Genomic DNA, 134,565 nt, shown 5'->3' with positions numbered 1-134,565 from the left:
CGTTAGACATTAAAATACATAGAGCATATTGTGGTATTCGCCTACGAAATAATTTATAATTGAATTCCGTCTTGACGCTGTTTCGGTTTTGGTTTCATCAACAGAACGATGGCTGTGACGTGTGGCTGAACTTTGAACCAAGTGAGGCACGGAAGAACTGCAATATAAATGATGATATACGTAATTTGGTTCACTACAGTATACATAAACCTGCCTGTTTCAAGAGCTATAATTATAACAAACGACGTATCAGCAGTTATATTGTCGTTGAACCTAAATTGAAACTGCACGTCACAGCCACCGTTCGGTTGCTGAAACCGAAACAGCATGAGAGAAGAAAATCAATTCAAGAAAACGCGACTAGCCCCGCCGCGGTGGCTCAGTGGTTAGGGCGCTCGACTACTGATCCGGAGTTCGAACCCGACCGCGGCGGCTGCGTTTTTATGGAGGAAGAACGCTAAGGCGCCCGTGTGCTCTGCGATGTCAGTGCACGTTAAAGATCCCCAGGTGGTAGAAATTATTCCGGAGCCCTCCACTACGGCACCTCTTCCTTCCTTTCTTCTTTCACTCCCTCCTTTATCCCCTCCCTTGAGGCGCGGTTCAGGTGTCCAACGATATATGAGACAGATACTGCGCCATTTCCTTTCCCCCCAAAACCAATTATCATTATTATTATTATTATTAACGCGACTACCCTTAGCGCTATTGTTCGAGAAAATTTGGCTTTTTTGACTAGTTACGTGAACTGGACAGGTTGCTTTGCCTGCATGCTTTTCGAAAGCGCCTGTATTTTGGCACGATGTAGCAAAATGTTGTCGAGCCAGAGCAATGAAAACAACTGTGTTTTCGAAATTCTAAAAAGGTAGGGCTTTTACTAGCGACCGCTTACAAATCTCTAATTGATACTAGGTGCCTAACTCTACTAGTGAACATGTTAATTATTAAAAATTAGCTTACCATTTGACTACATGAAACGATTCACCGGTTTTCTGGTGTCCGCCAACACTTGTAATACTTTGCTGAAAAAGCCATATTTTTACCTGAAAAAACGTATCTGAGAATTACTGGAACTCTTCCCTGTAAGACCTGGTATATGCACAGCCTCTCGAAGAATTATCTGGGCAAAAATTATGCTTGCGGAAGCGAATGAGGAATTGGAATAGAATCAGAATTGTAACCGATTGCATGGTAAGTGCAGGAAAATTGAGTCAGAATTCTAATAGAAAGAGAATTGGAATAGATTGGCAAGTTAAGTATCAATGCTGTCACCTTTCCCCCGCATCAATCCAATTAATAGTTCCTAAATTTTTTTGCTTGTTTTTAAGGCGGTTGTTGGAGCGCTTTATTCTTCCGCGTCCAGTGTTGACAACTGCAGATGCTCGCGACCTTGAGGCTTGAATCTCAGTCTGACTTTGCCCTGAGAAACAAAAGCGTCCACTCGGGCAGCCTCTGTATTCGTCATTCTACCAAACAGTAGCAAAAATATCTACGGCATCGTATTGTCTATCAGTTTAACTCCAACTTCTATCGGTCAGCGTCTCTTGACTCCAGCCGTGAATGGGACTGAGCTAATTGTCCAGACAGAGCAGAATGTCGACGCAGAAATTTTCAAACCTGCGTGGTCCGTGTTGGTCATGCCTAAGACTTCTGTCTTTTAGCTACGAAATAAAAGTTTTATAGGAATGAAAAAGTTCAGAAAACGAAGAGAAGCGTAATGTTTCACGAGCGCCTCTAAACGAAAGGAAAAAATTAGCTATTGTTGCCACCATATGATTGGATTAACGTTTTAAAAAAAAAAACTACACAGAATGAACGATCCGCTAGCTAATTTTGCGCTGAATAACATTGGTTTGGCCATAGGTACCGCTGCAGAAGTGGAAAGCTGCTATCGTCATAGAAAACGTTTTAACGAAAGCTTCTTTTCACAAAGCGGCATCTGAATGTGCTGTACCGCTCTGTTTACCGCCACCATGTCAAATAGAAGCGTTTTCACCGCCCTCTTAGAGCCGGGGCCCCCAACCTTATTTAAATATCCCAGGATGGATGGATGGATGGATGGATGGATGGATGGATGGATGGATGGATGGATGGATGGATGGATGGATGGATGGATGGATGGATGGATGGATGGATGGATGGATGGATGGATGGATGGATGGATGGATGGATGGATGGATGGATGGATGGATGGATGGATGGATGGATGGATGGATGGATGGATGGATGGATGGATGGATGGATGGATGGATGGATGGATGGATGGATGGATGGATGGATGGATGGATGGATGGATGGATGGATGGATGGATGGATGGATGGGATGGATGGATGGATGGATGGATGGATGGATGGATGGATGGATGGATGGATGGATGGATGGATGGATGGATGGATGGATGGATGGATGGATGGATGGATGGATGGATGGATGGATGGATGGATGGATGGATGGATACGGCTGAACCCTTTAAATCGGGCGGTGGCTCAAGCCACCGAGCCATGACTTATGAAATGTTACTCTTATCTTGCTTTTAGCCACCAATCATATAACCTTCGCTTGGCTACTACTACTCGCTTAAAATCTACTTTCCCTTCACTGTCCTTAAACCCCAATGCCTTGGATAAATCAGCCCCGCTGCTTTCCACTGTAGGGTGAAGCCCTTTACAGAAAAGTATCAAGTGTTCAGCCGTTTCCTCCTCTTCTCCACACGCAATGCACAAGTTAACGTGTCCATCTCGTGGTACCTAACTCTGTATGTCTTTGTCCGCAAAACTCCAGTCTTGGCCTCAAACAACAAAGAGCTGCCCTTAAATTAGCATAGATATTTTCTTTGGCAATTTCCTGCTTAAAGATCCTGTATGTTGCCAGTGCCGATTTCGCCATCATCCCTGCTTTCCATAGAGCTCTCTCTGTTTCTTTAACCTTTTTCTTAACCGATAATTGCTGATTTTCCCCCTTACGGCTGTCCAGATATTTGCTTGTCAATTTTCTAGTTCGCTTTCTCCATTTCGTGTCAGCATTCTTTATATACAGGTATCTGAAAACTTTCCTAGCCCACTGCTTCTCCTCCATTTTTCTCAATCGCTCCTCAAATGCTATTTTACTGCTAGCCTCTCTGCTCTCGAAAGACGCCCATCCCATATCACCCTGTACCCTCTGATTTGGTGTATTGCCATGTGCTCCCAAAGCTAGCCTCCCTACACCGCGTTGTTTAATTTCTAGCCTTGCTTGAACATCTGGTCTCATGCACAGGACCGCATTACCGAAAGTCAGGCTAGGGACCATCACCCCTTTCCAGATCCCTCTTACCACTTCATAGCTATTGTAATTCCACAGTGCCCTATTTTTCATGACAGCTGCATTCCTACTAGCTTTATTCACTACATATTTTTATGATCTTTCAGATTCTCAGCACCCCTATTTATCCACACACCAAGATATTTGTACTCATCCACTATCTCTAACGTGAACTCCTGTATTCTATGCTCGCCGTCCTCATCATTAAATACCAGGACAGCAGATTTTTCCTTACTAAACTTGAAACCTAATCGATCTCCCTCTGTACCACGTATGTCTATCAACTTCTGCAAGTCTTCCTTGTTGTCAGCCATTAGCACTATATCATCCGCGTATATTAGTCCCGGTAATGACTGTTTAATCCATTCCCCTTTCCTGAAAAAAGAAAGGTTGAAGCCTAGTCCGCTCCCCTCTAGCTTGGTCTCCAACCCTTGCAGGTAGAACATGAACAACAAAGGGGACAGAGGAGATCCTTGCCTAAGCCCCCGCTGTATCTCTACAGGCCCTGATACATTTTTTTCACACTTTATGAGCACTCTGTTACCTCTATATATATCTTTTAAAAGATTGATTACTCCATTTTCCACATCCAATGTGCCCAGTATGTCCCACAAATTCTCCTGAGTAACGTTGTCATAGGCTCCCCTAATATCCAGAAATGCTAGCCATAAGGGCCTATGTTCCTTTTCCGCAATTTCTATACACTGTGTCAATGAAATAGATTGTCCTCCAACCTCCTTTGTTTCCGGAACCCATTCTGTAGTTCCCCTAGCACCCCCTTGTTTTCCACCCACGCCTGCAATCTATCCTTTATAATCGGCATCACCACCCTGTAATCCACAGATGTCACTGTTATGGGACGATAGTTACGTCAGCTTTGCCCCCTTTCCCTTATATATCATGTTCATTCTACTTAATCGCCATTCATCGGGGACTTTCCCATCCACTACCATTTTATTCACCAACTGTATCAATGTTTGCTTGGATTTTGGCCCTAGCTTCTTTATCAACATAATCGGGATACCATCTGGTCCTGTTGATATGCCACTAGGAACCTTCTTCTCTGCCCTTTCCCACTCTCCTTGCTCAAGTGAAGCTATTGCTGTAACCGGTCTATCCTCCTTCGATAAATTATGTACAATATTCCTTTCTTTAAATTTTTCTAACATCTTTGTTCCCATGTGTTTTATTGCTTCATCCCTTTCTAGTCGAATACCCTGATCTGTAACAATAAACCTTTCCTCTAGCCTAGTCTTATTACTCATTGCATTAAGAAGTTTCCAGAAATTTGGAGCTGCTTTTCTATCCTTTTTATTTACATTTGACATCTTAGGGCACCCATTCTTCTAATTTTCTCATTAATCAAATAGTATACTTCCCTTCTACACTTTATGAAGGTATCCCATTTTCTGTCTACTTCAACTTCTGGTTCCCTCCTCTTGGAATATCTGTGTCCCTTGAACACTTCCTGACGTTACAGTGCTCTGGAATATGGGTAGTGGGTTCAGGAGCCGGCGCGCTTCATGCGATGCGGTGAGGCGGCGAGTGTCGACAGGTCCCGGATGTAAGCGGTGGCGCTGTTGTAGCGTGGGCTGTAGGCTCGGCGCGCCCGCGCGCGCGGCTAGCAGTCCCGCCAAGCTGCCTGCAGCTGTTTGTTGCTTTTTGTGCGGTGCATTTTTCCTCTTTGTGAGTTCGCGGCGTTAAGACTACGGTCATGCCGAATCGTCGGCGTCAACGGAATTGTTTTGCTCCCAGGTGCAAAACGGGATACCAGTGGACGAAAGGCGATCAGCCGTCGCTCTTCGCTGTGCCAAAGGATGAGAACCGACGGAAGCAGTGGGAACGCAACCTTCATCGAAAAGATAAGGTTTTGGACGAAACCTGCTGTGTGTGTGAGCTACATTTCGAGCCATCATGCATTGTGAGGGACTTTATACACATCACTGACGGCAAAGAAGTCCGCATCCCGCGTGAAAAGCCGGAACTTTTACCCGATGCGGTGCCAACTTTGCTGCCGAACGCGCCGAGCTATCTGTCAAAGACAACACCGCTACAGAGACCACCTAGAAAGAGGAAAAGCACAAGTACATATCCTAATGAAGCGAAAAGACCACAAAGTAATGCTTCCGACGTTAACAAGAAATCGAGGTGTCCGGGCATTGACACTGAGAGTAGCGTGTTGGCGAACGACCAAGACCCTTGTGAAGTTGACGAAGCATCTGTGCCGAACGATGTTTCTAAGCTGGATGTTCCTTCAGAATACTGGAGCTGCCATCGCATACCTGATTACAGTGGTACTGTGTACTGCAAGCTAAGAATGGGCGAAAATCAATGCGTGGAGTCAGAGAGGGTGGTGATGCTTTCACGCGATGATGGGCCCGGCGCCGCATATAGTGCGCTCATTTGCGGCCACTTAGTAGAAACGGGGCGCATTGCCAGCCGTGAGGAAGGAAACAGACTGCTTCGAAGTGTCGACCTATACCGCCTATGTAAAGGAGCACTCTCCGTTAGCAGCATGCCGAAAAACAGCCTTACCAAAGGACTTCAAGCGCAGTTGACCCTACACGACGGCACATACTTCAGTAAACGATGCGCCGGAAAGGAGCCATGTGAAGGTGTGCAGATTTCTTTCAAATTAATTATTTCAATTTTGCTTCGAACTTCACAATGTAATGCATGTACGATTAGAGCCGACGTTGTGGTAAGTTATTTTTCCTCTGTTTTGTTCTACTTCGCAGGACAGGCATGCGTATCCTGCCGCTACCTCAGAAAGGCCTTACTGACGCGGTGTTCAAGGGTAACGCGGTCAATTAGAAATACTGTGTAAAGTACAACGCAGAAGCTGCGTTCAGTGCGACATAAGAACCGGAGGCTATCATCACGAATGAGTGACCTGAAAGATGAGCTCTGCAAGATGCAAGAGAAAAATGCTTCTAAGCCTATGGAAGTGATCGAGACAGAGATCTCAGCCCTGGATCCTAAACAGCAAGAATGCGTGAGACAATGTTTCTCGGCAGCGAAAAAAAAAGCAGCAAGGGAAATGTGTACAGTAAAGCTTGGATTCTAGAATGCATATTAATGAAGATGAAAAGTGCCAAGTTGTATGAACATCTCCGAAATCACAACATTATTTGCCTGCCAAGCAAGAGTACACTAAAGCGCTATTTACGGGCTTACAAAACCAATTTTGGGTTCAGCCACAGAGTACTTTGCCAACTGAAGAAAAAAACTCGACGCATGGATAGCTTCAAACTTCGTGGCGGCCTTTTGGTTGATGAAATCAAATTGTCTGAATACCTAAATGTGACATCATCTGGTCGTATTGAAGGATTCGTTGACTTGGGCCCGTTTACAACTGACGGACAGAATGTTCCATCTGACCATGGGATGGTCGTAATGTTTGTGCCCTTTACTGGACGATGGTCGCAAGTTATTGGCACTTTTGCTACTAGTGGCAATGTCAAGGCTGAAATGCTGGCAAAAATTCTAATAGAAGCCACAATTGTCGCCGAGGCCAGTGGACTTCTGGTTGATTTCATTACATGTGATGGTGCGTCATGGAATCGTCGTATGTGGAACCTATTGGGAATTGGCGTAAAAAATGGAAATATTACGTGCAGTCGAGAACACCCTGTGGGCCCTTCTCGGCAGCTGTTTTTCCTATCGAATTTTCCGCATCTCCTAAAATGCCTGAGGAACTCTCTACTCAAAGGTCCTCTGAACACTCCAACTGGTATGGTAAGTGCCCATCCTTGTATAATAGCAGTTGTCTTAGCAAGTCAATGAAAGCTGCGTTCTAGATACTGCATTTTTTGACAGCTCAACATGTGGTATGTTAACTGTTCCAGGTTTCCATCCAGCCTGTAAAACAAGCCTTCAAGCTCGACTCGAGCCAGATCACTCTAAAGGCAATGCCTGGCTTGACATCTACACACTTGGAACCTAATGGGTTTGAAAAGATGAGGGTGACACTTGCATTCCAGCTATTTGGAAATCGTGTTATCAGTGGCCTACACTTCTACAAGGAGAAGTTAGAATCGTCTTGGGGCAACATTGATGCAACAATATCATTCTTCAGGTAAGCAAGCGCTTTTTCAGAAACATCACTACCTATTCGTAATTGGATTGAAGGGCACTAAGATATTATCGCGAACCATTCAAAGCTCTGTTTTTTAGCTGCCATCGGCATGTGGCCTTATCAGTGTGATTGTAGCGCGCGGATCATTTATATATGTATTCTCTGTTCGACGGGTAAATGGGTATTCTCTGTTCGATGACCAGCGAGTACGTTTGTGGCTATCGCCAACGCCGAGTAGATTTGCGGGCGCGACTCAGCCCCCATAAAAGAGTTCATACGAGTGCTACACCTACCTGCCAGTTCATTTGTTGCCTGCGGCATTGTCACCACCACGTGACATTATAGCACTGACAGCAATAGCATTTGTTCATGATTGCCGGACAAGTTAAGCTCAATGTTCATTTCTCACTTTTCCGCATAACTGCGTTCTTGCTCCTATGCTTATTTAAGGTATCGTTTCGACAGCAACGTAATTTGGTTATTGTACCATGTGGTGTCCTATGTCTGCACTAAAGTTCGCTTTTCATTTCTTCAAAACTGTCAGCAGTCTCATAAGGATCATGACGTCTCGGTTTACAGCGCAAGCATTGCGTCCAGGCTCTCATAGTGTATAGCAAATCAAGGACTTCCTGCAGCTGTTATCACGCTGGGAAACGCATGCAAATGGTGCAGGATTCATAAGTTTGTCAACAGCAGTTGGCTTTAAGGTCACACTTACTGCCACCATCGAACTATTGGACTTCCTGAGTACACAGGGCTTTAAGTATTTAATGACATCGCGCTTGAGTCAGGATCCATTGGAGAACTTTTTCGGTATTGTTAGGCAGTCCTGTGGATCTAACGATCGCCCTACACCAACCCAATTTTTGATTGTAGTGAATTGTTTTTCGTTTTACAATCTAGCGAGAGTAGAGAGATCAGGCAACGCCGACAGCAATGAGCCACTTAGTTCCTTGCTGGACGCATATAATGCCAACACTGCAGAGGAAGACATTGACAAACTCATAGAGTCGGGCAATCTCTCATTGTCTGAAGGCAAACTACGTCAAATATCTCCAGATCACAGCGGTTATGTTATTGAAAACAGCGATGACCGGCTAATAAACTACATATGGCAGGTTATGTAGCGCGCAAGTTCATTGCACGCAATGACTGTGTCGAATGCAAAAACTTGCTTCTACAGGCGCCAAATGAGGAAAGCCAGGACAGTGAGTTTACTGCAATTTGTGACAAAGGAGTGTTGCTCTACCCATCTCGTGTGCTTTTTTTGATGGTGAGAAGGCTGGAAAACCTTTTCACAACTTTTTTTAGTCAGGAAAAGCTGTGCAGTAACAGCATAGTATATGTTATGGTGCTGGGAAAATCTCAGATTTCATGTGGTGTAGGGTGCAGCCAGCACTCAGAAGCGCTCACAGTCAGCATTCTCAAGTTTTATGTTTTGACAAGGCTGCATTTTTATGTTAAATCAATCAATGAGTCGCGCGAAGCTCGCAGGAAAAAGAAGCTTCATGCTAAGATGGGCAAGTGCTCATAGTCGCGCGGCTAAATGTACTGTGCAAACAAGAAAACACGGCATTCCTTTGAGAAATTCAAGAATATGTCTCACACTGTGCATACTTGGAGCGCTGCAATAAAGGAGTGCTTTGTTTTATAAAAGTTATTTTATCTTGTCTTGCATTCATCAGCGTTTATACATCGGCGGCAATTGACCCTTCGTTTTGATGAAAAAAATGCATGCATCCAAACAACAATTAAAACAGGGGCATGAAATCTAAAGTTCGACGAAAACTCGTCCGGTCATGTAGAAGATTCATGTAAAAAGGAAAGGAACGCCGACCAAAGGTTGTTAGAAAAAAAACGTTTCGGCTTCCCTACGGAAGCCTTGATCAGAGTTATCAAAGCTTCCATAGTGAAGCCAGAACGTCTTCTTTTTTAACAACAACCTTTGGTCGGCGTTCCTTTCCTTTTTACAAAACAGAGGCATGCATACCACACTTAAAATTATCGCATTCACATATAGTACGCTGTACACACAACGGTCTCTAAGTGAAGCGTTTTTTTTATTCCAATTTCTTGTTGCCCCGCCCCTCTACTAAAACACTTCCGATGGCTCAAGCTAGAGTACACTCGGCCACGTTTGCCGACAGCTTCGAGTTGGCCGCTGGATAACCACGATGATCGATAGAATGTTTGCTCCTCTCCCTGTACTCAGCCTTTCCTATGGGCGGCGATAATACTAGTATGCACTAACGTTGAAATATGGGCGCCGTACCTGCAAAAGAGCACGATCAGCGTTGCGAAGCATTAACGGGGCCGCTCGTCCGCACCACCGCGCTATCGGCTGTTGGCTACTACTACATCTAATTTTCTTGATTCGCCGACAATATCTGTGTACAGCTTCACCTATTTGTAGGACCTGTTTTAAAAGACAGAGCCTTGCTTATTTCTCCGACGATTCTATGCACAGCGCGCATCCACGGCGCGGCGCGCCGCATTTCATACAGCCCATGCTCTGGTGGCGCCATCTGGTATCGTCGACACAAGTCGCCTCACCGCTGGCCGCTCGCTGAACCCACTACCCATATTCTAGAGCACTGTACTGACGTTTCTCGATCGCCCTCTTGATCACCTCATTCCACCCGCTATTTTATGTGCAGCGTCCTCTAGTAATGGGCTCCATTAAAGCCCTTCTGCTGCCTCTGCTGTAGACCAATAGGTGTCTCTAAGCGAACATAGGCTTGTTCACTTAATCGTTGCCAGATGACGCTGCAGTACAAAGGTGCGTTTTGCCAAAACCAAAGTACGGAAGAACTGAAACCGAAGACAACTAATTGCAGGCATAAGCATGCGAAGCGGCGATAGATTTTAGTTGTTTGTACATTGTATTTTATTAGAGCACTATCACTGAGGATGGTTTCAGGGAGCAAAAACGAAGATAAAGCGTGCACTGACTGGTTAACTAACTGTCGACAATGTGCATTATTGCAGTTCATGCGCGTGCACTGACCAATGCACACAATGAAACCAATCTTATCGAGCTGAAACACACATGTGCGCTATCGCTGGCTTCTTAATAATTTTACCTCACCCGCAATTAGTGCCGGATGCGATTTGGGTGTTGTTCACAATCAAGCCTTGTCATGCGGCAAGTGTTCAATTGGCCAGTCTTCCGGTGTTCCAGTTTGAGCGAGCACTTTAATAACATAGGTCAGTTCATGAAGCTGAGGTTCGAACCCGGAACCGCCGTTTCACCGGAGCAGTCGCTCTACCAACTGAGCTAACCAGAACGAATTGATCATTAACTCGAAGTGGGAACAGTGTTGCGTAATTTCTGCGTAATGCCCTTTTGTGGAAGGACCTTACCATTACGAAAGCATAGGAAGTTGATGCTGTTGCTTCAAAGCGACTAAAATTCTGCAAATCTTCATATTTCGCATCATTGGCTTGTACGGTTTAGAAGCTATCACGCCGCCACATGGCTTTCTTTGTACACCGCTTTGGGGTGATTCCACGAGATCAAACTGCTCAAATATTTCACATTTTTAATTTACTTAGTTATTTTATATAGTATGCACACATTGTTCAGTAGGCCAACAGTCAATTTCGTTTTGTTAGACTGTTAATATTTCAGGAGAAAAAATTGTTAACGGCGTGGCAGAGGCAGCATTTTCAAGCACACAGCTCAATTTCGCAAATTTGCAATGACGTAAGAATTGAAATATGAAAGCCATGATCGATATATTTTATCGAAGGAGTTGTCGCTCACTATAGACAAAATTTCGAAAACCATCCAAGTCTCAAATGGGACTATATTCAAGAATTTTTTTCTCCGCAAATACAAAACACATCTTAAAATTTGGCTAACAGATAAGCATCGAGGTGCTAAGAAACTGTACTGACTTTCATTGCTGTATAATATAGGGAATTAAGTACATGAAGTATTGCCCTAAATCTGGAATTTTTGGATATAGCAGCGCTTTTCAAAAATAAAAGGAAAAATACCATCCCCAGTTTTTCTTAAAACTTCTCAAACATGTCTCTCGAAGGAGGCGAAAAAGAATAGGAAAGAACATGTTATAATACAGAATGGGTACAGGCGGTTACAAAGTCCTAAAATTCACGAAATTTAAGCTTTCAAACCAATCTGCATATTTCAATTACACAGGCACCCACTATAATATCTATTTCTAATCATCCCTGATATCCAGTGCGTGCAAGAAATACGCTCAACTTAGGCCATTTGGAAGCATACTTATTGTCCACTTGTTATTTATACCCTCCAGGCTGTGACAGGACCAAACCTCCATTTCGAGGATCTGGTTTCAAGCTGGCCAGGGTCCGTAAACGACAGCCGTATAATATATAAGCGCGGCAAGACTATTGTTTCCGTTGTATTTAAATTAGCGTTCCCGTATGCCTTCCACATACAGCACCCTCTAGTAACGCACTCCGTTGAAGCGTTCGCGTTGCCTACGTGGTTTCACCAATAGGTGGCTCTACGCATCGCAGCAACTTGCTCGTGTTCCTTTTTTTGTTCTTAGATGGCGCTGCAATCTGAATGCGCGTAGGTCCATCGAGCATTAAATGCAGCTACCAAAAACAGTGAGTAAAGGTTTCAGGACAAACGTGGCATATTAATTCATGCAAGACAAGGTGAATATAGGACGTGCTGAAAACTTTCCAGCTATGAGTAGATGAGACGGCGATCTATATACCTGGAATCTTTTCAGCCCAGGTAAAGTGCTCTAGAGCAGACATGTAGGTAATCTGGGCACAATTATTTAAGAGCAGACAAATAAGCCTGGTGGAAAATGACGAGAGGGTAGACCATAACGAAAGATAGAAATACACACTGCGATTGGAGAAAAAATTCTAGGATTCCTACTTATTCAAGCCGGGGTACTGAGGGGCAGCTGGCAATTCCACCGTGCCAAAAAAAAAAAAAAAGAAGTCCGCTCTTCATTAAAACTTTTCCTGTTGCCTAAATAAGATGCTAATCATAAGACGAAATTACCAGCTCAAGATTTTTATGCATCAGTCTTGTATGATATAGCCAAACATCAAAAAGCTGGTTTTGTTTACTGTTGTGATTGCTCAACGGTGTAATAGAGGAACTGGTGATGATGGCCCATTGTTACCAAATAGTGTGTTTTTTTTTTAAGTTGAAGTGAATTCAGCGCAAAAAAAAAGTGGGGCACAGGGAGGAAGAACAGATAACGAGACACTGCTGGTTTTTGTTGGTAATAATGGGCCGAATAAGGATTTCGCATTAAGCGCCATATCGCATCTTGTCGCTGGCTATGAACTCGGCACTGGCACTGACCACCATGAGTTAGCCAAAAAAGAAAATTGCAAAATCATAGTTAGCAAACTAGCTAATTATCATGCTTTGTTACATAACTATATCTACTGGATGACAGTTTGTTGTTGAAAAACATTTTCTGTTTCAAACACCCTATTCACAGGAATTTTTGAAAGTGCTCGCTGAAACACCCGGTATGCCATGTGTTTCGCGAGAAGCTGCCACTGATTTCAAAAATAGGGTTTTTGAGGTAAAGAGAACCTCTTTACAGGATAATGATGTTGGCGAACGTCGAAAAATAGGCGAATCATGTTAATTACTACAGTGATTAACTTAATTCTTATAGTTAACTTTTGGACTATTACCGACAGACATGAGATTGCAATTAGAGATTTGTAGCCGGCCATTAGTAACAGCCACACTAGCTTTTAGACCTTCGAAAACGCGATTACGCTCGCCACTGTAGCTCAACAAATTTGAACCATTTCTCGCGCCATTCGAAAACCGCGCGCCTGCGGGGAGCGCGAAGCGACGCCGATCAAATCGCGACACTCAGTGACGCATGTACCACTTGACAATCACATGCCATATTGGTAATAGTTGAAAAGTTAAATATTAAAATTTAAGTAATCACTGTACTATAGTTAACATGATTCGCCATTATTTCGACTTCTGCCAACACTAGTATTGCTATTCCGAAAAACAGCCTCTCTTTACCACGAAAACTCTATAGTTTTAAAAATTAGTAGAGGGCTACCCTCAAACACTTGGCGCACGCATGGTTATCTGGGGTCAACCAGAGCCTCTTCATTACGGTAATCAGTGCAACTTATTGAATTTTCGTAAGCTGTCTGTTTGTCAAAAATGACAATTTGGTTATTTCGACTAGTTACGTGCACTGGAGTGGTTGCTCTGCCTGCATGCTTTTCGAATGTGCATGTATTTATTGGCGCGATGCAGCCATATTTTGTCGAACCACAGCGGCGAGGGTAATTGAGTTTTTTGAAATTTTAATAACTGATATGGCTATTACTAACTTCCGGCTACAAATCTCTAACTACAATCAGGTGCCTATCGCTAATAGTTAAATGTTAACTATTAGAATTTAGTTAATCTCTTTAATATTTTAACATCATTCGACTGCTTATGACGTCCGCGAACGTACTATGTCGTAAAAAGTTTCCCTTTATTTCAAAAATCCCATAGTTTAAAAAATTAGTAATTACCTTCCATGAAACACCTGGTGTATCAGAGCTCATGATTTTCACTTCTATATGGCCCGAAGACTGACGCGTATAAGTGTTAATAGAATGATCAGCAGCTATTACTTTTGCATTCTTGTTGCCGTGGGAAAGCTATCTTTTTCGCGTTTGATTTCACGCTAACTGTATATGAAGGCACCACGCTGCACATCCATGTGCTCCTGCAGCGATGTTATATAGCTTAGTGGTTAAGTCACAATGGCCTAGAGAAGTGTGCCAGTCAGCACCGGCGCGCACCGTAGTAGTAGATAGGTTGGCGTAAGTTGTTCCAATGCCGCAGCGGATTCTTAAGTAGCGTTCAGGAACTAAATAAGAGGCTGGATAGCGCAGGCAGCCATTAGGATCATGGGGGAGCAAATCTGATATGGACGCCAGCGCATCAGTCCCTTGAAGGGAATACGCCGCAGCCTGAGCACTCGTATACCTATACCTCAGGCACCACAACACACGGACAAGCACAACTGCACAAACCTGCTGACAGCATAGTTGGAAATCCTACAACACTATATTATATAGGCTTAGCTGAAAAGAAAAGCTGGTGGGGAAACTTAAGCTCCGCTTTAAAGGTATGACGCGAAAGCGTAGTGGGTTAATTCCCACATATGCAGGAGGTCATTCTCTATACTTTATATTCATAGATACTTGTGAGTCCTCATACCCCTCCTGGCGCAGTGGTGCAGCGGTTAAGCGATGCGCCACTACGCTGCGATGGCAGCTGCTCCCAGCGGTGGGCCTTGTGTGACCCATGGGTTGCTCTTCCCGAACGACTAATCGTTAATTTAACTGCCACCTGCCACGTTGGGCAGTTTGCTCACAATGCAGTGGGCAGGTTGTGGCCGCAAGATCACGTGACTAAGATGGCCCCCCTGCCTCCTATGTTGCGCTCTGAACACCACCTGCCATAGTCATTCTCGTGATTTTTTCGCTAGAATGCCGACAAAGCCGACGCTGGATTTTCTGTGTAATGGGGCCTTTTACGTTATCCTTTTAATCCGTACTGCCAGGTGAATTAAGAACTACACAAGGAACAAGAACTAAGACTGAGAAGAATAAAAAAAATGGCAGAGGCTTAGCTCGGCTCTGCCAGGAACAGGAAAATGTGTTGAAAGCTTCTAAACACAAACAACGCGATACCATTCGGAGCACCAACTGGGCCCCACTGTAGCACCACGGGCGTTGGCGATTGACGACATCGTGGGTCCTGAGGTTAGTCATGACCATTCCGATTACGGAGTGCAATCGGTCCCCCCGCAGAAACCCCAATGACGTCGGAGCTTAATTGGAGAACCTAGGAGAAAGCACAAGGTGCCTGCGAGTGATGCCGCCACGGGGATACCAGATTTTTGCTAGTTTCTTTATTTATCTGTGTGGCCCTTCAACACACAGACCCACTTGCGCTCAGCATAGCCACAGGTGCAGAGCAGGGGTGCGTTGGTCTCTGCACAGGTGTGCACATGTGCAGACGGACGGACGGAGGGAAAGGAATGAGTGGACGCGGGAGACGAGATACTGGAAAGTCAAAATGTAACCGTGCAAATGAACTTCACACTAAGAGTTCAGCACGCAAGTCCTGCAGAACCATAGCCGCCAGCGATCTCGCTACATCTACAGCACGCATTGGCCCCTCCATCACCGCGCAGTTCGCGTTAGAAGAGCGCGTGCCAAGATATCATTCAAATATATACCTACGCTCCATTCACTGTGCACCCATTTTCCTTTTCCGGTTCGCGTCGACGGGCAGCATTGAACGGCCGGTCTATTTATATACACATACATTTCTTCACGGCGACAGAATGGAAGAACTGTCGCTCCGAGCAAGGTGCACGCACACGGCGGGAAAGAAGTCGACGTTCGCTAACAGCTCCACGTATATAACGATCTCGGCGCGCTGAGTGCGTGTGTACGTGATAGATTACCCCGTGCCTTCCAGGAGCCCTTCGTGGGCGCCTTCGGGGAAATGGTTTCTCGGAGAACGTTCTTCCATTAGGACGAGAGCTGTGCATTGCCAGGGAAGAAAAAAACTTCGACCTACCTTCAGCGACGCGAACAGCCCAAATTGCTCTATACCGCTCACTTTCCAATGGGCCTAATATCCCAGCCGGCACACAAGAGCGAAAGCGCGAAATGCTTGCCCGTTGATCGCGGTCCCGGAGAAAAGTGCGGAACTATACGCGAGCAGCCATGGCTCTCCGAGTGAGTGTGCTCAGTCAAGCGCGAAGCGTCTTTCAGTCGCCTTTCCTCTTCGGAAAGAAAACTGGGAAGGTAGAAAAAAAAGAGGGAAATGATAAAGAAATGCTCATTTTCAATGTATTTTTAACGCCAGCTCACACTGCTATCCGCGTTTTCCGCAAACGCGGAAGACTACGTGCGCCCTCTGAGCAGAGATGAGTGCAATGTGTATGGATGGAGGATATATACGGGTGGTCGAAGCCTTTCCTTTGTGCATGTATACAGTTATACTCCGGGGACGCTTTCCACAGAATGGAAGGTTTGAAGTCACTATAGACACATCGTTCCTTTTTTTTTCTTTAATAGGGTGTCTCGCGTGGACTCAAGGTGCTATAGTTTCTGAGAACCGTCCAAAAGGTGTGTAACGCGTCGAAAGTCACTGAAATTTGCAAAGACGCAGAGGAGAAGCAGTGCTGTCCCACTGGATGCGGCAACATCTTTTAGGTGTCAGTAATATATATTTTCCCAACATCCCTCAAGAGAAAAGTGTACGACAGCTGTATCTTACCGGTACTCACCTACGGGGCAGAAACATGGAGGCTAACGAAAAGGGTTGATCTAAGTTAAGGACAACGCAGCGAGCCATGGAAAGAAAAATTATAGGTGTAGCGTTAAGAGACCGGAAGCGGGCAGAGTGGGTGAGGGAACAAACGCGTGTAAGTGACATCCTAGTCGAAATCAAGAGGTAGAAATGGGCTTGGGCAGGGCATGTACTGCGAAGGCAAGACAACGGAGTGGATTCCAAGAGAAGGCAAGCGTAGCAGCTAGGGAGCGGCAGAAGGTTAGGTGGGCGGATGAGATTAAGAAGTTTGCAGGCATAGGGTGGGCGCAGCTGGCACAGGACGGGGTTAACTGGAGAGACATGGGAGAGGTCTTTGTCCTGCAGCGGGTGTAGTCAGGCTGCTGCTGTTGATGATGAATATATATTTTCTAAGATGAGCAAGACATCTCAGTGACCATGCCATGAGAGACGGTCGGCACAAGTCTTAGCTTCTCCTAATGCTTTTCATGTCAGTACATCTTCTAACGGCTGGTAATTGTCGTTCAGCCGAACAAATCTACCGCTAATTTAGTGATTTAGGACAGCCAGCTTACAAAATTTTATCCAGTTAAATAGGAGCTCAATCATGTCTAGATAAGATATATTTGCCAACATTTTTTTTTATTTTGCAGTCATATTGGTGCACTCCTCCTTTTGATCCAGAAATAGTGTCTACAAAAACATCTGCAGCAGCCTGCAAAACATCTATGGGGCGCCTAATTGATTAAATGATTAATCAGAGTAAAAGCGCCCATAATTAAATTTTGTGCACTTGCGTAGATTCAAAAACAAACTGCTCATACCTACAAGGGCACCTAAAGGCAGCAGCACATGTGCAGGAAGAGGAGTCTATGGATAAAGCCAACTGACTCACTCTTCTTGGCGAAGTCCTCAACGTCATATCTTGAGGCAAGGCGTGAATTAAAGCGAAAAGGCGGCATCATGTGCGCACGCACTTAGGATGACTTGTCATATGCCCGCAACTGCTAGTCGCACTTGAGATTCAAGCAGGTGCCCTGTGCTTATTACCGCCAAATGTGTGCTATTGTGACGCCCCTTTCATGACCTGAGTTATCCAAACAAATTTTGCGACTATGTATTCATTTTCTTGCGTGATAAAACTCATCAGGCTTGCCTAAGAAGATGTTGTCTTAAATTGAATACAATGATTATTTCTTAACTGGCGAAAAACATTGAATAACCGTAGTTCATTACTTCGACGAATGCAGTGTCACGTCACAGCAGCCACGTCGTGTTGATTTCTGCCCTGTAAGCAAGGAAATGAAGGGACACCTCGCATAGAGATTTCGTTTGTGCGTCGTGGAGATGGATTCCGCACAATAATGCAAGATAATTTATAGAGACGTCGTTAAGGTCAGAGCTAACAAGGCGACAACTGGGGCCAGTTGGTATTCCGTAGCTGTAGTACAAATGCGCGCGCCGTGTCCCTTTTGCATAAGATGTCTCTTTTTGCACAATAAAATTCATTTGATAGTTGCGCTACATCCAGTCGTGTCTAGTGTTGTGGTTGTAAAATTCAGCGCATTTGTACTGCAGCTATGTTAAAATCAGGGCCGCGGTATCTTCCCTCTACGACCTAGAGGCTGAAAGCCACCAACAAGCCTCTCTGCCTACAGCTAAAAATCCGCAGGACAGCTATGACAGAAAACCTTGCAGACATATCCTTAGAGACCAAGCAGCCTTTTTCACTTGTTCTAAGACTTCTAAAAAAAGTTTTGTGGTCCACGGACTCTACCATACAACGAAAAAAGCCCGAGAAAACTGACAAATAAAAAATTTGTCGCCAAGAATGGCTAAGGAAACTCGAAGCTTCGATAAAAGGCAGTTCGTGAATTCGTATCGGCAGAAAGCCACATGGTGAAGATGCGAGAGGCATCGGATGCACCCCTTTTAAGATACATCCTTCGTGTCTCGCAGGAGCTTCGAAACGCGAAAAAAAACACGGTTATGGCTGGTTAATAAATACGCAGCATAGGCGTGCACACAGGGAAGGGGAGTGGGAGGGGAGTGGCGCACTGAGAGACATGGAGGAGGGGACGCAAATTTCCCCCATATTCTTTCCTCTGTGCTCGCCTTTGAAGACTGGCGAACAAATTAAAAGCTAAGCAGGCGCAGGAAGCTGACTATACCACCTTCACCACCGTCTAATTGCCAGTTTATTGCGCTAACTTTTATTTTCCGAGCGCTCTAATTTAGATATGAAGAGAGCGGTGACTCGCAACTCTCAAGGCCCTCGTCCTCTTCGCTGTCCAACGAGTGGGACGAGTAAGTACATCCAGAGTCCTTCAGTAGAAAAATATACAACATACAAACGCCATTAAATTATTATTCACTTATGTATTATTACGAAGCCGCACAAAAAAGTAAACCGCACATTCTTAAAGAGGTTTTGTTTGCAGCACTAAGCATTTTCTCTTGACGTCGTAAAGCCGGCAATCAAAAACGAAACTGAAAACGGGTTGGTTGTATTAAAGGACGAAGATGTATCTTTATCTTATGTATATAATCATTTGTGGTTTACTTTTGTATATTTTGTGCTGCACGTTTTTAGTTTATGCTACACAGTACCGAATTTTTCGAAAGACGTTCAAATTGCGCGGAAACCCAATGTCGACGGCTTCCGGGGTCGCGACGCTGCCATCGCTAGCGATGCGTTTTTGTTTTGTCGATTTTTACATAGATAGATGGCACTTGCGCGCGCAACAGCGGCGGGCAGCGCACTTCCCTCTGCTCCGCGCGGCCGCCGCTTCTAGTTTCCTCCTTCCCAGCATTCCACGCGTAGCCTTCCTCCTCTCAGCGCCGACATTTTTTCGCCTTTGGGCAGCTTGCTTTTTGCTTCTCGCGCTGCTGCTGTTTTGTTGCGCGTTTCTGTCTCCGTGCGAGGTTCGCGTTTCATGCTCGAGGCGGCAGGGGAGGCAGCAGCAGCAGTGGGAGCCCCTCGCGCGCGTAGCGGTACTACCTCTCCACCACAGTGGGAAGTGGCCCGATTTTTCAGGCCGCCGCGTTTATTTCGGAGGGTCTGGGTAAAAAAGCAAGGAGAGGAGGCACACAGCCGCCGGCTCGAGAGAAGTCAACCTAGCAAGAGGAAGAAAAAGAACTGAGGAGAACGGCAACGCAGCCAGCAGCAACGGCAGACAACACGACGTCTTCGTCGGCGGTGCCGCGAGCGGACCCCGAAAGCAACCCAGCGGCACTCTGAGAACGCCCGTCTTGGCTGTGCCTTTTTTTTTCCCTCGCTGGTGATGGTTTTCGGCGCCGCGGCTCAAGTGTGATCGTCCCTCGTGGAAGTGTGTTGTGTTTGCACGGTGCGCGTGGCAGTTCTGTCCGATCGTCCACCCCTTCGACGTGAGAACAGCGTGGCGATCGACGACCCCTCGTGCGTGCCCGTAGTGGTGTGTCGGTCTGCTGGTGAAGCGAATTAGCCTCTGTCTCGAAGAAGTTTCGGTCGACGTGCGATGACTGCGACGACGGAGACCCGCCAGCAGTGCCGGCGCCCGACCTGATCACGACGGCGACCGATGTTGCCCGCGTGTGGTGAGATCGCGAATGCTTCTCCGGGTGTCGCCGCTCGCGTAGTTGTGGTCGATATGCGCGTAGCCGCAGGCACCTAGGCGCCTTCCCGCCGACCGGGCCGGGCGACGATGAATTCCTCGCTCAAGTCGTCCGCCACCGAGTGCCGAAAGTTCGCGCCCAACATATTCAACAAGTCCAAGTGTCAAAACTGCTTCCGCACCAAGGATGCCCACTCCGCCGAGGCGCTCGAAAGCAACCGGGTGAGTAGAGGAAAACAAACTGCACGGCGTTTCTGTGTGTTTGCTTGTTTCTTTTTTCATATGCGTACTTGGATGTGTGGGTAGTACGCGCGATGGGAAAAGAAACAAAAATGTATGTATCTAGTGAGGAGAGCGCTTCGGTTTGCGTTGTGGTGGACGCCGACCGACTGCCCTACACCAACTTGGGCAGCAGCCTTCGCCGTCGCCGCGTTCCTATGCTACCGCCTGCGGCTATGCAGCAGCAGGACTTATTTTTTCATCCCCGCTTCTTCATTTTTTATTTTTTTGCCTTTCGTGGCCGCTCTAGCCACTCGGCTGATTTTCCTCGTACCGACCCCGACACGGCTATGGCCTTTCGGGCTCGTCGCCGCGAACGTTCGCAGCTCTTGCGTCTCGCAAACTTTTACCGAGCCCCGGACCGGAGCGCGACGCCGGATCGGAACGCTTTGAAAGCGAAACAAGCTGTTTATTTTTTCGTTTTTATTCGAGGCCCTCCTTCCCCCGCCTCTCTCTCTCGATCGTCGAGGCAACCAACCAACAGGTGTACCCATTAGGCCTAGCCGGCCTTCCCTTCGCTACTTCTTCCAAGGCAGAAGGGCGCTGGGAAAAGCGATGAGCTCGGCACGCCGGATCGTTCGCATACCTCGACCGCATTTCTCGCGCGATCGACTGTGTGTGAGCGCTGTTGTGCGTCGGTGCGCGACGACTTGGCTGGTTGGTTGTTCGTCGGCGACCGACGTCTTTTCGCCGCTGCTGGCTCGCGCTTGGGAGGGTTTGACGGCCGCCGACGGTTGACATACATCGAGCCGAGGTCGGCGAAAATGGGCTGTCGCTGAAGCGAGCAGCGTTTCCTCAGCGACCTACGAGACGTTTTATTTTTCACCAAACACCGTCATGAAACTCGGGAGCGCACTATTTTCGGAGCAGCACTGAAGTTTCGTTCCTGTAGTACAAGACGTCGGCACAAAACTAGTTCGCAAGTTTCGCTTACAACGCAGCCGAAATGGGACGTTGTTTCTCGGGCCGTCTTTCCTGCATCGTTCCTCCGAAGGGCTAAATCTGAAGTCCAGTCCCCGTGAGAAGCTCATCGCGTGATTTGTTGCGAAGTACGCACACATCTCTGTATATATACCGTGTTGCAGCTTCCCTGGCCAACTGGCATCGTCTGCTTTTTTGTTTGCAAACATTGCGGAGCTAGCCGGCCCAGCCACCCGCGAACACACACACACACACATATTCGATGCGTAAGATATGCATCAAGGTCCTCGACTGGCGGTCGTTGTACAGTCGACCTACTCCGGGGCGGTGTCGCCAAAGCTGCCGCCGAGCGTGCTGTTCCCGATTCCTTTTAATGTCGCGGGCGCGCAGGATGTCGATTAATGTTTTTTTGCGAGCCAGCTGTAATTGCCTGGGCGTAATTGCGCGAGCGAAGGTACATCCAGTGAAACGCGGGGGACGATGGAAGATTGCTGCCGCAGTTGCATGCTCAGTCACTGCAATTCAGGTCGTGGAATAATGGAAATGCTTTAATTGCAAAGCTCAGGATCACGTAGAGCTTGATGGCTAATCGCGTTGTTCCGTGCCTGAATGTGTGAGAGAAATGCTTCAGGCCAAAGTTTTATGCATGCTCGTGCAACCTGTGCCTGATTAGGCAGCGTGTAGCCACTCTATTCCACTTTTCGATCGGCAGTGGTCCTTGCATAATATGTACAGGCCACTTTGAACTGTTTTGGTGTCATGAGTCAGGTTATTGCGAATGCCACAGATGCTAAAGATCCCCTGTGTCGTTACATGGGCAATGAGGGGCTCCTTAGTGGAGGAGTCCATACTGGTTTTAACCACCTGAGGCATTTCAGTGTGTGCGGACATCAATTGCACGGCACACAGCCGTTTTGTGGTGTCGGTGCACATCGCAGGACACCGTTTTGTATTCCTTTATTTTAAACATTGCTAATAATTAAAGTCCTTGTGTACTTTCCTTGCACTGCTGGCTTCCTTGTCCACTTAATTTGTAAAGTGTCTTCGGTGGATTGCAGGTTTGAGCTCCTATCAGCCATGGTTGCCTATGGTGGCTTTAACATTGTGTTGAAATTGTATTTGTCTTGTTGCAGCAGCATTTGACGCATGACCCCTTAACACTTACTTCCAGAGAAGTTATGCCCCGGATCATATATTTAGCTATCACTTTTGACGGCTTAGACTTGATTATTAATTTTGAGTGAGCAAGACGGCTCACCATGGTGGAGTGGAGAACATTCTGCTTGTCTGTTTCGAGACTACACTGTGTAAACAGTAATGCATGAACGCCCTTTACACTCATATCTAGATTGATTTACGGTCGTATTTTTGACGATCAATAACCTGCAGCCTTAAGCAGGTGCAGTATAATCAGTAAGGTAGCAGGATAGCTGCATTGCTTTCAAATTTTAGTGATGTCTTGCAGTTGTGCTCGAGGCTGAATGCAGTAGCTGACACTGGAAATGTGCTTCTATAGGTGGCAGTTTCTTGAGTCTGCATTCATGCTTGAAAGTACTATGCCGTAAGGACGTTGGCGGAAAACACACACACAAAAGAGATGGGTTGCGGCGTCTTCTAGCTAGTGAGTGACTTTGATCCCGATAGCAGTAGTCGCATTTCAGTGGAGGCAGAATGCGAAATTTTGGTGGTGCTTACTAATCCCAGGGGGGGCCGAAATTTGCTTTGATCCTTCAATGATGACATGCTTCATAGCTGATGTGTCAAATAAACATCCGCAAGTGAACAGAAGAGATGACTAAGAAACAATGAAATGAGCGCCGATCAGTCAGTTTTCCGGAGAAACATTCTTTAAATTTTTAATCAAATCTAGAAGGCTGTTTGTTGTACCATGCAACTGTTGCATGGTACAACAAAGCACTGTCATGGGAAACCATGACAGTGCATGCGATAATATATGCTAACCTTGCCAAAAACAGAGTGCTTATAATAAAGTGCTTATTACACTTTCTTCATTGGCCAGCCAGTGGCCATTGAGATGCTGTAGAAAATTAAGAGGCATAATGTGCAGTAGAGAACTACTATATAGTTTTGTCTTACTGTGTGCAAAAGATAGCTTATGAAGAACTCAAAGAATTGGAATGTGAAGCTTTGGGGTTCAGTTGCCAAGACATATCATGCCAATAAAGGCATAAAATTGCCTGCACATTGATGCTACTATGCTTTTGACGCTGTTTTCCAGCCCACAATAAGCAACACGTATTTGTATTGTACTGCTGACCTTTCCAATGTCCTTGACTGAATTGTTTCCTTTGTTGCCTACGTTCTCAGCATTCCAAAAAAATTTCGTTGTGCTATCTCTCTCAGCTCCCTGAAAGTTGGAAATATACGAGAGCTGATAGGTTTACAAGCTTTCGCATTCATTGGATCCCATGTTTTGGACAGAAGTGCCAGCTGGCATTGAATCTTGACTGACATTGTTGTTTGCCTCTCTCATCAGAGGCTAAAATTGGAAAGAGAAACATCAGCATTCATTTTCAGTGCTGGAACTGACTTCTTGTATGTCTATGGACAGCAACCAATGCACTCATGTCTTGCTTTGCAACCGTGAAATTAGTATGTATTTGATATATCAAACAAGAGGTGTCATAGGACCCCATTACGGTCGAAGTTAATGCAGTGTGCAATGAATTGTTTTTGATTTGGCTTCTCTGCTCGCATTGATTGTACTTGACAAACAGATGCATTCACTCTGGGTACAATTATGTGTTCACGTGGTACAGTTGCACGAGTCATTTTTCCAGTTAACAGTATCAGATCATATTATCACTTTATATATTTATAACTCAAATGCATCTGCACTGGGTGTCGGTATTATATTAGGGAGTGATTTGTTCACTGCACAACTTGAAGAGGGGGATGATGTTAGAGTGAAACATGGCATCAGTGATTATTCCAGTCTTTAGATGTTTGTAAGCAGGAAGTATAAAGGAATGCTGATGTACGGGCGTGTTAGTGTCAGACAGCTTTTGGTGGCTGATACTACAAGACAGGTAATTAGTAGGCCTTGTGAGGGAACTTTTAATGGAGATGTAAATAAATCCATTAAAAAGGATGTTTAGGTGGCTAACATTAGGACGGGATTCATGTAACAGGACTTCGATGGCGTTAAGAAGGGATGTTTTGCGGAGGGATTTCCAACAAATTTGTATGCCTTGATGAGGTTATGGTGAGGAGGGTCCCGAACAGCACATGCATTTTCTAGATTGGATCAATTATTGTGAAATGTGCAAGTTTTTTATTAGAGAGCAAAGCTGGATGCAGGTTACATTGGAAATAGTCAAGAATGTGGTTACCTTCACTAGTCGCACTTGTTACTGAGATTCCCATGTGAGACTGCATGATAAGGTGAGCCCCAAGTTTATTTTAAAGTGGACAGGAAGATGTGAATGGGCCTTAAAGGCAATCTAAGGCTGCACTTGGTATTTTACATGAATGGTGAGGTTGTTAGTATTAGGGCTCAGATGAATTTTGAATGTAAGATGCTGGTTTTGCATTGTCCTTGAAAGTTTATAGCCAGATGGTAGCTGTGATATGCTGAAAAAAGCTGTTCCAGACAGTTGTAGCTTAAAAGAAGACAACAAAGTAAGGTAGAAAAAGAAAAGCAAGCAGTCTATGCACGTGGACGCTAATAGGATGACTGATTTGTGTGAAATATGTGTGGTAATGTGTGGTGGAAGCATGTGCTGATGGAAAAGGAAGTGGTTGCTGTTGTGCTGTTCAGTGCAGAACATGCCTTGGGTTTAAGCATAACATTTTCTACATAAACTGTATACTCCTCTGTCAATGACTGAAATTATCTGTTCGGTCTTAGAATTCCTTGAGGCTGTGTTAAATTTGCTGATCATATGTAGTCAGTCTCGAAATTAAACGACCTGACTTCAGTCATGATTTAGAATTCAGTGGGAGAAAAATTTGCCAATTTTTTTAGGATTAATACAGCTGCATAACACAGATAAAAGAAACAAAAAGAAAAAAGAGTGCAAATGAGCTCTACAGATTTGTAAGGGACGTGCCAAAGTTGCGCAGGAAATGTTCTCGCTCTCTCGAATGATAAATTTTGCAATAGCTGGTATGTCCTGATGAATACACACTGTAACTCAGCACTGCTTTTGGGGCTCTCTGTGTACTTGCTTTGACTCATTTATGTCACAAGCAGTTGGTCGTAATTGAAAAAAAAGCAAAATGCCTGTCCTGCAATAATGCAGAGGTGTCCGCCTTTGAATCGAATTTCTGCTTTCTTTGTGCAAGTGTGCTTTCTGATGGTGTTGCTGCCGCATTTCGATTGAGGCGAAATGCTAGAGGCCCCTCTCGTACTGTGCGATGTCAGACGCCATTCATCCTCACCGGTCGGGAGGAGGGTGTTTAGGGTAAGGAAACATTGTGGGGCTGTGGGAGAAGAGAAAAGGATGTTATCCGTGCTATGTTATCCAGGGGGATCGTAGCGGTAATGGTTGAGGTATGAACAGGGTGGAATGAGGAAAATGTTCAGCTAGATGGCCCAGAGAGTGTGTACTTGTTCTGTGGTTAGAGGAAGGTGGAAAGACGTGGGGCCTGTTGTGGATGCCAAAGCTGTTGGCAGTGCTGTTTGAGGATCTTCTTGTAGTAATGTGCCTCACTTGCAATCGGTGGGAAAGGCCATCAGATCGCTGTCATAGTGAATCGCATGGAATGGAGTCTTATAGTGTTGGAAATGGCCTTGGATTATTTGATGGAACTAGAAATGGTTAATGATGCAATACGACTATCGCATTGTTGGGTATTATGATGTGCAGACTGGACATCTGCAGAGAGTGTCTGGATGATTTGTGACAACAGAGCCAAACTTTTTGCCAGTGCACAGTGTTGGAGTGCCGAGAGATTGGAATGTTTTTGCCACTTTTTAATATAAGAAGCGAACTTAGTGTAGAACGAATTAAGTGACCAAAAAAGTAACGCTTTAAGCTTGAGCAGTGGGTGAGGTCATTAAGTATAAATTTGAATGCTTGCAATGGCAGGGTTGACATCCAGGACAAATTAATATAATTTTAGCAGAATGGCATGAAATAAACATCTTGAGAGTCTGTTGGAAGGTGCAAGACTTCAACGCTGCGTGGGTTATTGTAGCAGTCGTAACACCGTAAATGTTGCTGTCCCCAGTGCTCAGGATTAGCCCTTTTCTGCACTGGTTCATTGGAAACTTTTCTGGGATAAAACCGCAGTAATGGGGGCTCCACTCATTTTAGTCGAAACGTCATGGTACTCATAGGTGCGCACAGGCGTGCAAATTTCATCAAGTGGGACTTCAGTGCCTTTTATGTGCCGTCTTTTGTTATGGCTAGACATCAAAAAGTTTAATCACACGTTCACCGCCGGGCAGTTTCCTTTAACTCCTGTTGTGCGGCGCTAGCTCCGTCTACCTCGACGCGCATGCGCATTATGCCGCTAGCGGTGACAGTAATGCTGCTGGATTAACGGTATGCTAAACGGTGTGAATTATATCTATGTGCTTCCGGCTTACACTAAGTCGACTGCACCGTAGTCGGCGTGAATGCATTACAGGCGTTACTTGTAGTGGCCAGCTGATTCAGGGCGTTGCATATATCTCATGCGCGCGGGCTGCATTATCAGCCGCTGCTGCATAGCGCGGCAGTGGTCCATCTGGCATAGGCTCAGTTCGGAGGAGGGTGACAGCCGCTTAAACGCTCCGCGCTGCGGGTTATTCCCGTGGGCGGTTTTGCCTGCGGTTCGTTGGCAGCGATTGGCGGTCGTCTAATTCGATCCGTCCGGGCTGCCTACGGGGCAGTGCGCGGGAAAGTTCACACGCACCCGTTTTTGGCGACCGTCGACGCGGGACCTTCGACGGTTTCTGTTCGTCCCCCCCCCCCCCCCCCCCTTCTTTTTCATGTGCGTGTTATGCATCATTTTTGCTTGTCGGTCGCCGTCTCTTAGACTGGCCGTGCTAAGGGGCGGACGGCGCGATAATGTTTCGTTTGCACTTTCTAATCACGCCTTGGCGGCTTTGTGTAGGGCCTGCTGACCTCGTTGCGTTTTTTTTTTTATCGCGGGTAAATAACCTGCACGTCCGGCTCCCCCCGAGTCGCCGTATCGTCCCGCGTTCCGGATCTCCCTGCTACCCCCGGAGTCATCTTCATTGTGTTACCAGCTCCGCTTCAAAGTCCGTGTAGCCACACCCGTTTGCCGGGTCTCGCAGTGAATAAGAGTGGGATATACTTAAGGCGCATTGTCGGTCACGGTGCTAGCGGTTAATTTGAACGGTTAGAACGAATGGCCGAAGGACTTGAATGCGCTTACTTATGTATTAATTAGAGCACAGAACTGTTTATAGTCATTCCGTGATAGATCATTTGACAGTGCAGATACTTAGAAAAGATACGCGCGCCGTCGGTGGGGGCTGAGTGCGCGTGTCGCACGCACTTCTGTACCAAACTGGGCGTGTTGTGCGCATTGCCGAGGCACTATGGCCCCTTTTGTCTCTGTAAAACGAATTTCGTTGTAACGGGTTCCTGCGCACGTTCACTTCCGAGGTGCGGTATCCAAATGCACGGACATTCAGAGGGCCGGCACGTTTGTTTCGAGCACTTCCTGATGGCTCATATCCTTAACAAAAAATTGGTGACCCTCTGCGCTCTGCCGAGGTAATTCGAACGACACATGAGGTGTGAGACAGTACTAGCTTTAACTTCCTACTGAAGGTTTACTCGACTGATGACGTCACGCCTTCTAGGCCCCATATTCTTACCAGAAACGCTATAGTCGGATACAACTTAAGCCTACAATGAAGCTCCGCCAACATTTATTAGCACCGGCGCACAGAATTCCTCCGCGACAAAAACGTAGTCCGTTGTTGAAAACTTTCTCGTCACCTAAACAGAAGCTATAATCACGAGAAAAAAAGTTATAAGCTCTAGAATTTGGATACCTGGCTCGATCAATAAAGTCAAACATTATACAGCTGATTTCGTTTACTTTTGTGAGTGGCTAGCGGAGTAACACAGTACGCCGCGGATCGTGGCCCAGTGTTAACAACTGCTGTTTTTTTTTAAGTTGTATCCTACTTTTTTTTTTATACGCGGTTTGCAAAATCACCTAGGGCCTGCTTTAAAGATACAAGAGGCCTCAACCAACTGAGCCACTAATCTTTGACTGTTTTGTTTAAAGATCAATTCGCCGTCGGTATGCTATAGCAACGGCTTGCAGAGAGCCTCGCGACAATGCACAAACGCAAGTTTTGAGTGTGCATTGCTTCCGTGTATCGGGAACCTGCGCTGCCAAGGTGGCACTGCAGTTTGTTCCAAGTTCGGTGACTCAAAACTGCTTTTGTCAGCCGCTTGGGACGCTGCAAACGCGAGAACACATTCTGCGCGATTAGATACCCGCGTTTGGCTGACAGCATTCATTGCCTAGCTTCTCTCGGCGTAGCCCAGGTGCGCGGAGGCTCACGCCAACAAGCGCCTGAAGGTGGCGCGGAAAAGTAGGAAGAGTACTACCCAAAACTGCTTGCTCTTCTCGCTAGGCAGTGTGTTATGGCGCTGCAATCGGCACCGCAAACTTCAGCGCAAGTTCTTCATACCGTCCGCGTTGTTTTTCGCGCCAAGGACTACAACCACCAGCAGGCATAGGCTTTCTGCTCGTCTAAGCTTTCGAAGACCTGATTGGATGACGTGTTTGCGGCGGACGACCCTTTGGGGCTGGCTATAGCATGGGGGGGTTTGTCTTTGGCTCTCACACTTGTCCGTCCCAGGATGCCTTGGCCACGCGTCCCCTTGTGTTCAAGGTGGGTGGGATTCGCTGCAGGGGTCGTCACCGCTTGGCGTCTTTTCTTGGGCCACGGCCGCGCTGTACAGGTTTCCCGATATGTCATTGCAGGGTTGATCGCTGCTGATTGCACACACACACAATGGCTTCGCCTCGTCACTGTTCCTGCAGATGGCCGGCGCTACTTCTGTATATGCTTATATGTATTCTTTCGCGATCACCGCTTATTAAGGGCGGAAGCCGCGGGAGAGGGATGTATAGCCTAGTATCGTCACAAAAAACGCCGTGCAAAAAAAAAAATGGAGGGGGAATAAGAGAGGGAAAACGATGGAACTGCGTAGCAGCTGAATGGAGAGGTATATCATTTCTCTGTGCCAGTTCGTCTGCCCGAAGGCAGCCGACCGGTTCCGATCGCCTAATTAAGCTTTTGCGAAACTGGTTTCCACTCCACTCGTGTGATTAGCGCGCCCGTCTGTCTGTGTGTGTGTGTCGTACGTGCGGGGTAAAAATATATACATTCGCTTAGGTATGCATGCCTGCACTTTTTCGCGCTGTTATAAGCGCGTTCCGATTGGGGCCCTTGTATATATATAGTGTGGAGAAAAAACGATTTCAGCCGAAATGTGTCGCCTCCGATATGCCTCGCTGCGTTCGCTTGCTGCACGGACTGCTTAATGCTCCGCGCGCAGTCTACCGCGTAGATCGTATCGGTGCACTGATCGTAGTAGCCTGCGGATCCCGTGTTTACAGGGTGTTTCGCCTAAGACTTATTTTTAAGAATAGGCTTTTTGAGTTACAGAAGAGCGCCTTTCTTCGGCATAGCTTTGTCAGCGGTGAAGAACGTCAGAATACAGCCAAGGCGTGCTAACCAGCCTGTTAGTTGGCACGCCTTAGCTGTATTATGGTGTACTTCACCGCTGACAATGCTATGCAGTAACAAGCGCTCTTCTAACTCAAAAAGCCTATCTTTAAATATTATGTAAAATCTCAGGGGAAACACCCTCTCTATGCTCAGTAGCCAGCAGTGGCTGCGACGCCCAGATGGGATCGCGCTGCGCTGAATGGGCAAGTGTCGTTTCGGCTGTCTTCAGGGACATATATAGCAAGGAATTCTTTCTGCGTAGCACCCGCCGCGGTGGCTCAGTGGTTATGGCGCTCGGCTGCCGGCCCGAAAGACGCCTGCTCGATCCCGGCCGCTGCGGTCGAATTTCGATGGAGGCGAAATTCTAGGGGTCCGTGTACTGTGTGCCATGTCAGTGCACTGTGTGCCATGTCAGTGCACTTTATAAACGAAGTCCAGGTGGTCGAAATTTCCGGAGCCCTCCACTACGGCGTCCCTCATAGCCTGAGTCGCTATGAGGGACAATATGCTGAGGGCAGACAAGGTATACTACTTTAAGTTGCTACAATGGATACATAAAAATCGCTTGTATGTCACATCCACAGACAGAATAAACTTGTACGCTATCAGAGACCCGAAAATGGAGATGCCGAGGATAAGGACAAATTATGGTCGTCAAGCACTTTCTTTTCAAGTTATCAGAATTCTCAATAGAAGAGATATAAATATTAATTACAGTAAACCCTTTTCCACTTTCAAAAACGAATGTAAGGGAGCTCTTCTCTGCAGCGATGTCACCTATAGCAATCGCTAAAATTTCTTATGCGAGCAAGTTGTGGTCTATTTTTTTTCTTTTTTTTACTGATTCTGTGTTCGCCTCTCTGTACTCTTTTTTTGTGTTTATATGTACATAATGTCTTGTTTTTCAGTAGGCTAGAACAAGCCTTAAGTGGAACTTTGTTATTTGATGTAGTGTTTCATGTATGTCTTGGTCCTTGTTTCTTATTTATATACTCATCGTACATCTATTATGCAAATTTTTTGTCACGCGCTTCTGTCTTTTTTTTTTCCGTATGTATTTTCCTCTGTGTAACGCTTACATCTGGCCTACTTTTTCTTACCGGCCCGCCGGACTGTTATAATTTGTAATTTGTATGTTTGTCATGTAGTAGGGGGCTGAGGCCCTGTCAGGCAACATTGTGCCTTTAGCCTCAGCCCCTTCTTAGGCAAATGTCTAAGGAACAAATAAAAAAGAAAGAAAAAGAAAAAGAAAACCCCATAAAACCATAGAACAAACTTTCTTGCATGGCGGCCGCTTATACTGGCCAATAAGAAGAACGGTGCGGGATATGAGGAGCCCTGCGGTCAGCCAAAACCCATTGGTTATAACGAAATACTCCTATATACGAGCTCTCGTTCTCGGCGAGGCTCGGGCAAACATGGTCCGAACCCGACGAATAACATGAAGCCGAACTTATCCGAAACAAAGGGAAGGCGATTACACTTTCGTTTTCAAACAGGACACGCCCACTGTCGATTTTCTGCAAGTGTGTATACACACGACGATTGTTTGAGAGGCGAGTTTTTGGTCGCGAGATCGTAGCACGTGTGTTTGACGAGTGATTGAGTGTGATCCGTCGTATAGCGCAATCGCCTATTCCTTTCACAACCGCATAGATAACGCCGGTCCTGGAGAGAGCGCACAATCGCCTATTCTTTTCGCAGCTGCGCAGATAGCACGGGAAAGCCAGAATAAAAGGACGCGATAAGGTTGGTCTTTATCAGTGGATGTCGCAGCAGGCTCCCTGCCAGGCCAACATAAAGGAAGCACTCTATCGCTGCGATATGAATGGCGCTGAATTCGTCCAGTACAAAAGTCGACGCTGTAGGCTATAGCACACGCTCGTAAAAAGGCAGTGAGTTTGAGAGCTATAACTTAGCGTCAAATGAAACGCAACCACAAAAACACAAAACATTGGCTCCGGGAAAGGAAATAGAGGCGGCACCTATTAACCCTTTCCAAAGAACGAATTTTCACCGTCGAAGTGAAAATTAAGTGCTGTATACGTAGTCGGATACAACTCAGGAACGAAGCAGCTGTACCACCGTTCCAGCCAGTGGCGTCTGGCGATTCTCATGATCCGGCTAGCGTGACGATGCAGGCGGTGGCAGATGAAAGGGGATAGTCGCCTCCCTGCATTGTCACGCTTGCAGGGTCATGAGAACGGGTCGACGCCATTGGCTGGAAGGGGGTCCTTTGACGGGGAAAAACCGCTTCCTTCTTGAGTTGTATCCGACTGTAGCATGCAGCCTCCATCAGCTGAGGTGTTCGCGTTTTGGTGTTCTCGTTTCAGACGTTTTCGCGTTTCATTTGGCACTGAGCGTCTAAAAGGCATAACAGTTCGCTAATAATAATGATAATAATAATAATAATAATAATAATAATAATAATAATAATAATAATAATAATAATAATAATAATAATAATAATAATAATAATAATAATAATTGGTTTGGGGGGAAAGGAAATGGCGCAGTATCTGTCTCATATGTCGTTGGACACCCGAACCGCGCCGTAAGTGAAGGGATAAAGAAGGTAGTGAAAGAAGAAAGGATGGAAGAGGTGCCGCAGTGGAGAGCTCCGGAATAATTTCGGTCACCTGGGGATCTGTAACGTGCACTGACATCGCACAGCACACGGGCGCCTTAGCGTTTTGCCTCCATCAAAACGCAGCCGCAGCGGTCGGGTTCGAACCCGGGAACTAACAGTTCGCTAGACTGGCGCAGTTTTGTGACACCTTGTGCATTGCAGAGCATCGGTTTTCTTTCATGTTGTATCTCTGACTGTGCTATCCGAGCTTAATGGCCACGATGAATACAGTAGGCGATGTAATCGACGCCAAAGCTTAGCCTTCGCTACCGTGTCCCTCCAGGACTGCGATTTTATTTTATTGAGATATAGTAGACGGCCAAATTTTGTCTTGGGGGGCCTTCAGCCGCTTTCTTTGTCGACCACATTTCTTCGATATTCGTGAGCGTGTCGAAGCGAGTATTGTGATCTTGACGAAAGTGGGCGCGGACGGTCAGGACTCTGCAATTGAGGACGGACACTTGGTGCACATTCTTTTTTTTTCTCCCTGGGCCTTTATAGTGCGCCGTTATATGAATGCACCGGTCCTCCGATGCGGACGACACAAGTGGTGGGTCATAATGCGGTGAATTCAGCGCAAAACCCAGACGAGGGACACAAGAATTAAGACACGTATTAGATCGTGAATGTTCTGTGTGTCTTCTTGTATTCCTCTTCTGGGCATTGCGCTGAATTCACCGCATTATGCAGGACCAACTAGCCCGGCAGCACGCTCCCTTGAACAAGTGGTGTCGACAGACCAGGACAAGCTACTCGGATTAAGAAGTTATCGATTGAGAGCGGCCCATCTTGTGGCGTACGGGCAGGCGCGGACGTGGCGAAATGCCGGATACGAAAACCATCCTCTCCCCTGTATATTGTTGTCGTAGGTATAGGAGACGTGACGTATATAGCGCGACGTTAGTTCCGATTGGCTACACTTCTCCTCAGCCCTTGGCCTGCAGACGTCCATGTACACGGGAGGCCGTAGTCTGGTGACAGCAGACGTCTGCGGACAGTAGGCAGGTAGCCCCTAGTCACTTGACAGCAGCTGTCCTTGTGCAGTAGACATGTAGCCCGTAGTCTATTCACAGCGGACGTTTCTAGACATTAGATGTCTGGTGATGACGACTGACACAAGGTTGGCGGTCGACTGAGGTTGATCAGCCTTACTCAAGGTGGTGGCAGTAGAAATCTGTCTATAGTAGATGGTTTGGTTTATGGGGGTTTAACGTCCCAAAGCAGTGCAGGCTATGAGGGACGCCGCAGTGAAGGGCTCCGGAAATTTCGACAACCCGGGGGGTTCTTTAACGTGCACTGACATCGCACGGTACACGGGCCTCTAGAATTTCGCCTCCGTCGAAATTCGACCGCCGCGGCCGGGATCGAACCCGCGTGTTTCGGGTCAGCAGCCGAGCGCCGTAACCACAGAGCCACCGCGTGATGACCTGCCTGTAAGTAGACGTCCGTAGACAGTACACGTGTTGTCTGTTGACAGCAGACGTCTGCATAGAGCAGTCCGTATAGCCTACGGACAGCAGAGGACAGTACCCCGTAACCGTTTACTTGTCAGGAGCACGGTTACGAGGTTGAGATCGCCCGCAGTGCACGTGTGTCGCCGTGCAATCATAAAGACTTGGGTCCGTCTCACGCCCTCGCTCTTGGGTGTGCGCGTCCTTCTGCGTCATCGAGCGTCCCCGTCGTCGTCTTCGCGCGAGTCCCGTGGACGAGGCCGCTGCGTGACGCTCGCCTCCTTATCGGCGCGTGTTGCCTCTCCCCCTCTTCGTGGGCCCGTTCCTCTTGTACGACCTTAATACAGTGCGTGTGGCGAGGAGGCGCGGCGAGGCCTGCATTCCTCCCCGCTGGCTCCGACCGCCAAGTTGTTTGAGGAGCGTGAGCGTCCTCCCACGGCCGCTGACGACGACGCCGGGAGAGTGGTCGCCGCTGCTTCCTCGGCCCAAGAAGGGGATGGAAGGCCTGCCCACCACAGCCTGCGTGCCCGTGAAACGCTCGGGGGAGCGCCGCCGCGCGCGTGTCGAGATTCGGTTGGCATTGGTTTTTGACGAGAGCTAAGCGTTGTTCCGCATCTGTCGGAACGCTGCCGGGTGTGACTATTTGTGAGCCTGCGGCCGGTTTCGGCTAAGTGCAGGTGCGGAGCGCCTCGCTCTCACGGTGGGGAGAAAGGTGGGGGAATCGCGTGAACTCGCTCAGGATTGATTAAACTCGCGCCCAGACTGTATATACAATCTGCATCAACAAAACGATCAATTTAGTTATTGGAGCCCCGGTACATTTCAGTCGGAGGCATACGGGGTGTTTCACCTAAGACTTTCTGCAAATTTTGAAATTAGGCTGTTTTAGTCAGATGAGCGGTTTTTTCGGCGTAGCATTGTCAGCGGTGTAGTACATCAGAATACAGCTAGGACGTGCTAACTTGCAGGCTTGTTCACTAATATTGAATAGCTAGCTTGTTGAATATTACTTTTAGGCTTAATTATTGAGAGCTGTGTAGCTCGCCGTAAGTAATAACCATATCAATTTCTAGAATTTAGAAAACGTGCTTACCCTCGGCGCTGTGACCCAACATATTTTGGCTACATCGCGCCAAAATACATGCGCTTTCGAGGAGCTAGCAGGCGAATCAACCTCTCCAGTGCACGTCTCTCGTCGAAATAGCCAAATTTTTTGGGGCTACAGCGCCGAAAGTGAACGCATTTTCGAAATTCTAAAAACTGACATGGATAATATTTACGGTGGGTTGCAGGCCTCAGTATTTAAGGAGCCTAACACTTGTGGTTACACAGTTTACTTTTTAATCCTAACTAAAGGGACAGTGAGGAGAACTCTATCAACTTTTTTTTGTTAGCAAAATCTGATAGTTCGGCATTTCATGGCTTTGTTGCCGCTTGTCCGGTAGCAAAAGATGCATTTATTTCAAAGAAATTTGGATTCGAAGTTGAAAAAGTTTTTCCCGCCCTCCGATTCAAACTCGGCGCACTCTTATGACGTCACAGGACGGAGTGACGTGAAACGTGACGTAAACGCAGACTCCCTGGTTTCTGCTGGCTAGCGGTGCGGTCTAGCAGCAGCCGAAATGAAAGCTACCGCCGCCGCACGTTGAAGGCATCTATTGGGGGTCGCTACCGTCGCACCATTTACGTTTGCACCGGCGTCTTGCCAGCGTTACGATGGATCCCGTTCCCGAACCCGACGACGTAGTTCTCGCAAAATCTCCGGCCTGCATTTCAGCGACCTCAGCCCCACAGAGCGTGCGATGCTTTTGAGGGAGCACGGTTAGGTTAGGCGCCGGCGGGTCGTTTCCCCCTTCCTCAGTGAGCAACCATCGCTAATTAAATGCAATCCTAGTGCGGGGAGTCGCGAGGGGCCAGGACAAGGTCGGAGCAATGCGCCCATCGGAGGCTGGCCGGGGCTTTGGGGCCAACGGATTGGGATTCCTTGAAAGGCGCGGTTGCACGGTGCAGCAGGCGGCGTCGAGGAGGTTTCCCAGGGTTTCAAGGGCCAGGTTATTTATTTATTTATTTTTTTGCCTCGAAAAACGGTCGGGTGCTCAAGGGCGATTGCGTTTAAAGTTGGTGGCTTGAATGTAAAGACGACGCACTACGCTTCAACAGGTTTCGCCCATTTTCGGAGGTACGGGGTCCACTGGATCGGGCTCTCTGGCCCACTTGCATGTACCTTCAGATGTGTGTCCTGTGAATGGATTAAATTAGCCGAGAGCTCGAAAAGAACAGCTCCGCCCAACTGCCGAAGCTATTGAATGGAGCCGCAAACAAACGAGTCGGAGGAGAGTGGAGTCACGGTTTCTGCAGGTTGGTCCTGGTAGTGGTTTTTAATTTAAATAATAGTGAAAAAGGAAGGAAAAGATTTTTGCTAGCCCCGGCATCTGCCATCGATACTGAAGCACCTGAGCTGGGGCAGCGGAAATAAAGGACAGCAGGCAGAATGGAGAAATGAAATGAAAGAGGTGAGGGGACAGGAATAGAGGACAGGGGGAGAAGTAATATGTACAAACTATTTACACAATAAGAAATGTGTCCAGGTTGTGCGCGTGATTAGTTTATTTTAGAGGAATTAAATCACACACGCGCACAGCACAGTGTTGGCTACAACTGGAATGGGGTTCCAGATCTATTTTTCTGAACTGCCTTGTATCTTGTCTCCCGTCCATAATAAACGATTTCCGTTAAGTAGTTTGATGTTGACTGGCACAGCCGGGAACGTTTCGCCGGGCGAGCACGGAAAGACACAAGTGCTCTTTACACTGCTAACTGCCTTGTACGATCACCGACCATCGTGCCATCATAGTTTTTCATCGACCGTGACGATCATCTGACCAGCCTTAACAGGCTCCTTCAAAGGTTAACTAGCACTTGACGGGGCACTTGGGGTTCCTCTGCTGTTCCGCGGTGGTAAATCGAGGCGCATCAAAAACAAAAATACGGGGCACGCAAAGCTCATAGACGCGAAGCACCATAACAAATGGAAACTCTCCTGGCCGCCTGTAGCGCCGCCAAGCATCGGTTTTCTTTGCTTTCAACATTCAGGTTGTCTTTTGTCTGTCTTCCTTGTGTGATAAAAGTGCACTATCGGTTTCAAAACAAAACTTACTTCAGTATTGAACCGCGCAGCCTTCCTTTGTCAGCCCCTGAGATTCGTGGCTTTCATGTAGAAAGAAAAATTCCTCCAAGGTGGCGTCTCTTTTCCTGTGACGTAATCACGCTTGTACTTGCGAGATTGGACTGTGGCGGCGATACCTGTATTTTAGTTCTTGCTATTTCCTACCTTACGAGAGCTTTGTTTTCAATAATAATAATAATAATAATAATAATAATAATAATAATAATAATAATAATAATAATAATAATAATTGGTTTTGGGGAAAAGGAAATGGCGCAGTATCTGTCTGATATATCGTTGGACACCGGAACCGCGCCGTGAAAGAAGGGATAAAGCAGGGAGTGAAAGAAGAAAGGAAGAAAGAGGTGCCGTAGTGGAGGGCTCCTGAATACTCGCACAGCACACGGGCGTCTTAGCGTTTTTCCTCCATAAGAACGCAGCCGCCGCGGTCAGGTTCGAACCCGGGAACTCCGGATCAGTAGCCGAGCGCCCTAACCACTGAGCCACCGTGGCGGGATTTCAGTAAGAGTGGGGTATTTTGTGATCAGGAGCTGGCATTCTATTGATACAAGCCAACCTCAATTTCTCCTCAGTGTCCCTTTAAAGAGCCTGCTAGTTAACACTTCTTAGCTGTATTCTAATGTACTACACCGCTGAAAATGCTATGCCTGACACATGCCCTTGATGCCAGGCCCGCCCAACACTCTTACACATTTCGTGGGGATGCGGGTTGAAACCGAGCCACTTACAGACGCAGTACACGTCATTTGAGCGGTAGGCTGCGGTGCTGACCAGCGAATCGTATTGAGGACCAACGAGCTCTCGTAAAACAGGTCCGTCGACAGCTTCAGCCAGGGGAGCCCTGGAATGAGGACTCCACCCACAAGCCTCAAGAAACATTCCGCTGATTTTAATGATTAAAGTTTACCTATCTACCTATCTGCGCCGGAAAAAGCGCTATCCTAACTCAAGAAGCCATCTTAAAAATTTGCGCAAAGTCATAGGTGAAACACCCTGTATAAATTGCAGTTGCCCTTCGTACTCTTCAAGGATCGACGAATGGACGGCTGTGTGAAAATGTTTATTACCGCGAAGTTTTCCTGCGTGTGCTTCGATTCCCTGGCGCCTTATCCCTTAGTCTGCCCCGCGAGACGCGGTGTTGCTCCTCCGGAAACACCGCGCCACTCCGCCGATGTTTGAGAGATTGTGGTCGCGGTGTTTTCGGGAGCCTTATCTCGAAAATTCGCTGTTAGCACTAAACGCGGCGTAGTGTGGCCTTGAAAAAGACGCGCCCTCCGATTGCGATGGTCGCCGAGTGTATGCTTGCTGTTATCGCCGCCTCCGAGTGGTTCTTGTTTGTTTGTTTGGTTTTGTTTGTCGTCGCGAAGCCACTTTGTTTTCCTGTCTCCTTGGCGTCACCATTGCGACGTTTATAAATCGTGTGCACATTCATAAATCGTGTGCACATGGGAGAGGGAAAAAGCTGCAGAGGACAATACGAACGGGCTGGAGTGCATGTTTTTGGCAGGTACTTTCGCGTCATGAAGAGCACCTGACCAGTGTTCTTCAAGAGCAAAGTATGCAAGGGTTGCACCTTGCCGGTATTCAGACACGTTTGGTTTCGTTTGGGGGGAGGGAGGCGTGTGTGTGTTTGGGGGGGGGGGGGGGGGGGGAGGGTTAACGTCTCTAAGCGACTCAGACTATGAGAGACGCAGTATTCAGACACATTGAAGCTTACTAAAAGGGGGTTTAACTTCATGTTTAGGACAGCGCAGCGAGCTATCTAGAGTTTTGAAAAGTGTAGGTGTCGCGGTAAAGGGACTGCGGGGAGAACTCGCGGTTTGTGCTGGTGAGTGTTGTTACGCCGATTACGCAGAGAATCCGGCCTTGTCGGCGTTGTGAGCGATAAATAGGGTAGGCCAGGCAGCCACCCCTCGAGAAACAGCCTAGGTGGGCAACCTAGGTGATGTGATCTTGTGGGGTCGTTGTTGTTGTTAGCCTATCAAAAGATGGCACATACCCACACTGGGGGATCGGCCAACAATCGGGTGGCTATTCACCTGAACGCAGTTAATAAAAAGGAAAAGCACGTGGGAGCGCAACGCCGGTGAATTCTTCCTCATGAACAGAAAAGGTATGAGAGTTTTGATTTCAAAATTATAAGAATAATAATAGAGGGATTAAATAATAATGATTAAGTCAAAATGTAATAATGGATAGAAAAGAAAAGGTTGGAACACTTAGCAAGGCAGTCGGTGAGATTCTATCAGGAAATTTAGAACAGCGGTGCAAACAGATCTGTTGCTGAACCCAAATGTGGTGGCGCCAAATGATAGCAAGAGCGGGCTGCTCAAACTAAGGCCAAGATGCTGCAAGGACTCCTCCAGCAACCTTTCTCTCAGAGACTTGAATCGGCGGCAATACAGCCAAAAATGTTTTATAGATTCTGTCTCACGGCAAAATGCACAAAGGGGAGAGAGCGCCAAACCCGACTTGTGTAAATAGAAATTTAGAGGGGGGATGCGGCAGCGCAGCCTGGTCACGGATAACAACCTACCCACCCGATTGTGAGAAAACCAACCACCTTGTGAGGTGGCAGTTAATGGTTGATCGCGAGAGGTTGTGTGTGGTCGGAATTAACCCGGAGGCCTTCGCGACGGTGGTGGACGTAGGTTTTGAACGTGAAAAACCGAGCGAACTTCAACGAATTATCAATCGCTTTTCGAATCCGCCTGAAAGCAGGGGTGGTCAAGTAAGACTCCGCCTCGCCGTACAATTTGCTACATGTGGCGCGGCTATAGTTTTGGTGGTGGAACGGACGCATCGGACGGTTCCCGGACAGGTGGTGGTGGTACCGGGTTCGAACCCCCAAACCGGGACGATATATATTTTTTTTTAACTGCGAAGATTACACGAGGAACCTGTGCAGCTTTTCCCTCCATAGCCTTAGGGCTGCACTGTGGTTATTAATGATTCCTTCGTTTGTCAAGCTTCGGGTTTTGTAAAGGCTACCATTCTCTTGTCTCCGCTCTCTCCCAGGCGTTTTTTTTTTCTTCTTGGACACGCAGTATTTTCGTAAGAGTTTTTTGGAGTACGAACTTCGCTCCTTACTTGCTTCTCGCGTCAAGGAATTGTACTGAACATCGCCTCTCGGCAAGCCCGCAGTGCTGCAGAAGGCGGAACAGAAATGCGAGGAGATTGGGCCAGTCTTGGAAAAAGATAAGACGTGTTCCGAAAGTGGCGACGTTTGTGTGTGTGTGTGTGTGTCTCGCCACACACGGCTTCACTATTCGCATTTCTTCCGTGTCCGCAGTGTTCGCGCGGCTCTCTTCGGAACGCTTCAAACCGCTGCGCCAGTTGATACCAGCCCCCCATACACACGGCATATGCGGGTATGTGGTATAGTACTGCAGTCGGTATCTACGGTTTGAAAACTCGTGAAACGTGACAGCGATGTAGGGTGCAACGTTTTTAACTGTAAGCCTGTTTTAGTACAGCATTGGGCGCCCGCCCCGCTCGAGCAAAAAAAAGAAAAAAGAAACTCATCCGATAAAGCGAAACGCCACCCATGTAGGGCGCCTCTTATGCGTGGTGCATGGAGTCTATTTTCGGTGAAAATCTCTCTGGCTACTCTGCTAGCTCGGCGTGCTACGAAAAAAAAAAGAGGGGGGGGGGGGGGGGCTACGGGCCAGACGAACAAGCAGCGCAGAAACATCGGCAGGCCTTGAATGGAACGGGCAAAAAAAAAGACAAAAAGGGAAGCCTAACGCAAAGCCATTGTGATCAGCGATCCGTGCAGGAGACGAGCCGCTGGGGCTGCCAGCCGAACTCCAATAGCATCCCTCTGTCGCACGCGTATACCCCCTACAGGGTGTTCCTTCTTTTCTGTTCCCTCTTTCTTTTTTTTTTATTTGCTCTTTACCTGCTCGCTTCTCGGTGCCTTTTTTTTTTTTGCTTTGCTGTTCTATCGGTACGACCGTCCTCCCCGTATGACGCAGTTGTCGGCCCGTAGCTGTCACACGGCGTCGCGCCGTCGGGCCCAGCCTGTCTCTACTAGTCTTTTATACAGGGTGTAGTAGTGTACGTGCAACCAATTGTCCCTTGCGTGTGTCCCCGCTGAGCTGTGCGTGTGCTCGTATGTATAGTTAGCCGTCGCTGCATTGCGTCGCAGTCTCCTTCCATTATTTTTTTGCGTCACGCTCGACCGTCGGATTATTGTACGCGCTGGTAATTACCGTTCTCTCATTGTTCTTTCCGCGCTCGCCGTTGTCGCTCGTTTGAGAACCGTGCGCATGCGCAGAAGCGCTGGTTGACCTTGAACGCGCGCGCGCGGAAGAGGGATTTAGTGTCTTCGCGTTCTGCCCGTGCCGAGCACCACGGCCCTTTTCGTTAAAAGGGAGTACTCTAGAGGACAGCTTGTCCACTTTTTACTCCCCTTTTTTTACGTTTTTCTGAAAGGGGATAAGTTGTCCTCTAATAAAGGTGCGCACTAGAGGAGTTTACTGTCTTTTTACTCCCTTATAGGCGTATTCGTGTTTTGGAGTGTGTGCCCGGCGATCCTCTTGTTGTTCGGTGCTATGCCGACCGGCCATTTTGGAATCTCTGCTATAGTGGGAGTCGAGCTTTTGTTCTCGGCAGGGCCCTTCGGTGTGCCGCTTCTCTGTGTGTACAGCGCTTACTGCTTGGAAGCATTAGATGCCTCATCGGCGCGAAAACCCGGCGTCGTCCAAAAAAGGGGGCGGTGTTACGGAAATTCGCGATTGGTCTAAACGGTGTGACGTCATCGAAGGCGGGAAAATACGAAATATCAAGAAGTTGGAGTCGGTTGCTAGTACTTGCAACTGCACCAACTGCGAAGGAACATTTCGGATAGAATTAAACTGGAATCGGAACAGAATTGTGCGCATATATATATATATATATATATATATATATATATATATATATATATATATATATATATATATATATATATATATATATATATATACACTCCGTTTACGGGAAACAGCAGAGTGTGACAGCCTGTACACAGCTACCGCATACCGCCGCCGCGAGTCGTCAACTCTGCGTGCACTGTTTTCTGTTGTGGAAAACTGCCGCAGAAAACGCGGCAGTTTTTCTTTTTTTTTTAGGGAGAATAGGACCACATCACGGTCCATTCTTCGGTATTGGATGCCTAGATGTCCATGGAGGCACCCTGAACCGCGGAAAAGTATCCCGGCTAGCGGTCGGTGCAATATCAGCGAAGAGAAGCAACTGATGAGGGCGGGTACACATGTCCACATTCCCGAACATTCACTATACGGGCCCGCTGTCGTCGCTGTTGCGGCTGCACTGACCGCTTTCCGCGTGTGGTAGCAACCACGGAGTATTGAATGGAGTATGGCAGCGCTACAGCAGCTTTCTCAGCAGTACACTTTGGCGACACCCCCCCCCCCCCTACCCCCCCTCCGGAGGGACAGCCATCGATGCCGACCTATTTCTTAAGCTATTTTGCCGATGCACATGGTCTAGCATTGCTTTGTCTCGCAGAGCGCCAAAGCCCGCGGTTTTGAAGTCAGGAGATGTCGAGAAAGATGGCGGACCAGGCCGTCGGAGTGCGGTTATGAAGCCCCATGAGAGCCTGCTTGGTGACGCACTTTTACGCGATATATAGCCGCCGCGGTGGCTGAGTGGTTATGGCGCTCGGCTGCCGGCCCAAAAGACGCGGGTTCGATCCCGGCCGCGGCGGTCGAATTTCGATGGAGGCGAAATCCTAGAGGCCCGTGTATTTTATGATGTCAGTGCACGTTAAAGAACCCCAGGTGGCCGAAATTATTCCAGAGCCTTTCACTACGGCGTCCCTCATAGCCTGAGTCGCTTTGGGACGTTAAACGCCCATGAACCATAAACCATTTTACGCGATATATCATATACAGCTCGCCCGGTCGAAAGGCGCCGTCGGCGAAGTTGTAGTCGGCACCGGGTGTCGGAAATAACCGGGGGCTGCGTGAAAAAAAAAAAAAATCGTACCATGGCAATTGGTGCTCTAGTGATTGATGGTTGATTGGTGTGTGCTAGGCGATGACGAGTTAACGAAGTAATTGTAATGAATTGATTACTTAAGGAAATAAAAAAATGGAAAAAGTAGGCTCGAGGGTGTCAAAATGCTCAGAATGAAAAGCCAGTGCTGGATGACGCCAATCAAGCAAATTTATAGTTTATAATTGATCAATTAATTTGGAACAGTTGGAAAAAAAAGGAAAATCCGTTCAAAGGTGTCAAACTGCTAAGAATAGAAAGCCTAACTTTGTACGCTTTCTCGTCATACCCCTAAGGCGGAGCCTATAAGTGTCCTCTCCTGTTTTTCGTTGGGAACGAGGCTGTGCGGAGTAGTATGGGAGGAATTTTGTAGACATTTAAATACCCGGTGCGCGACATTTCCCACCCACCGGTTGAATGTTCCTTGCTGCAAAACACGGTCGGCGCTGAAAAAAAAAATAAATAAAAGAAGGCTCTAGCAACCACCTATATATACACACACGGCTGTGGCGCAAGGACACCATGCACCACCGGTGCGACGCTCTCGAGTGCGCGTTCTCGGAGTCGCTCAGCAGAACTGGTCGCGTAGCCTCGGTAATTGATAACCCTGCAGATTACACCTGGGAGTGTGTCTATGGCTGCATGTAGCACAGAGAGCAATTCTCACGGGCACACCACTCCTGTGCGCGGCGGCTGCCGGTGCAATTGCGACGACGTCGCTTTGCACACCGGAGGAAAGGAAATGATCACGGCGTGGCCTCCGCTGGTGTATATACACGATGATTGTTATTTGCTCGTTTCGCTTTGCGTCTTTGTCCCAGCGCCGGTGCCCAGGAGGGGAGGAGACCTTTTTTTATAGTTGCTGCATCTCGGTGCCGCCACGGTAACGGGAGGGGCGATCGGCTTGTTTCAAGCAGGCACTGATGCGCACCCTTCGAGTGTGCACATTGGCAAAGGAAAGAGCGATGGAAGTGGCGAGCAGTAGAAATAATAATAATAATAATAATAATAATAATAATAATAATAATAATAATAATAATAATAATAATAATAATAATTGGTTTTGGGGGAAAGGAAATGGCGCAGTATCTGTCTCGCATATCGTTGGACACCTGAACCGCGCCGTAAGGGAAGGGACAAGGGAGGGAGGGAAAGAAGAAATTAAGAATTAGAGGTGCCGTAGTGGAGGGCTCCGGAATAATTTCGACCACCTGCGGATCTTTAACGTGCACTGACATCGCACAACGCCTTTTGCGTTTCACCTCGGCGGCGGCCGCGTTTTGAGCCCGGTGACTTCGGATCAGTCGACGAGCGCCCTAACCACTGAGCCACCGCGGCGGGCCTTTCGGAATTCAGGTCTGTTCCAGAGACGATGCTAGAAAGTGGAGAGGAGGAAGAGGTTACGAGGAAAGGAAAGGCGCGCTGGTCCGGGACACATTTTTCTTTATTTCGTTTTTTTTTCTTCCTTTTAGTGCCAATATAATCTACGTCTCACTTCTGGATGGACACCAGAACCGTGCCTTGTGTCGGGGTCTGTGGTGCCCTAACACACCTCATGCAAGTAAGTGCCTTCGTACATGAAGAAAAAGATAGAAGAGAGAAAGGGAGTGAGAGAGGACCTTTGTGCATGGCTGCGCGCGCCGACGCTCGAGGTGCTACCGGCGTTGCGTGTACACATAACGCCGTCCACTTAACAATCTGCCTTCCCCTGTCCGAGCTGCAGGACTGCATCACCGAGTCCGCGTGTATATACGGTATATAGGCTGGGCCGCTAATCGCGCAAAACTATGATACACGGCGCTGCGCTCGCGTTGTTTCGATTTTCGCCGCGACTGTACGGCTTCAATTACCGGGGTCATTCGTCACGGGCTCTGCCGCTTGCTGGGTCGAGCTACGGTCTCTTGTACACGGAGTTGGGGGGGGGGACAACAACACTCGGGCACGGCAGCGTGTGAGAGGCGAACATTGCTGCCTGCCTCGCGAGAATCGCGCGCGGTAATTTGCCTGTAACTGTCGCTGCTGCCTCTGTCGAGTTCCTTCTCTGTCGCCCCCCTTTTTATTATTTTTGCATTCTTTTTGTCCTTCTAATGCGCGAGGCGTCGTTGTTGGCGGACACGCCCAGTAGCGAAAAGCGGTAACGCGGGTCCGGATGTAACAAGCTCCGCTGCTTGCTTATCGGCTGAGGTGTAAGAGCGTGTAGTAATGAAACACGTACGCAGGTGTAGCCGAATTGGCGTAGGCTTGCAGGTGCTGTAGCTTGAACGCGGAGGAAATGAAGTGCGCAGGAGGTTGGCTTTGCTGTCTTGCGTAATGCGCTGCGCAGTTGAAGATTGTGAATACGGGAAGCGCAGAGAGGGAGAAGGGGCGGGGTGTGAGCGAGCAGAATTTATGGGGCATTGAACGCGTTTGCGTTATCTCGATTAACTATCCAGAGTAATTGAATGGCGTCTCTGGTGGAGGGTATTCTGGACGGAGTGGCAGGGCGCTGTGAGAAAGGGTGGAGATGAGCGGGTGTATAGAGCAGTTTTTTTGGTTGTTGAAAATTTTGTTCTGTACACATTTCGCCCATCGTTTGTGAGAACGGCGACGTACTGGATGAGCGGATAAGGAATAAATATAAACTGCGCCGCTGAGTAAGGGTTCACTGTGCGGCTCAGACATGGTGTGTTCTGTGGTGTGGATATCCTCATTTATATTTGGAACCCGTTGGTGTAGCTATCACGCCTTTGCTAGAGGCCTTGGGATTGCGCTAGAGGCCAGATTACTCCGTTTTTACACCCATCTAGCGGTGTATTCGTGTTTAGAGTAGAATGTTTTTTTTTTTTTAGGCATTATAGCCGCATGAAAGAGCGGAAGTGGATGAGCTTGCCGCCTGTGGACGCCCGCGGCGGTCGAATTTCGACGGAGGCGAGATTCTAGAGGCCCGTGTGCTGTGCGATGTCAGTGCACGTTAAAGAACCCCAGGTGGTCGAAATTCCCGGAGCCCTCCACTACGGCGTGTCTCATAGTCTGAGTCGCTTTGGGACATTAAACACGCGTAAACCCAAACCAAACCATGTCATATACGTTAGCGACATCTGGTGACACGAAATGCAGGCTACATTACCGTATGCTAAAATAAAAATAAATAAAAAGAAGTGGACATGGACGTAGGAAGAAACAAAGAGGTGCGATTCCGGTTCGGGGGAAAACAACTAGACTTGTTACCGGAAGTAAAACTAAAGTTGGTTTAAAAGAAAGGAAATGGCGCAGTAACTGTCTCACGTATCTCGGTGGACGCCCGAACCGCGCCGTAAAGGAAGCTGGAAGTGAAAGAAGGAAGGAAGAAAGAGGTGCCGTAGTGGAGGGCTCCGGCATAATTTCGACCACCTGGGGATCTTTAACGTGCACTGACATCGCACAGCGCACAGGCGCCTTAGCGTTTCGCCTCCATAAAAACGCAGCCGCCGCGGTCGGGTTCGAACCCGGGAACTCCGAATCTCGTAGCCGAGCGCCCTAACCACTGAGCCACTGCGACGGTGCTGCTGTTTCTGGTGATGATGATGATTATGGATTTTTATGGCGCCAAGGCATCTTTGGCCAAAGAGCGCCATGGCACAAGGTTTTTTCTTACACTCAGGGTAGGGTCGAAGATCCGGTTTCCCAAGCATATTTCACCCTAAAGAAGCCGAGCACCAGGCCATGGGAAAGCTTGTACCCATTGTATCACCGGTGGGTACTCGGCGGCACTGGGGTACTGTTTCTGGTTTAGGGTGAAACAGCTGGACGCGATTTCGGTCTGGTTGTTTCCGGTTCGCGGAAAGTCTGGACAGAATAATGCCGGTCCGGTTGCTTCCTGTTGAAGGGAAAAAGAACTGGAGGCGATGCCGCTTCCATTTCCTCATCGCTGTCCATCTGTTAGGAGTCGGTGCCACTTTCGGAGTACACCCCCTCTGTGTGCTCAAGACGCGAGCCTCTCCTCATTCGCTTCTCGTTGTTATCGCGGCGACTGCTAAGTGTGTGTGTGTGTGTGGGGGGGGGGGGGGGGGATATCGAGAACGGCCCTCTATTCTTAAAAGGCCTCTCCGCACGTGCTTGAGATTGTCGCCGATGGCGCGCGCTCGTTGCGATGAAAGTTGGCACCACGCGGAAGACGGGACTGGGCCGCGTTAAGAAACAGTGTTACCTTTACGGCTTTGCCGAGGCTCGGGAGGGTTTTCGGATTAGAATATATTAGATATGTTCAGCATATATCGCGATCCGCGTTGCGCTATTCTGTGATCTGTCGGCTTACACGGGGACACCCCTTATAAAAGTGGTCTATAGGCAGTCATATACTTCTTGTGAGACTGTATTGCCTTCCTATAGATATTTCTGTTTGTCTGTTCACACTCTATAGACAAAAAGTCTACTAAATGTGTATGTCCACAAATCTGTAGATTGTCTATTCACTGTCTAGAGGATTTGTATTGCCTATAGACTATTCTCTAGGGTTTGTCTATAGAGAGTATATAGACTTTATACACAAAAGTCTATGGACAGTCTATAGACTGTCTAAAGAAATTTTTGTAAGGGCCTCATGCGTCTGCGCAATAGCAGGTGTGCGCCTATCGCGGCAACCCGCGCACGCGCAGATATATCTCCCCGCTGAAGCGGATTGTGGTATGCTAAATCTCGCCGCGGTGGCTCAGTGGTTAGCGCGCTCGGCTACTGATCCGGAGTTCCCGGGTTCGAACTCGACCGCGGCGCTGCGTTTTTATGAAGGCGAAACGCTAAGGCGCCCGTGTGCTGTGCGATGTCATGCACGTTAAAAGATCCCCGGGTGGTCGAAATTATTCCGGAGCCCTCCACTACGGCACCTCTTTCTTCCTTTCTTCTTTCACTCCCTCCTTTATCCCTTCCCTTAGGGCGCGGTTCAGGTGTCTGTCCAACGATATATGAGACAGATACTGCGCCATTTCCTTTCCCCAAAAAAACCAATTAAAAAAAAAAAGACCTGTGCTAGGTTTCTCAGCGTTGATCGAGGTATATTTCTCAGGTATGGGTGCTTCCATGAATGCACGCGAAGAGATTTTGCTGCCGTATAGGTCCAACAGCTCTTTCTCTGGGGCCTTTCATCACACGCCCTACATGTGGTATCTGGCGCTTTCTACTCCTTGAGAAACGCAGCGGCGTCGTGTAGCGCGCATTTAGTCCAATACATGCGTGACAGAAAGCACATTTAAATCTGAATTACAAAAAAAAAAAACCCGCACGGTAAAGCCTGATAAAAACTTGGGAGTTGTTTATTCGGCCGTTAGAAGTGGGAAGCTGATTTAAACGAAGCAAGCTACTCGGAAGGCTGTGCAGTGCGTGTCCGTTGTTGCCACACATTTCTTGAAAAGGCGGCAGTGTGGGAGCGCCGTTCTCTCCTGTTTAAAATTTCTCGTATATATGGTCAGTGTAGAGCTGATGGGCTGAAAAAAACAAACAAGGAGACACTTTGTTGACCTGAAGTGTGGTGAGGCGGAAGCCTTTAGCGCGGTGTTGCTGCTTGTGGGACTGATGCGTGGTTGAGATGTTGATTAGGTACACAGTTGTTTGTGAATCTTAAATGCTGGAGACACTGGAGGGCGTTTGGGAGGCATCCGTCTTATTCGACGCCTTTCCGCGAACGCTGATCCAGCGTCCTAGACAAGGAGAACTATATATTCGTTGACAGGGAGTAGCGTAGTCGTTAGCACGCTCGGCTGCGGAAGAATCCGATCGTGCACAAAGGTTCTTTTTTTCTTATCGAGTTGCTGAAGAGTGTTACGGACGGACGGACGCGAGCATGAACCATTATAGGCTTTCGCCTTAAAAAAAAAAAAATGGATGAGGCACTAAAGCTCCGCCTTAAAGGTATGACGCGATAGCGTATGCTGGTTAATTCCCATGTATGCAGAAGGTACTTCTCTACATTACATTCACAGATCACTGGGAGTCCTCATAACCCTTCGGACGCAGCGGTGTATCGATTAAGCGATGCGCCACTACCCTGCGATGGCAGCTGCTGCCAGCGGTGGGCCTTGTTCGGCCCAGGTTGCTCTTCGATCCCGAGCGACCAATCATTAATTTAACGGCCACCTGCCACGGTGTGCAGTTTGCTCACAATCCGATGGTCAGGTTGGGATGACGCCGCAAGGTCACGTGATTTAAGTGGCCCACCTGCCTCCTAGATTTCTGTCTGGTCACCACCTGCCAGAGTCGCGATTTTTCGAGGCAGCGTGCATTTCAGTGGGTACGTTGGGTCCGACGGTGTTCTGAATATCACCCCTCGAGAAGAGAGCGGCCTTTTACGCCGCTGCATGGCTGGCTGCGCCAGCGTCGTTGCCGCCACGCGGAAAGCAAAAGGGAGCCCTGCACGTCGGCCTCAGGCTTGGTTACACGGGAGGGTAGCAAGCAAGGGAGCCGACTGCGCAAGCGCTCGGCCAGCGCCGCGTGCCCTGTTTTGTTTGTTTACCCGCGAATGACGACGTCTTCCTCTGCGCGGAGACGGTTGCGAGAGCCGCTGGCGAAAGAGGGGGGTTGCAGTGCTCCCTCGAAAGGGTGCTGGGTCTTCTTCCTCTTCTCGGCCTTTTGTCCATTGTTCCGGTGCCGCGAGTTTCGAAATTAGGAGCTGCGAGCGAGAAAGAAAGAAGAGTGGAAGAAAATGGGAGGTGGATGGAATGAATAGGCCCCCCCGTGTATGTGTATAAGACGGCCGGCCGCCTCAGCCGCCGGGCCTGTTTCCCTGGGCAAACAGATTGAATTACACCGCCCCTCCCCCCCCTTCTTTCACGGTTTTTATTTTTTTTTTCACACGGCGTCCCGGCTGGCGTGAAAGGAGATGTGCTGCGCGTCGCCGTCGTCAATTTGACGTCTTCATTCTGAGCCCTGCGAAGCAGCGCGGCGTTGCCTCGTGACAGCCGCGTTAGCGGTTCGCAGAAAAAACAGAAAACTATAGTGACAGACGGAGTCGGCGGATGTTTGTCTGATTTCGGCTGCTTAAATGGCGCCGGAAATGCGAATGGTGTATAGCTTCGCTGAGTGTCCAGCCCGTTGCGCAACCCGTCCCGACAGTTACTCAGCAGCATCCGTCCATGCAGCGGCTGCAACGTACGTGTACGTTCCTTTTGAGAAGTTTCAGTGCCACTTAGCGGCTGATCAGTGTGGGCTGGTATACACGTGATGGATGTCACCACGGCCGGCGAAGATGTCGAGGGAGCTAACCTTGGAAGCGTGCTAACTGACTGTTAAACAGCTCAGCGTATAAGAGTCGGGGCGGTTTGCAGTTGTGAAATGTTCTGCCGGGAAACTCGTCTGGCGTCTATGTGCACAGGGTGTTTAACCTAGGACTTTAGACAATTAAAAAAAAAAAACACTGACTTAGAGAGCGCGTTTTTCGGCATAGCGTTCTCGGCGATGAAGGACATCAGCAAACAGCTAAGACGTGCTAACTAGCAGGCTGGCTAACTAATATTGAATAGTAAGCTTTTTAACTATTATTTTTAGGCTGCTTAATTATTGAGAGCTGTGTAGCTCGCCGTCAGTAATGTCCGTATCAGTTTTTAGAATTTCGAAAACCGGATTACCCTAGGCGCTGTGTCGCAACAAATTGTGTCTACGTCGCGCCAAAATACATGCGCTTTCGAGAAGCTTGCAGGCAAAGCACGCTCTGCAGTGCGAGTAACTCTTCTAAATAGCCTAAATTTGTTGGGCCACAGCACCGAGGGTAGCTGCGTTTCGAAATTCTAAAAACTTATGTTTAAGGAGCCCAACAGTTTTAGTTAGAAATCTAACACTGCAGTATTAGTTAAGCAGCTGTCTAGTTTAGCACAGCTTAGCTGTTTTCTGATGTGTACTACACCGCTGACAATGCTATGCCGAAAAAAGCGCTCTTCTTCTAACCGAAAAAGCCGACTCGCCGCGGTGGCTCAGTGGTTAGGGCGCTCGACTACTGATCTGGAGTTCCCGGGTTCGAAACCCGACCGCGGTGGCTGCGTTTTTATGGAGGCAAAACGCTAAGGCGCCCGTGTGCTGTGCGATGTCAGTGCACGTTAAAGATCCCCAGGTGGTCGAAATTATTCCGGAGCCCTCCACTACGGCACTTCTTCCTTTCGTCTTTCACTCCCTCCCTTGTCCCTTCCCAGGTGTCCAACGATATACGAGACAGATACTGTGCCACTTCCTTTCCCAAAAACCAATTAAAAAAAATTAAACTGAAAAAGCCCACTTTTAAAAAAAATGTGTGCACTCTTAGGTGAAACACCCTGTCTATAAATGCATACATACATACGTACACAGGCGTTCACTTGGGTCTTACGCGAGATCCCCATCGGGGTGCGCCTGTATTCTGCTCTCCTTTCGCCGACCCGGGCGACTGGTGGTTCGCGTCGCCTCAAATAGAATTACGTTCTGTTCTCTGTCTGGCATCTGTATGTATCTCCTCACCCTCTTCCAGCGCAGTTTCACCACCCGAGGCAGTGGGAAGCGCCTTCTTTTCGCCAGCGATGCCTGGAAGTTGGTATCTCTCTGTCAGGGGCCTGCCTATCCGAGCACTCGCGGGTTTATAGTTAGGCCTCGTCGAAACGGCCCGCGCGCTCTTGTTTTTGGTCGATAAATACCTCCAGCCCTCCTTGCAGTCCCACTCTCTGGAGTGCGCGGCCGATCGAACGTTCGCTGGTCTATCCCCCCTCCCTTTCTCAGTGAACGTGCGAGCGATGCTTGCCCGAGATATGTATATGCCTTTCGGGGGTAAACATCCTTACTTTCGAGTTGGGGGCCGAGGGAGCGGCGTGAATACTGGTGGCCCGGTTGCAGACGCCGCTCTTGTGGTTTATCTTCTTCAGGTCCCGCGCGCGGTGCGGCGAGGTTTTAATTCCATTTGCGTATGTCTGGCTTCGCTCTATTTTTTAATTTTTCGTGTATAAATAGCCGCGCGTCGAATTCTTTTCCGTCTTCCAAAGTTTATTTTTCTTCTTTCCCGTGGGCTACGGGCTCGCGGCGAATATATGTAAGGGCTGACTGCGGCACCCCGGAAGCATAGCAGACGATCGCGGGAGGAGAACCAAGACGGACTCTCTTATCGGCTGCGTTTTTTTTTTTCCTTATCGGTGGGCACCTGCTCGTCTGCGCCGTATCGCGTCTTGTGCGTGTGCCTCTGTATCTGTGCTCCATATGTGGAAGCATCGTGCCATGGATGGATGGCTGTTCGCTTGTGTGAGCGTATACACAGCGGAGCTGGTCAAAAAAAAAAAAAATCATCTTCTGCTTGTGCTTCTTAAGCGTCGTCTGTTTTCCGGTTCGCACATTTCGAGATCGCTGTGTTTTGGGAGACGATTTGGTCAGCCGTACGCATACTGTATACTGGTTTCCTCCGGTTTCCACCATATTTGAGCACTGAGCTTAACATCGTAACTGTTGAGGCAATTTCTGCTAATTTGAACCGCGTATTTTCGAGGTTTTCGCGAAATCGAGCTCCGCCTGCGTTTGATCTTGCACACGATATTGCAGAGTTTTAGCATAGCGGAGGCGTATTGGAGTAGACACTGGATTAGCCGGCGTCGTGTAATCCGCTATACGTATATGCTAATACGCCCTGTGCTGTGCTAAATGTCTCTGTTGCCTACATTATACTATAGATGCTGTGTATTGCCGGGTGCCGCCATATTTGAACTCCCGGCAGCCGTTTGGAATAAGCTTTGCATTCAAATCGAAATGGAGGAGATGACTCCGACCTATATTTGCTCGAGAGCTATTGTATAGACTGACTTCTATAGTGTTTCGCAGTGTTTTTGATCGCTAGGTTGAGGAAATCGCGCACAAATAGTGGCGCTGTTCATGATGTCTGTATACCTTTATATAGCCATATCGGGCTTCTGCGCTGGCATGGCGATATAGTGTTTTGGGTTACGCGTCTGAAGTGCACTTTTATTTGCCGCCAGGGGTGCTTCGTGAGTTCGCGTTTCAATAACGAGGCACTTTAAATCCGATTATCGCGATAACGGTTACGTATAGTCTGTGCGCACATTACTTCGATTGCTTTATTCACTGCAGGGTCATCGCAGCTCATACCGCCGGATGCACCCAGGAGCCACGTGTCTTCTTTTTCTATTTACCTACCTCTACGGGATGTGTACGGTGGAATTTAAGTGGCAGCTAGCTTCTTTCTTTTCTCTCGGGCCCAGTCAGTTTGAACAGGTTTCACGTTGGATAAGGGCGGGCGATCGTCGGCTGAATTTAGCGGCCAACTTTCGGAGTCGATTGGGGGGCCGCATTTTTCTTTCTCGTTTCCTCTTACGTGCGGACGTTATAGATCGTAAACGGGGGGGCTAACGGGAACCGGTAATCGCGGCAGTTTGCATGCGCCGTTTTACCCGCGTGTGCATGTGATAGTTTAACCGCCTCACCGAACGGTAAGCGAACGAATCTAAGCGCGCAGGGCAGGAATCTAGTGCCTTGGCATATTTACAGCCCCGTGTATAGAGGCGCATTCATCATCATCATTCATCATTTATTATACCCTTAAAGGCCTCTGTTGAGGCATTACATAAGGGGGGGGGGGACAAAGCAAATGCAACTAAGAATAATACGTTAATACAACAAAACATAATGCAATACAATAAAATGAAAAACGATACATCACAATGCAACGTTGGTCAATAATGAAGGGCACAAGGCTGAATTAGGCGGTAACAACGACAACAACAACAAGAAAAATAATAAGTTAACTGGGTGAAGTTTGAGAAGTGTCTTTTATTCAGTACAGTGATTAATTAATGCCTGTCGAAATTTAGTAGCGTCGCGCTCGCTAACAATGTAGTCGGGTAGCAGGTTCCAATTTTCTATTGCAGTTGGAAGAAAAGATTTATTAAATGCCAAGGTCGATCCATGTATACGTTTGAATGCTGAGGAGGTTAAACAGGCGGCGCGATGTTCTGATGGGAGCTAGTAATAATGTGTCACGAAGATCAGGAAAAATTGTAATATAACTTATGAAAGAGGCAGAGTCGTGCGATTTTCCGTCGGAGCTCTAGTGGCGGGATGTTAAGTGAAGATTTAATACTGGTGATACTGCTGTGTCTATTGTAATTTGAGGATATAAAACGGGCTGCTCTGTTTTGAACGGCTTCTAAGGTGTTAATTAAGTATGCTTGGTGAGGATTCCATATAGCCGCTGCATAATCAAGTATGGTACGGGTGAATGTTTCGTATGCTAATTTTCGAACAGAAGGAGGGGCTAGGTACAGGGATCTTCGGATGAGGCCAAGTGATTTTGATGCTCTAGATGCTAGATATAAGATGTGTTCCGACCAGGTTAATTTGCTGGAGATGGTGATTCCAAGGTACCGATATGATTGGACTTGGGTTACCGTGTTTGACAGGAGTGAATATGCAGATCTGATGTTGGAACGTTTTCGCGATACTTGCATGAATTGGCACTTTGAGACATTCAGCTGCATAAGCAGTCGGAACACCACCGTTCTATTATGTGTAAGTCGTTCTGAAGCGATAGTTGATCCCTGTTAGTGACAATGCGACGATAAAGGATGCAATCATCCGCAAAAAGCCGAATAGTGGATGAAACACCGGAAGGAAGGTCATTAATGAAGATTAGAAAAAGAAGTGGGCCAAGAACGGAACCTTGGGGAACGCCAGAGATAACGTTAGTAGTGCCTGAAGGATGATTGTCGATTACTGTGTATTGGGAGCGACCTGTTAAAAAGCAATGTATCCATGATAAAACGAGAGGGATCAATGGACAGTCCGGGAGAGTTTAGACATGAGGCGAAGATGGGGCACGCGATCGAAGGCTTTAGAAAAATCTAAAAAGATAATGTCAGTTTGGAATGAAGAGTCCATATTTAAGTGGAGGTCAGTGGTAAATTCAAATAGCTGAGTTTCACACGAAAAACCGGAACGGAAACCATGCTGCTTAGTAAAAAAGAAATTGTTCTGATCGAGGTGTGATGCAACATGTGAATATATGACGTGCTCTAGAAGCTTACAGGCAATGCATGTAAGAGATATTGGGCGATAATTTGAGGGATCTGATCTGTTACCTGCTTTAAACACCGGCACAACTTTGCTTATTTTCCAGTCTTTCGGAAGCAAACCCGTAGTCAATGACTGCTCGAAAATAACTTGAAGGAATAGGCTAGAACTTTCCTTAGTGCTCTTAAGAAATTTTGCAGGAATTCCGTCAGGGCCTGCTGCTTTCGACGTTTTAAGCCCATCAATTATTTTCACAATGCCTTCCGCTGCAATGTGAATGGGGGGCATTTGAGGAAAATTTGAATTGGGAACTGGTGGTATATTTTGAGGGGGCTCATGGGTGAACACCGATGAAAAATATGAATTCATTGTATCTGAGCGGAGTTCTGTGGGAACAGATGCACCACGTTCGTCAAACAAGGTGATGTCTCGTGAACGGTGAGTGTGTGGTGCCAGTATGGACCAAAATTTCTTTGGATTATTACGAATAATGTTCTTCAAGTCCTGATGAAAGAATTTCTTTTTACTGTGTCGTAATAACCGTGTATATTGGTGAAGACATGCCAGGTATTTTTGCCATTTAGAAGCGAAAGTAGAATTTTTCGCTTCACGGTAGAGGCGTTTCTTTTTATTCGATAGTCTTCTTAGTGTGTTGGAATACCACGGTTTCCTAGCATCACCGCGAATACGTATGAGGGGAACGTAAGCATCAATAAGCGATAAAATTTTATTTTTATAGAGTAGCCAGTTTTGATCTATTGTTCGAGCAGGAGAAGAATTTAGGAAGTACGGAAAATACTTATTAAGCTCGGAATTAATCTTAGCGAAATCGGCTCTTTTGTAACTACGGATGTATTTTATTGACGGTTGTTTCATGGGGATTGGAATAGAAAGATCACACAACAGCAATTTATGATCACTGAGGAAATCAACACATGACAGTGACCGGATAAAATCTGGATTTGATACCAGGATAAGGTCAAGAATATTAGTGCCCCGGGTTGCTATTTTAACTGTTTGCATGAGGTTAAATGTGAGTACCATGTCAAGAAATTCGTTGGACTGACGAGAAGGTGCATACAGATTGTTCCAGTCAATGTCTGGGAAGTTGAAATCCCCACAGACCACATGTTCAACATTTGGAAAGCGAAAATGCAAGTTTGAAAGGACACTGCAAAGATCGTCAACAAAGGTACTATCGGAATCAGGCGCACGGTAGCAAGCTGTGAGGATAACAGTGCTAGAAGGTAGAGATATTCGGACGCATGTTATTTCGTGGCTACAAGTAATCTTGACTGGAAATGAAGGTATACTAGATTTTACAAAAACCAGCACTCCGCCTCCTCTGCGCCCAACCCTATCAAGCCTATGAATAGTGAATAAGTTTTCATCGTCAAGTAACTCGCTGTTATCAACGTCAGAATTCAGCCACGATTCTGTGAAAATGGCAATGTCGGTGTCGTTGTCATGAAGGAGGGTTTCAATGGCCTCTTTTTTGGATAAATAACTGCAGATGTTTGTGTACATTACTGACATGACCTTATGAGCAGGTATTCTATTCCGGCTAGACTGTTGGTGAGGGGGAGTGGAAAATGGAAGCGTAGCCGTCGGCAGTGAGCGCTATGATTTGACCTCTAAAACAGAATCGGATTCGGTATCGTAGATAAATTGCTTTTCATCGATGATAAGTTTGTCGAAACGCATCTTGAACTTGCTGTTACATTCCTTGCCAAAAGCGTACAATTTCTGGCGGGCTAATCGGACTCGGGCAGAGTAGTCTTCACGTATTGCATAGGTTGATGTTTTGAGCTGCGGTATAGCTGACAAAATTTTGGTCTTATCTTTAAAATGAGAAAACTTAGCAATAATTGGACGGTTCTTTCCAGGCTTGAAACGGCCCAGTCTGTGAGCGCGTTCAATCGCGGTGTCACTGATACTGATGTCTAGTTCCTGTGAACAGAGTGATATTATATGCTGTTCTGACTGTGTCCATGTTTCGTCACTGGCATCTGGAATCCCAAAGAATATTAGATTAGATCGGCGAAGTCGGTTTTCCGCGTCATCACATTTGTCGTTTAGCTGTTTAATGTGCGTGGTCAATTTCACGATTGAATCTGAGTCTGCCCTGCTTGACTTGGGATTTTCAACGCTTTTTTCCAGTGCGTCTACGCGCAAAGAAAGGTGTTCGCTTTGGCATGCCTATAATTCGTACCTGTGGTCAACCGAAGGAACATGTCTTGCTGGGGCTCAGTGGTTATGGCGTACGGCTACTGAGACCCAAGGTCGCTGGTTCGAATCCAAGCCGCATTTCGATGGAGGCGTAAGGCTAAGGGCCCGTGTACTGTGCGATGTCGTTGCACGCTGGAGAACCCCAGATGGCCCGAAATTAGCCGGAGTCCTTCACTATATACGGCGTCCCTAATAGCCTAAGTTGATTTGGGACGTTAAACTTCGTAAGTCAAACCTATATACGTGGTTAACGGAAGATACACGTCACTTCCTGCGCTCTCTGAGGGTAAGATTGCTGCGAACGAGTTTTATCGGAAAGCGGTATTTTCGTCTGTCGTCGCGGTCTGTGCATGAATTCGTAACCTCTTCAGAGACCATCGCTGTGCCTAAAGAGGGCTGGTGCGGGTTGGTTGGTATACGCACTGACGGGGGGGATGTATTTGGCCCGTCTTAATTAAGCGCTGTTATGGTCGTTGTTGTTGGCACATACCCACACTGGGGGATCGGCCAAGAATCGGGTGGCTATTCACCTGAACGCAGTTAACAAAAAGGAAAAGCACGTGGGAGCGCAACACCGGTGAATTCTTCGTCATGAACAGAAAAGGGATGAGAGATTTGATTTCGAAATTATAAGAATAATAATAAAGAGAGGAATTAAATAATAAGGATTTGGTCAAAATGTAATAATTGATAGAAAAGAAAAGTTTGGAACACTTAGCAAGGCAGTCGGTGAGATTCTATCAGGAAATTTAGAACAGCGGTACAAACAGACCTGTGGCTGAACCCAAATGTGGTGGCGCCAAATGATAGCAAGAGCGGGCTGCTCAAACCAAGGCCAAGATGCTGCAAGGGCTCCTCCAGCAACCTTTCTCTCAGAGAGTTGAATCGGCGACAATGCAGCCAAAAATGTTCTATAGATTCAGGCTCACGGCAAAATGCACAGAGGGGAGAGAGCGCCAAACCCGACTTGTGTAAATAGAAATTTAGATGGGGGATGTCGAAGCGCAGATCTTCGCTGTAGTTTAATGACTTCTTCCTCTTTGTAGCGAATTCAGACGCGTATACACCTGAAGCTTTATCCTTTATTCAATTTTTACCCCGCTTAGCCCGAAGGCGCTACAGCAGGGGGGTTACAGTGATGAAAAAAACAAAAACATCTTCACTCATACAGCACACTTGCTGACCTGAAAGGCGATTCCATTCACTGATAGAGCGTACAAAAAATGAATTTGCATCCATATTAGTTCTGGTTACGGTATTCCAAAATCTTAAAGTAGTGATCAATACCAGAAGAGACACGATGGGGCCTGTGTAAATATTTTCCCTTTAGAATGCCGGTTTTATCACGAAGTATTTGATACAGCAGTTTAAGGCGCAATTTTCTTCTTCGAGAAGAAAGGCTTTCCCGCCCTAATTCGTTTTTCATGTCGGCACAGCTCTCACCTGTGGGGTATCGACGTAGGACGAACCTTGCAGCTCTGTTTTGGATTGTTTCAAGCTTATCGCTCAGTGTTATTTGCCATGGGTCCCTCACCGCACATGCGTATTCGAGCATGGGTCGAACGTATGTTACAAAATCAGTTGATTTTAGGTGAGGCGGCGCGTGACCCAGATTTCGTTCTAAAAAGGTTTAGGGTCTTTGCAGCCTTCGCGACCACCGTGTCAATATGAGTATTCCAAGAACAGTCGGCCGAGAATGTCGCACCCAAATATTTATACTGCGATTTTTGCGCCGGTGTGTTGTTGTTGATGGTGTACTGAGATGTTAACTTCGTTTTTTTTTTACGTGTGAAGGTACCATAAACACACTTTTTTGGGGTTTATTCTCCATCTTAAGCACCGTTCAAGAACACACGATAAATCACATTGTAACTGGGCAACATCACATTCATTTGTAATTCTTATGTATAAGACACAATCATATCTGACGTTCGTCCAGCCGCCGCGGTGGCTGAGTGGTTACGGCGTTCGGCTGCTGTCCCGACAGACGCGGGTTCTATCCCGGCCACGGCGGTAGAATTTCGATGGAGGCGAAATTCTAGAGGCCCGTGGGCTGTGCGATGTCAGCGCACGTTGAAGAACCCCAGGTGGTCGAAATTTCCGGAGCCCTCGACTACGGCGTCCCTCATACCCTGAGTCGCTTTGGGACGTTAAACCCCCATAAACCATAAACCATCTGACGTTCGTCCAGTTGATCTCAGTGCGCCAGAGTTTCTCGCATTTTGCCCGCGTGCGAAGTATATCTACACGGTATATATGTGCGCGAGGCTGCAGTGGGTCACGAACCCTCAATGAACTCGTGGTAATTTCAGTTACCCTCTCGCCCCAGAGGGCATTACAGAGGGGAGTGATGCGGTACAAAACAACAAAAAAAGAAGAAAGGAACAGGCAAATTGCAATACATGAGTGAACTGGGGATTAATCAAGTCTGAAAAGCACACTGTAACGCGGGGTAACAAGAAGTACTAACATCGCATGGAAAACATAGCTAATAAGTGGCAAGTAGAGCACAACATGAAACCACATAGAACACACAACAATATAACTGAAAACTCTGAAACTAAACGAGTTACAATAAAGAAACTTCTACGCGTTATAATGCAAGGATAGGTTTTTCCTGAACACTTCGATATGGTTATTAAGCAGCACTTCGGCGGGCAGGCGATCCCACTCCATTGCTGCTTTAGGAATGAATGAATATTCATAGGATGTAGTAAGAAAAGCCACAAACGGGAAATTTTTCTGCGCATCGACAAGGGTGCTATTGATAAAGTTCGTGTGTTCGGCACTACGTGTGTTCGACGTATAGTGCCGACAGCTTCCGAACGTTCGGACGTTGTGCAGCTTTGCGGTCACACGGTGGTGACATGCACACAGTGAGGCTGCGCGGAGTTATTTTTAGCCAGCCTCTGTTTGCATCCACTGCGCGGGCGGTTTCCCGATCGAGGTTATCCAGGGCGTTCTCCCACCGGATGTGCCCCGTTGTGTGCATAGTGTACTGTACGGTTCCGCGCTCACTTCCGGTCTAGGTCTCCCCGGTTGACGCGGAAAGAGCAATCTAAACAAAAGCGCTTTGCCGAAAGGAACCAATGCGCCATATGTCCCTCGTCTGGGCAATGGAAGCGTCGATCGGCGTGCCTATGTAGGGTGCATGCAAACAGCGCGCCTGTCTCTCGACCTTTCTCATCGTGTGCGAGCTGCGTCAGGTCGGGAGTTCGGGTGCCCGGTGCTGCAGAGGCCGGTACCGCATACCGGTGCGGGTCGGTATAGCGGCACCGGATTGTTGTAGGCTCGCTGGAACTCACATCGTTTCTACGCTAGGCGCCCGTGTGCTGTGCGATGTCAATGCACGTTAAAGATCCCCAGGTGGTCGAAATTATTCCGCAGCCCTCCACTACGGCACCTCTTTCTTCCTTTCTTCTTTCACTCCCTCCTTTATGCCTTCCCTTACGGGCTGTCCAGGTGTCCGCCGATATGTGAGACAGATACTGCGCCATTTCCTTTCCCCAAAAACCAATTTCCAATACTTTTCTCTGCACGCCTCCTTGTTTCCGTTTGAAGAGCCGCAGGAAATGCGCTTTCCCCGTCTGCTTCTGCCCCGCGTGCGTTGTTCGCGAAAGTTCGTTAAAACGAGAAACAGAAGGGGGCCACCTACGAAGTCCGGAAATGACTCGATGTGGCCAGGAGGCGTTGTCGTAACCGAGTTATGTGCGGCGAAAGGCGTTTCCGTACTACTTTTTATCGTAGAAAAAAACAAAGCGAAACCGTATTACGTATTTATTATTGCAGGGCGTTTGCCAGGTGCACCTGTTTACTGCGCTCGAATTCCTCCGGTGCAAGCGAACTTTATTTACTCGTCGGACTCGGCTGTTACGCCTTCGCCCGTTCTATTTAAAAACGAGGCGCGGAAGCATTTTTAGCCGCTGAATTGCACGGTGTCATAACGAGGGCGCATTTATCTTTCCCGTATAGACTTTCCGTCCCGCTCGTATGTATAGTTTATTGGTTTAGCGTAAAACTTCGCTCGTTAAAGTCCTGGCACATATAAGCCTAAAGAGGCAGTTAAGGTCCCCGCCCAAAGGTGTCTTTCTGTTTAGCCTATATTGGAACGAATATGTGGAAGCTAGAATTGTCTCGTAGATTGTGCCATCTTTCTGTTTGCCGCCATTGCTGCTTGTAGCCTATTTTTTTTTTGTATGTGCTTAGCACCTATACATTTCCATTCGAACAGTACGCTTAGCTTTGAGCGGGCGCATGACAGGTCGAGTTCCGGTCGACGGTTGCAAGCAGCCTGGGATGCTACGTCAGATCTTGTATCGGTTGTGACGTCACAAGCTAAGCCTAACTCACATCTAGGCCATTCTGCACAGTGCCAGTGGAGTCATGGATCCCATTTCTTTTCGATTTAGAAGCGGAGTTCGCTATAACGAAGCAGGGAGTAATGGTAACGCAGCTTCCTTCATTTTTAGCGGGGCAGAAACTTACTATAGCGCATGCGCAGGCAGGTGCGCATTCCCACCTGCCCACGACGCATGCGCAGTAGGCATCCCGCTCTGCCGGTAAAATACGTCTACGCTATAGTGCTTGTCCGCCATACATGGTTGTGGAGCGTTTTCGTTGTGACGAGGTTTGAACTTTTGCAGATTGTTATAGCGAGACCGTTGCCGCATTCAGTAGCGTGCGCAGCTTGTCGCCTGCCTGTCTCGGTCGGTTGCCGTCGCCATAGCGGGCGAACACTGGAGGGAGGCCATGCTCTGCATAACAACGCCCCTGCGTGTAACGTTCTACGCGTAGCTGCGCCCGCGTTTCAGCGCCTATCTCTCTGTCTCTCTTTTATTTTTGTTTTAGAGCTTTTCTCTTTTTTATTTCGTCCAGTTGCATACCACCCACACCTCCTTTCCAAAGGGTTCGCTTTTTTTTCCTCCCCGTCTGCTCTGCCGTTTCTTCCTGTCAGCGTTCCCCCGTCTTTTCTGAACAGTCGTGGGTTGCTTCTGCCTTTTTTGCCTTAGTTTTGTCCCGTTGCTTTCGGTTGAAGGGTTCGGGGAGGTGGGAAGGGAAGTGAGGAGGCCAAGCCATCGGTGGCATCAGGAATTGAGTGCGAGGCGCTGTCATCGAAACAATGCATTCGCATTCACGGTCTTCAAAATTTGAGAGGGTGCAAGCCAGGTGGTGAAACCTTTATTAGACACAGGGGAGTTTAGGACACGCAGGTCCTTGGGCCTCCGCACGGCCCCACTGCACTCAAACGTTCATGTCCCGGAGGCTCATGACGCTGGCAGCCCGGCCTGCGGCGATGGCTTGCTTGGCCGGGTCCTCGGAGCGCAGTATAGGATCTCCCAAGCCTCCCAAGTGGTAAGGTGCTCTAGGCCCCGCGGGGGAGGATCCGCCGGGCAGAGGAAAAGGGTATGATCGAGAATGGCTTTGGGGTGGTGGCAGAGGGTACAGGAGGGGTTTGTGTGGACTCGGTGATAGTGCGAGCGTATATAAGGGGAGGGTAAGGTGCGTGTCTGGAGCCGCCGCCTCCAAAGTGTCTGATGATAATTGTCGAGGGAGGGATGGGGGGGGGGGGGGGGGGTAGAGGCGACGCTCGGCTTTGCAGCCTGCGTCAGTTCACTGAATGAATGCATGCGCTCCCGTAAGAACTCCAGATCGGAGGCCGCCGGTGCCGGTTGAGAGAACCTCGGACTAAAGCGTTGGCAGCCTCGTTTCCCGGATTCCCGGTGTGCGCAGGCACCCATAAGAGCTCCATGTGGCGGGGCGGGTGTGATGGCGAGGGAGTTAATAATAATAATAATTGGTTTTTTGGGGAAAGGAAATGGCGCAGTATCTGTCTCATATATCGTTGGACACCTGAACCGCGCCGTAAGGGAAGGGACAAGGGAGGGAGTGAAAGAAGAAAGGAAGAAAGAGGTGCCGTAGTGGAGGGCTCCGGAATAATTTCGACCGCCTGGGGATCTTTAACGTGCAGTGACATCGCGCAGCACACGGGCGCCTTTCCTCCATAAAAACGCAGCCGCCGCGGTTGGGTTCATGCGAAATGCAGGCAGGTGAATTCTCTCGCGAGCAAAATTTAGTATGGCAGTTTTAGAGTCCTATAATACATAACGGGCCTCCGTGCGCGTGATGGCTAGGGCAGTGGCGGCCTCTTCAGCCTCCTCCGAAGTGGCAGTGGGGAATATGTGAAGGGTTCGTGATGGCTACAGCCGTGTCCTTGCCTGTGCATGCGGTATCCACCCACACGGCATACGGTTCCGTGTTTGTTTAATGTGACGTTCTTCCACGGCAGCGGGGATTCGTTAGCAATCGGTGTGAGAAGTCGTTAAATACTCGTGCGAAGTTTTCGTTGTAAGTGCCACATTTGTCAAGCACGCTCTTCTCGTTTCTTTTCATACTATTGTAAAAAAAAAAAAAAAACTTTCAATGCGTCTGCCTGCCACCATCGTTTCCTCCGGATTTTGCTTTTATAGTACTCGAGTAATGTTTGTTGTTTGCTTTGTATCGTGTCTTGTCTTTCCAGAGCTTGTTTGTCTGTTTTTTTGTGTTAATTTCTGTATTGCTTTTTCTACTCCCTTTAGCGCGCATTGTTGTCCTACAAGAAGCAGTTTCAGCTGGTGTTTCACCAATAGCTCAACTACTCGCTTTGTAGTACTTCTCCGATGACGGCGTCCTTTTTTTTTTGGCGGCTTGTGTCGCCGCTGTGCTACGCACACTTTCCCGTTCCTGTTCGTTATCCGCGATTCACTCCTCTTGCTGCACCTCTATCTCCGGCGGCGCTTTGCATCCTACAGTTATGCGGACAGCCCGGGCGTGCGTTGCATCTTTATGCACAAAGCGAGCTGCCCCCCTTTGCCTCCGTTTGTTCTTCTGTTTCAAAACCCACGCGCCGTCCGCCTTGGGGGGAGAGAGGGTGTTTGAACAGCAGCGGCAGCAGCGGGGAGGGGGCGCATCATACCCACACCACCACCCCCCGCTGCCTGCGTGTGTGTCCCATTCCGCTTTGTTTACGTCTGCTTCCCTTTTCCGCCGTGTCTGCTGCTGCCGCGTTGTTGGCGCAAGCTCGCGCCGAGGTTTTGCAGCGCCGTCTGCGGTACTGCTTCTTCCCGTTAGGTCTTTATTTGCCACCCCGCTCTTGTGCTTTTTTTCTCGTTCCTTTCCTTCTCGGAGACCCCTCTGGCTCTTCCGTTGCGCGTGGCCATTCTTTGCCAATTGTGTGTGTGTGTGTGTCTGAAGGGGGGGGGGGGGGGGGGGTGAAGCAACGGCCGCAGGCGCTGTGTGACGACGACGCAACGGCAACGCTGCTGCCATCTTCTTTCCAGTCTCTTGGCCAAGCTGCGGTGGCGCGGCGCGGGGGTCAATGACCTGGCCCTGCCGTTGCTGGCGGCGTGTGTGTCGCCTCCGGCTGGCGCGGGGGGGTCTGAGGAAGGAGGAAGCTGAGGGTGATGTGTCCTCTCATCTTCCTCGTTTTCTCCTCTCTCCGCGAGTCTGCTCTCCGGAGTTGCCGTGCCGTTGTTTCGAAAGCTGCACTTTTTTTTTATGTTGTAACGCGATGCACGCGTGTTGCAGTACAACACCGGCATGCCGATACGCAACCATTTCGGACTCGTTACAATATATATTTTTTTTGCGTTATTGCAAACCTTTTCGCCAGAAGAGTGAAATGAAAATTACAGCACGGTCTGTCTTTTTTAGCCGCGTTTACATGAATGCGACAGAGTCGACTCCAGTCCACTTTTTGAGGGAGAGAGCAGGTTTTTGAGAAGGAAAAACGTGACTCGTCCTCTACTCTCTTATCGACGTTTTTGCGCCCCCCCCCCCCCCCAAAAAAAAAAGGGGTGGGGGGGTGGGGTGGGACTGGAGTCGACTTCTGTCGCATTCATGTAAACGGGAGAGTATTCAGAACTGGTGGTTGTGTCGTGTGCTTGGCGTAAACCAGCATGTTGGAGGTGTCGTACGAGCTGTGCAAGTTAATCCCACGGGGTGCTGGAGTGCTGCACTGAGTGTCTAGAATAGAAAATTATTGTCTTTACGTGTGTGAGTGTGCGAAACATTAGAAAAGGTCAGCCCAATTGCAGGCAACCCTTTTTTAAAGCCAGCGGGATGCAACCCGAGCCGTGCCAGCTGATGAATTCACGAAGAATGGGTCATAAATCAGACGCTGCCGGAAATCGAATCGACTCTCGCTCCAACGCAAATGCGCGTCACATTTCGATGCGATATCTGCTCGAGTGCAGCTGTACGGGGCACGGGGTTCGCCATGTGTCTTCTTGCAAAAAAGCCATCGAGTCCGAGAAAAGCGATTGTTGTCGGAGAGCTACCCCCGATATGGGTTGATAAGGTTGAGAGCGCGAAACAAAGAGATGCCAAGTGCGCATTGTATGCGCGATGCAGCCGGCGTCGCGAGAACGTTATCGCTTGCGTCCGTGAAGGCGGTTTCGAGCTGAGCACCTGCGGCGGCGGTGGTGATTGCTGATAAGGCCCTCGACCGGAGTGCGAAACTCCTAATCTCCCCTCACTCCAAGACGAGCGGGGGTCGATTGATTAGGAAACGAAGCGATGTTGGTCGCAGCTGTGTTCGCCCCGAGGGGGGAGCTTGCGCCTGGAGTTTGCGTTGTCTTCGCGGGCGGTGCGTAACCGATTAAAAGGGACAGCGCCGTGCAATTTTTGTTCGCATTAAAAGTCGATTATCTAGCTATACGTTTCGTTGGTTCAGCAGCAAAAGACGTATTTATTGTTGAGAAATTCACCTTTAAAAACGAAACAGTCACTTTACGGTAATCTATCTATACAAGCCAAGTTAATAATAATAATGGTTAATAATAATAATTATAATAATAATAATACTTTGGTTGCCCTGTTTAGAATTTGCGGTGCCCCCACTCACGGTTCCTGGCTTTCTCCCGAATCGCTCCAAGCCAGGGCGGGCAACCGTCTCAGGTATTATGAGAACTGTAAACCGGAACGGTCAGTCCGCTGTAAACGTTGAAATTTAATTGAAGCTCTGCGTCGAACTTGAGAAAAAGGCCTCGAAAAGATCATGCCTGTCGAGAAAGCGAAAATCGACGGGATAATCTCTCGGATTGGAACTCGCTTAATTCGATTTTCCGCTTTACGCGAATCGATGACATTGCTGTCGCGAACATCACGTTACCTGTGAGCACGATCGGGTTCCTCTTCGGTCAAGCCCCCGTACTACCATTCGGCATAAAATTACCGAGCTTGAACTGCATTTAGAAAGTAAAAAAAGGAAGAGTGCCCTTCTAAACTGCATATTTTGGAAGCAGTCGTCGGCCTCGTGTTAATGAAGGATGTTCCCTTTGCGCATTCCTTCGACCTGTACACCACCGCGCGTTCGTTCTTGGCACTGCGTTCGTAGGAGCCACCGCGTCGCCAGCCAGCCAGACTGGCTTCCAGCCCAGCCCAGCGCTCGCTTACTTCCTCATCGCTTTCGGGCCGTTCGTTGTCGTCGTCTGCGCCGTCGTGGTAGAGTTGGCGTTGCGTTGTTACTACAGCTGCCCCTCTCTCCCTTCACCTGCCTTTCATGTCGTTATTGTTGTTGTTGCCGCTGCGCCGCCAGAGGGAGGTGGGTAGGAGGGGCTCCTTTCGTCGCTGTTTACTTTTCCGCCGTCCTTCTGCCTCTTCGTCTGCGGCGCACACGAAGTGCCCTCCTTCTTTCCTCCTCCTTGCTTCAGCGATCCCCGCTGTCGCAGCATCCCTCCATCGCGTCCTAACGATTGTCGTCGTCTGCTACTTCTCTTTGTGTGCGTATACGTACTACCTCTACTTTTGTCTTATTTGTGCCCCTCGTCCCGAGCGGTGGAGTGGCGTTATCGTTAGACGCGCCTGGCGGGTCCCCCCCCTACACACTTCTTGTGTCGTCGACAGCACATACGCTCCTCCTGGGCGTTTTGTTGTTTCCCTTTGGGACGACGAAGACGTCGACGACACGCGTCGGGACAGAGCGTGCTAAATGTGACTCCCCCTCCCCCCCCCCCCCCACCCCCCCCCCCCCCTCCCCTCCTCTTACCTTATACATTCTCTGTCGTCGTCTTTCTTCCTTCCTTGCTCGACGGGGCACGCCTCCCTGCGACGTTTTACGTATTTATTTTTTTCTCCGTGTCGTCTGCTTTCCTGAGCGGAGCCCACTTGTGCTGCCGCCTGGCGAGGGCGCGCGCATTTGTTGTAGCAAATCTAGAGACGGTGATTCGGCTGACATGACTGCTCGCTCGCCTGTTTGTTTGCTTTGCCGAGGGAGGGCGCAGCACGTATACGCAACGCAAACGCTCGAGCGCTACGGTACAGTGAATACTTCTAGTTCACTGTACGCAGCACATACGGAAGCAGTGTGACGTAGGCACAGCGCGTATGGGCACATGTCTGTGTATAAAGAAAGGAACGAGAAGTTACACAGTCTAGAGAATAAACGTGATGTAAAAGGATAGAAAAGAGCAGCGGGCGGTGTATTTCGCTGACGACCAGCGCATGTGCGTCCGCCCAAAGGAGCCGAGGAAGTAATGAAAATTGAACAGAGATGTTTGCGACGCTGAAGAACACATAATGACACGAGAGAGTACATGCTAGTAGGCATGAAACATGGCTGGCGAGTGCGGGCGCTGCCTTTCGGGTAGTTGTGTTTGAGAGAAGCAACTGACAACTTTCAATTTAACGTCACTCATTCCAGCGCTAAATGAAGCATGTTTTGGTCGGGAATCGATCGTACACCTGATGTCGGCGCTGATGTCAAGGCTGACGTCAGTGATGATGGGTAGCTGCGCACACGGCCATACGCAGGTGAACGCGAACAGCACTGTGTAGTGGAGATGAAAAGGGAACAGTTAGGTCAGATGAGATTAGACTGTGAGAATGGCGCAACGGTGTGCTCATAGTGTGGTACGAAGGAGCAAAAAAAAAAAATGACAACGCTGATGACGGGAAAACATGCGTTTACAAATAATGCTGACCCTTGGAAGTTTGGAAGTACCTGTGTGATGCTTTACAGTTTTGCACAGGTAGTACGATGTTGTTTGAGGAAACAGTTAATTACTAAAACCAGTACTGAAACGGCTAATATCACCACGAATAAGGATTGGCGTCGCCATGAATATTTGGGCGTCTTTATTTTTAAAGTTAACTTACCTAGTGGATAATTCATACTAAGTCCCTTCGCCGTTTCAGTGCTTGATTGTGGTTATAGTAAAATTAATCAGTTCAATGCGCTGAAATTTGGAACAGTGTGTCGAGACAGTAATATTAGCTCGCCATCGGCGTCAGTGTACGGTTAAAGCGTATCAACCGAAGCCACGCGAAGTCGATGATTGGAGGTATAGATCTCTAATCATACTTTCAAAGTCGCGCCATGCTCGTGAGGTGACGTGGTTGTCTGTTGCTCACACTACCATAGTCGGATACACTTCAAGCATGAAGCAGCAGATGTCGCTCAAAGGAGACCTTCCAGCTAATGGCGTCGATTCGACTAAGCCGTGGCGACTAAGCTGGCCCTACGGGATCAGCCACCGTATCGTGAGAATCGGTGGACACCATTTGCTGGAGGGCATCCTGTGAGAAGCATTCGCCGCTTGGTTCTTGCGAGGAAGTGTTGACATCAAGAAGATGAATATCACAGTCCGCAGATGCGATTCGTCGGCTGAATCGATGTTTCGCAAACATCCTTTATAGTTCCGATTTCGGCGTCTTTCAGAAGTTTGTGAAGAGCTGCTCTGGGAATAACGCCAGGAAGATAGCTGCCAGGAACTCCAGCAAGGTCGCCCTTAATTCGTATCGAAATTTAATTGCAAGGAAATTGGCTCGCACAAAAGCGGTGGCTAAAAGAGGCGAAAATCTAGTGAAGTAAGGATTACCGCGGTGGGTGATATGCATCACGCATGTCGGCGTTGGGCAGAGCGAAGTTGCGACACCTGTCTCGGAAATTTTGGGGGATGCTGACTCAGTTAAGTTTGACCAGCTGAGCCGAGCCACCGGCAGAAGAGGGAACGAATACTTGAGCGGAAGCTTCGTGGTTTGGGAAGTCGTTTCGCAAGAGGTTTCGGGCGGAGGTTCGGAACAGATTTCGGAGGAAGTTACGACTACTCGTATTTTGGGCACATAATTTGAAAGAGAACACTTTTTAGTGGGAGATAAGAGCATTCCTCGTTTTAACGATGCGTTAATGAATCGCAAGTGCCCTGTACAGGGTTGTATTGGTGTCGACGGCTTATCGGAGAAGCGCTCCTGATTTCTGCGCTCTTGCCGCCTCAGCATTGTCGTTAGCGCAATCGATTCGCCAAAGCACCTCGCCAACGGCGTCACCCTGACCCGATTGCTTGCGGTTGGCCTATTCACGTGACGGCATTGTGGTGGCTAATTCTTATCACTCGGACTCCTGGCGTTAAGATAAGCTAGCGTGTACAGTGGACACCGGTGCATGCAAACGGCAGATATAGCCGAGCAGACGATCGGGCAGAGGTAATTCGCGGCATGTTAAAGGGCTGTATACATACAATTTTTGCTTGCTTGTTTTCTTCATTCAAACGATGCGTTTGACATTAGTACTCATGGAGCACCCCGTGGTATCCATCTAGGACGGCTAAATAATTTATAATTGAATATATTCTCTCATGCTGTTTCGGTTTCATCAACCGAGCGATGGCGGTGACGTGTAGTTAACTTTAGGTCACGTGAGTCACAAAAAAACGGCAGTATAACTGCTGATACGTATGTTGTTTGTTGTGATTGTAGCTCTTGAAGCAAGCTAGTTTAAGTGCTGTAGTGAGCGTTGATACTACGTGTTAACGCTTATATTGCAGTTTTTCCGTCCCTCGCGTGGCCTAAAGTGCGACTACATGTCACAGCCATCGCTCGGTTGATGAAATCGAAACCGAAACAGCATGAGAGTATAAATTCAGTTATATATTATTTAGCTGCCGTAGGCGAATACCACGCGGTGGTCCATGTATTGTAATCTCTAACGCATCATTTGAGATAAGAAAACGCGCTTTAAAATTAGGTGTCTATAGTTCAAGAACAGCATCGCCTGGCCAGCTTGACTGACACTGAACTCTGGGTTCATCCTCCGGTCATTGATTCAAGTTTAAAAATAAAAAAAAACCACTGTTGTTCACCCAAATTGTGTTTCTGAAATTTTGATTTGCTTTAGCCAATCAAAACTTCGCGAAAGCTATAATAATAATAATAATAATAATAATAATAATAATAATAATAATAATAATAATAATAATAATAATAATAATAATAATTGGTTTTTGGGGAAAGGAAATGGCGCAGTATCTGTTTCATATCTCGATGGACACCTGAACCGCCCCGTAAGGGAAGGGATAAAGGATGGAGTGAAAGAAGAGAGAAAGAGGTGCCGTAGTAGAGGGCTCCGGAATAATTTCGACCTCCTGGGGATCATTAACGCGCACTGACATCGCACAGCACACGGGCGCCTTAGCGTTTTGCCTCCATAAAAACGCAGTCGCCGCGGTCGGGTTCGAACCCGGGTACTCCGCATCAGTAGCCGAGCGAAATAATATGTTACGGATGTATCATCTTTCAGGGTGGTGTGTAAAAAAAAAAAAGCTCACTGACAAACTATGCGGTAGAGGGAATGTACAGAAAAGAATATTGGTGGTGCGGATAGCGCTGAGCTTTGGGCTGTTCTCGAGGGGTAACTTGGTATATAGTTCGCTCGGTTGCATAGCAATGTAGATGTTATCGGGCGGCGATGGCGGGCCAGTGATATGATTTTCTTGGAGCGACGGCAGAGCGGTCGGAACATACAATTTGTGCGTGTGTGTTTGTGACGGAGAGGGGATGACCCTCAGTCAGCAAGAAAATCAGTTGATCCATTTTCGGCGTTTAAGAACCCGCAGCGAGGTATTGTTACAATGCGAAGTTGCGCTAACTATATATGCTTCACGCATACGTTAGGCATTTGTGCGGCAAGTGTTGGAAATCATTGCTAAGCTTAGTAGTAGTAGTAGAGCATCGACCTGTATTTCAGAGCGGAAAAGACGAAGCCAACCAAGCATGCCAAGAAATGACGTCGATATCTTGATATCGATTACGTCTGACATTGCGGTCTCTGCGGTATCGATACGTCGACATCCTGGCGATGTCTATTGGGCTCCGGCGTGCGACATCGTGGCCTGGTACTGGCCAGGAAGATCATTTATGTCGGTTAGGTTGTCGTTTCAAAAACTAAAATGTAAAGAGGAAAAAAAAACGAATTCGTTACGTTTCCTTGTGCCCCCAGCGCAGAGCAGCACGGCCGCTATATACCTTCCCTTTATGCTCGAAGATTACCGAGTCGCCTTTGTCGTATCCCATTCAGTATGCGTCCGAGTATCCGTGAGCGAAAGACACGCCACTTGAGCAGCGCAACGATATATAGTAGCGATAAAAGGGTTTCGGTCGTATAATGCCCGCTCATCCGGATTGCGACCCCTTGTGGCCGTTAAAAAACAAGCAAATAGGGAAAATGAATCCTCTTTTTGCCGACTTAACAGGCATAGTAGCTGAACCGTGCAGAGAATTTTCGTGCGCATAACGGTTTCAGGCGACGAAGTAATGCACGAGAACTTCTGCTGCTATGCTCCGCTAGAGCGCGCAGCAGACGACGGCAAAGGGACTCGCGCTGAAGAAGGCGACGCGAGCGCCACGAAATATGCAGACGAAAAAAAAAAAAAGGAGGAATGCAATGTGTGTTACGGGCCTGTCTGGCGTATATGCGCTGTCATCTGCTTCCACGGACGGTGACTGTGTAGGACACGCGCGAAAAGCAAATAAGAATTTGAACGCAACTATGTGTGCGTTCTGGTTTGGTGGTCACCGATTCACAGGCGGCACAAAGAGGCCGCCACGGCTTACGTCAGTCTGTGTGTGCTCGAAGCAGAAGACCTACTACAGCGTCTAGAGAGATGCAACGAAGTCTCTTCCTCCCTCCTCCTCATCCTGCAGCTTCTATTTGTATGTATGTATGGCCGTTCCGTTTCACGGATGCGACGGCGGATTCGCTCCAGTTGCCTCCTGACTTGGCCCTGTTTCTCCTTTTTCTTTCTTTCTTTTCTCTCTCTCTCTCTGTGCGCTTCTTTGGCGGCCGCCCTCTTATTGCTCTGTTATCATCATTCCAGTTGCGCGTTATGACTATCATCATCATGGCTCGCTTTTCTTTTTCTTCTTTCTTCCCCCTCATTTTGTTTTTCGGACGTCCTTTTTTAGGAAACCGTCGTGAGCTTGGCTTTTCGGCAGGATAAGAGCCAGTCGTCTGCTTCTCGTCTGCCTCTGGACTGCCAGAGCTGTAGCTATGGGTGTAAGAAGGTTGCTGTTTCGGCTGCTTGTTGAGAGCGTTGCGTTTCTGTCTATTTCGTTTATGTATTTGTTTTTATTCCGTGCTTTTTGCCGTGGCCTCGTGACCTTGAGACGACTGTGAGGAAAGAAAAATGCTCCACGCGCGTCGCGAATAGGCCAGCGGGCGGGCTGGCGGGCGGGTTTCGTGAGGAAAAAAAAAAGAAAAAAGTGAGAAAAAAGTCGACGGCATCGGGAGCGCACGCAACTGTGCAACGGCGCGGCAGCGACGATCGACATGCTATATAAGAACCGCGGGGTTGGCGGGAAAGACGAGGCCGAGAAAGAACGAGGAGAGGAGTAACGGCGAAGAAAAAAGAAAACAAAAACGAAGCGTTCTCGCGTTCATATATACACGCGTTCGCAGCGTGTAGATGCGCGTACGTGCGCGAACGTGCGAAGGAAGGAATGGCTGGAAGAAAATAAGAAGCAAGCAGGACGGGAATTTCACGGCGAAACGAGCTTGAAGAGAGAGACAAAAGGAGCCAGCGGTCGCTGCGTTGACTGGTTGAATGCGGAAAGAAAAAGGAGCGAAAAAAAAAAAAAAGATTGCGCCTTCGCACGCGCTTGGCTGGTCGTCAGAGGATCGGTTGTCTGCGTGCGTATGAGCAGACGACGAGGAGGCGGTTGCAGACATACGAACAGTGGGTTGTTGGTGTGCGCATGCGCGTCGTCGTGAGCGTCTGCGTGCCGGTCGTCGCCGACTTCGAATCTGGAGGAAAAAAAAAAAAGGAATGGATCCAAGAAATAAGATGGCAGTGAAGGAGGATGTAACTGGCATGTGCGGAGCAGATGGTGGAGCGAAGCGCGTGGGGCCAGAAAATCACGACTTCGTTGCTCGAGAGACAAAAAAAAAAAAGTGCAGTGGGAGGCCAAGTAAGGCGCGCTCTGGGGGGAAATAATGGTGGCGGCTGACGAAAACAGATTGCCGGAGCACCGGCTTAGTTTTCTGCTTTTTTTATTCTTTTGTGACATTTTTTGTTTGTCCCTGCTCAGTTGGGCGGAGATGTATCTGGTTTTCCGTCCCGACGTCATTCTCCGTCAGCTCTGGGGGGTTCGTAAATCATATGAATTGGGAAAAATCCAACCGCCGGTTTTTGGAAGCTGTGCGTGGCAGACGTGTTGTATAGCGTAAGGACCGCGAGCTAGATTTTGGCTGCAGGGCTGTTTGATCGCAGCGGTTGAGAAACTTTCCGTAGGCCCCTTGTTTTGAAATCCGGCACTTCGATTGTTGCGTTAATTGGGGCCTGAGGAGTGTAGCGCCACCCTTTGGAAGAATAATAAAACTGATGGAGACCTTTCGCAAAGTGTAGAGCGTTGTCATCATCTCGCCGTACAGCTCGTCGGCGGCGCGCGTATCCGTTTGCTGGCCTCCCGAAAATGACTGTAGGATATGTCCACATATTGAACTGAAGTTTCTCAACAGCTGTGTTTAATTGAGGAACGATGGATTTCATTCCCTTTATTCATTTCGCTTCCACTGATTCAAGACGAACGACGGGCCGGATATTCGGACACAGAATCGGTGACAAGTTTTCCTGCTGGCTACTCGTATATCTGGATATGTTGAACTTTAAGGGGATCCCGAAATAGTTCGATGGGATTTTCAAAGGGATTTTTTTACTGTTCGTTATAACCAACAGTTACGTCTATCGGGGTGTGATATATCCGAGCTCGATTCCGTTCATCGCAGCCGCTGCAGGAGTGCGTCAACTAGGATGCCCTTCGCAACGCCATAGGTTTTGGTCGTGCCCGTCGCGATCACCAGTTAGGCCTTATGGTTTTCCTGAGCGCCAGAACCAATGGAAGTGAATGGTCGCGGGCATTGTTACGCCATCTGTAGTCAGATGTTCGAGCTGCTTAGAAGTCGCCCTTGGGCAATACCAGAGTTGTGTGCATATGCTTAGCTTCCAGAAGTGTCACCGGTAGGTGCCGGATTTTATAGGGGAACCTTCGAGCTAGCGGCCCTTTTTTTATTTATATCGTCGCATGATTAGCCTTTGTTGTTAGGCGACAGAAACTGCATAGAGCCGCGCAGTTTAACGTGTAAAAAATGGCTCTAATTTACGCCCGAATATGAAGCAGTGTTCGTTGATCATTGCAGTTATTAAACTCGGATCCAGAATACGGGGAATCTCCTGCGGCCAGGTTCTGAAGAGCTCGCGGATGAAGTTGCGGCCTGTGAGATGCAGCGAGAACTATTCGTGGCTTCCTTCAAGCTGCGAGCGGTTCCGAGCGGTTCATTTTTATCCCTGCAGGTGGCGCTGTAATCGGCATAACCCTTAATGGCTCATCTGTAGGTATGCGTTTTTAGTGCGCTAGCCCTTATAGTGGCCATTGTCCGCATTTAACCGCTGTGTGTCTAGCCAGTTTTGTGGCAGGCTGCTCGCTTGCCCACTGGGTGTGTGTATGTATATACCAGGTGCCCCAGCTAAAGGTAACTAAGCTTTTAAAAAAAAAAAGAACGGAATGTCCAAGCCGCGTGAGACCAACTGAGGGTTGTTTAGAGTCGCGTGACCTAGTGTGCAGTGTTTTTTTCGTTCTTCAAAGTTAATTAGTTAAGTCTAATTATCTAACTTTCTAATTATTGAATTTAGGAACAAAGTGTCAATTTAAAAGCTGTAGGTCGCCTCAAAAAACCGATAGCAGCGCTCTTTCCATCAAGGTACGATTTACGTACAGCTTTGGTTATTGGCCTTAAAAAAAAGCTATCACGTGACCAGCTGCTGTGTCGCATCTCTGCCCCAATGTGCACGCAAAGGCTCATCGGGGAGAGCACTTCAGTAAAAATGAATTTTGTTCTGTACGACGCGTCTTTAGATGCCTAAATGGGCACCATAGTCACGTAGACGCTGTTTTTTATTGTGCGAGCTATGGTTGAAGGCCGAAAAAAAAAATACTACTTTACGTTAACGGTATCTTGATGCAAACGTCGCAGTCAACTGTTTTTCAAAGTGACCCACAATTTTTCCATTGGCAATTTGTTCCCCAGGGTAATAGTTAAAAAGCTAGCTAATTATGTTTAGCTAATTAACTTTGAATAACGAAAAAAATACTGCAGACTAGGTCACGCGACTCTAAACAACCCTCAGTTGGTCGGATAGGACATTCCGTGTTTTTTAAAAGCTTGGTTACTTTTAGCTGGGACATCTGGTATACATCACAAGTATCGCAAGTCCCGCCGATGGCAGCACCTGCCACAAGAAGGGCAGTGGCGCATCGCTTGACTGTTGCACCACTGCGCCAGGAGTGGTAGCAAGACTCCCGGGGATCTACGAATGGAGAGAATGACCAATTCCGCATATATGGGCATTAACCCATTATCGCTCTCTTGAACAACTGCCATCCGTGAACACTGGCTCTGAACACCGGAACCGAAGGGAAAACCAAACTGCTAATGCACCTAATTCGCATCTGGCCTAACCGCGCAAATCGACTGTCATTTTTTTTTTCTTTCGGATCACGCTGTTTGAGGAAGGAGGCCTATTTAACGTTGCGCGGGGCGTGAAAAGGTCTGAGCGTATATGCTCTCTCCGCCGTGTATGCACGGGACGCGTATATGACGGCTCTGCTGCACTTTTTTTCGAATCTCCGACTCGTGCGACCGTAAAGTTGGTCGATTTGAATTTCGGCTGACGTTCGTTTTGTTAGAACAGGGTGTATGCTTGCCCCGCATACTCAAGGCTGCTTCCGCTGTCTGCAGCGCCCCTGCCAAGTCTAATAATTTGCGCCCCGTTAGGCCGCTACACCATTCGCCCGTAGATAGATGCCCGGGGAGATACGTATAGCGTCACGGAAGCAGGGAGCGTGAGCTAACCGGATTTACACCGGAGACAGTTGAGGACGCGAGGCGGTTTGCGTGGCTTTGGGTCGTGTGTGCAGTGTGAGGTCGCAGAGTGTGCTGCCTCGGGACAAACTCTTCGAGACGTTTCCTTGCTTGCGAGTTTCGCTTTCTTTTTCATCCTTTGTTTATTTGTTTCTGTTTCGAGCGCTACTTTACGGCTGCACTCGTCGTGTGTTCCGTGCTTGGCGTTTCACCTCGTGTGAATGTGGTATGTGCGCTTTAACGTCCGGAAGCTGCGCATGCGCCGTGAGAGGCGCCGTATATAGTGGACGTCTTCGGGGTCCGCGCAGCACACGGGCGTTTTTTTTTTTTTATGCGCTTCGCCTCCATCGAAACGCGGCCGCCGCGGCTGATTTACTGCATACTTTATGCGACTAAACCACTTGTTGCTGGTATATACTGCGCAAGGTCTTCAGTAGATGGTGGAAACCGTGCGTGGATTCTGAGAAAGAGAAACGGTTAACTTTTTATTGTTATTTTCTTCTCGGTTGCCGTGTCTGAGCTGGTCGCTCGTGGCTCTGAGTTGGGTTGTGTGTGTCTGTACGCACGCGTGTTTCCTGCGATACCACAGTCATTTCCGTTGTTATTGCTATAGGGGCTGACCCGCATATGCGGATTTCTGTTTCCCGACGCTTATGGTTCCTTCGCTGTATAGAGAACTTCTGGTTATAACGAATAGGCTCGGCCACGGCATCTTAAGTAGCATCGATATGTTTTATTTTTGTTTTTGTCTGATCTTGGGATGCCTTTTGTCTCGTGTCTGATCTTCGCCATGTTTTCACTGCCGAGAATATCCGTCGTTCCTGCGCCGGCCGCATCGGCGTCGCGGCGCTCGTGTCGCGTCTAATCGGGTATCACAAGTTTTCTAGTGATTGTAGAAATAGACATCCTACGCTGCCGCCAAAGAGCGACAGTCACGGAACTTCTCTTGCACAAGTCAGGTTTGTGGATGGTCGGTAAAATGACCCCTGTCATGCACATATGGTTCGGCTGTCACCTACCGACTGTATCCGCCTCAGTGGCTGTGGGGTTCGACTGCGGAGCCCATGGTCCTGGTATCGAATCCCGCCTACTGTGCGACGTTAGCCCACGTTGAAGAAACCCAGTGATCGATATTAATACGGGATATGTTGTCCTCTGTAGCCCAGGGTTTTGCTTGGTGTTGTAAATTCAGCTGATCTCATTGGCCGCCATGATTGATCTCCAAAACATCGATTGATATCGGAACTCTGGCGATGTCAGCAGTGCTCTCGCGGGAGATGGCTTTTGGGAATAAAGGCGTAGAGCGGTTTTCAGTCTGACGAATTTTTTTTTTTTCGTGGGGGGGGGGGGGGGGGGGGCAAGAGTGCGTTCCGGGTTTGGAATTTGTCGTTTTTTGCGTTGTCACACACCTGCGATGCTCGTGAATTTTCTGTATACTGTACTACTTTGCCGCGCCTTTCATCACTGCCTTGTTTTTCTGCTGTTTTTTGCCCCCGGGAATCCATTGTGGAATCTGGATGCGCGGTAGAACTAGTTTCGCGAAAGGAGCTGAGAAATTCATCAAAATCGTAGGCCTTTCTTTGGGGCATTGCAGTTTTCTTTTTGTTTTCCGGTAAAATCTAGAAATTACTAAAATCGGTCAACTTTAACGCCTGTTACAAGTTGGTCGAGGTGATGTACGCTTGCACTGGGTGGTGCTTCGAAATATGCCGCAAAATAATAGGGTGACATCATTGGCTGTGTATTGATGTTCTTTCTCTCTCCGTCTCATTCTTCGTTCCATGCATAGCATGCATCTTTCTTTACTTCGGTTTATGAATCGGTAATTCGATGTTGAAGCGCACCAAAATCATTTGTTCGAATTACGGGGAGTTCGAAGTAATGGGTACCTCCCATAAAAGCACTCGGTGCAGACGGCACCAAAGCGTCACTTCGAATGAACCGAAAGTTCGGATCAAGCTAAGCGGCTTATTTGCCGCGGCCACGGTAGCTGCCTGACGTCTGCAAGAATCTAACCAATGGCCACCTCTCGCCTTGTCTACGCAGATGCGGGGGACGCAGGAGGGCGCGAGCATGAAAAAGTCGCCGGGAAGGGCTCGCCAACTTTGACGCGCGATTGTGGGTTGTCTGCTGCGTGTAGAAGAATATTATTTGGCTCTGGTTTTCATGGCAACACAGTGCAGTGATTAATTGAGTTAATGTGCTCTCCTCGGAAGGCGTTTCAGAGCCCCTTTAAAAGGACAACTCCGGATAATTTTTGAACGTTTTGATTTGGCTCGCGCATTGTACTTCTTGAACCGCCGTGAAGTGGTTTTTCGAGATAGTGAAGAAGACAACTACAACGCAGCAAAAACCAGAAAAACCGAATGTGTGTTTCGACCAAAGTGTGACATCACCGAGACTGACACAAAACCTCTCTGCGCGTTTTGGTTGGCCGAAGTGGCGAGTGTAGTTGCGATCGTTATTTTTCTGAAATGACCAAGAACAAGTTGGAATTTTTTTTTCCTTCCGCAAACGCAGGGCGAATATCGGCGCGGGCGTGCAGCTCGTGACGTCACACTTGCAAGATTGCCCGTAGAAGTCGTCCAGGCTGGAACCAAGGAACGGAAAAATTTAAAATTTATTTGCCCTGAAACAGGAAACACCGCCCGGCCGCAAAATCCGGCGCAAAGGATTAGAAGACTCTGCAGAAGCTACCGTGAAAGTTTCAGTAAAATGCGTGGCGGCAAAAAAGAAAAGTGTTTCAGTTTGCTTGTGAACAGCTGACGCTATATTAGCAAGAATCCACTGCATCTTCTTCTTGGAACGGAAGCGTGACTTATTTGGTGGCTGCAGCTGCTTCCGGCCCCCACTCTGCGACTCCTCCTCATCTCTTCGTCCGTGGCTTTCCGTTACTCGCCTGCTTTGCGCACCTCCCGGAGGTTGTGTGTTGTTGCTGGCTGTCGAGGGTGACTCGCGCGGCAGCATTGCATGGGTGCGAACGGAGCAGACGAAAAGGACGCCTCACGGGACTGTATAAAGCTTTAGCCGTGTTTGTGCGCCTCTCTGATGACGCACATCCTGTAGCGGATGAAAAAAAAAAGGACAGTGACGAACGAAGGCGCGACGCGGGCCTTCTATTCCAAGGGGCGGAGAATATATAGGCGGCTGAGACACAGCCCGATCCTTAGTCCCGGGTTTGCGATATTACTGTGCGCGCTCTTCTTTTGGGCAGTTGAAATCACGGGTTTGAAGGGATTATCCTCCCCCCCCCCCCCCCACCTCTTTCTCGGCCCACGAGGAGTGTGACGCATACCACGTGAAACGTCACTCCTTTCGTCCTGACGCGTACCGTCATCACCACGAGAATCACCAGTACTGTCATCTCACCGTCGTGCAAGACGATTCCAGACGAAGGCGAAGGCCTCCCCCCAGTGATTCCTCAGTTTTTCGATAATAACCACTTCCGAAACTTTTCAAAAGGCCCCGTGCACTATGTATTGAAATCCGGTGGTCTGATTGGGCCGAGGGACGGCGTTTAGCAGACAGTGGCGACACACCGTGGTGTTCAGACGAGCGCCCTAACCACTGAGCCACCGCGGCGGGTATCAAAGAATTCTGATTCGTGACATATTGAGTGGAAGACGTATAGGGCAGCATGGACATAATGACCTAACAACCACCGTTGAAGGCGTTCAACCGTGCCGGCTCTCTCTCTCTCTCTCGGAGGGAGAAATGGCGGGCTTGTAGCTCGTTTGTGAGCGCACACGCTCGCGGGCTTCTGTAAAAACGGTCGCAGGAGGTGACCGAATTTCGAACCGGAGTTTTTCGTAACTGGCTTCGTAGCTGGCATAATTCCCGAGGCGGAGCTGCAGTAGCGTCACTTTTTCCCCGAAGGAGCGATTTAGTTTTCTTCTTCTTTTTAGCTCGATAAGCACGAACTAGCTTTAGGGCTTCGGCGATCGGTTTAACAGAGGCCGTTGAAAGGAGCAGTCGTTTTGCTCTGAGCGGAATTCGTCCAAGCCTGTCGGCGTTGCACAACATGGCTGCCGAAGTAGTTCGTGTAAACCGGAGTTTCCACCCATCCAGGCTGGTGGGTTGTAGAACACGTTGCGTTAGCGGGTCCGGGGCGCCGTGTTGCGAGGTTGGTTGATACTGACGTCATATATACAGTGGGAGCCTGGTTAGGCAGGCAGGCACCTGGGACATTGCGAAAACTCTGCGAGTTTTTATCTGAACCGCTTATCGCAGCCTGCTTGGACATGCGACGTGTTGCAAATGCCTCCAAATTATATGCAGCGGTCTCTAATTTATTCAAAGTCGCTTAATTCGAACTTCCGGTTTATCCGAACTGTCTCCTAACTTTTGGATAATTGGAAAAAAAAAATTTAGTTTGAATTGTCTATATACTCGGCTGCGATTACTCTACCTTTTTCGCATGGCCGCTCTGCGCATGCGTGCCTCTATTCTGTCAGCTCCACTGTTTGAAATGCCGCGAGCTCCTACTGCGCATGCGCAATGCATGGTAGTAGCAGGCGCACGCGACAGATGGCGGTAGTTGTCAAGCGCACACTTGCCACTTCGCAGGCGCACGCAGTTGGCGTTTCCTGGAACCGGATCGCGCTGACGTCTGCCGCGTGCGTCTGTTTTCAACCAGTAGCAGGCGAATTTTCGCCACTCCCCAGAGGGCGCCACATTTTGTGAAAAAAGGCGGATTGTCGGCTACCTCTGTGCTCCGACTGCGAGTCAGTGAGGTCAAGGTGGTGGTCCCGTGGCCGGGTTTTGGAGAACTTGCCCGTTTCGCGGGGGCTTTTGGATGGTGGCGGGATTTTGCCTCTTTTTCTCGACCGCGGCTTTTCTCTATTTCCTGCAACGTATGCGAGCTGAGACTATAACTAGTTGAAATGAAGGAGGTGTCAGGGACTCGGGCGCTCTATGCTGCCGAGCACGAAAGGTCGCGGAGTCGAACCCCGGCCAGCCGCTTCGGTCGACGCCATTGTCTGGAGGGCGTCCTTTGAGGGGCACCCGCCGCTTCGTCCTTGATTGTATCCGACTGTAGACCGCTGTGCCGACTGCCGGTGCGGGCTGAGCACTGTTATTTTCCTTTCTTTTCACTGCACAGTTTAACCTTACGTGGTACATACAGTGGCTCTGACGCGCAAAATTTACGACTGGATTGCTAAATGTGCAAAAAAAAAATTGGAAGCTCCCAAACGATGGTTCGTGTTCCGTTAAATCACACGCGTACTGCTCATCTGTGGCATTTTTAGTATGTACCTATGTTTCCGTAATAACAAAGTACACGCATTCGTTTTACTGCCTCAAAGCCATTCCCGAGGTGCGGTGTAACTCAGGGGGGAATCGTGGCATGCATACGTAATGCTTTCTCGTTCGTTTTGACGCGTGCTCGATTTTCCGACAGGGCAGGCGTTTTTTTTATTACTTTTCTGTGTTTCTTCAGCAGCGTGAAATGTATAGTGCTGTTGGGGTTTCGGAAGGGGGGGGGGGGGGGACAGAGCGAACATAAAGTTTGCCCCGGTTATAACATGTGTGTGCACGCACGCGCTCGTGCACTTTGCACCACGAAGGATGTACAATTTATGCTCTACACCTGTGCGTGGCCGTCGTCGCCTTCGAGGTGTGCGTGCGTGCGGGTCCGCATATTTTTCCAGAGCCGTGTGCACGACGAAGCGCGAAAGGCGGGAGGTCGCGCGTGTGGTGTGGTATAGGGTCTTCTTCCCACCACCACCTGTGCTTCCTGCGGCGGCGTTTCCGTTTTTGGAACCGCGCGCGTTCCCGTATATATGCGGGGCTGCCGGCAGAGCACGCACGCGTCGCCCCATACCGGGACCTCCTCCGCCGCGACCGGCTTCTTCCGGTCGCGTGCGTAACGCCGGTGGCGACGGAGGGAGGGGGGAAAGACAAAAGGAAGGAAATGAAGAACGAAAGAAGACCCGCATAGCAGGGAGGAGGTGTGTGCTGCTGGGGCTGCTTGCCGGAAGCGATGGTATGCGCGCCCGGGTTCTTTTTTTTTTACCTCCTGTGCCCCTCCCCCCTCTCTAAAAATGGCACAGTTGTGTTTGTAAGTAGAAAACATTTTGTTGGTCGACTTGGCTCTTCGCGGATAGGTTAGAAAAAAAAAATTCTAGCGAACTGCCTGCGAACGCCATCCCTTGTGTCTCTTTGTTAAGTCCTTGTTGCTTAAATTATTTAAACTGCACATTTTTGTGTGTGTGCGGCCTAACAAACGTCTAACTAGACAGTCTGTAGAGCGTCTGTGTACGTAGACTCTGCGTTGAAATTTTGAGGGGGTGCGTTCTTCCACCGCTTGTGTATCTGCACCGCTGATTAGGCAGGCGGCATGCAGCCCCGCGTGTGATTTTTTTGTTATCAGCAGAGCAGCTGTATAGTTGTTCAGACACACCTAAAATGAGCATTGAAACTACAAAAAGACGTATGGAACTATTCGCGACAAAGATCCTGGACACAGGGCCTATACCACAACTCTCGATAGCCGTAACGTGTGGGAATATGGATGTAGGAGTGACCTCTTATAGAATTGAGCCCGTTTAAACGAAGTATAATTGAGACTCAAGAAGCAGTGAAGAGTCACGATATGGACATATGAAGACTATACCGAAATTGCGTAATTAATCACCTGGGATGGTAGATATTTTTTGGCGGTAAAATTTGTGCATGTTCCTCGAAAAAAACCTGAAAATTCGAACATTTTCTTCCCGCTGAGTGATAAATCGCCTAGGTTAATCTGCAGCTGTCCACTACTAATCATCCTTTCTCGCAGCCCACAGTTACTTTGGCCCGTAAATATTCAGTTTTATGAAAATCCAACTACTAGCCTTTCTTGCTCTGTTTTCCTGTTCGCGATTCCTGTCTATTACGTGCAGCAAGCTTGTGGAAAGTGTATCCCAGACACAAGCCGACAGTGTCTGGTGACCACGAATTTTACTTAGAAGAGGTCTTGCTGAGCCATGAGGGAACGGAGCCGTCGGCAAGCCCCGACGATGCACCGGCGGGTACGATCCCGGCCGCGGTGGTCGAATTTAGATGGAGGCGAAATTCGATAGAGGCCCGTGTACTGTGCGATGTCAGTGCACATTAAAGAACCCCAGGTGGTCGAAGTTTCCGGAGCGCTCCACTACGGCGTCCCTCATAGCCTGAGTCGCTTTGGGACGTTAAACCCTCATAAGCCAAGCCAGTCTCCGCTATCCTATATGTGCCTCACGCGACCTCAACGTTGTCTCAACTCATCTGTGACGTCGGAGGCACCGTTCGACTGTGCCTAAACCGAAACAATGCACGAGAGAAGAAATTGCAATATAAGATATACTACCCCCCATGGTCTGAGCGTAGTGGTCGGTATTCCTCGTGGTGATCGATATCTACTAATATCTTTCGTGCCATTCCAAATAAGAAACACGCAACCAAAAGTATGGTATCTCTACGTTAACTCTGATCGGCTGCTGGAACTGGTGTTTGGTACAGCTGAAGCCGCCTACGTAGCGCGGCTTGGTAATGTTGACGTGGCGGAGCGCATGGTTTTCGTAAAAATGGCGAATTGTTAATCGTGGTGTGTGGCGTCCCGCATCGGCTATGAGATAGGCCGCAGTGGAGGGCTCCGGGTGAATTTAGAGCAGCTGGGGTATTAATAATATAATAATTGGTTTTAGAGGAAAGGAAATGGCGCAGTATCTCTCTCACATATCGGCGGACACCTGAACCGCGCCGTAAGGGAAGGGATAAGGAAGGGACTGAGAGAACAAAGGAAGAAAGAGGAGGGCTCCGGAATAATTTCGACCACCTGGGGATCTTTAACGTGCACTGACATCGCGCAGTACACGGCCTCCTTAGCGTTTTCCCTCCATAAAAACGGAGCCGCCGCGGTCGGGTTCGAGCCCGGGAACTCCGGATCAGTAGCCGAGCGCACTAACCACTGAGCCACCGCGGCGGGGCAGCTGGGGTTCCCTAATTGCATTTCGCCCCCATTTGAAACACGACCGCCGCGGCCGGGATAGAACCTGCGGCCTTAATTGGGATTAGCAGCCTAATGCCAAAGTCACCGAGTCACTCATTAAAGCTGCGAACTGGGCGAGTTGGTATTGATTCATATTTGAACAGCGCAATAAAACAACGGGACACAACGAAGAAAGGACACCACAAGCGCTGACTCGCAACTAGATTTTAATTCACGTCCAAGCATCTTAAATACTAAGAACGCCAAACAAGGTATGTCGGTATGTCGATGATTATATTGTTTTTGTTAAGAAGGGTTACTTGACGCGTAGCGTGGTAGATGTACTGAAGGTTTTCAGAGAATGCGCGATGGGACTAACTTTCACGACTGAACTTCCTAAACAAGATGTACTTCAATTTCTGGACTTAAGACTGTTGTTGGAAGAGCGTCATTTGTGTTGGGAATATTTCCCTCGCTCTACCAAGTCTTTTCTAAATTACCAATCAAGCCACACAAAACTGGTAAAAAATGGCATTGTTTTTTCTAGCCTGAAATCTGCCATGAACAAGTCATGTCTTGAAAGAATCAATGAAAGTATTTTGCGTCAAGTTGGCCGATTAAAATCTAGTGGTTACCCTTCTCATGTGATTTCCAGGGAATGCGATAAGCTTCTTAGATGGATCAAGAGCGGGGATAAGCCAAAAAGGGAAAAAAAGAAGTTTGTGGTGGTGCCTTACACGCATGGTGTGGGACATGGTTTGAAGAATGTTGCGGCGAGATACGATGTTGATGTGGTCTTTTCAGCGCCTAAAAAACTTAGAGGTGTTTGCAGGCAGGTGGAAGAGAAGGCTAAGGCAACAACCGCGAAGAAAAAGACTGGGGGTTGTCAGACCAACCATAAGAACCCTTTTGTGCCCTGTAATGTGGGGGTTGTCTACAGGATTCCGTGCACTTGCGGGTTGAGTTATATTGGCCAGACAGGACGTTGCATCAACGCTCGTCTTAGTGAGCACCACAGGTCCCGAGGTAATGGGTCTTCTTGTAACCTTGCCCGCCACTGGAGAGAAGGTACTTGCACCCCTCTGTTGTCTAACACCGTCATCCTAGGAAAACATAATGACAGCCTAACGCGGGAAATTTTGGAGGCTTTTCACATCCGCTTGGAACCTGATAGCTGTATTAGTGATCCTTCTGTCACACTAACTGATAAAGAGATGATGTTTTTATCCGGTCAAGATGTGTAGTCTCGCGCTCGTGCTGATTGTCACCTTTGTGGGCATGATTAGCAGCTTTGTATCGTTTTTCTTTTGGTTTTTCCCTCTTGTTTGTGTTTGGCGTTCTTAGTATTTAAGATGCTTGGACGTGAATTAAAATCTAGTTGCGAGTCAGCGCTTGTGGTGTCCTTTCTTCGTTGTGTCCCGTTGTTTTATTGCGCTGTTCAAATATGAATCACCGAGTCACGTACCGCGGTATTGAAGAGGTTTGCCGAATTGTGTACAAGGCGCATTGCTGCGCACGCGCAGTGGAAAGTGCTTGCTTCCGCTTCCGGCGGCCTCGGGCTTGCAACGGCAACGAGTTGCGTACGGCTCTGCTAGGGTTTGGAGTTTAGCCCGCTAAAACTCTCTAACCGGGTGTTTTAGGGGAGGAAAACGCTGGAGGAGGCAGCTGGAATTTTCTGGCGTGAAAACTGCAAAGAGAGTTTGCTCTTCACGAGTTCGAGTGAGTCGCGGGGGAACGCATATGGGAATTTTTTGTGTCTTTATTTCGTGAACTGAATAACCCTCCTTTATCCCATTCCCTTACGGCGCGGTTCAGGTGTCCAAAGATATATATGAGACAGATACTGCGCCATTTCCTTTCCCCCAAAACCAATTATTATTATTATTATTATAACTGTGCAGCCTGTCAGTACAAGTTGTTCCGCAACATCTGCGGCCGTAATGGAAATTCACTTCGCGTTGATTTTTGCGCAGCTTTGAATGATGCGCCATGGATGTTGTTGACGTCCCATCGGTTTCGACATACCGTCTGCCAAAAGTGGTCATGCAGCAGGCTGCGTGGTTTGCTCCTCAGTCGTATATAGATGAGAGACCGCAGCGGTGGCTAAGTGGTTGAGCATCCTCCTCGCAGGCGGGAGGTGCGGGGTTCGATCCCCAGTGCCGCCGGGTACCCACCGGGGATACAATGGGTACAAGCTTTCCCCTTGTCTGGTGCTCGGCTTCTTTAGGGTGAAATGCTTGGTAAATGGGTCTTTGACCCCACCTTGAGAAATGGAGACTACCTTGTGCCATGGCGCTCTTTGGACATAGATGCCCTTGCGGCATAAAAATCCCTAATCATAATCATATACAGATGAGCAACCATGCCACTGTGTAAGTATAAGGAAGACCCTTCTGCTCACTTTACAAGACCTTTTAATCTTTAGCGAAGCCGTGAGGACTTCACTGAGCAAACCATGCCTGAGGTTTGTTACGTTTGGCGAAGATGGTAGGACGGCCCCTAGATTACCTGCATTGGCGCGTGTCGATTCACTGGACGACCGAAGTAAACCGTTGGAATTGCAGGGTATGTCCGACGAACGTCCGAATATTTGTTGCCAGGCATTCTTCGATCTTGGACGAAAATTAGTGGTCTAGTGAGTGCCACATCGCTTGACTATGTCGTGGTATACGACGATCGGACTCGCATGGCTTCCGTGTGCTCTGCGCACCTACTTCTTTGGCTGTTCGTGGCGATCGGACTGCGTACAGTCATATACAACTCATGAACGAAACGGCTTTTCCCCCGTCAAAGAACCCCCCTTCCAGTTAACGGCGTCGGCCGATTCTCATGACCCTGCTGGTGTCACGATGCAGGGAGTGGTAGGTGAAATGGGATAGTCCCCTCCGTGCATCGTCTCGCTAGCAGGTTCATCTAGTGAAAAATGTATATAGGTTTGAATGGGTCAGCAAATAGGATATGACACATTTTGTTTGGCTTTATAGGATGGACGTCCCAAAACGGCTCAGTCTATGAGGGACTCCGTAGTGGAGGGCTCCGGATAATTTCGACCACCTGGGGTTTTTAACGAGCACTAACAATGCACAGTACACGGACCTTTCACATTTTTCCTCCATCGAAGTGCTACCGTAGCGGGTGGGTTCGAACCCACGACTTGCATGCACTGTATGATGTGAGTTCACGGTAATTAACCACGGGTAATCGAAGTTATACGGAGCCCTCCACCAAGGAGTCTCTCAAAGGCTGAACCGCTTTGGAATCTTCATCCTGTAATGTTAAACGAAATGTGCCACAACCCTATTTGTCGACCTATTCAAACCTGTACACATTTTTCAATATATGGCCATTGGCTGGAAGGGAAAATTCCGCTTCGCTATTGAGTTGTATCCGACCGTAGCCGAGTGCAGTTTGTCGGAATAAGACAACACAGCGCCTTGCTTTCTTGCAATCTCGGTCGGGATTACATAGTTGTAGCGCTATCCTGCTGTCGGTTGATGCCAGCACCGCGCATGCCTCGTCTTTTTCGTGCGGCTCGTGCGTAACCGCATGCAGCCCTGCGTGCACCTGTGCGGGTCCTGTTGTCGTCGGCGAGGATCAGTGCCGCGTCGTCGGCGTTGCGGCTCGTGGGAAGAAGCCCCGTGTGCGTTCCGCATGTGCACGTGAGGAAGCGCAGCGCCGGTGGTGGGAAGCCCCCAGAAGTGGCGAAATTCCGCACCGAAGAGGGGGAGGAAGGGGGAGCGGCTGTGTCGCGCGTGCACCGCGGGCGTGACCGATGACCCAGTGCACGTCCGCTGTCACGGGGCTTCCGCAAGTACAAAGAACGCGCTGTGGCGGCTTGTAAGCGCGGAAGTGCGCAGATAAAGGAAGAAATAAGAGTATTTGGAACGGACGCGGTGGGGGGTGGTTGCACTGCGGCGTCGCGGAACTGGCTGCCTGCCTGCCTATCTGCTCGTTAGCGTAATGCGCAAGGACGGACACGGTTGGTAATGGAGCGGCGGCTCCCCCGGAACGTGGGAATTTCGTATAAAGCGGGTCCTCGCATTATGCGGGTGTCTTTGTTTTTTCTGTGTGTGTGCCTATTCGCTACTTCGTTTAAAGAAACATCCGAGTGGTTGTTGATCTTGGTTGTGTGTTTCTCGACTAAACTGCAAGAGGCGCTGCAGCTTTGCAAATGTAGCTTGCATATGCATATCACTCGGGCAATGCTAAGTTGGGCTTGTCGGCGTACCCTTCTGCCTGTGTCACTGGCAGGGAGCATGGATGAGTGGGTCAAGCACGAAGCTTCTCTGGGTTCTGGTGCGAGCAAAAAACTATTCTTTAGCGTATCAGTGTTGATTAAGTTGAAGACGAGAGTCGCTAATTTTGTTCAACCCAGAGATTACTGGTGGCCTCTTTGAAGGCCGCCATTTTGTGAAAAATAAGCATGTGAATGGTGACAAAAGGCAATGAACATTTTTGGAGTCAACATGGGTTTTATTTTCTGGATGGAGATGCTCAGTGTGCGGTATTTTTGTGTAGTGACCATCAGTGAGAGATACAGAAAGAACAAGCTAAGAGGCGTCAAGCAGTAGCTTGCGTATGAAAGATACATCCTCTTGGAATTTCAATGCACTGGACTGATAGCTCAGATGAGAATGCATTGGAGACTCACAAATTGTGGTTACTTGTATAATGGGGGTTTCTTTAATGAATGGTTGGAGCTAACTTGGTCAGGATTGAAGACTGTGTAGGAGCAGTAATGCTATTATATAAGTTGTTTCAGGGAAGCCAGCTGTTACTAATTTATAAAATTATGTTTTTTGAGGTAAAGAGAAGAATTTTCGCGGCATAGTAATACCAGTGTTGGCGGACGTGCGGTTTTCGAACGGCGCGAGAAACGCCCCAAATTTGTTGAGCCACGGCGGCGAGGGTAATCGCGTTTTGAAAATGATAAAAACTGATATGGCTATTGCTAATGGCCTGCTACAAGTCTCTAATTGCAATTAGGTGGCTATTGTCAACAGTTAAAAAGTTATCTATTCGTGTTTGGTCAACCACTTTACTAGTTAACATGATTTGCCCATTTTTTGACTTTCGGCAACACTGATATTGCTATGCCACAGAAAGCTTTTCTCTACTTCAACAATCCTGTTATTAAAAAGTGGTGGAATGTTTTTTAGTTGAAATTTCAATGGGTGGAATGATTTCCTTTTTTTGCATTAGTTTTGCTTTCTTTATGTCGAAGTTGTCACCTTGAAGAGGAGGCTCTAGTTATGGTAACGTGCTTCAAAGGAGGCTGGTGAAAGATTTTGAAGAGCCTTGTTTTGAGGGCACTGGCAAGGAAAATGATCCATTGTTAGCGTTGGACTCGCGGCTCGACATTTATTGCAGTTCGAGAACTGCGCGCCGGCAATACTTTTGGCGTTGCGCGTAAAGGTCCCACATGTGTACCAGTTGTTTCAATCTTTGACAAATGGTTTACATTGTGAAAACCTGAATTCTCAACTTTGTTTTCGTTGTTTTTCTTTGTTGCAGGCTACCCGGAAAGTGTCAACATGCGGCTACCTGTTTGTGGCTCCCGACTGGGACTTCTCACAAGCTGTCAACCGAACGAGGGTGAGTGGGCTGCAAAGTTATTTTCTGTCTTTACTTGTAAAGCGTGGATTGCATCTTTGATTTTTCTACAAAAGTTTGCACGATGTTGCGCAGTTAGTAGTATTTGCACTGGGGAAGGTGCTTATGCTACACCATGCTTTATGCATTTAGGGTGATCTATACTCCATTCCTGCTCTGCATTGTCAGTAGAAGAGTTGCTGCTTTTTAAAATTGAGCAGTAGCTGGCTTTGCAAAAAAAAAAAAAAGAACAGTCTCTTGTGGATTTCTTTGGTGTGCTTCCCAGGAAGCTTTTTTTTTTTTCATCTCATTGGCACCAGATTATTGGAAGTGTGTTCTGTTACAGTTTAGGGCAATTCATCATACTTTCATGTCTACACTGCAGTTCTCTGGGCCAAAAGAATGGTTGCGGCCATGTTTTGGAGTGCAGATTCTTCTGATGCACGAAACAGATAACACAACACACGTGCTGGACAGTGGCAGTAATTCGCTGCAAACTGCTTTCTTTCAGAGGTGGCAGAGGCGCTGGTTCGTCCTCTACGATGATGGAGAGCTGACGTATTCTGTGGATGAGCATGTGAGTGCAAATTCTAAAACAAAGGAATGTTGAATATGCATTCACATAATGTAACATGAATTAAGACGTTTGCTTTATCTATGAAGAGATGTGCAAGAGTGAATGTAAAAAGAAAATGTGTTCGAGGGTTCATTCACATGCCTCATTAATGTGTCTAATGGTCACGACACAATAATGGGTCATGTCATATGACCTTTCTCTTGGACGTCATTTCCTATAGATGATAGCCACAATATCTCGAAGGGGGGGGGGGGGGGGGGGGGGGGGTGGCTATAACAGCTGATGCTGCAGAAGTGCTTGTCATAACTGAGTCATTAGCTGCTTGGCAGTGGTAGTTATTACCTCTGATGCTACAAAGAATTCTTGGCCTTTTGATCAGTGCTTTGAACTGTTTGTAATTGTGATTGTTATTGTTGCTAGTAACTGACGGCATGAGATTTTTTTGCAGTTGTGTTATGTCCCTGATTTTACAAGTTAACAAGTAAACAAATATTTGTGTATGCTGCAGGATATAAGGACTTAGTTGTTGCAGCGTTTCACTGCAGCATACGTAGAGCTCTTCAGGAATTTCTGTTGCTAAATTCCAGTGCTGAAAAATATTTTCCAGTGCAGGGCTAGTTAATTCTGAATTTTTTCTTTTGCAAGCCTAGCTTTTACTCTGAGTACTATGTACAGTGGTTTATAGACGCAAGTTATCAAACCCCGAGTCATCAAAATTTGTCTGGAAGTATCCATTATGACATGCCCCATAGGTGATAGTCATGCTTTTGGTTGTAAAATGTTTTTGATCAATCGTTCAGCGGATTGATAAATCCATCAGTCACTCTGGCCTTCTGGCATGGGTGGTTGATGCTCACATCTGACATACTTTTCTCTTTACTTTTTAGCCGAATACAATCCCGCAGGCGGTGATTGACATGACCAAAGTGGTGGCCGTGACTAATGCTGAGGAGCTCACCGGAAACCAGTTCTCCATAGCCATCACCACTCCAGACAAGGTCCATTTCGTCAAGGGCACGGGTCGTGATGACAGCAAGTGGTACGTGCCTGCATCATGCAGATGGCACCATGCCTGTTTTACAACGTTTGACAGCTGAATTCTTTACTGCACTGTTCACTTGTCAGTGATCTTTTAGCATGGGCCGCTGTTGTGATGGCCGAGCTCAAAGAAAAGTCTGAAGAAATTTAAGTTTGTACAGAGACTGTTTGTTCAGGTAACTACAGCATATTCCTGCATATGTACTTTTGGCTTTTTTCTGTGCAAACGTCACTTGGAGAGCACATTTTGTGGTCAGTTGCATTAAAAGAAATAGTTAGGGGTTCGTAATTGCTGAATTTGCGTGGAAGAAATTGTAAGCAGGTGCCGTTTTCAGAGAGCCTGCGAGAAAGCGAATCCAGTTGTTGTGCGGCTGCCATCTGTCTGCCTGACAAATGCGCAACATTGTTACTGCTACCACTGATAATTCTATGCTTTGACACCGGATCTCAGCATTGATTTGTTTGGCCAGGGTACTTTTGTTGTATTTTGTGCAGGATGAGCGGGGTAGCAGCTTTAAATGCCCTCCCAAACAAAGTAAGCCTCAAAACTTAAGTCTACCTGTGAGGTTTGGGCAGGAACAAACTAGGGCACTATATAGTCTGATACGACTGAAGTCTGCAGTGGAGCTCCATCCACATTCAGAACCATCGCACTGAATTTTTCCACAACAAAAAAAGGAGTCCGTAGTTGAAACTTTGCTCGTTGCAGACGCAAGAAGCTAATCATAAGAAAAAGAGTCTAAGCTCTAGAATTTTGATGCCTGGCTTGTTTAACGCAGTCTAACATTAAACTGATTTCGTTTACTGTTGTGGTTGGCCAGCAGACTAATACAGGGCGCCGCGGACCGTGGCCCAGTGTTAACAACTGCTGTTTATTAAAGTTGCATCCTATTACGGGCTTGATGAATTTCTTTACACTGTCAGAACAGAGATGCAAATTTTTGTACGTGCACCACCGCATGAAGCTCAGGTTGGTTTCTGAGGAGGTGCTTACATCTAAGCATATTTTTCCTGAGCAGTATTTATCAGCAGTTTTTGAGAGCCTAAGGGCATCTTGGTTTGATCTCACTTGGTTCTGTGCAGGTGGTTCGACGCGCTGTCCCAGTTTCCGAGCAACATGGTGCGGAGCAAGAACAAGCACAATGCCTGCAATTTGGCACTTGCAAAATCCTCACCGGCTGTCAACATCCTGTCCTGCCAGGTAATACCTACACTGGTGGATGTTTGTTGTACTCTGTTGTACGTGCACAGACAAGTGCCAGAGTACAGTTAAATGATGACACTGTTCAATGAACAGATGATGTCTGTGGTATTGGCTCAAGGTGAATGGTTCTTCTAGAAATGCTACCAGAGACGCTAGTAGACACGCAACAGTGTCACTCTAGAAACCAGGAACACTGTAGAGGCACTACCAGTAACCGGAGAAACTACCAGAGATACTACCAGACTTCCAGACACACTACTGGAAAGGCTATCAGAGATACTACCAGACTGCCAGACACACTACCGGAGAGACTACCAGAGATGCTACCAGACTGCCAGGCACACTACCGGAGAGACTACCAGAGATGCTACCAGACTGCCAGGCATACTGTTGAGACACTCCAGAGATCAAGGACACTCCAGGGGCATTACCAGAGACATTATTGAGAGGCTTTAGAGCAGGGATCTCAAGCACTCTGGCCGCATGCCTTCATGTGGGGACCCCTGGCCCTAAGTATTTTAGCCTTTGTACCGAAAGTACCATTTCAATCTCTTGTCTTTGTTTTCATCCATACTACGCCACTTTGTCCACCGTTGTCCACACTCTGACACTGGCCGGTTGCTTACGTGTCTTACTTGCAAGTCAGCAAGTAGCCATACTTTCTGCACAAAAAGAGAGGAGTGGTTATTTTCACTACATCCGTGACTATGTTAGTTTGAGAGCCCTGCTTTAGAAACCATCCAGAGACTTCTGTAGGCACTCTGACCAGGTACCTAGGATGGGTTGATCTTCTGCCCTTGCATCTATGAACTAATCTGTTGGCCATGCTTTGTCCAGCAGGTCAAGAACGGGACTGATGAATGGGGGGAAAGCATGGCACCCTTGACTTTTTGTCTCTTGGTTGCCTTATTTCTAATTGTACTCCAGCCATTGTCTTGTGCCTCCACAGTAATCGCTGTTCCACCATAGCATGGCACAGTTTGGCATCAGCTTGCTCGGGAATCTTATATATACCACATATGCTAGAGAGATTGTTTTGTTTTTAAGAAACAGCCTTACTTGTGCACGCTCACCTCTAAGGTGGAAAGCAGAACAGCTTTCTGTACTGCAGAAAGAACTTTGCCCCCCCTTCTTTGTGAGCCAGTGAGAACAACTTTTAGTAACAAACTTGTCTCTCAGTAAAGGACAGTGTATTATATGCGAGAGCTCCGTATTTGGTCAATTTGGAGGCAAATTGGAGCAAAAGATGAGGCATGTTAGGACTGCGGCAGGGAATGAGCAACTAAGGTTAGCATTGCAGTATTCGTGCAGCCTTTTTCTTTTGCCCAGCACTTGCTGTGTTGCAATGGTATGGCATTGTTAACAAAACCCTATTGGCTCTAGATGCCTGTACCGACAAACTTACCAACGTGTATGGCTTTCACAAAACTTTGTGTGCACCGAGCTTATTTTGTCTGGTGTAGGCTAATAAGAGTGATAATGAAGCTTCCATCAACAGGGCATGTATTATCAGAATAAAATGAAAACAGGGTGACCTGGACACAAAACATAAACTCATAAAATATTAAGTGCTGAAGAAGAGATACAGGCAACCTCAGTTTACACTTTCATGCAGTAGTCTTAGTGCCATTGAAGTGAAGGCCAGGTGCACTTGTTTTCAGTCTTGAGAACTGAAACTTCCTCGTTTTGATGCTCCTGTTTCAGTTGTCTCACTCACATCTAACATCACGTGGCTGTGATAGAAGTTCTCTTAACAAACAACGTGTTCTGTGCTGTTATTGTAAATTATGAAAGAGAGCTTGAGCATTTGCTTTGCATGTATGTCACATTTCGCAGAGTAGGTGAGGGGCAGCATACCAGGTGTTTTAAGGGAATAGCAAATAAAAGAAATGCATTTGTGCAATTTTTTAAAGCATGTAAGCACCAAAATGGGTTATGCTAACAATTAGTCTTGTGTCTTGATGCCAGAACCAGTATGAAGACCGTGGGCTGGGAACCAGGGAGCCGTATCGCAACGGCACTGTCGAGACGCAGCCAACGCAGCAGCCGCTGGAACATCGCAGCAATGGCACCACGAACTCGGTCTCAACGAATAACCGTGAAGGTATGGATTTAATTGATCACTGTTGAGAGATATGCTTGGAAATATATGTGTATGGATGTGTGTGGCACATTTTGTTCTCACAAGTGCATTGCATGGCTAGCCTTGAATACCTGTTGGGACTAGCACATCTTCCTGGCATTGCTCAGAGGGGGACTTGCTTGGCATACAAAATCTGCCCTGATGTCTCGCATCTTGCTCTCAAGGGTGTGGAACGTACTGTACGTACTCTGCTACAGCTTTTTGTGGCAATGGAGCGGAAGCTATAGAGCTGAAACACAGCCTCTCTTCCTATGCAGTGAGGTATATACCCCATCTTGTAAGTTCCTTGCAGCAGTATGGAAGGCAGAGACCTCTTCAGCCAATCAGGAGAGTTTATGTTAAACTTGTTCCTTTGCGCCTCGTCGTCTGCATGTCATCTGCTTCTGGATTACACAGATATGGTTAGAAAAGAGTATAAATCAGAGATGTCAATGTACCATAAGCATATGCACGCTTGTATATACAAAATGCAAGCATTTGTCAGGATAATAATAATTGGTTTTTGTGGAAAGGAAATGGCGCAGTATCTGTCTCATATATTGTTGGACACCTGAACGGTAAGGGAAGGGATAAAGGAGGGAGTGAAAGAAAGGAAGAATGAGGTGCCGTAGTGGAGGGCTCCGGAATAATTTCGACCACCTGGGGATCTTTAACATGCACTGACATCCCACAGCACACGGGCGCCTTAGCGTTTTTCCTCCATAAAAACGCAGCCGCCGCGGTCGGGTTCGAACCCGGGAACTCCGGATCAGTAGTCGAGCGCCCTTTTGTCAGGATGTCAGGATGTTACACCATTTTTCACATTTGCACATTTAGTTCAGCATGTGCAAACTGAGATGCAACTACAAGCTTAGCATGGTGGCGCCATCTGGTTGTTTTTTGTCAGCAACCTCTTTAGGCATAGAAGCGGCAGAATGTGTCATTTTAAATAAAAATAAAGCAAATGTATTGCTCATATGATTTGTGATAGGCGAGATGAGACAAATCGAAAGCCCAGTGCCCCATTTAGGGCCAGTGAATGCGCTGAAAACAGCAGTTGCAATGACAATTCTCATTTCTTTGAAAATACTGCATATATTTTCGCATTTCTTTGAAAATAATTCATATTTTGAAATAGTACTTTGAAATACAGCATATTTTCACATTTATTTGAAAATACTGCATACTTTAAGCCTCGTGCATAGTTTCATCATGTACCGCAGTGCCCTTTGAGCTTCCCTTGTGATGCTGAATAAGAACGGCGGCACTATTAAAAAGAGAAATGGAGTGGTCTGTCATGATGTATGTGACGTGTTTCGTTTCACATTTTTCTCTGTGCAGTGCACGTCCCCCACAATGGAGTGCCGCTCTGCAGGCTTGACAGGTGAGCACATTTGGTCTGTTGTTTTGCACATGGCTCTTGCTTCACTAGATGCCTATAGTCACTCAGATTAGAGGCATGCTCGGTGTAAATGAGTTCTTCTTTTTGCTTTATCGTTCAGAGTTCATTCTTGGGCTTCAGTTTTGTACTAACCGCAGTGGTGGCTCATTGGTTATGGCGCTCAGCTGCCGATCCAAAAGACAAGGGTTCAATCCCGGCCACAGCGGTCGCATTTCAGTGGAAGTGATATGCTAGAGGCCCCTGTACTGTGCGATATCAACGCAAGTTAAAGCGCCACAGGTGTTCGAGATTATGCGGAGCCCTCCGCTACGGCATCCCTCCGTGTCACTATGGGACGTTAAACCCCTTGAAACCAAAAACCAAAAGTTTTGTACATATTATGCGCACAAGTTGTTGTGTCAGTGGAGAATAAGCTTACAGAAATTTAGAATCTTTGCTGATTGTCCTATTAGTATGAATTCAGGAACATTCCCCCCCCCCCCCCCCCCCCCCCCCCTTCCCCCGTTCTTTTGTGGTTATGGAACAGATGGTATTGAATTAAAGGAACACTTAGGTGTTCAAGCAGCATCTACTTTGGGTGGTTTGCATACTGTACTATGTGTTGTATTGCGACTGGGGGCACTTTACTAAGGTCTATCAACGACTAACAAGTATGTTTGTGTATTCGCTTTGTAATGTCAATTTAAATGACATATTCAAAGGCTGTTTTGTGTATTTCATATTTATTCGAGATGTCAGAAGAATTTTACCTGTTTAGTGCTAGCATAATGTTGAAGGAAAGTTCTCGCTGACATAGGCTGGCTGCTGTGTGATTAGCAAGAGTGGATGTGAACGAAGTGCCGTGGTCCGCAGGTTCTTTTGGTTTTTCTTTCTTTAGCACTGTTTTTGTCTTTTTTTCTTGAGCATGTGTTGCCTGTCATGTTAGTGCACATTGTGTGCTTCTCTGGCAATAAATAGTGCATATGGAAAATTCACTGAGTTTTATCCGCATTTTGTTAGTGGAGTGTTGAGGGCTTTTTTTTGTCACACCCGACGTGCGTGACAGTTCTGACACATTATCGAATGCCGTTGCAGTGGTGGGAGTGGCGGGAGTAGCGTGTCTGCATACTCCGACGCGGATGCCCTTGCCAAGAGCCGCAGCCGTCGCTACCTCAAGCGCGAGAGCCGGGGCCTGAAGAGCCAGCGTAGCCGCTCAGACGGAGTGGCGAAGATGGTTCCCACCTCTCGGGCCTCTGAGCTGCTTCCCGCCGAGTGGGCAGGGGAGCGTGATCATCCACGCAGTTCGGGGGGCAGCCCTCCACTGTGCCCATTCCTGCACAACCCCGTCTACCTGCTGCTGGCCGAGCCCCATGCTAAGGCTGCAGGTGGAGGAGGCACCAAGGAGACCAAGACGAGTGAGTGCTGTGCCCGTTTTACGGGGCCATAGGTCGAGCAGAAAATCCGGTTGTCATCTGAAGCTGACACAAGTATGAGGACGTGTGCAAGGTCATGTGCATAGGCACGGCAATGTGCACAGGCGTGGTCACATGCATAGACAAGGTAATTTGCATAGGCAAGGTCATGTGCGTTAGCAAGGTCATGCGCACAGTCATGGTCATGTTCGCAGGCAAGGTCATCTGCACCGGCAAGGTAATGTGCACAGGCAAGGTCGTGTGCATTGGCATGGCCATGTAGTGTGCATGGTCATTTGCACAAGCAAGGTCATATGCATGGACGTGGTCATGTACACCAGCGTGATTGCGAGCACAACAGCGGTGTTGCATTGAACGTACTTCAAGAGTGCACCTCAAGGAGTACCGTATTTACCCGTATAATGAGTACACCTCTTTCTTTTAACCCCCCAAAAAATCTGAAAAATTTAAGGGGATGCGTTTATTGCATGGGGTAAAATATTTTGCGAAAAAGTGTGAAGTTGTAAAGATGGAACAGAAAGTGGGCTGGTGGGATAGATATGTACTTCGCCTAGTGCGACTCTCCTAAATAAAACAAAACGCACTTCTCGGCATGGTTTCTGGGGTGGAGAGCATATTCAACAACTTTTATCTTAAACCTACAAAAATAACTCACTTAGCAGCCCCTTGATTCTCTCCACAACGAGAACATGACTACAGTTCACTCTATAGCACAACTAACACTATTTGAGTGTAGTGTCCAGCCACAATAATTGGCTGCTGTCGTAAATTTGGCAGTTCTAAAAGAGAAACCCATTGTGACCAGGTTTGGGTTCTACTACGGTAAAAAAATTACGGTAGTGACGGACTGGGCGAGATGCCAGGCACCTGGAAGTGGAACATTGGGAGATGGCCAGCGAGGCCAATGATGAGAAAATTTAACAATTTGTTTATGTGGCAGAAAGGAAAATGGGCAGTCTCTACGCAGGGCTGAACATGTTTTTTATGCACTAAACGGTGTCTAGGGAGGCCTTTCTCCGGTAGGGTAAAAAGTGTGGTGTACCAAAAGATTAAGTGACCACGTCGGAAGAATCTGATTCATACACATGACTCTGCTCCTTTGTGCACACTCAGTCACACACATGCTCACTTGTGGACGCGCTCTAGCAAGGAGGCGAGCTACTGCGTGAGGTGGCTGCCTTCACCACCTTGGGCTTGCGGTCGGTCATACAAAGACAGCGGATGGTCAGCAGATGTTCGATGTGACACGACTGGGAAAAGACTGCTTTTATCATACCGGACGGTCTGTGCGAATTCTGGGTGCTCCCTTTCGGCCTGTGCTCGGCTCCTGCATCCTTCCAGCGGATGATGGACACAGTTCTTGCTACCACATGGCCCGCACTTGTTTGCCGTGGGTTTGCCTTGTGGAGCGCACATGGGCCCCATGTTTTGTTAACTGCACTGGAGAAAGTGAAGCAGTAAGAGGTGCCGTAGTGGAGGGCTCTGGAATAATTTCGACCACCTGGGGATCTTTATATTCATGTTGTCTGTAGCAGCTTTAGGTGGTGCGGGCTGGACACCATTATTTTTATTTCTTTTTTAACCTGCCCGCACTACTTTGTCTGTAGCAGCTAGCCCATTGTGCTTTGTGCGGTGAAGGCTGGGCAACATTATTTTTATTTCTTTTTTAACTGCTCACACTTATTTATGTCCGCAGCAGCTTGGAAGAATGACATGCAGCTGTTGCTGGTTAGGCCTGATTTACGTCTAGTAGTTGGTGTTGCATATGAGGCTATTATTGCACGTGTTATTACATGTGGTATAGGTCTTGCTGGATGTGGCATACTTGATGGCAGCAGTCATGAAATAGCGGATGTACTCATGACCTTTTTTTTTGTTTATGCCTGCTGTGACCGTGCGTGCAGTTTGGCTGAAATATTTGACCACACAAGCCCTACGTCGTTGTATATTCCCTGAATCACTCGCCTTTTGGGTTGATGTCTGAGCACAGGCCTTCAAGGAACTGTTAAAATTCAACAGAACTGGAATACCAGCTGTGCAAAAGAAGTTCAAGACTCATTTTGGTGCCGTGAGATGACTAGGGGTAATTGTCACTCAGATGCGCGCATCATACATTTGTACATGTCAGAAAGGTGGAATGCAGTTCCTCTTTTTTTTTTATTTCTTTGCCAGACGTAACCATGGCCCAACAGCTTCTGCTGAACCGGTGGCAGAATGACATCAAGAGCCTGCCGCCATCACCTAACCTGCTCCACCAGGACAGTCGGTCATCGTGGCGGTCGGATGAGAACTCGCGGAGGGATGGTGGTGACGGCGGCTGCGCCATACCCCACTCACCACCCTGCCGTGACTTGCCTCAGTGGAACGTGGTGCTGCCCGGTGGCGGGAGCTCTCACGAGAAGCACCTGGTGAGACGGCGCCCTCTTGTGGGGTCAACCAGAATTGGGGCAGAATGTGGCAACACGAAGAAGTGGCAAAAGAACCACCTTGGAGGAATAGTCACGCTTTTACCTTCATTTCTGTGTGGGCAAAGAAAACTATACTTCGTTTCATACATAGCGGGCAATGCTGCCAAAGTTTGTGCACAGGTGCACTTAGCCTGCGCGTCCGCGCAGGCTAGGTCCGCGCCCAAAAAGTAGTTCGCCATAGAACTAAAGTGAACACAAGTGTATTTCGCTGCAACTGAACTTAAGTGCCGCAGCTGGCACCTCCTGCACTTTGTTTTACCTCTTGCTACAATTTCATCCTGCAACTCATCCAGACTTCGAGAAGCAGGAATTACATGTGACGATATGATACGCGGTTGGTAGGGCGAATCGCTCTTACTCCATCTGCACCCAAAAACTAGGTAGTTCGTTCTCAGTGAAAATTATCTCCATATGGCCCGAACATTGAATGCCTCAGAGCTTCGAGCATGATTTTCAACGCTAACACTTTGTTTTATACCGTTCCTTGTTTTCGTCCAAGCACTCGCTGAAGTTTTGAAAAGAACGAATGATTTCGTGGTTTAGTAGGGGTTTACTGAGCTTTATCCCAGTTATTGTGCTATTAGGTGATTGAAAGGTGCAGATATGAGGTAAGCAATTGTACTGTTTTCTTGTTTCTTGTTGTAGGTGTGAAACTGACTCGGAGGTGTCATCTGTGCTGTAACGTTGTTTCTTTCCTCCACCCACCTGGCTACCAGCACCTGTCAAGGTGCCATAGGTATCCGTACAAATAAGCGCAGATGACTATCTCTGCACAGCACCACGTTATGCTAGGCTATTGAGTGCCAATCATGTTGCACTTGAACCTGCTTCTGGCAGCGTGGCAGATTGGCGGTGGTTTTGACAGATCCTTTGACTGATCCAATGATGGCTTGAACTATCTTGCAGCCACGAGGTGTGCCCGATGGCTGTGGGCAGGGCAGCGGTGCGCTGGATGCTGCGGCGTGCGATGGGGGCATTGGCCAGCTCATGGGAGACAGCTTGCCTGAGGTATGGCACCTGTGACCTGATCATGCATACCTCTCTCGTGACTTCATTGACTTGAACGCTGCATTAGGCGAGTGCTGCAGTGTAGCTTAATTGCAATAAAATGTTGAGTGCTTGAAACAGAGTAAGTGTTTTTTGTTTTCCTGCACTTTTTTGCTTCCTTTTCTAGATCTTTTATTTCTGTCTGGCCTATATCCTTAGATCAACTGACTGCTCTCAAATGTCTCGTCTTAATACCCAAGTTATGTGTTATGCAATGTTTGAAGGTTCAGGTTATGGAACTAGTAGATGCTATTTCGGTATGCCGCTAAGGAGTGCACAGTGTGATCTTTAAACCCCTTTATAATCTGATTAGACTGCACTGTCCAGCCTTAGTACTTGATTAAAAGTTTAGTTATGCAGCTAGTGCTATCCACCATTTTTTTTTTGTGTGCATTAAGTAATGCTGAAGCTGTAAGTAGCCTCAATGCTTCGCAACATCCAGTATTAGTGCTTTGATGATACAAGTGATTGGGGAACACAGCAGACTCTGTTTAATAAGATGAACTTAAAGAAACCAAAGAAACTTGTTTATCGTATTAGGAGCATCTCTCACAAAGCATGCGTGAGCATACCTGGTGTGTTGAAATGTCTGATATGTGAAATAATGTAGTGACCTTGCAGCCAGATGATAATTGAAAAAAAATTAAAAAGCTTTGGGAACTCCTTATTAAACCCTTAGCAAGAAGAATGCGATGCTGTTTAGAGGCCCTGTACACAACTTGATATGCACCATATTGTTACGCGTGCATATAGCCTCTTTTAAGGCGAAAGCCTTTAATGGCTCATGTTCGCGGCCAGATCGTGTCCGTGCGTCCATCCGTGACGCTTAGTTTATTGGGAACTAATAAAGATAGGAGAAAGAGAATGGTTGCTTGAGATAGAGGAGGAAAAAATGACCCTAGAAATGTTTCATGATTTTAGAGTAATTAATTATAGCCAAAAATGGAAGTCATCACACCATAGTGATGGTGTCATCACAGCATAGTGAAGTCATCACAGCATAGTGAAAAAAAAGACAGAATGGATGGTAAAGAATGCTGGATTTATTAATTGGTAATTAATAAGTGATAGTAATTAGTACCTAATTAATAACTAGTAATGATAATTCACAGAGGCAGCAACAGTAGCAGCCAAAGTCGCGTGGAAAGGCTTTTGCCTTACGCAGTTTAGATAATCAAAGTGCCCCCCCCCCCCTATTTTTAAAAATTTTTGGTGGTTTCCAGAACTGAGCACTGGAAACTGTCCGTGCACTCTTACTGCTGCTGTGGCGTGCAGCTGGCCTGCCGGCAATGCCCTCTGCTGCCAGCCATGATTAAGTAGTGGAAAATAATGTATTTACAAGACACACAAGACCTTTCCTTACCCAAGTTCATCGAACGTGCCTCAATGGCCTAGGGGTAGCGTGTCTGACTCTCGACCCAAGGGTCAGGTTTGAATTTCATCCTCACTCCAATTTTAATTTCAGCGCAATTCATTTACTTTACATTCCTACCTTTCATAAGTTTGAGCCATGTTGCAACCTTATATTCGCAGTTTATCTGAGGTTTCAATAAATTTAAATTTCGTGTGACGTCGCAACCCTGTGGACCAGTGAGGAATTTTGTAGTGACGTTGCCATCACTGATGTACTGTGAGATCGTTGCGTGTGTTTGAATTACCTGTGCAAGGTCATGTGTTTGTGATATCATGACCCTCTCGATCAATGTGGATTTTTGTTGCAGGACATTGGGGTTTGCTTCGAACATCCGTTCTAATGTTATCGCGTTAAAGAGAACAGTTGTACTTTGCATAACAACACTTAATGGAGTGATGGTGTGGCCCAAGCTGTCTTGATCCTACTCGGAAACAGCATTGGCCATCTTTTTTTTTCTTTCATCCACAGCAGCTGCTTTTCTTTTCTTTTTCTTTTTCTGTTTGTCGTCGTTTGATGTGGCTCCAAGTGCTCCAAAGTTGTCGGGTCAACGCAGCAAAAGGCTCAGAGATCACATGACCACCCATTTTCATTTTCTCTTTCACCTCGCTTCTGCGACGTGGTACTTACCAGCTCTGCTTGCAGGTGCACGATATGCCTTTCACTCTGCCACAGGTAGCCACGCATGGCACTGAGGCAGACTTATAAGTGCATGCGTCGTAATTTTTCGCAGTTGCTCTTGCGAAATGTGTACGCGATTTTCTTGACACATACTTAACTGAATATTCCTCATGAGCACCTGACAATCCACATGACGCAGGATCTGTTTGTGAAGAAGGGCTGGCTGATGCGACTCGGCATGGATGGCGAGTGGTCGAAGCACTGGTTCGTCCTTCGAAACGCTTCGCTGGCGCACTTCGATGACCCCTCGGCAGAGGACTCCGGTGACCTGAGCGCCACCTTGGACCTCCGCATGGTCCGTGAGGTTAAGGAGGTCGACCTGGACCGGAACTATGCCTTTGTCATCACAGTGAGTCGTACCATCTTGTCAGTTTGTTTGGCGATATCAGTCTGGCTGTTGCTGCTGAAATAGTAGTATACTGGGAGTAAACTCTTCTATGATTGTTGATTCACCAACACAGTGCACATATCTCGCTACAAAAGGTAGTAAATGCATATGCTGAGGATTTGGGCTACATAGAGTTAGAATTTAGTCACTGAACTACACCATGTGTGCATCATTCTGCACTTTTTTTTTAGCTTTTCATTGGTATCACTAGGGTGCCTTATGTGACGGTTTGCGGTGTTGAGAAAAGAATATTGATGGCAGTGATTTCGATCCCAACTGGGACACTCTGTTTCATGCCGAGTTTCACAATTCAGATAGTATACAGCATTTCCAAATGTCAATCCCTTTAAAGGCAAATGTGCTTGTGAGGACTGTGTCTGTTGAGAAGTTGGACATCTGTGTGGAAATAGACACAACTTAGAATAACGTTATCGGTTGCAAAGCACTTCTGACTAGGTACTTAGATTTAATCTTAGTTATTGTTGCTTTATAATTCTTAAATCCACTTTGCCAGGTGGGCAGAGTGGGTGAGGGAACAAACGTGGGTTAATGGCTTCCTAGTCAAAATCAAGAGGAAGAAATGGGCTTGGGCAGGGCATGTAATGCGAAGGCAAGATAACCGCTGGGCCTTAAGGGTAACGGAGTGGATTCCATGAGAAGGCAAGCGTAGCAGGGGGCGGCAGAAAGTTTGGTGCGTGGATGAGATTAAGTTTGCGGGCATACGGTGGCTGCAACTGGTAAAGGACAGGGTTAATTGGAGAGACATGGGAGAGGCTTTTGCCCTGCAGTGGGCGCAGTCAGGCTGATGATGATGATGAACACTTTCTCTGGCAGGCAGAATGACTTTGAAAGTTGGCTGTAAACCATTGAAATTTCTCTTTTTGGAATTAGTCTGAGTGAAAAAAGTTTGGGTCGTCAAAGGGGATGTGTATTACATTCCTTGTCTACTCTCTCTTTTTGTCTCGGTACGTGCGACCAGCTCTGGGAGGCAGACGATGTGGTCCTCTGTGCTGTGACTGCTGGGATCCGGACCAACTGGGTGCAAGCGATTCGCCAGGCGGTGCGGAATCGCAGCAGCGTGAGCAGCATCCTTGCCAAAGATACGGCTCCTGTGCCCGGGGTGGCAGCAACGACGGCGGCAGTGACAAATACGGCACCGCCATCTTCAACCGCTGCACCCCTTCTGGCTTCACTGGAGGGACGGCCTCCGCATGAGACCTCGTCGAGTGACGACCACTCCGAGTATTTTTCCATCGTTGACGAGGATGAAGAGGACATTGTTGAGGACCCTTCACGGACTCTTCCACCGTCGCCGCCACTCAACCGCACCGCTATATCGAGGTATGATCTGCTCTCTTCGCGTTTTTCTACACTGTCATTGTGTCATCGTTGAGTAGCCCTTGTTTCAAGCATGCATTCTAAAGGCGTTTGGATGGACATTCTTTATTTTTTTTTTTTTTTCAAAGCTGTGATCTGCACAGCTGTGAGGTAAAAATGGTAGACCTTTGAAGGCAGTTGTTAGACACCATTGTAAGAGCAAAGGAGGAACAATAAGAAACTTGCTCGGAATGCCACTGAACACGAATAAGTGTAAAGCTTACAGAACTTTGGATGAGGGAGACACTTTAGAAGTACTATGGTAAAATATTCTGTAGAAATCATATAATCAAGGCTACATTAAAGGGTCTTTGCCACAGTTTTCAAGGTGGCTGTAGAATGTGTAGAATAAAGGCTATTGAGCAGTGGTGTGCAAATACTCGGATTTTTGGGTTGAAGTGAATACATATATATTGGAACAGTTTCGAATATCAGTCCAAGTTATTTCTGAACAGTTTTGAATATCAGTACACATAATTTACATTAAAAACGAACAGTTTTCCACAAAGTGCAGCAATGAAAAGAAATGGATCTGTTACAAATTTTGCTTTCGCTTATGATGAGCATAATTTAGGATACCTGTAAAAGGTGAGGTATGCATGTCGTCTCATGCCTCGGACTTTGCCTGGAACCATGAAAGCACGGTGCCTCAGCGCTACTAACTCATCTTGTGCACTCGGCATTCATGCCGGAAGGGACTAAAAGTTAAGCTAGTGGCGTATTTTCTTGCGACGACACGCCAGGCTTGCACACCAGCGCTAGGCACACTAGACTCAACGTACTTCACATAGAAACCGCAGCGAAAGTGCTTTGAATCTAGTTATAGTTTACCATAAAAGGTCAAACATTGTTACCAGTTTACCATTATGTGACAACCTCATATCAAAATGAATGTTGCATTGGTCTCCGCAAGGCTGTCGACAGTGAAACGCCGCACAGAAAAGCAGGCCAGGCAAAGGTCACCTCACATTGATGGGCATGGGCTGCACACGTGGAGTGCCGCTCCGAACTGTCGGCTAAGGCGTCATTACTGCCAGATGAGTGTCTAGATTTTCGGTGGATCTTGGTAATTTAGAATCCTGTGGCGTTTGCCAGTGAAGTGAAACCTATTTTACTCGGACGGTTAGTTAGTACCGATCATCAGGTGCTTGTCCGGCCATCCATACTTTCAGTGCATTATATATATTTAAAGGATTTACCGAGGCTGTGCTGATTCTTTATAGAAATGCGTGCCACTGCATAAAAGAGGCAAGTGTTATCGAGGCTCCATGGGAAAATTTTACAGAAAAATTTTACATAAAAGCACCAGTCCCGCCTAAGGGCCCATCAAGACCACGCAAAAAAAAAGGTGCGGCCCTTACATGGGTTTATACGGTAATTCCTGTGGCAAGTGCGAGCTAGTGCGAGCGCTGTTTGGATACGTTGCGACGTTTGGCTATGAGCTCAGTTGAAGAGGAATTTCATAATTTCTGGGTGTTTAGGAGGTTCGAATGCTTCGAATAGTGAAAATAGATGCATATCGAATTGAATTAAACAGTAAGTACTATTCGCGAACTATTAGAAATTTCAAAATATTGCCATGAAGCGTTGTACTGTTTGTTTGTTCATGCTGAAAGCTATCTGCATGCAGCTTTATCACTTTGTTTGTGGCAAGAGATGTGACCGGCTTTACCTCGAATGATTGCAGCCACACACAACTGCTTCTACATTGTTCGAGATTACTGTAGCTGCTCTTAGCGCTTTCTCTTGAAGGTTGTGAGCCAGATTTAAAATGAGCATGGCCGAGAGCAGCAGTGATTCTTTTCTTCAACGACAGCTGAGTGTATTTATTTCTATCGCCGCCCTCAAGTTGTGCAGTTCTTTGTGGGCGCAGGTCAGCATAATAAAGAATTCCCTTAAAAAACTGCTGGACTGCTATCACCGCAACGCGACAGTAGCCATAGCCACACACCCGCACTGTTGAGCGTTTGATGTCATATAGAAGTCTTAAAGGGGCTGTCAGAGGGAGTCTCACATGCGATATGCCTAGGATGCTAAAGAAAGCCACTTCACAAATATCCTCCACCAAGAATTTTTTAGACACGTTTTGTGGAAGCCGAGTTATCTGTAGTCAAAATTTGAATTTTCGTGTCTTCGCGCCTTTCTCTCTCCTCTCTTTACTTATTGCACGCTGAAATTTCGGTGCTCCTCCGTCGGCCCCTCGCACTTGCCCCCTCTGCTGGCTGCCGACGCGCGCGAGCCAATGCTAGCAGTCCACTGCTGATGGAACGAGCGCTACATGACGTAACGAGTGTGGATGCTGACGTAACAAGCGCAGATTCGGGTGGAAGCCCAGCACCATAGGTCGCCACTAGGCGCGGAGGCAGGAGTTTTAAAAATTGTATTGTAAATTATCGGCTCGCTTTTGAGGTCTTGTACACGGCATGAACGCTCATTGGCCTGTACTTTACATAATGCGAGCATTTTATAGACAACCTCGAACACCCTTTTCAGGGATCCTTTAAGAAGTGAGCTGATATTGACAAATGATTTCTGAAAATTCCTGTTCCCATATCTCGTGGCAAGATGCTTTGAGTCTTTGAACAGTTTCTGAAGTTGATATATAAGCAATAGAGTACAAAGCACAAAGTTTTAAAAATGATAAACATATAAAAACGCCTTAGTATTGTTGTTGTGTGTGATGCGCAACTTCCTGGTATGGTGTCATGCTTGATGCTGCAAGTTTGACTTCTGTGGTTTGAGAATACGAGTACATTCAGGTTGTTGGGTATAAGAAAAAAACTGTTTTCTGCACTGCACAAATGCAGCAATAATTGCAAGGGCCTCAGCAGTAAACTGCAGAAAAGAAATATTTCTGATTGTAATAGTAAGCTGATATTTCAAACTTGGACATATTTACCAATAAAATGGAAAATATGCATATTTTGAATGGATTAATGTTCTGCGATCTGCTCTACATTTGGTTGTCCTCATTGGTGACGTTTTCTCCCCCTTATGTGCTTCGTGGTTTTTTGTGCCATGCAGGGTAAAGGAGCGAGCGAGGTCCAGGTCAAACTCGCGGTCTCGGCAAAGTCGGCGACTTCGGTCACCGCAGCCAACTCAGGGTGGTGAGCCCACTGGTTCCTCAAATGAACCGGACGAAGTGGCTCACAGTGACCGTTCGAGCAGCTGGGATCCTGCCGTGGTGAGTGGCTTTGAAGAGAAAAGCCATTTTGGGCTCGTACCAAAGAACACATTTAATAATAATGCAGCAATGTTGAATGAAAAAGGAGTACTTTAAGGTGTGTTAAACTGGAGACTGAATGCTTTGTGTGTGCTTTGGTGGTGGGTGTTGCCACAGTCTCGTTTTCTATGCTGTTGTTCACTGTAGGCTCGTGTGTTCTTTACTGGCTATGTTTTTTGCACTGCTGTGTTGCTGTGCAGGCTCCTTTTATTATTGTTTGGTTAGTGTAACGAAGTTTTCATCACAAAATAAAGCTAGATGTAAGTTTTCAGTTTCAATAATGCATGATTAGTACATTGTAAATTTTGATATTTCGCTTCTTACAAAACTGTCTATCTCGGAATGTTTATTCATTTTTTTGGCCTCAAGTAAGCAAAGTGGACTATAACTGTTTGTCGAGTGAGTTCATTAGTATTTATTGTTCATTTTAGTTTTTCGTTATGAGTCTTCATGTGAAAACTGCATGTAGCAGAAACCTATGCAAAGAAAAATTAAGACCTTCTCAGTTTTGTCATATCTCGGTTTTTCTATGTATTTATCAAGTTACTGGAATGATAATTTTATTCGCATACATTGGCCGGAAAATCACTCCGCGAAAAGCTTTCTGCAGCCTGATGGTCTTTACACTTGAGTACAAACATGTCCTTGGCAAGTCGTGGGAAAATCAAATCAACAATGAGAATGTGTACAAATCACAGCATCTTCGTTATCAAAACAGCAGCAGTGTGACTGCTTATTTTCTGCTCTTGACCAGAGTGTGGACGTTGTGGACTCCAAGCCTGCTGACATGAGCCGTTCTGCAACGCCTTCGAAAGCTGAGGATGCTACCTCTACCAGCTCCACTGTGACCGATGCCACTCCGGCATCTGCTCGGCGGCCCCCCGTGTCACGAACATCTCGCCGGTCATCATCACTGCGGGAGCTGCGAACCAAGAAGCTGGAATCTCGCTGCTCCGAACTGGAGGACCAGCTGAGGGCACGCGACCGCGAGCTGGGCCAACTGAGGAGCGCACCGCACGGAGCCCCAAGCTTCCTCGTCAGAGGGCTGCCCAATGACGAAGTGCTAGTGCGTTCGCTTGAGGCCCTTGAGACGTTCCTCTCCGTCAGTGTGGAAAAGTTGAATGGGTTGAAAGAACGGCTGCGGAAGACTGCGGAAGAAGGACTAACGGCAAGTGCAGAGAGCCTGCGGCACGTCTGGGGAGAGCTTGAAGCCCTGATTTCAGAGAACAGCCGCCGGGTTGAAGCAACGACCCGTGCGCTGAGGCGCTCGGCGGCCATGGAGACGGAAGGGAAGCTGGCGAGAGCAGCAGAGGAGGCATGGGTGCTCCGGCGCGAGCTCAAGAGGTCGCAGGATGCCTTTGACGACCTTGAACTCCGCTGCCTTGCCCTCAAGCGAGATGCGAAGAATGCGGAGGAGATGCATGCCTCGCAGCTGGCACTCATGACTGCACGCATCGACGACCTCACGGCAAAACTCGCCCTGTCAGAAAAGGCACAGCGGCAGTTGCGGCAGAGGCTGGCTCGTGCCGACTCCAAGCAGGAGAAACGGCGGCTCTCTCTGAAAGGCAAAGAGGCTGCCGCTGCGGCCGCAGCAGCAGCTGCGAGCCCTTCGAAAGAACTTGAAGTCAAATTGACTCACCTGGAACACAAGCTTGCACTCCTGGAAGAGGCTTTCCAGGGCCCTGTGAATGAGGCTGCTTCTGACGCATCTGCACCAGACGACCCCGCGACAGATACACCCACGGGTCGGAGGTCATCACTGGACAGCCTCTCAGGTGACCAGCAGAGTCTGCTGCTTCGTGTTCAGCTCATGGACCAGAGGCTTCAGTCAGCACTGGAGCAGCCAAAACCAATGGCACGCCCTCGGATATGCCTTCAAACGGAAGCCCCTGATGGGAACGGGGTTGTTGATGGGTGGAGCAGCTTATCTCTGGCAACAAGTGTCACAGACCTGCGTCTCCCAGAGCACGGGGGTGAGGCCTTTCCAGCAAGCTACAAGGAGTGTCTAGAATCCTTGGACTCGAGGCTTGATTCTCTCCTTGGGTGGCTGCACGAAGCACTGATATCGCTCCGTGAAGCTGGTGTAATGGGTTCCTTTCCAAAAGCTCTTGTTGACCGGGTAGGGACTAGGGACTCAAGTTCAGAAGGGGACCACAAAGAGCGTTTTGCGAGGAACCTGGCGCTGTTGCAAGACATCGGGTCAAAGCTTACCATCGCTGCAGGCTTCAATGCCCGCTTTCTTGGAAATATGGCCACACACCTCAGAGAGACGTCGCTCGTCCTGTTCGCATTCGAGGAGAGGCTTGACCAAGTAGCTTGCTCACACGACCTCAGGCTAGTCACCTCCGAAAACGACAAGTCGTGGGACCCATTGGCAGAGGAAGCTGTGGGTCGCTGCCAGACACTCGCAGAGCAGGAGAGTTCACGCGATACGGAGGTTGTCGCTGCTGAGCTAGAGGAACTCTCGTCACGCCTGAAGTCAGTGGGTGGCGCTTTGGAGCGCTTCAACAAAAGCCGGCAAACGCTCGTCCTGCGAAGGTTGTCCGAGTGCCTCGATGTCCACCCGACCTCAGACCTGGAGCCAGATGCTCTTCAGAACGTGACTGAACAGGAAGCCGTTCTGGGCGCAGTCATGGAAGCTTTGGCAGCTGCACGAACTCACGTGAGCGACAGCCTCTGCCAGAGCCTGTGCTCAACCTCAGGGACCATTTCGGCAGCTGCGGCCAAGAAGGCGGCGCTCTTGAGGCAGCTCGAGGGTGCCATGCGACAGGAATTCTTGAAGGTGCGCGCCGAACTGCGGACGTCATGTCTATCGGAGCTGGAGAGCTACTGCTCTGCGAATCTTCCGCGCGACGTTCTCAACAGAGAGCTGGTTCCCGTTGTCCGCGACCTTGCGACTGCAAACTTCATCGCAGCCGTTCTTCGAGCTTACGTGCCGCACATCGAAGAGGTGGTTCGACACTGTGAAAAGGCTGTGCTTCGAGACGGGCAGGCCGCAGGCTCTCAGCCTGTAGACGCAGAAGTTGATGAAGCAGCTGAGGAGCTGTGCAACGGGGCGGCGGCGCTTGTGGAGGGTGCTCCATCTCTGCTGCGGTTATGGTTGACGCAGTGCCTCGTAGTGGAAGATCTGTGCGGGGTCGAGCTGCACGCAGCGGGTGCTTGCGTGAACTCGACTGCGGACGTGACTGACGCCTTGCAGCGACTGGGCGTGAGGCTGCGCGAAGAGCGAGAAGGTCACCGGCAGCGAGTGTTGGCACTTCAAGACCGTCTGGATGCCACTCAGCGGGACTGCGAGCGTCTGCTCAAGGTGTGTTTGTGCCACCTTCTTGAATCTGCTTTTTCCACGGTTGTAAACTTTGAGTAAGTTAGCACAAGCCATTGGAATACAGTAGAATCTCGAAGATATGAATCACAAGGGGTAACGAAAAGTATGTATGCTATTTGAAATTCATATGTTCAGTAAACGAGCAGAACCCGTGTAGTACAACATGAGAAATGCATTCGCTCAGATTTATTTGCGGCTAATGGGATTTTGCTACGGCCTTGCGCCACTGCTCAGTGCTCAGAGTGCATGCTGCGTAACTTGTGATCGCAGCATGCAGCGATGCGAGGGCAGCACTTTAGTAGTTGGCGTGCGGTCACAGCTCCAGGTTTGTATCATCCATGGAAGCACGGGGGAGTGTTGGAACTGCCGAAATTCACCACGTAAGCAATGTGCTTTAGCGTGGAATTTTATGAATTCGTATCGACCAAAATTCATATCAGCCGTGACAGCTGAGATTATACTGTGAGCGCATTCTAATGGCATTGTTTGTGCGACTTCCATCAGTTCGCTTTGGTGGGAAGTTGCGCATGGGAACAGTGCCCCTATTTTGGCAGTTGTGCTTTGAAGGAAGTTTCTGAAGAAATGCAGACAGTGTGATATTTGGAACCATTAGTAAGAAAGGGGCGGTCGTATTTGGGAAACGCCGCAAGTATATTGACTGACGGCTTTATGTCGCCATTTACGTTCGTTTGAGATTTTTACCTTGCTGAAAAATGAGCGTTGTGCCAAGTGTGTCAATAGCTGATAACATTGAAATTGTGGTCACTATGCTGCACAAACCAAGGTGCTTCAAATATGAATTTGTATCCGTCTTTATGATTTTATGTGATTTTATGATGCTGTCTGTCTGAGCATTCTTCAGTGGGCTTAGCAGCTGAGCCTTGAGAAAGTGCTGACTCTGGCCAGCTTACTGATTTCATTCTTGCTTTCTCTCAGAGATGCTTTCACTTCCACATGACGCAATGTGCAGTGCAGTGCACCACTTTGATAAAGAGCATTTGCATAAGCCAGGTAATTCTGTCGAGTGCAACATGCCTGGGACAACCCTTCATCTGTGCTCAGAAAATGTCTGGACACTTCTCCACATTCTTAAATTGGATGTGTGATAATGATGAGCGCATCATTCTTGTTGATGGAGGCAACATAGAAGTGTGCGTGCATGATGTGTCAAAATGGGGTTGTTTAACTGTCTGGCAAACAACTTGCTGTACACAGTTCCATTCCTTGCTTTGTGCAGTGCACTTAAGATATGAAATGGGCTCTGCTGCTAGCACGCCTGCACCTTAATTCCTTTTGCTGCACCTATTGAAACTGAAATCAGTGTGAAGAGCCCTCTGCTATGGCACCAGCCGCCACGGTGGCTGAGTGGCTATGGTGCTCGGCTGCTGGCCCGAAAGACAAAGTTCGATCCCGGCCGCGGCGGTTGCGTTTCAACGGAGGCAAAATTCTAGAGGCCCGTGTACTGTGCGATGTCAGTGAACGTTAAAGAACCCCAAGTGGTCGAAATTTCCGGAGCCCTTCACTACGGCGCCCCTCATAGCCTGAGTCGCTTTGGGATGCTGAATCCCCATAAACCATGTGCTATGGCACCTCTTGCTTTCTTCCGTCTTTCACTCCCTCTTTTCCCCGTTTCCTTATGTTGAGGTTGAGGTGTCCACTGAAAAGGAGGGCACTTACTGTGTCTTTGTTTTACTCAAAACCAGTTTAGTTATTTGTGTTGCATCATACCTCTATAATGTGCCTTCATGGGCAAGGCCTGTCTGGATCACTGAAGTAAACGGCCACCATGACTACATCATGTGAGCTGAGGTGGTGAATTCCCAACAGCGCTCATTCTATGGCCATTGCCAATCTGAATAACATTGTCCTCAGTCGACAAGTAAACATGGGAGTTTCCAATTAAGACACTACAGTGCCAGTGGTGGCAGTCTACCCCCGAGAAAGTCGTTCATGCTATGGAATGATTATTGGTACTGCATGGTTATTGGAATTGGAATGCAGTCATGCATTGCTGGGGAAGCGCAGATGGGGTGGACTCCTTCTGAGGAGACCCCAAGCAGAATTTTGATGGCTCTTACATTGCAGTCTGGCTGTGCCACTTGCCGCGGTCTGCGGGAGCAAGCGAAAGCGTTGGCGCAGCGCACGGCTGAGCTGGAGCGTGCGGCCCACGAGGGCACCCTGTGCGAGCGCTGCCCTGCTCAGCAGGAGCAGCTGAGGCGCCTCGCCAAGGAGCATGCCTGCGAGCTGGCCGAGCGTGAAGCCTTGGCCCGGGAGGAGGTGCAGGGAAGGATGCGCTGCCAGGTGGGTGTGTGACGAGATTCTGAGTGAATTACAGTTTGATGAACGTGGATCCTCACACTCCTACCTTGTTTGCTGGTGGTGAGGGAAAAAAAAAAGACTGGTTTAGCATTGCTAAGCACAGAATATTCGCGAAAGCACGGTGCGCTACCCAAATTTTGGGGGTAGGCCAAACCCATTCTAGGGCTGTCCCAGTTCAGTTCCTAATGTGGGGCAACCCAATTTTCAAATTTTCAGGGGTGGGCCAAGCCCATTTTGTGGGTGGGCCAAGCCCATTTCAGGTGTGTCCCATGTGGGTTCCAAACATGGGTCAACTGGTCAACTTGTTTTAAATTTCTGGGGGTGGGTAAGCCAAATTTTGGGGGTGGGTCAGTTCCATTTTGAGACTAGTTCGAGCTTGTTTTTTCCCACCCAAGCACGCCCAGATTCACCGGTAGTCAAATTCGGCCAAAGTCATACCAAGGGTAAATTTCGGGTGGTCCTAACCATGTTTGGGAATTGTCTCATGTGTCATACCATGTGTTGCCATCCTCACTCTGCAAGGCCATCCCCAAAATTGAGCTTTACTTGGTCCATTGCCACGCACACCCATTCCGTTACTGAGTTTGGCTGAGGCTTCATTTTTCCTCGTGTGAGACACTGTCGAAATCGCAGGGGGTAGGCTAGAAGTGCTTTCGCACTAAAAAAAAAATGGTTGCCGTACTGACAGCAATGAAACGTTCCTGTGGGTAAACATCGTGTAAATGGGCAATGTGTCACTTATTCTGAAAGCACTTCTAGCCGCACACCCCGGGTTTCAGCGTGAAGCTTCTGAGTAGTAACTGGCTCCCTGGTTCAGTGGACACCTAAATCGCACTGTGAGGTAGGTGGTGGCAGTGGTGTCTGCCTGCAAAAAACTATGCTTTCGCACAATATATTGTGCTTAGCAATGTCAAACTGCCAGCCATTTTTTTTAATGGTTTCAGCAGGCCAAACTGTTGTTAAAGGGGCACATTGAAGTCAAATTCAAGTTGGTCCATATAGATTGATTTCTGCGCTGTAATGACATAAAGTTATGGTGAGGCCTAAAATAAAAAATAAAAAAGGCCTCACCATAATTTTGTCTCGGCCTGCGCCAGAGGAGCCACTTCTACTGGGAACGGAGTTTTTTTAAGCTGGAAAAGGGGCAAGAAATGAATTGAAACAGAAGCACAGTCCAACCCCGCACTACAACAACATTTCTTCCACATCGATGTATTTCTGACTCCCTCTCAGCATACGATCAGGTGGTGCTATTGTTTCCCCTTACAACGAACAGTTTACGGAACAAGGTTTCCTTTCAACAACGTTATTGCCAGGAAGCAACCGATTTTTTTTGTGCATCCAAATGTGCTGGTCTTGTTTGGCGTCATCAAAAGCTGCCGCCAGCATTTTCGACAGAATCAAAATTAAGTGCAGACATCTTCGCATAAAGATGACATCCGGCACGTGTGACTGCCTGCAACTGTTTTGCGGATGACCCAGACTGCACGCTTGGTTGGTACTTGTGGCCTTTGGTCCGAAGTGGATTTCGCCTGCCTCGCTATCTTTGCCAACAAAAAGTGTGATGGAAATCAGTTGTGCATTCATTTCAGTGTGAATTTGGTGTTTTGGCAATAACACTCTTTAGGGTAACAACTTAGCGTGGCATACAAATGTTCACAAGTGGGATTGCTCTCTTTCGATTGTATTGCAAGCAGATGAGCAGCAGGGATTGTGTCACATCAGCAGAACAGCCAAGCAGACGATGCTGCAACTGGCAGGCGCTCAGCATATGGGCACACTCTCATCAATTTCGCCACTGTGGTCCTGCATGAGACGTTGACACTCCCATGACGTTACAAAAAATTGGAGAGCTGTGCCTGTGTTTACACATTTTCGCATGCATGCATGTGCATTTATGCATGCCCCGTGCTCATGCAGGAGGCCAATCACCAGAGGGAAGTTCAGCAGCTAGAGGCCGAGTTGCAGGCAGCGAAGAACCAGTTGCAGCGCCTTCAGGTGAGCGCATAGTTTCCCGTCTTAAGTTTTAATGACGGTGCTCACGTAACAGTTGCGCGCTCACTTTGCCTTGCTCGTGATGTGTCCCTCGTCAAGGGTGCGCAGCTGTGCTTTCAGACATGTTGCACCTTTGGCGGGTACTGCAGAGGTGTGCCTCTTGACACCGTTGGCCCAATTTTCAGGAGGAGCAGGAGGAGCGCATTGGTAGCCTGCGGGAACTGTACCAGCAGAAGCTTTCCCAGGGACTGGAGGCCGTCGATGCAGAGGCAGTGCGGCTGCGGTGCCGGCCAGAGATGGAACAGCTCAAGGTATGAAATGGCTCAGTGCCCTGCAGACAGGAGGTTTGATGTCCGATGCGACGTGTTTAAAGGCTTTCATTTTTGCGTCTTGTGAGCAAAAAGAATCAAGGAGCTTTAACAGTTCTGTTTATAGTGACCTTTAACGGGAGACGCAAATCTTGAAATGGTAAAAAAGAAAGCGAAGATATTGGTTTTTAAAAAGTGGCACATTCAGTTTCAGCATACTTTATAGTACCTACCTACAAAGTTCCAAGGTCTAATTCGACCTTTTCCTGACTTTGCTGACACCTTTTCCTGACTCAGCAGCGCCGTTTATTGCGGTTTATATTTGCCGGTACTTAAGACCACCAGCAGTGTAGCAAACAATGAATCAATGAATGAATCGGCTGTCATTGCCCGTGCTGTCCTGGCACTTTGCATTTAAAGGCATAGACACCTACCATATTTACTTGATTTTAAAGCCCATCGGCTTTTTTTCAAAGTCAGAAAAAAAAGTGCAGTGACTTTTTTATTTTTTTTATTCAATACTGCCAGCCGCCATTTTGTAGCCGAGGCAGGAGTGGAACAAGCATATATCGTTGTGCAACGCAATGCAACAAATCAAGCACACACACAAAAAAAAAAGCGAGCACAGAAGCAAGAACAAATGCTCTGTGTTTCTAAAAAATGCAAAAGATAAGAGCATGAACAAACACACTGCATCTATAACAGAGACGCGACAGCAGATAAGAAAGAATCTTGGTTTGTCAAGCTGACCACGTCACGCACGTCACGCTGGACTGTAATGTACTCATGCTCCATTCTAACGCACATTTCATTTTAGGGGATTTTTTTCTAGAAAGAAAGGTGCGCGTTAGAATTGAGCAAATACAGTAACTTTTGGTGGCCCGTTTTCTTCTTTGTAATTATGCGTAAAGCATTATTATACATGGATTACCACATGGTATTTTCATACGCCTGCTAAATAATGTATAATTGAAATTGAATTTCTTCCTCGTGCTGCTTCAGTTTCGGTTTCAGCAGCTGAATGGTGACTGTGACCTCAAAGTATAATGAAAAAACTCTGATGTAATCGCTACTTTGTCGTTTTAATTCATTGCATTGCTAAAGCCAGCCTGGCTCAACATTTGGTATGGAATGGTTGCCGCGGTGGCTCAATGGTTATGGCTGTCGGCCTCTGACCCGAAAGACGCGGGTTCGATCCTGGCCGTTGTGGTCAAATTTCAATGACGGCAAAATTCTAGCGGCCCGTGTACTGTGCGATGTCAGTGCACTTTGAAGAACTACAGGTGGTCGAAATTTCTTGAGCCTTTCACTACGGCGTCTCTCATAGCCTTAGTCGCTTTGAGATGTTAAACCCCCATAAACCATAAACAATCAACTGCTGGAATGAAAACGAATGTAGAAACAGCGGTTATATTTGACCTATAAGCACACTTTGACATCACAGCCATCATTTGGCTGTTTAAACCAAAACCGAAACAGAAAAATTCGATTTTAAATTATTTAGCGGTCGTAGGCAAATACCACGTGGTGATTCATGCATAGTAGTATCTTCCACATCATTGCAGAGAAGAAAAAATTCCACCAAATTAGGTTTCTATACTCCTTTCAGCCTTTCTTTTTTTTTTTTAACTGTGCATTGAATTATCATCATGCTCATGGGCACGGTGATGATGACAATGATGATCTGATTTTAATGGCACAAAGGCAGCCGTGGCCAATGAAATTTTCCTCGAAAGCCCAAGCCAAGTTCACGGCAACCCTGGTGCAACTTGTGCATCCATGTGTGCCTGTGTGCGCAGCGCCTTTGTGAGAAAGGCCTGGCAGCTCTGGAGGCCTCGCACGGCCGGCTGGTGGCCCAGCTGCAGGAGCGACACCAGGCGGAGATAGACCGGCTGCGGGCCGAGCGGGACCGCGCACTTGCCGAGGAGACCAAGGCGACTCTGGCCGGTCAGTCATTGCTTTCCTTCCGCGACTGTGGAAGTTGCTTGGGAAGTCACTTGGTGCCTCTCATCTGTTGTAAATGTCGGCATAACATAGATAAGGTGAAAGCACAGGATGAGTTCTAGCTTTCATAGGGTAGCCTTTTGCGATTTCCCGAGGCGTTTCACAGTATTATTTTAAAATCATTATTCCGATGCATCAACCCTAAGCAAGATCTTGGGATGTTTGTATGCTTGCAGTGCTTGTGGGTTTGTGCCAAGTGAAGGTATTTAATAAAATGAAGTCAAATAAACATTCACGACTGCGATTTGAACCCGCGGTGGCGCGAACAGATCAGCTTTGCAGGCCACTGCATGAAAGCACCAGGCTATCGCTGCAGCCGAGCACGCCCTGTGCATCAATATTTGTGCTTTGAGGTATGTGCCGGCAGTGACAGAGAGATGTGCGCTGCATGCGTCGGTGCAGACAACATTGTGGAAGAATCACTGCACTAGAACAATACGCGTTGGCGTTAACAACATTGCTGCAGAAATGCGGCCGCCAGCTTACGTTAGATGAAATGGCATTGACAGTGAAAAAGTTGAAGACATGCATAACTGGCTTCCTGTGTCAGTGGAAACCTCAGTTGTGTTTCTAGGTACATATGGTGGTGGTGTCCGCCTGCAAAAAACTGCTTTCACCCTGTATGGCGTGCTTAGCAATGCCAAGCCGCCAGCAATTTTTTTATTCTTAGCATGTTTTGCCAGCATGTATTTCCAGCCTCAGCTCTGAGGAGTGCTTAGCCTTGCTAACGATGGTTTCCCCCGTATTGTGCGCAGCTCTCAATGCAATGCAGAGAGCTCATCAAGAGGAGCTGCACCGGGAGATCTCCAACTTCAAGGAGGACTATGCGCAGCAGATGCGCCACGGCCTGGACACCGAGTGCCTGCGCAGGGAGCACCAGTGCGTATTATGCTACTCTCCCTGCTTACTCCTAGCACTCGTCCTCCTAATCCGGCAGCGCCCAAAGACGTCTTCTTGACGTATTTTCAGACTGCGCAAAGTCAACTGCCCCCTGAGAGTTGTTGAAATGTTCTTGCAGCTGTGCCTGCGAAGAAACCTTCTGTTTCTGCTTTTCCTTCACAGCATCAATGGTCATCCTTATTTCCCGTGATATTTTGCGCCAACTCAACCACTCCAACAGCTGTAGCATCTGTGCAGGGCCACTAACACTAGAAAGCGCTTGCATAGTGTCTTCAGGCCCCTAACTGCGAAGTTTCTGCCAGTATATAACGCAAGGCTAGTCCCGCTGGTAGCCAGAAGCAGCTGCAGCGTCGTCCTTCTCAGGACCGCAACCCTGCAGCTTGACCAAATATCCCTCAGTGTAGCCTGCGAGTGCTTGGAGTGCATTCGGCATGTGCTGTGGTCGATGTGACGTCTGTCGCCGTTGTTGTGTGGCGTCCGGTGCAGGGAGGAGCGGGAGCACATCAAGCAGGAGATCCTGTCCCTGTCGGAGAAGTATTCGCTCAAGTGCCTCGAGAAGGCATCGCTCGAGGAACGGCTGCAGAGGGCTGGACAGCAGCTGCAGGAGGCCAACTACCAGGTGGCGTCTTCCTCCCCTCTGCCGCAACCCCACGCATACCCGAGAAAGGGAGCACAACACCTAACAGGAGACATAATTCATAGTATACCACACAGACACGTATAAGGGCCGCAGTTGTTAAAAAAAAATTCGGCTTTGAATTTTGAGGGTTTGGCCCATACACATATTAAAAAACAAACAAACAGATAACCACACTTTTTTTCTCAGTTATGTAGTCCGAAACGGGGTGCAGCCCATACACGAGTGTGGCCATACACGAGATTATGCAGTAATGGCCACAACACAAGGATGAACAGCCAGATGATGCTGGGTCCCAAGTCACGTTCATATAAGCAGCGATGAAAGAGCAGCCGTGTGTGCTGCGCTCACAGAGGCGAAGTTGAGAAAGTAAGCGCACCCCACATAGATTGCGTGAGGCTACAGTAGCACACAAACTGAGAATGAAATAGCAAGCTAAGTTGGACAGCGAAGTCACGCAGACTCTACTTCGTAAAGCTGATCTTCGGCAAATGGAAGTCGTGTATACGTGAAGCGCATTATTGCAGTGATTTTGAGCCATTTTTGAATCTGACACGTGCACACACACATACACGCACGCAGGCATACACACACATGCATGCACGCACACACACGTTCACAGCAGAACTTCTCAGCATAAAAACAAAACAAACCTATGTGTGAACCTTGCAGAGACATGGTCACAATAAGCAATGTTTTGTCTACTTGCTCAGACGTTGAGAAACTACAAGAAAAAAAGTGTTTTACTGCATTTTACAATAAACGCTTTCTGTTTCATCCCATCTTGCTCTTAGAAGGAAATGCAGTTGTGGATTTGTCGTGTCTTTAGGTTCCTAAAGCACAGAAATACAAACAGGCTGTAACTTTGCAAGCTTTTAGTTCGCTTACTGCAATGCACAAACTATTTTAATTCCATGTTTGGAACGTGATCGCTTTAGCCACTTATGTGCGATCCAACACTACACAACATCAATTCCACACATCAACCACTGCTGCCACTGCGATGGCTGTGGTGGCTGCTTGGGGTGCGTTAAAGTTGTGTGTCTTATCTTTGGTATAACAGTACTGGAATGGTAACAGGTGATTATGCCTGAACAGTAACATCTTTCGCAGTACCCCGATGACTGCCAAAGGTTCAGTGGTTCTCAAATTGGGTTCTGCAGGACCCTTGGGCTCTTTGGAGTGCTTCTCAGGTCATCTGAGCGGCTGAATCCATGCATGCCTCAAGCCCCAGATATCCTTTGGCCCACTTTATTCTGGGTCTACGCATACTGTAATTGCTTGTAGCGTAGAGACTGTTTCACCCAAGAATCTGTGATTGTTAATTAAATTTGGCCATCTTTTGAGGGGGCTGTGCATTTTCATGCTTTATTTTTGCATGCACATCACCCGTAGGGGTTTCGATGCTAAAATGATAGAGAACACATGCCTTAGGTACAGTATTTACTTGCATAATTTGTGCACTTTTTTATTTAAATTAAGGCTTCAAAAAGGCGGTGCGGAAATTACACGGAGATTTCGCAAACACGTCAGAAAAATGAATAACTCAACATAACGCACAATGTAAACAGTATAGTATTGCTGCGTATAACTCGAGCCTGCAACTGACGCCCCTTGCTGGCCAAAAAAAAAGTTGACTCCAAATATAAGTCAACGCATAACCCCTACCCTCCATATCCAGACCCATGTTATCACGTTATGTAGCTCTCCGTGTGATGGCATGACAGCGCGTGCACAGCTCGAAGCAATAAACGTGGAACGATACAGTCTCAGAGCTAGCAGTTGGAGACAAATGGAGATGGTGATAAAACGGCGCCTTCACTTGCGGCCCGGCTGAATAGCAGCAAACAGAATAGCCTGCGGTTTGGTAGTTTCGAATTCTCCCGCGACGCATGCTCCGTAGGTTACTGGAAGTTTGCTATTACAGCCGTTCATGTGGGAAAGTGACTGCCGGCATGCAGTTGTCCTTTTCTTACCGGAAGCAATTTATGAACGGATTACAGACTTTTTTTTAGACTGCTCACTCACCTTTCGCAGCTGCACGCGGCGACGTGGCCACGTCGACCTTCCCGAGCCTGCCCTGCGCACACCTGCGTGCATGCCAATGTTCTTGTGCAGCAGGGAACGCAAAATATGCGAGTTAGATTTTTTCAAAAAATCCGGGTAAAAATCTGGGGCTGCGCATATGATGTGCGGGCGCAGCTTACACAAGTAAATATGGTAGCTCCAATGTGCTGTTCATCTTCAGACTTACTATACTCAACCAAATAAACTGTTGTGAGCTGTAGTGCAGGCTGAAGCAAGCTCATGGGTCGGCTGAAAATGTGAATGTGTTTAGTAGGCTATCATTTTCGAAATGCTCGATTTGTTGCTCTGTCACAGGTGCTGGACCTACTGGCCAGGAACAAGCAATTGGCATCACATCTGGGCCTGCAGATCCTCCAGCGCGAGCAGGCAGTCTCGACCGACAGTTCGCCCGAGGCCCTCGAGGTATGTTAACTGTTCTAAGGAAGGGGCTGCTGAAAGTAGAAAAAAAAAAAAACTCAATTTAATTCTTCACAGTGAGTAGTCTTGGAATATACTGTTGACAAGCAAATGATGAGTGGGCTTTTTTTTTATGTTAAGGTGTCTGTCTCTTTTGTTGATCACAAACCCACCATGGTGGTGCAGTGGCTTTCGGTTCGGCTCCTGATCCCAAGGTCGTGGATTCAATCCTGGCCATAGGTGCTGTATTTCAATGAGGGCGAAATACAAAAAAACGCCCGTGTGTTGTGTGATGTGTGCACACAGTAAAGAACTGCACGTGGTCCAAATTAATCCGGAGCGCTCCACTACGGAGTCCCTTATAGCTTAAGCCACTTTGGGATGTTAAAACCCCACAATCCTTTTGTTGATCACAGCTTGTAGAATTTTTGGTGTTCGATTTGAATTTGGCCTTTTAGAGTTACAAGTGCAACTGTTCTCTTAATGGGAACCGGCATTAAGTGGAGTTCCAACTAAATTGAGCCACTTCAAAAGATAGGGTGGCATTCTCTGTGGATTGGCATTCTGTGACCACAGTGTGTGCGCATGAACTTGAGCATGTGTCATTGCACGACAAAAAACTAACTTTCTTTTTCCTGCTTCAAAGCCTACTCCAAAATGCCGTCGACCATTCCCGCCACTGGAATTGACTAAGTGTAGACTTTTTTTGATGGGGGTTTAATGCCCCAAAGCAACTCAGGCTATGAGGGACACCGTAGTGCAGGGCTCCGTATAATTTCGACCACCCAGGGCTCTTTAACGCGCACTGACATCGCACAGTACACGGGCCTCTAGAATATCGCCTCCATTAAAATTCGACTGCTGCGGCCGGGATCGAATCCGCATCTTTCGGGTAGCAGCCGAGCGCCATAACCACTGAGCCCCGCTGCAGCTCATTGATGAATTTGAAAATATATGATGGCCACATGACGCTCTGATACAGTTTTTGTCTATTCTTCTCTGTGCATTGGCGCCTCTGTATTTATTGTTGTTTTTTCACAGAAATTGCTCCAGCTGCGTGAAAGCCAACTCGTACAGCAGCGCGAGGAGAATGCCCAAGTGCTGCACTCTCTGCAGCTGGCCAAGACGGTCAGTAGTTACATTATAAGACGTTTGCTTTGTTTGCCAAGTGCATGCTCGAGACTTAATCAAACTGGGAGTTTCTTTGAACTTATATGCCCCCCCCCCCCCCTCCCCCCCCCCCCCCCCCCCCCCCCCCCCTAGTTATGTGCTATGAAGTTCAACTGATAGCTTTATTTCTAGTCTCTACAACTGGGAGTGTGTCATGTAACGACTTCCTCCTGGTTTCATTTGGCTGGGGTCTTCGGCGCAAGACACAAACACGAAAGTAGTGTACACCAAGTACTGACTGCTGCGCTTGAAGTTACCATATTTACCCGAATGTAACGCAGCCACTGTTGCAACGTGCGGGTTGACTGTGTGGCCGCGAAAGGAATGATGGGTAGAAGTTTACGAAAAAAAAAGTGTTACCTCACAGGATGCCTTTCCTGTGGCTCGCTTTCGTAGAAAGGTCACCTTCAAGTCTTTACACAGTATAGCAGTTGCTGCCACCATTATAGCTGCAAGATTTCAGGTGCCCTTTCTTTTTAAGAGAGCTCCAGAAAAGGTTGTAGGACCGGCACGAAGATAAGCACAGAGTCTCCTCACACCGTCACCACGTTGACCAAGCACACTAGAGGTTTTGTAAAAATGAAACTTCTCCGCTTCATCCACCCATGAGGCAACTCATGCCTCCCTAAGATCTGTGACTGTTCTCGCCAGCATTTCAGCCAGTCTTCTTCTCACACGCTAGGATGTCATAAAATTGCGCGGCAGCACGCTGTTTCGATGTCGCCAAAAGGTTCTGTCACCTTAGTTAAAAATTTTCCACTGGAGAGCTTCCATTTGTCGACCATCAACCAGTTTGCGAGCAAATAGCACAGAGTGTGTCGTTGTCGCTGCATAACATTCGATTACAATGCGAGGAATGCCTTTTCACTTCTGTTTTCGGTAAAACAACTCACGTTGCATTCAAGCAAAAATGTTAAGCATGAACTAGATGATGAGGCTGAGTTACCACTTTCGTTAGGGGCAGTACAGGGTTCTGATTTGCTGCAAATATTCAGACTGGCGCCAGTACCACAAGATCCCAGTGAGAGATTATCATGTCTCCCTCTTCATGTGTGACTTCAAGAGTTGTCATGAGTTGTGACACTTGTCTTTGAGCTGTGCCATGCACCAGTTGAAGATGAGTTTGAGGTTGAAGAAAGGTGTGCAGAAGTTGCTGCCAAAGCAAAGTGTGCGGGGGGAAGAGGGGATAATAAAGAGTGCAGTGGTGTGACGATGACCTCATTTGCCTGTGCCCTGGTGTCTTGCAGAAAATAAACCAGCTGAACAGCCAGTGCCAGCAGCTGAGCAACAGCCTCCGCGCAGAGCGCACCGTGCACCAGGCTGAATCGCAGCGTTTGCAAGCCCGCCTCGAGGGTCTGGTTGCCCCTTCCGGTGCGTACGGTGAAGCATCTCATTTGTGACTGGAGAAGGCTTGTGGTGATGTGACATCGTCATACTAAGTTAGAAATTGGGCGTGTGTTAGAGTCGCAGAATTCCAGTAACCTGAACACACCTCAGGTCTGTTCTTGGCACGCTACTCAGGCGTAATATTGCCACTGTCACGCAACCTGAACACAGCTCAGGTGCCATTTCATTGGCACCACTCGGAATGCGTGAGTTCTTCAATGTCATGGACATGGTAGCATGACCGGCCTTCTTTGCAAAACTGTAGGTGCTTGCTTCTACAATTAGTGACCCATGCACAAGACACAGAATTACACTATACAGTCAAAACTCGATTTAACAAAACCCGATTTAACGAAAATCTCGATTTAACGAAGGTATCCTAATTCCCCCTCAGACGCCCATAGGGTTCAATGCTTTGACTAACCCGAAATAACAAAACCGGTTCCGTGATCTGTCCCGATTTAACGAACCTTTTTTCGAGAAATAAAGGTGAAAAAGTGTTAATTTTTGGTCTATTTTGTAGACAGCACCCCAAAATTTATTGATTGCGAGTCAGCGGTAACAGCGCGGAGCATCTTCATCCCGTCGCTTTTTTCAAACTGCGCGGTGCAAAACGAGTTTTAATTTTGAGTCGAGCTCACGAGATGGCGCCAGCAGTAAAAAAGTTTCGTGCCACATTTCATAGATGGCGCTGTTGCAGTTCGTGTGTTTTTTTTGTGTGTGTTTTTGTGTGTTGTGCTCTGTGTTCACTCTTGTGCGGATTTCCCCGTGCCTTTGAACGCACGTCTTTGTCAAGCTGAGCTTGTTAGGCCTCCATCAGTCTAGCCTTGCTATCGTGAACGCGGACGTGGTGTGTGCGAGCAAGCGCGCCGCTAACCCTCCTGACTAGCAGATGGAGCCCTGCAAGAAACGAAAAAGGCTTACCCTGGACGAGAAAGCGGACATAATTCGTGCTGTGACAAGTGGACAGAAGAAATGTGACGTGGCTGCATCACATGGCATTCCAGCGAGTACTCTCTCCACAATATTGAAAGGGAAAGATAACATCCTCCGCGCCACTTCGTCGGGGAATCTCTCGCGCAAAAAAACGCTGAAGACCACTCCTCAAAGCAAAATGGAAGAGGCCCTCTTCGCCTGGTTTATGGATTTGCGGGCGAAGAATAGTATTCCCGTGAGTGGAGACCTGCTCCAACAAAAAGCTCGCTCTTTCGCGTGCTTGCTGGGCGACAGCGAGTTCAAGGCAAGTCCCGGCTGGCTGTCGCGCTTCAAAGAACGACACGGCATCGTCGGGAAAGTGCTTAGCGGTGAAGCGAGCAGCGTAAGCATGGCTGTAGTCGGCGACTGGCAGTCTGAAAACGTGCCCGACATTCTGGGAAAATATGCCCCCAGCGACGTCTACAACGCCGACGAAAGCGGTCTATTCTACCAAATGCTGCCTAAAAAAACACTCGCCCTGAAGGGGCAGGCGTGCCACGGCGGCAAACACAGCAAACAAAGGCTGACTCTTTTGCTGTGCGTCAACATGGACGGCACCGACAAACGAGACCCGCTTGTCATCGGAAAGAGTGCGAGGCCACGCTGTTTTAAAGGCACCAAAAAGCTTCCTGTGAAGTACGTTGCCAATTCAAAGGCGTGGATGTCGCGTGCCATTTTCGCTACATGGCTGAAGGAATTTGACAGCGACATGTGTCACCAGAAAAGGAAAGTGTGCCTGTTGCTGGATAACTGCACGGCCCACTACGTTGCAGAGGTCGAGCTGACCAGCGTGGAGCTCCGCTACTTCCCCCCAAATGCAACGTCCGTGGTTCAGCCCTTGGATCAAGGGATAATTAATAGCGTGAAGTGCGCTATTAAGCGTCGAGTCGTCGACAGAGTTCTCCTCAACCTGGAGCTGAAGCGCGAGACGAAAATAGATATTTTTATGGCGGTTGAGATGGTGGCGGCGGCTTGGAGAGCATTGAGGCCGTCGATAATTGTCAACTGCTTCAGGACTGCCGGTTTCGGTACACTAGGCCCTGAAACTGCCGAAGCTGGTCCGGACTGCGCGAGCGCCGTGCACGAGGATGAAGATGCCTGGGAACACCTTCGCTCAGTGGATGAAGTGCCCACAGGCATAAGTTTCTCAGACTACGTGAACGCCGACGCAAACGCAGTCACAACGGAAGTTTTGACTGATGCCGATATGTTGCGGCTTGTAGGAAGCGTGGAGGGAGTGACGGCTGAAGACGCTGCCGACGACCCTGCAGGTGCCGAAGCTCCCGTGCCGACACCAGGTCAGGTGATGGATGCTCTCGATCTGCTGCGACATTTTGCCGGCGCACACGAGGGGACGGAAGACGCGCTGGACGCACTTCAGACCTACGAGAAATCGGTGCGGCCGTTGCTCACAAAGCGCACGCAGGCAAAGATCACCGACTTCTTTGGCGGAAAATAAGTTTGTAGTCCCCTCGGGCCTTTCTTGTCGAGTAAGAATTTTTGTTGTTTCTTTTCATACGCGCTAGCGGCGCCGGTCGTGGTGTTGGCGCTACCCACTCGAAAGTAGCGCGGGGGGTCATGACGATGACCATACGGACCCCCAAAGATTGTGCTAGTTGTATGATTACCAACTTTGGCGCCAATTTGTCATTAGCTGTGTGGCTTGCCGTCCCGTCGGCGGTATTTAGGGAAGATTGTTGCGCCGCTAGCCGAACCGTCCTTTGGGTCGGTGCTACCGGCGTGAATTCGTCACGCGCGAGTGCGACGAAAAGTGAAAATGGTACGTGCTAACCGATACGACCGCGATAAGCTGGTACGGTTTATGCGGATGCAAAATGCATTATGTTCAATGGGTGCTCAGTCGGGGACTTGACTTTACTACTTTTAAAACGAAAGTACTGTTTAAGCGGGTACGTTTTAACGAGGTTTTACTGTAATCGAATGTACTGAATTATGTGCCCAAGAAATGCCTCATTCAATTTAACGAAGTTCTCGATTTAACGAAATAATTCACGGCTCCCCTCAACTTCATTAAATCGAGTTTTAACTGTATAGTATAGGTATGTGTTTGGATCAAATGGCTGTACTCCCACAGTGAATGGACTCTGTAAACTTATGTTCTAATTGAAGGTGGTTTTAGTTTGCCTTTTCCCTCGCTCTTTCCCATTGCAGATGAAGGAGTGACAACAATGCAGCCTGTGTCATCGCAGCTGTGTAGGCCCGTGCCAGAACGTCGTTCCTCCTTGGTGATCCGGAAGCAGGTCCAGGCACCAGCTTCCAAAGGTAAGCGCGTACGCCACAACTATCCCGTAACATCTCTTTGTTGCACTTTGGACACCATGTTGCTATTTTACTGCGACAGCAGTTAAGGGCGCATTTCCTGGTTCTGTGGCATCGGCATAACACAAAGGAAAGCAAAGAGAAAAGGGAGCAGCGCTGAACTAGTGCTTGCCCCGTTCGCAGCGTCGTTAGAGTTACTGTATAGGTTCCCAGAGTTCAGCATTGCTTGCACTGCTTGCACCTCTGTTGGCCAAATACAATACAATCACGTGGTTGAAAAAGCACCCGTGCATTGCGGAGAAAGCTCCTCTGCGTTGTTTAGCGCAGACTATTGCTGACAGTCTGTTGGTGTACCTACTCTTCTCGTCCTATGTGGCATTTCATTTTGTTCTAGTGCATGTGTTTGTAGAAAACAATGTTTCTCATCAAAAACGCGCACTTTTACAGGCAAGTGTTTGCTAATTGTTAAAGAGAAAATGCTTGTGGCATTTACAACAGATGGCGCCACCCACCCACATGGGGAGTATTTTGTTCGTAGCTCATTGACATCGGTCTTGGAGCAGCCGATGCACTACTAGCAATCTGCGTCATTCACTGCAACAGTATTTTGGTTAGAATAAAGCAAGTTAGGCAGCCAAAAAAGATTGATTTGATCTTGCACTCGCTCTGACTGCTGCACTAAGTCTGCATTCTGCACTCAAGAGCTGCAGCTTTCTCTCTTAAGAGCGAAATGGAAGACCTTTACCCTACTCTGAGAACCTATACAATAACTCTAAACATCGTGGATTTGTGGCGCTGCCATCTGCCGAGTAGCGCGAACTAGTGCTTGTGTCGTCCATGCATGCATGGCATGGACAGCATGACATCTTGGTATCTAGTAGTGTCAATAAAGTGAAATAAAATTCCAAACTATGTTGCAGAATGTCGTATTGCACAGACGTGGCAACTGTCAAGTTTATTGCTCAATTTTTTAAAATATCCTTTATGAAATGAGAGTTAAGTAAGCCGTCAAATTCTTTAAATTTCTTTGGACTAGCTGCATTTATTTGTGCCTAGCACTTTCCTTCTTGACTGTGCTTAAAGAATGCTGAAGAGTACAGTCGGAAGTGTAAAGAAGGCTACCAACTTAAGCTTCCGTGGAGCAAGCAGATTATTCAAGTTGTCACAGTTGATGCATCGCCGTGCACCAGCATTGCCTGCCCTTTAAAGGGACACTGAGGAGAAATTGAGGTTGGCTTGTATCAATAGAATACCAGCTCCTGATCACAAAAACGCCGCTCTTACTGAAAAAGCTCTTGTAAGGTAGAAAATAGCAAGAATCAAACTGCAGGTATCGCCGCCACAGGCCAAACTCGCAAGTACAAGTGTGGTGACGTCGTAGGACAAGAGACGCCACCTTGGAGGAATTTTCGTTCCTACATGGGGCGCGAATCTCTGAGGCTGACAAGGGAAGATTGCGCAGTTCAATATTGAAGTAAGTTTTGTTTTAAAACCGACAGTGCACTTTTATCACACAAAGAAGGCAGACAAAAGGCAACCTGAATGTTGGAAGCAAAGAAAACCAATGCTTGGCGGCGCCACAGGCGGCCAGGCAGGTTTCGATTTGTTAAGGCGCTTTGCGCATATGAGCTTTGCGTGCCCCGTGGTTTTGTTTTTGACGTGCCTCGATTTACAAGCGCCAAACAGCAGAGGAACTCCAAGTGCCGCTTCAAGTGCTAGTTAACTTTTGAAGGAGCCTGTTAAGGCTTGTCAGATGATCGCCACGGTCAATGAAAAACTATGATGGCACGATGGTCGGTGATCGTACAAGGCAGCACATGTGTATTCGCACGCTTGCCCGGCGAAACATTCCCGGCTGTGCCAGTCAACTTCAAACTACTTAATGGAAATCGCTTATTAGGGACGGGAGACAAGGTACAAGGCAGTTAAGAAAAATTGCTGATGGCCTAGCTCTGTTAGGCCAAGATATACGTAGCGAAAGCGCGGAGATTTCTGCATCGGAAGAGTGCATTCACTAGATGCGCCTTTATTGATAATTGCTACTTGAGCCGTCGTGGCTGAGTGGTAGCGTCTCCGCCTCAAGCGCCAAAGGCCCTGGTTCAATTCCGAACTCCGGCACAGTGATTTTTTTTTTTATTCAGTGAGTGGGCGGGGGTCAGTGGCTCCTAAAGATGCCGCCACCGAATACGTTGGTTAGCGGTTAAGCGCAGGCTCTGTTAAGACGCATTTATGCTTCGGCGTAACACGCGCGCCACGCGCTGCACGGCGACGTCACGTCGGCCAAAGCGAGACCCTCTATACTCCAACTGCGCTTGACCGTCGACGCATTCGGCGACTTCGGCACACTCTGACCGCACTGGCGGGCAGACTTGGGGCATGTCTCTATTTTGCACCGAGCGCGCCAGCCACCGCCGGCCCGGCCAGACTGATTCAGCTCCACGGCGAGGTGCACGTTGTGACGTAATTCAATAACTTCGGCAGTTGGGCGGAGCTGTTCTTTTCGAGCTCTCGGCTAATTTGATCCATTCACGGTACACATATGAAGGTACATGCAAGCGGGCGAGAGAGCCCGATCCAGTGGACCCATTGGATCTAGCGGAAGCCGTTGAAGCGTCGTGCGTCGGCTTTAGTTTCAAGGCGCCCACTTTCAACGTGACCGCCCTTGAGCACCTATCCGTTTTTTGTGGCAATAAAATAAATAAATAACTTGGCCCTTGCAACCGTGGGAGTCCTCAACGCCGCCTGCTGCCCCGTGCAACCGCGCCGTTCAATGAATCCCAATCCGTTGGTCCCAAAGCCCCGGCCAGCCTCCGATGGGTGCAATGCACCGATCTTGTCCTGTCGCCTCGCGACTCCCCGCACTGGGGTTATGATATTTAGTTTGCAACGGCTGCTCACTGAGGAAGGGGGAAACGACCCTCCGGCGCCTAACCTAACCGTGCTTCCTCAAAAGCATCGCACGCTCTGTGGGGCTGAGGTCGCTTAAATGGAGGCCGGAGTTTTTGCGAGAACTACGTCGTCGGGTTCGGGAACGGGATCCATCGCAACGCTAGCAAGACGCCGGTACAAACGTAAACAGAGCGACGGTAGCAACCCCCAATAGATGCCTTCAACGTGCGGCGGCGGTAGCTTTCATTTCGGCAGCTGCTAGACCGCACCGCTAACTGCCAGAAATCACGGAGTCTCCGTTTACGTCACGTTTCACGTCACTCTGTCCTGTGACATCATAAGAGTTCTCCGTGTGGTCATAAGAGTTCTTGAGTTTGAATCGGAGCGGCGGGAAAAACTTTTTCAACTTCGAATCCAAATTTCTTTGAAATACTTTGAAATAAATGTATCTTTCACTGCCGGACAAGCGGCATCAAAGCCATGAAATGCCGAACTATCAGATTTTGCTAACAAAAAAATTTGATAGGGTTCTCCTCAGTGTCCCTTTAATGTTCCCTTCCTGGACTGTCACCTTCGCATGAGTGACTGACTGTTTTTTTTTTTTTTGCAAAATTCGCATAAACAGTGCACCGGTATCACAGGTAGTTTAATTTTAGATTGCAGTTTTCTCTGCTATAAGCAGCCCACATGCCTGTAGTTCACAAAATTTTACTCACTGTTTACATTGTCAATCTGCGTATTTTTAAATGCTGTGTAACATCCGGCAATCTCCGTTCAAGCTATTTAGGGCGTGAATAACAATCTGCTTCTAGTTGCCACAAAATACAAACTTTTTTTTAATGCAATCAAATCTAATTCACATTGGTGTAATGAGTGCCTAATGAGACGTTGAATTTGGTTAGATTGTGAGATACGTGGGGTAAAGATTTCACTGACTGTCAGTGTTGGCGCGCTGTTGTAATGCACTATGCCGTTTGCTGCTCATTTGCAGCCGAGTCTCACAAGCTGTACAGCCGTCCCGAGTCTGCGACCAGCACCCACAGCAACTGAAGCCGCGGCGAGATGTGCAGGCAGCAGTCGTCAGCCCCTTTTTTGTCTCTGCTGGCCAGAGAGGAAAACTGTGACCAACCGACCGAACGACAAACGAGCCGACTGATGATGACCACTTGTAGACTGCCGTTTAGAGTTAATGCCCAACCCAGATGTATTGCTTGCTCCTTCTGTATTCATTTAATTTTTTTTTTTTCAATGTTGTCGCGAATCAAGAGCTGTGCACCAGCCCAATGTGTTGTTTAAGAGAGAAGGACGACCTCAGCACGAATTGAGCTGCTTCGTCACATAGAATGTTTACAAAGTTTTTCTGCGATTTTGTCGCGGGCTTTTCGGACATGCATCACTGGCTGGCACAAAAATGCCTGTAACTCGCTTTGACCATGCTATGTTTGGCTGTAGCCAGTGTTGCTCGCTGTAGTAGAGGTTCCCTTTCGAAACCCTACTGAGTATTTGAGAACCTTTCTAGCAGCTAATTTAGAGACTAACTAGGCAGCGGAGGAAGCGCTGCATTTTTAACTAAGTGCCTTTTTGTACAAACCAGGCAGCACACTGCTCCTTGTCGAGAGGAATATTTTTTAAAGATCTGAGCAGAGCGGCTGAAGAGACGCAAATAGCACATTATTGGAAACACTGCCACGAAGGCAAACTGCCCTTTATATCCTTGAAATGTCCTTTTTAACCTCGGCATTCAGGCAAGCTCAGTAGCAGGCAAGATATATTCTATGTCTACACACACACACACACACACACACAAACGAAGCATAGGTAGAAACAAACAAAAAGTTATAGACAGAGAAAGAGAGAGTTTTATATATTATATATTTTTACAGATGTTCCTTGTTAACAGAGCCAGTGACGGGGAATGAAAGAACGTGGTTTGTGTACATACATCGTCGAGAAAGCAACATCTTCATCAATCAACAAGGAAGACAGACACGGATGCACTGGACTGTCGTTGAAGGACGAGAGAGTTTCTGCGAAGGTCAGCTTTTTTAGCCAAGACGAGGGGTTTGCTCCTTTGCCGCTGCTGCCCTCTCCGTCGGCGCAACGCGGGAGCACCCTCAGAGTTTGGATGTGTTGTTTTGCCGTCCATATAGTTAGTAGCTGTAGTAAGCCTTAACATGTTTTTCTTTTTTTTTTTTCGCGTGCACAGTAGTTTGCCACCACCACTGCTAGATGGCGCTCTCCGTCCAGGCAGCCGTGCGAGGCGCGTCGCTGCGGGGAGCACCCGAACGACGCGCCGTCTCTACTCAGGTCCATTTCAGAAAAAGTGAAAAAATATAAAAAGAGAGCCTCGGCGGCTGCCTCAGGTTTTGCGCGTTTTTCTTTTTTTTTTGTAGATGTGCAATACTAAACAAGTCTGTTTTTTCCCTTGTTCTTGTGGAACCCAATAAAAAATGAATGCGTCTGCAATCTGCCTGTGTAGTATTTTATGCCTTTAGACATGTCCACCAAGTGCATGTTCAGGTCACACCTCCACCATATTTGACAAGGTAAGCAGTAGTGCGTTTAGTGCTAGAGGCGGATACAGCTTACTATGTCTGCAGTGAAGCTCCGCCCACATTCAACACAGCCACACACAATTCCTCTGTGATAAAAAAAAGTCAGTTAAAACTTTTCTTGTTACTTTGGTAGAATTATTCATTGGGCTAATTGGTATTGCAGATTTAAATTCAAACTTTTCCTGTTACTTTAGTAGAATTAGGTGTTGGGCTAGTTGGTGTTTAAATTCAAAAACTTTTTAGTAGATTTAGTTGTTGGGCTAGTTGGTGTTGTCAATTTAAATTCAAACTTTTCTTGTTACTTTAGTAGATTTAATTGGGCTAGTTGGTGTTGTAGATTTAAATTCACTTTTCTTGTTACTTCGTTAGAATTAGTTGTTGGGCTAGTTGGTATTGTAGACTTAAATTCAAACTTTTCTTGTTACTTTAGTAGAATTAGTTGTTGGGCTAGTTGGTATTGTAGGTTCAAATTCAAACTTTTCTTGTGTAGTAGAATTAGTTGATATTGTAGATTTAAATTTGTAGTTTTACAGTGCAACTGCTAACGACCAAAGAAGGGAACAAGGATTAAACAGTGCTAACTGACAGCTGTTTATTTAGCGACGCGCACGCAACTTGCATATCCTCGGAGCAGCGCAGGTGCACA

At 47.9% G+C, this 134,565-nt stretch overlaps 1 protein-coding gene and 1 non-coding gene across 2 annotated transcripts; both read left to right on the top strand.

Moving 5' to 3' along the window:
* The first annotated feature begins 19,420 nt into the window (after window positions 1-19,420).
* On the top strand, window positions 19,421-133,825 carry osp (myosin phosphatase Rho interacting protein outspread). The gene is made up of 25 exons (XM_077635097.1): window positions 19,421-20,504; window positions 90,265-90,345; window positions 90,854-90,919; window positions 91,807-91,958; window positions 93,041-93,158; window positions 95,130-95,265; window positions 96,625-96,667; window positions 97,760-98,079; window positions 100,270-100,505; window positions 101,472-101,573; window positions 103,844-104,053; window positions 105,072-105,433; window positions 108,494-108,653; window positions 109,447-111,999; window positions 114,103-114,318; window positions 116,257-116,334; window positions 116,517-116,642; window positions 118,439-118,586; window positions 119,399-119,522; window positions 120,030-120,162; window positions 122,563-122,670; window positions 123,706-123,792; window positions 125,082-125,205; window positions 128,368-128,478; window positions 132,356-133,825. The coding sequence occupies exons 1-25, from the start codon at window positions 20,373-20,375 to the stop codon at window positions 132,412-132,414; spliced, it is 5,985 nt and encodes a 1,994-aa protein (XP_077491223.1). The 5' UTR covers window positions 19,421-20,372; the 3' UTR covers window positions 132,415-133,825.
* On the top strand, window positions 51,332-51,404 carry TRNAS-ACU (transfer RNA serine (anticodon ACU)). Its single transcript has one exon. It is a non-coding gene; the product is annotated as a tRNA-Ser (tRNA).
* Window positions 133,826-134,565: the final 740 nt, after the last annotated feature.

Source organism: Amblyomma americanum, chromosome 8 (assembly GCF_052857255.1).
Source record: "Amblyomma americanum isolate KBUSLIRL-KWMA chromosome 8, ASM5285725v1, whole genome shotgun sequence".
Lineage (NCBI taxonomy): Eukaryota > Metazoa > Arthropoda > Arachnida > Ixodida > Ixodidae > Amblyomma > Amblyomma americanum.
The sequence above is the reverse complement of the archived record's forward strand: the minus strand, read 5'-3'. Positions and strand labels throughout refer to the sequence as shown.

What these genes read in the sequence shown, in the direction of transcription:
- osp (XM_077635097.1), top strand. Translation starts at nt 20,373, where the DNA reads ATGAATTCCTCGCTCAAGTCGTCCGCCACCGAGTGCCGAAAGTTCGCG. An exon ending in CAGAGATGGAACAGCTCAAG is followed by an intron (nt 116,643 to 118,438) that starts GTATGAAATGGC and finishes CTGTGTGCGCAG; the next exon opens with CGCCTTTGTGAGAAAGGCCT. An exon ending in CTCTGCAGCTGGCCAAGACG is followed by an intron (nt 123,793 to 125,081) that starts GTCAGTAGTTAC and finishes GGTGTCTTGCAG; the next exon opens with AAAATAAACCAGCTGAACAG.